Below are 144,179 nucleotides of genomic sequence, written 5' to 3' on the forward strand. Positions count from 1 at the left end.
TCGATCCGTTTTCGTACGTCGGCATAGACTATTTTGGTCCACTGGAAGTGTCTATTGGCCGAAGGAAGGAAAAGCGATGGGTGGCACTTTTCACGTGCCTAACTGTGCGAGCGGTACATTTGGAGGTGGCGTACAACTTGACGGCTGCCCCACACATGGGAGGTGCGTGGGAGAGAATGGTGCGCTCGGTGAAAGAGGCTCTAAAAACGTTCACAGATGGTCGGAAGCTGACGAACGAGATCCTGCAGACGGCACTGATCGAGGCAGATGATCAGCTCTCGTCCACTCACCTCGTGTCCACCAACGTGAAGGAAGACAAGGAAGCGTTGACGCCGAACCACTTTTTGCGTGGTCGTTCATCGGTCGAGTGTCTGCCGTCGAGGAATCCGGTTGACCTGGCCAACACGTTGCGTAGTAGCTACCATCGCGCACAGTTCTTGGCGGATGGATTCTGGGATCGTTGGCAGAGGGAATACCTGCCGATGTTAAACAAGAGGTCTAAGTGGTTCGTGGATCAGCGGCAAGTAGCGGTTGAAGATTTGGTGTTCGTGGCAGATGGAGAGAAGCGAAACGTTTGGGAGCGAGGCATGGTGAAGAAGGTGTTCGTTGGGAGCGTCGGAAGAGTCCGTTCAGACAAGCAGATGCGAGAAGGTCAGACCGGTAGCGAAGCTAGCCGTTCTGGAGGTCACTTCGAAGGAGTAATCCCCGTACTGTTCCTGATGGAACCAGCCACAGGATTTACGGGCGGGGGAATGTTGCCGTTGCAGTTAGGCCTGAAAGGGTTGCGGTAACATAACTACCGTGAACGCACCCCTTTGATGAGCCCGTTTTTGATGTTTCTTGCCGTCGCTGTAGCAGTGAGGCGCATACATGAATGTATACACACAAAGGTGCGATAGGGAGTGGGATACGTTGAACACGGCCATCGCTTGCGCACTACTTTGTTTTGTTTTCCCCAGCAGCTGTCCTGGAAAGAGAAGAATATAGACTCCATCGCGATAGATGTGTTTTTTGTTGTTGCGAATTATGTTTTGTGCCGATTATTGTACCTTGTAAGTTGTGTAATTTGTAGTTTATTAGTTTATTTGTAGCTTTTTAAATATTGTGAAATCGTAGATTGTTCACCACTGTTGTACCGCGGGAAGCAGATATGTTTTCATTTAGTGTAGGGTAAACGCTCCTATAGTTGCGGTACGTTAGAAGCGTTAGGTTCCTATAGTTGTGTATTGCGTCTCCATACACAACTATAGGAACCTAACGCTTCTAACGTACCGCAACTATAGGAGCGTTTCCCCTATTACTGTTCAATTACCGACCTCGCTGAGCCCGCCAAAGGTAGATTGGCATTGAGGAGTTGCAGTAGGCGTTAAAAACTAAATTGTAAGTTTGTTTAATGTGATTTGTTTGTTAATTTTGAATATATTTTAGTTGAGTTTTTCCGTCAAAAGACCTACTTTTGAAAATCGTTTTTCATTCGCACCGGAGGGGTGCGAACAACACAATTATTTAATTTTGGCTAGTAGTTTAATCCCAACAAACTTTTGGTCCGCTACATCACAACTGGCATCACTAGCAACAATCAATACGAAACTAACGATTTTAAATTGGCTCACCACTTTAGTAGCCTATTGGTCCCAAGCAAACGATTAACGTACCCTATTCTAGTTGAAATTCTATTACTACACTATGTTTGTTTTGATTCGCTATGAAAGTTTGACAGATAACATCAGGGGTGTGTGGATTCATGCAGAACATGCAGGGGTGAGTGAAATAGCTTGGGACTGCTTGGGACCGTTGTTCTGGTACTGAGTGAGCCAAAAATAATAATGATTTTCTTCGGAACCCAGTGGTCTTAGAGTTACCTCTATGTCACTAGTGTGCATCTTTCAACATGTAAAGATACAGACTAGCCCTGGGACCTGGTTGCAGTTAAGCAATCCTCGAGGTCAGCGCCAATGGAAACATGTATAAATGGCGCTGACTAGGTAGTCTAGTCGCAAAGGAGTGTTGAGCGAAAACCCAAAACTTGATAACTACAAAAAATATAACTCAAAAACGAAAAAAAAAACACATCGCTGCTTTCGTGATACAATGTGTTAAAAAGCTTAAATTTTCAAGGAAAAATATAAAAACATGTTGCGACCTCTATCTAAACAACCAATACAATCAATTATATATATTATTAATATTATATTATATTTTTTTCTAAATAGTATTTTTAACTACTTTTCATTTGATATTTTGATCTTTAAAATCGGCCGAGTGGCTATAATTTTTCAAGCCATTTTTGAAAAAAAAATTAAAATGATTTTTTGGACCACCCTAACATAACATGAAATGATCACCCTAATGACAAAATAAAAAAAATACAGGTCATAAAAAAAAGAAAACCACTCCTCCGGTAATATCTTCTGCTCCCAAATCTTGGCAATGGATCAATGAAAATGCTGAGGTTTTGACAGAACTATGCTGTGGCTACCACAGTTTTACCTGTGATCGTCGTAAAACAGTAGCGCTAAAAGCATGCTGTGGTGGGTTCAAAACTTGACCATCTAAAATGATCAATTGCTTTGTTGTTTTTCAGCCGACCGATCTCCTCCTCAGCTTCTTGGAGCTCAGGGGCCGGTAGCCGGTCGTCTTCTGCGCGTGCTCCCAGGTATGTTGCCGTGCCACCTTCGTTTTCTGCTGCATCACCGTTGAGGTGCTCGTCATAGTGCTGCTTCCACCTCTCACTCATCTCACACTCGTTCGTGAGAAGGTTACCGTCCAAGTCCTTGCACATTTCGGCAGGCGGCACGTAACCTTTTTTTTCTTAAACTTTATTTTTGAGATTTTTAGCCGTAGGCTAGTTCATCTCGTCTATGAAAGGTGGGGCCTCAGAAGGAGGACCACCAACAGAGTAGTTTTTTACATTGTTTATTTCAAAATTGGTTCCTGGCTCGATCGTACATTTACACAACATTAAAAGCTGAATAAGACATAGCTCCACACCGGGGGAACCGGGAGAGCCCCCACCAGGCAGAGATGTCCCAACAGCCGAAAGGAGTTAAAAAAGACTAAACTTTAAAATACAATGCAGCATTCTTTAAAAAGCGCATTACTGCTGCCAGTGTGGAGGGATCATCACCCAGCATGTCGCGTTTGCTATTTGGAAGCCCGTGGAATTCCCGCAGGTTCTGATACTGAGGGCATACGCATAGAATGTGCTCGATTGAGGCTGGAGTTCTGCAACCGACGCAAGTCCTGTGGAACGGCGTTCCACCGAAATTGTGCGAGATCTTGGTGTGACCGGTCCTCAAACGCGACGCTTTCTTCTGATGCCACTGGTTCAACTGTTCTGTCAATTTCCTCGTCGTCCTTTTGATCCATCTGATGAAGAGGGAGCGGTTTTTGGGTTCACTCTACGTCCCAAGCTTCCCGTACTTTGCACACGATCCAGCGCTAGACATCGTGTAACGGTACTTCGTTGGTATAGCGAGGGGCAGATGCTCCTGCCCCAGCAGTGCCCCGGAACCCAGCAGAATATCGTGTTTGGTGACGCGGACTTCATCGTCGCCTGTACCCAGGGATGAGTCGAGGCCTCGGATGTCAGGGCTTGTATGACGCTGTGCGAATCCGTGAGGACCAGGATCGGTAGGTCGGAGAGCGTTGTAGCAGCGATGAAGATGGCAGCAGCTTCAGCAGAGAAGACAGAACATTGCGGCGATAAGCTGCAGCTGGTTGGTGTGATGTTTTCGGCTAGACCGATACCGCGAGCCCGAGAGCGAGATCCGTCCATGTATCGGTGAGTGTGCGTGGGGTATTTTTCTCTCCTAACATTTCAGCGTGCATTTCAGCTACAGTCCTTTTCATGGCCACGGAATTGTCTCCGGCTTTGAACCTGTCCTTAATCCGGCTTTCGGTTTTTGGTAATGGTGTTTGCCAGCATTTGTCTCCATGCCAGTGGACCCTGGCCACTGGGGGGACATCTTCGTTGGCAGTCGTGCGGAGGAGTCTGTTCCCCTCGTCGAGGAGGAAGATCCATTGATTTCCGGATGTCTTCGAGATGAAAGCAGCGGCTTGGTTGCGATAGCTGCGGTTATACGGAAGCAGAAAGGCAGGATGCATGCAGCGTCAGCGGGCGTGGATGGCAGCAGGCCAGAGACAATCCGGACGTATGTTTTTTAGACTAGTGCTAACGTAGCTAAAAGCGTATCCGTTGCGATGCAGTTCATCTCCAACCCGTATAGAAGGCGACTGTCGATAATTGCACTCGCCTCGTGAAAACGGATGCTGCGGTTGTTCGATCTATTCTGTCGGGAAATGGTCCGGATGAGATTCACTCGGCTGCGGCAATTTTTCTTGACTGCACTGAAATGCTGTTCAAAGTTGGTCGTCAATTTTGATCGGTGGTCCGTTAATTCTGTGTCGAGAAGGGCAGACATGGCACCTGATGCTTTTAGAAGCTGATAATTCAAAGCCTACTGAGTGAACCCACCTGGCGACAGCGGAGACTGCCGCTTGGGCTCTCATCCTTGTACGTACTGGCGTGGGTCCGGTGGTGACGATGAGGATGTCGTCGGCGTAGACGAACACATATATGTTTTTCGGTAGTTGACGGAAGACTCCGTTCATCGCCACGAGGAACAGGGTAACGGTGATAACCGATCCTTGTGGGACACCTGTTTCCTCGGGGAAAAGCCGGTATTTGGTGTTGCCGACTGTGACTCGGAATGAGCGGTTGGACAAGAAGTTCTGGATGAAGTAAACGATGAGTCCGTTAAAACCCCAGTAGATTAGTTGCTTAAGGACGAGGGGCGTCCACGTTCTGTTTAAGGCCTTCGATATGTTGAGCGATAATATCTGGGTGTGCAGACCACTTTCGTAGGCGTTTTTGGGAACTTCCCCTAGGGTTGCGAAATAGGTGGTCGTTCCGAAACCTTGTCAGAGAGCGTGCTGTCGGTGATCAAGGAAATTTCCAGCTTCGAGGTGTTGCTTCAGTCTTCGATTGACCATAAGCTCTAGGACTTTGGCCATACAACATGTTAGCGCTATTGGACGGAACTTGCTGACTTCACGAGTGGCTACCCCGACTTTCGGGATGGGAACTACCAAGCTTTCCTTCCATACTGCCGGGTACCCGTTATATATATATATTTTTTTATTTATTTATTTCGACAACCAACGTAGACTAAGGCTTGTACTCGAAAAAAAAAATGCACCATTTTTATCCGTGTGTAGCTTTTTTATCCGTGGGTAAAAATTGATGAAAATCTGGGTATAACTAGTTTGTAGTGAATTGTTTACATGTGAAAAATTTCATAACAATCGGTTCAGTGGTTATTGAGATGTCATCGAAACAAGAAGAAAATCGCCGGAGAATTTTGCGCGCCGTCATGGAAAATCCGACTGCGATCATGAGATGGATCGGAAGACAACTGGGAATCACCCATACAACTGTGTCTCGGGTGGTAAAATCGTTTAAGGAGTCCCAGACGACCGAGCGGCGGGCTGGAAGTGGAAGAAAATCGAAGACAGCTGACCCTGTGAAGGCCCGGAAGGTGTTGGATTATTTCAAGCGTAATCCGAACCTTTCAATTCGCGACGCGGCTCTGAAGGCAAAGTGTTCCGCCTGGTTCGTTCAGCAAACCATCAAACGAGCTGGGCTTCGTGTATTCAAGGTCCGGAAGGCACCGAACCGGCGTGATCAACAAAACACGGCGGCCAAATACCACGCAAGGAAGCTGTATCGAGAGTGGTTAACGAAACCGATGTGTGTGGTTATGGATGACGAAACCTACATCAAGGCAGACGCAAAGCAGATACCGGGGCTGAATCACGGTTTGATGTTCCGGAAGACATAAGGAAGAAGTGGACAAATTCGCCAAAAATACTTGCTCTGGCAGGCCATATGCCAATGCGGTAAACTAAGTAAACCGTACATCACAATGGGTACCATCAACCGCGAAATTTACCGCACCGAGTGCCTCCAGAAGCGTCTGTTGCCCTTCCTGCGGTCCCACGGAGGCGAGACATTATTTTGGCCGGACCTGGCATCATGCCATTACGCGCGATCGATGTTGGATTGGTACAGAGATAATAACGTTGTTTTTGTACCAAAAACCGCCAACCCCCCAAATTCACCAGAGATTCGTCCGGTGGAAAGATTTTGGGCCATAATGAATGCCAAAGTTCGAAAATCGTCCTAGGTGTTTAAGAACGAGCTGGAGTTGAAGAAAGAATGGATGAAAGTGACCAAAAAGGTCGGCTACACCATTGCACAAAATATAATGAGGGGTCTTAAGGGAAAGGTGCGGGCTTTCAGCGATGGAAAGAAAATTGAATAAAGTAATTATGCCGAAACATAATCCATATGTATTTGGAGTGGCCAGAGCCCGAAAAATGCACGGAAAACCCGGGAAATTACGTTCGGAAAAAAACGAGTGAAAAGACGCGTGTAGATTAGTTCAGCGATACAGTTCAATTAATTTTTATTGATTCAATGCATTTTCATTTTGTGTTGGGGGAAAAGAGATGACATGATTTGCAGCGAAAGGAAAAGATAGTCATCTATCAAAGACTGACAATTAGAGGTATATTGGATGCTGCATGAGAACAACTGTTCACATCTCAGTTGGTAGGGTAACGTCCACAGATGTCGCGCGAACAGTATTAATTCATTCCCTGAAAGTTTCAAGAAAATCCGACTTGAAATAAATTTTTGGCGAACACTTTTGTCTGGTGCATTTTTTCCGAGTACAGGTCTTAGTACATATTCGAATACAGTTTTGTTTTCTTAAATTTATTTATTTATTTATTTCGTCAACTTTGGAAAAATTAAGCAGTGTCAGCTTTCCTATTTTTTTATGAGTTATAACCCAACAAACATTGAATGTTGAATTAGAGCTTATTCAGGCAAACGTAAGCTTCTTCCGCTAAAAAATAGCTTATTCAGCTGTTGATCAACTCAAATTGTTTGTTGGGAATGCCTTATGGAGTAAAAATATTGTTTTAGTTTATGCCGAGACATTGTAAAGTCAATGGTTTCACAGTATTGATTGTAAGAGGCCATCATGCGGTTTAATGGCCCATATTTTGCATAATTTGTGCGATGATGTTTTATGGCAAATAAATTTCGATTTCGGAGTTGCCGAGTAGGTGCACGGAAATTTAATTTTGATAAAAATTCTGTGGAGTCAATGCGCTGCAAAACGATATCGTTAACAAATGAAACCATTGCATATTCACGACGCTCTTTTAATGTTTGTATGTGTATAAGCATGCAGCGTGCTTCATATGATGGAAGAGGAAATGATGTCCAACCTAATTTACGAAGAGCGTATAATAGAAATTGTTTTTGTACGGATTCTAATCTTTCTTCGTTCGTGATTGAAAAAGGAGACCATACAATCATACAATGCTGCAATATTCCAGTATTGACCTCACACAGACAATATATAGTGTTTTAATTGTGTATGGGTCTTGAAAGTTATAGCAAAAGCGCTTGATAAAGCCTAGCATGTTATTTGTTGTAATGGTCTATGAAAGTTAGTTTAGAGTCTAAGATAATTCCTAAATCCCTAACTCTTTTACATTTTTCTACATTTTGATTTCCTAGTGCAATTGAAATATTTGAAGTTGTTCTTTTCCTGCTAAATGATATTGAAATAAAATTAGTTAGCCAGAGCTTGTTGAAGAGGTCTAGCATCCGTAGCTGTCCTGGTACCGGTAGCCTCTTGAGTAGAGGATATCCGATTTCGTCGGGTCCCACCGACTTACCGTTGCTGCAGCGAAGGGCATGCTGCAGTTCCTGCCAAGAGAAAGCTTGGTTTATAGCGGTACTGGCGGTGTCGGGGGTACTATGAAGTCTGGGATGGATGCGATCGATGGCTTGGTTTTCTGCTTTAACTTGTTGTGCTTGCTGCACGTAGCCTTTGCACGAACTATTTAGCTTCTCGTAGAACTTCCGTGTGTCGTTTACGCGGTACAGATTTTCCATCGCCTCGCGATCTTTGTCTACCTGCTGACACTTCTTCCTTCGAAAAACCGAGGTTGGTCTGTTCCGCGCTTGTCTGTATCGCTTCACATTCAATCTCGTGCCGTCGCCCGTGCTGAATTCTTCTCCAATACTAACGGTTTGCATTCGCCGTCAAACCAGTCATTTCTTCAGTCCGGGATCGCTGTACCTAGTGCCTCTGCAGCAGTACTACGGTACTACTTATGGCGGAACGGATGTCCTTCCAGCCATCTTCAAGAGTAGCTGTGTCAAGCTGCTCTTCCATGGGTAGTGCAGCTTCCAGCTACTGCACGTTATCCTACGCAACTCCGGCGTCTCGTAAATGCTCAATATTGGGTCGCAGCAGCATTCGACTTCAACTGGTGAGAATTTTTCAGGTCATGCATACTGCAACTAAGTAGTGGTCTGAATCTATGTTCGCACTGCGGTACGTGCGGACGATGATAATGTCGGAGAAGAATTTCCCGTCGATTAGAACGTGTTCGATTTGGTTTTCTGTGTGTTGGTCAGGTGTTGCGTGGGAAAAAAAGTACTAACACAAATACACCAAATCAGCTTACGTGAATAGACGGTCGATTTCACCAACATTTTTAGTGAACATGACGTGTGATGCAGGTCAAAGTTACTAACGTCACGTAATATTTGAGAATTTCAAAATACCGATCACTTACCAGATATTTCACGTAAATCGGACATGAAGATTTTTTATAGTGAAGGATTTTCGGATACCACTCATTTTTACCACAACCGAGCTAATTTTTATATGAATTTTTATTTAATTTTCATATATATGTAATAATAATTAAATATACATTATTTTTTATTACTTTTTTCAATTTTATATAGTTTATTTTTGTTTCCTCCTTGCCTTCTTCTTCCGTGCTCATTTCATCATTTTTTTTTTTGCGTTTTTCGTTTTTATCTCATAATTTTCATAATTACTCAACGGTTTACTGCTGCTGTTGTTTGCTTCGTATTAAACTTATACTGTCTGCCTGTCTGTCTGTCATCCGGGTTGACGCATTGATTTCCTCTTGTGAGTGGGAGTTTCGTGTGTGTGTGTGAATGTTTCGCTCGCAAGTTTTCTAGGATGCACTAATCCTATGTGTATCGTTTATGTTGTTTTTTGATTCTTAACTATTATCCTCTTGCGCACGCGTTTCGCCGACGACGAGGACCGTTGTTTGTCGGTTTCCGTTTTGCTGTTGCTGCTAATTTTGTTATGCTGTTATGCGGTTGGATTTTCCTATGCGCGCGCGGTTTATGATCTCTGGTTTGCGCTTTCAGTTCGTGTTGTGTGTTATAATTAATTCCAGGGGGATTTCTGTAAGGTAGTCCAACGCGGTATGCTTTTGATACGCTGCGAAGGTGAATTTTCTATCCAAGATTTTTAAGGGGTGTGCTAGGTTGGGATCTATACACTATTTATCGCACTTGATTTGCTTACGTACACATCTCAGCTCAAAGGGTTAGGAATACTATTGGTTGAATTGAATAGTTGTCAGCAGTTTCATGCAGATTGTTGAAGAAGGAAATTTCGCATTCAGACTTATCCAAAATTAGTGTCAAAACAAATGCAGCATAAATCTTGGGAAGACATTCCACAATTTTGGATCTGAATTGTCGTCACAAGAATTTATTTTTATAAATGAGTTCCGTTTATCTATCTCAACCAGTGGGATTATGCTTTCTGAGTCTTTCACAACTAGCAAGAAGCGATGAACTTTTCGCTGCAGTTTTAATATCGAAATGTCATTTAGAAATGCATCCGCTACACACACCATGAGTCAACAAGGGAAAGTCCAACTCAACGTCAAGTAAAACATAAACATTATCTTATCACTTTTATCTTGTCGTTCTTTTTCTGGCTCCAGTGGCTAGAAATCACGGATTTACCAAGCGGTAGATAGATAGAACTCATTTCTGTGTCAGCCAACCGTAACAAATTCAGAAGCTAAAGTACAACCACAGTCGAAAAAAAGCATAAACGAAAAAGGGACGGGTCTTTCCGCTTTTGCTGGCATGTCAATCTGTGTAAATACACTAAAGCTATATTGAGCGCATCAACTCTTCTCCTCTACTAATCTGCAGGGTGGTGAAAACGGGGACTTTTTAACTACTTTGTCTCTGTCGCTAATATAATCTTCAAATGGAGCAAAATGTATCATCCGGGATCGAGTTGCAACTGCCCTACTGATGTGTGTTTGCTTGGGTGCGTAATGATACGCCGGTCTAACATTACCTAGAAAAAGAGCGTTCATTTTTACTTTGTTTATCTATTAGCAGGCCAAACGTCGGTGAATTCGAGTTTTTGATGTATTCTATAATTGATTTTATTTCTGTTATCTGTTCACTATAATTTTTACTTGTTTTGTCCTTACTATCCCTACAGCGCAATGCATTTACAGCGATGATTTCATTGGGAAAACAAAAATGGTCGTTTCTAACGGATCAACTCATAAGTTCGGTAAGGGGAATTCCGTTCGTTTTTCGCGAGCCTGTTCGACTTTTCCTAATATATATCAACACTAAGCAATGGTCAACGTTTCTAGCGGGGAAGTGCTTTAACATCTTACTCACATTTGAGTGGAGATGAAGTTCATCCAGGAACTCATCCTTTAGATCTCTTTTGAAGTTAATTCATGCTGGGTGGAACTAACGCGCATATGAATGAGTGCACACTACTAAAAATAAATCACCATAAGAAAGTGTGACCCATGCCGTGGTCAACAAAGGCTCTAGGACTTCATTCGCATCTCAACTTCCACTCGTCCAAAGGAGAAATAGTTCCTAGCTCTCATTACTGCAATAAACCCGTTCCATGAGTTCTGTTTGGGGTTCAGGATTTTCCTTAATACCCTACGAATAGACGAATGCATAGTAAGAAAACAACGACTCAACGTTTGATAGATGGCGTGAGGAAGCATTTGTCGTAACATGCTTGGTATAAGGGCATAGCCTGGTTTCAAAGTAAACCAAGTTAAACTTGTGAATCTTTTATTCGATATTCTTGTATGACTGAATAATCTTTTTAATCCACTTTATATTCTTCACAGGATTTGAAACATTCTCGAGATTTTTTTGGAGTCATCTAAAATTTCCTCAACGTTAATTTACCCAAGTAACCATAAGCACGCTATTTCGCCTGCTTGGCTATATACAGCAGAACAACGGCTATACTAGTGCTTGTAGGTTCTGATTAGGCCCGTATATAGCCAAGAAGGCGAAATAACGTGCATATGATTACTTGGGTAGACCTACCCTACACAGCAAAAAAATAATTTTGATATCACGTCAAAGTGGATGCACTACAATCATGTCGAAAATATGGTGTAATATTACTTGCTAAAAAGTACAAAATTATCATTAATACAATGCATGAACTGACATTACGCTGCTTTTACTGCATTTGTTTATTTATGTGGTCATAAAAATTACATGAAATTTTCGACATGATTGTAGTGCATCCACTTTGATGTGATATCAAAATTATTTTTTTGCTGTGTAAAACAATCTTCGGACTCTCTCTGATGTTCGTTTAAAGTTTTCTCCATAACATTATAAGAATTATCTTCCAACTCATGGAATTCCATGGAACTTATCCCTATAATTCTTTATAAAATTCATTCGAAAAAAACTTAGACATCCATTAGAATTTGAAATTTCATTGGAATTCATCTCCGAATTGCCCTAATATATCTGCTTAGCATTCCCTTGAAATTCCCCTTCGAATTCTCTTCAGATGGCTCTTGGAACTCACCTCAGAATTACCTCGGAATTCTCCTAGAAATTTCCTGGAAACAGCTTTAAGCATTTCTCCTGGAATTCTCGTCACATCATACAAACGTCTAGATGATATATGCCGCTTCTGCGGCATAGAAAAGGAAAAATCCGAACATTTCTGGATCAACAATAGAAAAGGGCCCGATCAGCATTTGTATACAAACCATTCCAAAGCTCATTCCTCACAAATCGAAGGCCCCCATACAAACCAATGATGGTGTTGGTTTGCGTGTGTGGCCTTCGCTTTGTGAGTAAAGGGCTTTGGAACGGTTTGTTTGTCAAATGCTGATGGGCCCATTTCTATTGTTGATCCAGATTTGCTGTGCTTTTGTACAGCAATTTTCAGCAAAAGGGATATTTGTCTGGACAAGTGGCTGGAAATTGTTCATTCCATGCGAACTGCAGTACCGGGATGGGAAAACGCTTTTAGTCAACCCATGGCGGTCACTTCACTTAATACTGATACGACATGCTGGCAAAGCGATACTTAAACGGAGAATATATCACAACAGATCAAAAAAATGATCGCAGTAATGAATATACCCAATACGAAATGGACACCCATAATCTCGTTTACGTTCGAACCGTATCTTCCATAAAAAAATTGTATTGCTGGGAATACATTATATAAGAAATTTGATCAATTTAACATTTCTTTTAAACTAGAGAGGGTCTAGTATAAGAGAGGAGCGGATTCAAAGCAAACTGCCTTGGCAACCTATGCCAAGGTGTATCCTAGCAACCCTGCCATGTAATCAAGATAAGCGCTTCTCGATGGGCTCTGGATTTTACAGTTCGTTCGGCTCAAAACCAGCCAGTCCGCTCCTCTCTTATACTAAACCCTCTCTATTTTAAACTATCCTTTGAATTCTCCCCAGCATGTTCATGCAATTCTTTTTAGAATTCCCTTGAAATTATTCTCAGAATTCCTTTGAAATTCTCCCCTGAAATTTCTTGCTAAGTATTCTCACCAAACTATCTTAAAAATTCCTTCAAAACTATCCTCATTTCCGCCAAAATCGGTTTCTTTGGAAATCTTCTCAGAAGTCTCTTGACACTTTATGTTGAATTCTCTTAGAATTATCATCATGAATCCTTTGGAAATAGCCTCCTTACCTATAAATTCGCATCAGAGTTCCTGAGTACGGAAGCGCCTTACCGTGCAATTCGTTCCCCTATCCACACCGTCAATGACAAGGCAAAGATCAAGCAAACAAAAACTACAAGGGACAGCTCTATGGGGTTGTACGCAACGGTGACGTAGGACTACGTGGTCTTATATGATAAATCTTATTTGTTAGCTGCAGCAGGAGCTAGTGTTTTGTGTAATAATAGGAATTTGAGCGGGGTTCTCTCTGCGTATACTCTTTAGTATTACGCACTTGGCATTGATGGCCCACAGCGACTCACGAAGAGCTACTGATTCCGATCAATAGCGGTGCGGCTTCTTCCTCCTTCTATGGATGCTCATGTAGGCTGCAGCTCGCTGCTTGCAGGCAGCCTTTCGTTGTGTACTGGAGAACAATCTTCAACGCCACGCGCCGAAAGTACTGCTGCTGATGCCGACGACCACACACTACCACCAACGGTGATTGGAACTGAATCCGATCAGCGGTTGAGGCCAGCCTTGGTAGCTAGCTGCTTGCGGGGAGCTTTTCGGTGTGTACTGGAGAACAGCACCACTCACCACGCGGTGATTAAAAAAACACCGTTTGGTGAGACCGGATAGAATTCAACTTTGAAATCTGTGTTAGGGAAATCGCTTTTCGCAGGTAATCGGTGATAATTTTAATTATCAAAGCAACAGTTGCACATTCTTGCAATTTTCAATAGCGACATTTTGAAAAATGATAAAGTCCTACATTTAACAGATGCGTAGAAATAAATTTGATCGATTGGTGATAAAATTACTGAAATTGACCCAGGAGCAGCTGAGTTATTAGCGTTCAAAATCTTTCATAATTTTGTTACATGTTCCATTTTCGGTTTTCACAAAGTGTACCCCCATATAGAAATCACAGACGTAGTCCTACGTCAAAACATTCGGTCACTACTTCTCGGAGAGGCGCTCGACTTCGTTCACTTTCTCGGTGACCCAACAGAGACACAATGAAAAAGATCACTACGCACCAGAACGAATGAGCTTCGAAGACGGGGATTTCCAATTATCGACTATCAACGGGGTTGGCAATTATCCATGGCCCATACACATTTTAAAAATTGTTTATGGACAATTAAAGAGCCACATGTGAAAAGGGCATACAAGCTTTTTGTAAACAAACCTTTGTAGGCCCTCTTCTCGCCAACCGAGGGTCGCCCACGCAAACTAACAACATCATCGGGAAGGGGAAACCTTCCCCTATCCGGCGATGTTGATGGTTTACGTTGGTGTCATATGGGTGGCGAGAAAAGGGCATAAGAATGTTTGTTTACAAAAAGCTTGTATGACCTTTTCACATGTTGTTCTTGAATTGTCCTAGAAATTCGTATTAGAATTACCTTGAATGCCACTCGATTTTATTTAATATCGCATGAATTCATTATTCTTCGAAAAACTCCTTAGGATTTCTCACTACAATCCATTAAAAAGAACTTTAAATTTTCAGAATCCTAGAAAATGTTCAAAGGCTTAGAATCTCTCAAATCCGAGATCTAGCGAAAGTTTTCAAATCAAACAAAAATTTAAATGCTGAAACTATGTGTAAACTTTTAAGATTTCGGACTCTGAGGTGACTTGCTGTCACCAGTAGCGTTTCCTTAACCTCAATTTACCTGTGCACCAACTCTCAAAACATAAACAATTATCAAAATATTGCTTGCAATGACTTTTGTCACCCCACTAGTGACAGCGAGTCACCTCACCTCACTCGCGGAGCAGAATAAGGTTGTTTATCTTAATTCTGGGACATAGAAAACTGGTTACGATCTTGGAGCTTACAACATTTTCGAAGATCTGCAACCTACGAAATATTTTAAAATTCTAAAAATAGATGTCGCTATTGAATTACGGGGAAAAAAAATGCACCCGAAGAACTATATCTTCCGAAACGAGAACTCATCCTGACTAGGAGGAAATCATAATTAAATAAGTGAACCTGCCCGAATTTCAGTGCTCACATCTTCGGTCAAACCTCACTCGTTCATCATCGATGTTATGGGAAACGTGTATCCGATAAAAACTCTTTCTCTTCTGAAAAGCAAACTTGTTCCCACAAGGTTAAAATTTGTGCTCATGGGTAAAACTGCTCGAATTTAAGAGAATGAACACGGTGAACTTCTGGTAGTACCTGAGGACAAAGGGAGGCGCCTGGTACAGCTATTTCTTAGGAAGTTCATGAGAATGTGAACGGAAATTACTAGGGTAAATTATGGCTTCATCAGTTCATTAACCTTTCATCGACAGGGGACCTCAGATAGCTAGTCAGTTAATGCACGGTATTGCGAAGACTTAGGGTTCGATTCCCGGTTTGGTCTAGAAACTCTTCATAAAAAGTATCATTGTGCTTGCCACCCAATTTACAAACTCATGCAAGACTTAGCAAAGGAAGCTCTGGGAGTGCGCTTCAAAGAACCAAAACGCTGATTTACCTCCATGACGATAATTGGTAAAGGCATTGCTCATTTTAGATGGTCAAGTTTTGAACCCACCACAGCATGTTTTTGGCGCTACTGTCACCCCTATTCTGTATTTCGTTTCGAACGAAATTCTCATACAAAAAAATACGAAATACAGAATAGGGGTGTGTATATTTTTTTTTTTTTCATTTGGTTTGTTTTTTCCGTCGATCTTGTTTTCCGTGCTGAGCACCAATGTACCGATGTGCCAGGAAGGCAGCTCCCACACCTGGACCCTACCTATCGACCCATCAACTCATGAACCGGGGACCAACGGCTTTACTTCCCATCCGAAGGAAGGCGTGATCCGAGATGTTATGCCTCAGAACATCCCGGCGGCGCCGACTGGGATTGAACCCAGGCCTGCTGGGGTGAGAGGTAATCACGCTTACCACTACGCCGTTAGGGGTGTGTATATGGACGATCAAATGTAAAATACTGTGGTAGCCACAGCATAGTTCTGTCAAAACCTTAGCAATTTTATTTATCCATTGACGAAGACGGAGAAAACTTTCCATTACTTTCGATGAACTGCTATTTTTGAACGCTCATGATTTGAACAACACTTCTATGAGTTCAACGAGTGAGAGAAGGATTAGTAATTTCCATTTAATTCCACTACCTTATTTGCTTATCCTTGACAGACACGCGTATTTCGTCTACAATGTGCAGACTTCTTCAATGCCTTGTACTAATACTCGACTGTCTCCAGTGTCTTGTACTAATACTCGAAGAATACAATCGAGTGTTAGTACAAAGCACTGAAGAAGTCTGCACGTTTGAATTGATTATTTTGTCATAACCTGTGCGCGATTCAATCAAATAAAATCCTCTGTTTTGTTTTTTCCGTCGATCTTGTTTTCCGTGCTGAGCACCAATGCTACCGACGTGCCAGAAAGGCAGCTCCCACACCTGGGCCCTACCTATCGACCCATCAACTCATGAACCGGGGACCAACGGCTTTACTTCCCATCCGAAGGAAGCCGTGATAAGAGATGTTATGCCTCAGAACATCCCGGCGGTGCCGACTGGGATTGAACCCAGGCCTGCTGGGGTGAGAGGTAATCACGCTTACCACTACACCACCGGCGCCGTTCAATCAGATAAAATGGAAAATAAACAAATTTCCGGCCAAATCCGAAAACTTATCCTTACAGACCATCGAAAAGGTCTCTCAAAACGAGAAATCACTAGAAAATAGCAGGACGGAAAATAATGAAAGAAGTACGAAGAATTTGGCTGCGTGGTTTTAAAAGTGGTTTGGCCCAACGATGACCATTGATCCGACAAGTGAACTGGTTTGTTTACTTCCTTTTCAATATTCATTTGAGAATGATTATGATTTTTGACGACGGATCAAGCGTCTTAACTAAGCGTCCGGAAATATGTCGGCAAGTCATGGGAGTTTTGGAAGAAGGTTCTCTGGAGCGATAAGAGCAAATTTGAGCTCTTTGGACATAAGCAGGGTGCACTAGTTTGGACAAAACCAGGAGATTAAAACGTACAAAAGACAGTGATGCACGAAGGTGGCAATATTATGGTGTGGGGATACTTTGCGTGGTCTGGTGTGGGAAATTTGGTTAAAATAGATCGAATAATGACGGCAGACTCCTACATAAGCATTTTGAAAAGAACTCTAGAGTTGGCTTAGCTAAAAAGTTTATTTTTCAGCAAGACAACGACCCCCAACATACCGCTCACAAACCTCTGCCTACTTCCGTGCTTCATGTGCCAAACTATTGGAATGGCCGGCCCAAAGGCGTGACTGGAATTTGATTGAAAGCGTATAATCTATTTTGGATCAGAATGTTTACAAAGGAGATGTAACAAACCCGTGAAAAAATGTTTGGATGGAAATTAGCCCTCTACACATCAAAAACCTTGTTGAAAGTATGCCAATACGCTAGCAAGCCGTCATTGAAGCTAAAGGTGATCATACTAAGTATTAATTTTAAGAATAAGCATTGAAAATGCTGAATTTATTGTAATGCGTATTTTATTTTGTCCACTCAGAAATGGACAGTTTCCCAAAAAAAATGTTATCATTTGATAATGAGTTAAACACTCTTATGACCTGGAACAAAGCATATTCCAAAGTAAATCTATAATGCAAAATTCGTTCGAACACTATAAATAAATATTGAGAAAATCAAGGAAACTTTCATTATCAAAGGTACGTATGTCCTTTATTTTGACCAGTACAGAATCGCTCAACGAAAATGAGGTTCTTAATTATGTACTCAACTTTACCTACCTACAGCATATGAAATGCGCTAACTAAAGAGTCAGTGCAATCTTTTAGAGGGAATGATTTGTTCAAATTTTATCAAAAAATTCAATAATTCCTCAAGATTCCTCACAGCATTTCCCTGAAATTGTTTGCTAAAGCTCCACAGTAGTTGCTGTGCTATACGTTTTCGAGAATTTCCACTGTCCTTGGACACCGGCCACAATTGTTGAGGAATTTCCCATAGAATCTTCAGAAATTATGCCTAGAATTTGATTTGCCAATTGGAGTGAAGCCCTCATTGTCAATTTCCTAGAAAAAGAAGAAAATTTGCGATGACTTATCTCAAAATTCCTCTAACTAAGAACATCCGGTTTCGTTAAGAAATCTAGACCAACAATTGAAATAGGCGGAAAAACCAAACAAACAATGGCTTTAATCGCAAATTTCTCGAGAATCAAAACACGCCCACGCAATCTAACACCACCATCTGATAGAGAAAAGTTCCTTTATCGAATGGTATTGTTAGTTTGCGTGGGTGTGTTTTGATTCTCGAGAAATTTGCGATTAAAGCCATTGTTTACGTTTGGTTGTTCCGCCTATTTCAATAGTTTGTCTAGAAATGTATTCATTTGTCGCCCACAAATGGAGTGTTTCGCATCAAGGATTGGTTTCAATAGTTACTTGCTTGAAAAGAAAATCGTATTTCCGGATTGGATCCATATCATTTTTTTTATTACAAACCCTAATGACAACTAGTTGTCAGTAGTAGGGTTTTTAACGATTACAAGAGAAGCATATTTTTCTAGAAATTAACAAGTCATGTAGTTTAGAATTAATCTTTCTTTAACCAAAGCTATAGCAACCAATCGCGAATTTGTGCTCATGGAACTCACAAAAGAGCTCATTATGTTCACCATGAGAACCTACATTTTCGAACAGTTGCGATGGCGCTGCCACCGAATGAACTGTTGGGGGTGTAGATTTGGCAAGCATCGTCATAGTTATCACGCTCAAACAGAGCAGAAAACGCTCTCTTTCTAGTCAGTTCCATACCAATCGTGTGAAGTTTTAATATGAATACCACTATGAAGGTATCAGGATCGGTGCTTGAAATGATCGATTGTTTATTTCCATTTAGATACGCGAACTGTACCATGGAGCTAGTACTATCTCGTGAAACTATCGGAACGATTGAGTGTTGAATATTCCTTCCCAAGAGCGAAGGGCAAACTATTTAGCGAGACAGCAACTCAACGAACAAATGAACCGATTCTGTACTTGGACTGAGTAATGAATAATTAACATAAAATGTTGATTTTTAGCTAACAAGGGCCGCTATCCTGTCAAATTTTCATCAGTGAACTAAAATTCATCGGTGCGCACTCGTCCTTGCTAGAACTTTCATGAGTTCCCATGAGTGGTTACGGCCTAATAAGACCATGCGTTGATGCTCAGAACTTCTGGAAGTTATTGTTGACAAACTCTGCGACGATCCCAATGTAACGTTGACCACCTTAGTGTTAAACAATACGCATATTTCCCCTTATAGTTTTGTTGCGTGTTTCCAATTTCTAGTGTACAAAATGCTACGATTCCTTATTTTTTTGCTTTCGAATATTTTCGCTTGCTTACCTTCATTTCTTGGAAATAATTAGTTAATTTTTTGTTTAATAATTGTTTTTGCCTTTCGTGTTCTAGCTCACTATCATTTTCCTCATTTTTTTTTTTTTTGCTTTTGCACATAACCTCATCATCTAGTTGTAAACATTTCCCTTCTCCGAGGGACAAGCGTTACTAGTAGATTCACCTGCGCGCATCCGCCATGCACGATTCAGCGCGACACAAGTGTTTGCTAGCTTTGTTTGTTTGTGTGTGTATTCCTAATTTTGTTCTTCAACTCCCCCACTCTCCCTCAAAACGTTACACGCTCCTTCGCCCCCCCCCCCTCTCGTCAAAGAAAAAAATAAAGACCTTAATCAACCTACTGCGTTTTCAGTTCCTTACCGATACTATACGACACTATCTTACTCCAGTCGATTTTCGTTCTGGTCACGGGCAGCTGTCTCCGCAGTGCCTTGAACGTCGTGTCGGACATCGTCTGGTAGTTCTCCGATATTGCCGTCTGGTAATCATGTTCGCTCTCCTCAATCAGTCGTATGATCTCCTTGGCGACGGCGGCTTCGTTCGAGATGACCACCGATTCGCGGAACTCCTTCGACGACACCAGCTGCACGTTACCATCTTCGTAGTAGTGCACCTGTAGTTTCAGCATACCCTTCAGCTCGGCCGAGCCGGCACCGCTGACCGGAAACGTGATGCCCCACACCGAGCGCCACCGGCCGTTCCAGAAGTTTTTCGGCTGAAACTGGTGGTCCTCGATGCACACGTTCAGCGTGATCTGTCCGTTGCTGCTGCGGCCAAACACCGAGCAGGATCCGTTCCGGTAGTGGTTCGCACAGTACGTCAGCACTTCGATGTCGAGCATCTCGCGCCACGGTTCCGAAATGTGATCGCCATCGTGGTTCTGCAGATCGATGGCCTCTTTGCGCAGGTGGTCGAACCTAAAGCTCTGTTTCGTCCGGGGGTCAAGGTATCGGCCGCCTCCTAAAATAAAGAAAAAGGATAAACAAATTTGCCATTAGTCACGTATTGTAAAATAAACACCGGTCTCTCTTTCCCGGTAGTCTTCAATTCAGTTTAATCGCTGAAGTTTTATGTGCGGCTTCTCTTGCTGTACGACCGACCGATGAGTCATAAAGCAGGTTCAAATGATAAGGCAAAAGGGCGGTAATTGAGCAATTTCCACATAAAGTGTGAATTCGATGGACTTGATGGTATATGAATCAAGTGGAGTAGGAAGTAGATATGCGAATAATCGTGCCAACTGAATCGATGTCAGGCTTCATTGCTCTACAAAGCAGGAGTGCATATTTATTTAGAAAGGTATGCGGCTTGAATAATCTCAAAGTTAATCATTATAAGATTCTTCAATTCATATTCATCCAGTAACATCCTATAAATAGAACAGTACTTATACTGTCTTCTTCTTATTTGTGCTTTATTACGTCCCGACTGGGTGTTTTTTGAGCACTGCCACAGTTGTTAATTGAGAGCTTTTAGTACGTTCAGACTACAGAGCTATAACATGTTATAGCGCTATCTTGATGGTGGTTTCTGTGTTGCAATTATTTGACTACCGTTATAACATGTTATAAGTCTCCAGTCTGTACAGTGCTTAAGCCATACTGCAAATGTCTACACGGCCAACGAGATCAACTCAAATTTGAGTTCAGTTTACTCATAAATCGCAAAAAGTGCAGCAACTCAGCGATGAGTATATTTCAGGCATAACATTTGATAACGGCACAAAAGCATTTGTAAGCAAACTTTCTAAGGCCCTTTACACGCGAACCAAAGTACGCCCACGCAAGCCAATACCACTTTCGGAAAGGTGATAGTTGCCCCTATCCGATGATGTGGTTGGTTTGTGTGAGCGTACTTTGGTTCGCTTGTAAAGGGCCTAAGAAAGTTTGTTTAAAAATGCTTTTGCGCCGTTATCAAATGTTATGCCTGATTTGCATCATGTTTTATTTCAGAAAAAAATCCCAGATATGAGAAAAGTAGAGATTGGATTCTCTCAGTCTATTGATACTACTCCTAGACTGAGTAAAATTTTCGTCAATTTTTTTCATTTCCCGGCAGATTTTTGAGGTTTTCCACAGAAAAACAAGTTTATAAAACAAAAAAGCAAATTTACTTATCCACTTTTTACGATTATGAGTAAACTGAACGCAAATTTGGGTTAATCTCATTGGCCGTCTAGTATAACAATGTAATTCATTTACCTTTTGTATTTCTTTATTGTAGTGTTCGACCAACCGTGTGAAACCCGTTTTGCTATTGAACGACCAATCTGTTATACGCAGGCTTGAAGTTAGAATAAAGTTCTTGTTCAGTCTCTTTGAATGGTTTGTAGACAGAAAGAGAGACATACTACTAGTGATTCATCCAAAAAGTCTTGATATTAAGAACATTTCAGTGGCGACGAGGATGGGATAACTCTATTCTTAGCTAATTATAGAAATACGTGTTTATTTAACTATAAGCCTAAAATTTTAATGGATCTTATACATCCCAGACGACGTTATAAAGATCATCTTCAAGCTCTTCCTAAGAAGGAAGAGACTTTTATAGATGATAGTACGCCCGCCCAGGATCCGTTCATTAAGCTGGCTTTGGGGGATAAAGTCTTGTATAAGAATAATGATAAACATTCCATTGAAAAGTGGATTGAAGCGCAGTATGTGAAAATGATTTCGTTGAATGTTTTTGAAATATCTCTTGGCAGATACACACTCAAAGCGCATCGGAATCAACTGCGTATTATACCGATTCAGCGAGATAAACGGCCTAGAAGCGCGAGCGACTCTGAGGAAGAGTTTTACGGTTTTCCAGATGTTCCGGCCGTACCAACAGAAGCAGCTGGAGGTGGTCGGCGTTTCAAGTACATACGACGCAGTCCAATTGCAACGAGAAGCCGTACCGACACAGTGATAAATCATCGAAGAACCAAGAGAATTCTGAGCAGCAATGAAGCACATCGCGTGCCATCTTTGGGTCCTAGGATTCAATCGAAAAAAAAAGTGAAATTTTACGATGAAAATTTGAAGCCATAGTGAAAAACTAAATTTCAAGTTAGATTTTAAAGTTAAGTTCAAAAAGTTCTGATTAGATTAAGATATATTTTCATGACATAACATGGATTCGAATAGGTTGAAAATCATATTGACGAGTAGTAAGATGAACTCTAGTAGATTGGATTATATATTTTGCGAAATGAAACTGGATCGTATAGATTGAATTTTTATGTTTCCAAAGTGGTCTGATTAACACTTTGAATTGGCTACATTAAAGTGAAATCTTTAGGGAGAAAAACTGTAGTGTTCGACCAACCTAGTGAAACCTCCGGAGTTGGTTGGAAATGCTAACATGAAGCTTTAGTGTGATGATTTATTAGCTAGAGAATGATCTTTAGAAGAGGGTAGGTGGATAGTTCCGTTAGAGTACGGCAGTATGAAAATTGAATAGAAGTTGAAAATGAGCGAAGGGCCATTAAAGCGACAGTTTTCAAGATGACGCACATTTTTGCCTAGCTCGTACGGGCTAGGCAAAAATGTGCGTCATCTTGAAAACTGTCGCTTTAATGGCCCTTCGCTCATTTTCAACTTCTATTCAATTTTCATACTGCCGTACTCTAACGGAACTATCCACCTACCCTCTTCTAAAGATCATTCTCTAGCTAATAAATCATCACACTAAAGCTTCATGTTAGCATTTCCAACCAACTCTGAAAATCGTTAACTTCGCGTATGAAGTAACATAAAAAAAAACACTTTGAATCTAGTGAAACCTGTTTTGCTATTGAACGACCAATCTGTTATACGTAAGCTTGAAGTTAGAATAAAATTCTTGTTCAGTCTCTTTGTAGACAGAAAGGAAGACAGACGTATTTTTACCTACTAGTGATTCATCCGAAAAGTCTTGATATTAAGAACATTTCATTTATTAGCTTTTGTTTGTTTTGCCCCGCATCTCGATAAGTCTCCTCGTGCCTAATGATTACCACAATCGGTCGAACTCCAAACGAAGTTGAATCTAGAACCGCAATACCATTCATATACTGACGACAACACTCTGATGATACAACGAAACCCCACCCCAAGCTCCTCTCCTCATTCCATCCTTCGACAATGTACTCCTTTAACCTCGGATAAGCCGCGAGTATTCGGCCCACCGACTAAACCGAAAATTAAGTAAAAGTTGTTACGAAACAATTATCGGCTCCGTAAAGCTAACGCGATTGAGCCTTTCAAATAAATAAACTAATTAAAAAAAAACTGTACTATTTTTGCATTAATTGTTGTTGTTGCGCAAGTAAAATCATACTCTATTGCCCAGGGAAGTCGAGACATTTTTCAAACCGAAAAATTCTTAGACCGAACCGGGAATTGAACCCAGTCGCCTCCAGTTGCGCCTTTACTGACTGAGCTAAGGGGGGCCCCACATGTCATGATAGATATTTTACTTTGTAATCGTAAGTGACTTGATATCTCTGTGTCGCTAGATACTTGGAGAAAAGTTGGATCAATTTAACGATTTTCTTCACAATCTGATACTTGTGATCCTGGGCAAATTTAAAGTTTGCTATTCCGGAATAAAACAAGGCAAGTGAATTTCCATTTTAAAATTCAAGTTTTTTCTAGCCAATAATTTAAAAAAAAAATCCTGGTTTTACAAATCATGTATACTTATATTACATGTTAATGTGATTCCTTCTAGCACCCTTTTTCGCATTACACTTTGTAATTCCACAAGCCAGCCAAAATATTAGGGTTTTTGTTAATGCACATAGCTGAAACCACTACTTGTCGTGCGCTGCGGTGAAGCAAATAATGTCTAAAATGCAGGGTTGTTACAAGATTTTCAAAGCTGGATCCGCGAAATCCGCGATTTCTCAAAAGAAATCCACGACTTCAAATACTAATCCGCGAAAACAGTGTTCACTCGGCAGTCGACAGAAGCAGGCCACTCTCGATGTGTGTTACGCGATCGTTTTGTTTACCCGGCAGCAACCATTGTGTGGTTCTCCTCATTGTTCTTCATCAGCAGTTCTTTCGGTCGATGCGTCGTCGACTTTGGAAAGCAACCGTTTACTGATGAGTGTGTGAGTGATGACCACGTTTTGCGTCTATTGCTGCAATGGAAGCGCTCTGCCCCCCGTTGGCGATACTACCATACAATGAAACCACTAGAAGCGGCTCCCGTTCTGATATAGGAGCCTTTTTGGATAGCGGAAGATAAAGTGTTTATTGTGTTGTACCTTTTGACTATAGCTTTAAGATGTTTTGTATAATGAACAAGAATCCTCGGCTCTGTAAAGTTAATTCGGTTGAGCCTTATCAAATAAATTAATGAAAAAAATCCGCGAAAAATAACATAATTTTCTAACTCTTTAAAAAACCATTTGTATTACTACTAAATTGGAGACCCCCATCCCCCTAAACTGTCTACGTAGTTTATGAACAGCCCCTTTTGAATATTCCATATTTGAGTATTCTTCTGAATCCCATATTTGAAAAAATTGATCTAAAAATAAGATCTTGAAGTTTTTATAAATCATAAATCTTAATTCCATCTGGTTCAAGCTTCAGTTGGCAGCGGTGTCTCTTCTTTTTCTTCTATCCCTGAATAGATAGCGCGGTTGGCAATCATCCACGGCCCATACAAATTTTGGTTTTTTTTTGTATGGACAAGGAGACAAGGGGAGGGGGGGGGTGTCAAAAGTCCAAAAAAACTATCTACGTAGTTAATGAACAGTCCCAAAGTTTACAAGATCCCTGATTTGAAAAAAATCGTTATTTTTGGTCCAGCAAAAAATTTAGGGCTTCCAACAATAAAGAAGAAGAACGTTCATGGTTCCAACAATAAAGCTGAGGGGGGGCTGAGTTATTAACGTTCAAAAACTTTCTTAATTTGTTACATGTTCCATTTTCGGTTTTCACAAAGTGTACCCCCATATAGAAATCAAAGACGTAGTCCTACGTCAAAACTAAGTGTGTAGCAATATTATACGATTGTCTGAAAAGGTCAAATGATTCCATAAGCTATATTATGATAATTGGAAGCAGGCTATTTTTGCATGACACATTGATACACAGAAAAAAATTCTGAATTTTAAGTATCGCGTAAAATATTCCCTCGTCTAATTTGGAGCTTTAGTTGGCATAAACGTTTGCAAGCTTGCATACCATATTGTTAATTTATGCGCAATGCTTAAATTTATACGAAATATCGTATAACTATATAAACCAAATTTAAACATAATTCTAGATAGAGCTGAAATTATGGCGTAACAGCTTTTGATTTCTAGAAAGTTAAGGCTCGCCAACACAATTCAACATCACCATCGGATAGGGGAAGACTTCTTCTACCCTACGGTTATGTTGGTTTGCGTGAGCGTGCCTTGAGTTCCTATAAATCCTCGAGCGAAGTAATTGTTTACAAAGGCTGTTAAGCCCTAATTCCAGCTCTATCTAGAATTATGTTTAAATTTGGTTTATATAGCTACTGTGTTACCTGACTTATAACGAATATACGTTGTATACGAGTACCCCGAATACAACGTATAGTTCGTCTAATTTTAAAGGGTGTCCACGATGAAATTGCCACACTATGAAATTGCTCTAACTTTTTAACCGTTGGGTAGAATTTAATGAAAATTTGGGTGGATTTAGTTCATAGTGCATTATTTACATCCTGCAAGTTTTAAAGTCCTGTGATCAAAACTCGCGGAAATGGAGTCGAAAGAACAGCTCGTGCGTGATAAAATCTTGCGCATTCATCACGAGAACAAGGATCTCTCGCATCGTTCCATCGCTAAAACGTTGGGAATCGCGAATTCCACGGTGTCGCGAGTGATTAAGCGGTTCGAGGAACGGTTGACCACCGATCGGAAGCCCAGAAGTGAAGGAAAAAGTATTCCGTACAACACCAAAAATCACAACCGCGTAGTTGGGACCTTCAACCGAAATCCGAACGCCTCCGTTAGGAATGTGGCTAAGAAGCTGCACCTAAGCCGAAGTTTTGTCCAGAAGGCCAAAACTAAGGCTGGGCTTCGAACGTTCAAGGTACAAAAGGCCTCTAATCGCGACGAGAAGCAGAACAAGTCCGCCAAAACCCGTGCCAGGAAGTTGTACCTCAACATGCTGACGAAAGTTGAATGCTGCATCATGGACGACGAAACATATGTGAAGGCCGACTTCAAACAGATCCCCGGCAACCTGTTTTTCACGGCCAAGGATAAGTTCAGCGTTCCGGAGCATGTCCGCACTCAGAAGATGTCCAAATTTGCGAAGAAATTCCTGGTTTGGCAAGCCATCTGCACGTGCGGGAAGCGGAGTGCACCTTTCGTGACCCAGGACACGATGAACGGACAGGTGTACATAAAAGAGTACCTCCAGAAGCGGCTGCTTCCTCTCCTGAAGGCCCACAACGTCCCAACAATCTTCTGGCCGGATTTGGCCTCATGCCACTACTCCAAGGACGTGCTGAAGTGGTATGCGGACAATAAGGTCAATTTCAACACTCCGGAGCTCCGCCCCATCGAGAAGTACTGGGCGATTATGAAGCAGCACCTTCTTAAACGACCTAAGGTAGTGAAGACAGTCGAGGAACTGAAGAAAGTATGCGGGCATTTGCGTATGGACTGTAAATAAAATACCATTTTATAAAATGAAGTTTAATAGTTATTTCTCAATCCCTGAAAATTTGATGGCAATCGGATGAAAACTCGAATTTTGCGAATCAATTTTGTGTGTGGCAATTTCATCGTGGACACCCTTTACATTGCAAATGCTATGCAAAATTAGACGAGTCATACGTTGTATTCGGGGTACTCGTATACAACGTATAAGTCAGGTAACACAGTAGCCGTAAATATACTTGAAAGCAGTGTCTGCTTTTATCATTTACCATCACACGCAAGGAGTAGCGCTTCAACCCAGTGTAGATGAATTGCGTTCGTTTTGACTATCTTCGCTGTGAAGTACGAGCGAAACGAACAAATGAATTCATTATACATCAACGAATACGTGTTTGTTGATATTCACCACTGCTTGATTTTTCAACCCGAAATTGTCAAAATCAGAAGCGATCCTCAAAAGCCAAATAAACAAATTTATTTTGGGCAAATTATTATTTTTATGTCGACTCCAGAATCTAAAACCTCGATATTATCATCAATTCAGCATGAGGCAATACTTTTCCATCAATCTGTGTATAAAAACCAACACAACACGTTCTACAGCGCTGTATTTGTGTAATATGAAAATAATCGTTTTTCATTTGATCCTCAAAATCATGCCCACCAAGATGAAGATGAATATTGATATTGACAACAGCAGAGGCGATAATTAGGTTCTGCAGCGTGACGTCACGTATGAACTCAGTGATAATCGGCTGAACCTTTTTGACAGTTCAGTGGTACTGTTTACAAGCACTTAGTCGTTTTTATCAAAAAAAAAAATATTCTAAAATTTTCGTATTTTAACTTGCAAATTGTCGAGGAACAGCGCGGTGAAAGGATGTTGCTCGTGGACAATGCAGACATGTGGTTTACATCTCACTGCAGTCTAAAAAATTATCGAGAAAATCTACCCAAGAAAAATCAACTAAGTCCACGTAAACAGTAAAGGGTGATACGGTCAAAATTTGGTCAATATCAACTTGACGTATTTCTTTCAATTTTGCATTTAAAAAACCTGAACACCCCTCATTTTGAAGGTGTGTGTGTGTAGAATGTTGCTCCTATTTTGATTTTGGAATTCACTCTTCAGTTGTCAAAATGCCGTCCAAGCAAGAAGAGCAGCGTATCAAAATTTTGCTCGCGCATCGCGAAAATCCGAGCTACTCGCACGCAAAGTTGGCAAAATCGCTAAAAGTTGCCAAATCAACCGTTACAAATGTAATTAAGGGGGTATTCCCGATCTTTTTTTTCAAAAAATCAATTTTTTTTTTTCACGTTTTTTTGTACTTTTGACTATATACTTTCATCCCCCCAAGCCGTTTTCCGATCAGCGAATTCGGTGTCCAGGCATAGCTGACTAATGGTAAGAACCCCCAAATGGTTTTAACTAAAGTCAAAACTTTAAATATACGATAATATAATAATCGACGGCCAAAGCGCGATCCCGGAGGCTGTACACGACGATGCTGACGAAGTTTGACTGCGTGGTAATGGACGACGAAACCTACGTCAAAGCCGACTACAAGCAGCTTCCGGGAAAGGAGTTTTATACGGCAAAAGGAAGGGGAAAGGTAGCAGATGTTTTCAAGCACATGAAACTGTCAAAGTTCGCAAAGAAATATCTGGTTTGGCAAGCCATCTGTACCTGTGGCTTGAAAAGCAGCATTTTCATAGCTTCCGGGACTGTCAACCAAGAAATTTACGTGAAAGAGTGTTTGAATAGACGTCTGCTGCCTTTCCTGAAGAAACACGGTTGTTCCGTACTGTTTTGGCCGGATTTGGCATCTTGCCATTACGGTAAAAAGGCCATGGAGTGGTACACCGCCAACAACGTGCAGGTGGTTCCCAAGGACAAGAACCCTCCCAACACGCCAGAGCTCCGCCCAATTCAGAAATACTGGGCTATTGTCAAGCGGAACCTAAAGAAGACAAAAAAAAACTGCTAAGGGCGAGCAGCAGTTCAAGGCAAACTGGCTTTCTGCGGCGAAGAAGGTGGACAAGGTGGCTGTACAAAATCTGATGGCAGCGGTCAAGCGTAAGGCCGGGCAATTCGGATTTGGAAAAGCGGAAGCCTAACTGAATATTTTTCCTGAATTTTATACTAATTGAACTTGAAAAAGAAATTTAATTTGATTTTTTAAATAAACGATTTCACCGATTTACACGCGTTTTCTCTTGACCAAATTTTGACCGTATCACCCTTTAATCCTCCTTTAAGTATTTAAAAAAAATCCAAGGACTTGTGCTCCGTATTCATTTTTTCCCACCAGCTTTATGAAATTATTCTCAGATATTTATATATTCAGCCTAGGAGTGGAGGTTGAATAATCCAACTTTGCAAAAACATATTCCCTGAGAGTTTTAAAAATATCCGACTTAAAATGAATTTTTGGTGATCATTTTTGTCTGTTACATTTTTTTCGAGAACAGTCTTTAGTTCGATTAAATAATGTACATTCTATCTCTATTCCAAATGCATTAGGGAAAACAAACGAAAAGTGCACTTTTCAATTGCGTGACGTACTTTCATTTTTTTTTCATGAATTAGTTATCATTGAATGATTAACCAAAAATGCCTATATTAGTTGGGTGTTCAAATTTGTAATTTTATAAAATTGATGTTAATTTTATCATTCGCTGCTGTACGCTTCAGTTGGTTTTCGCGTACCAGTTGCAATATAAATAGATATGGAATGTGGTTCACCTTTTCTTGAACTGATAAAATGTGTTCAATATGTGTAACGTGTGTGTGCAGTCCGCTGTGTTATCGTAAGATCAAACGTGTCACTTTATACTGAAACTGTTGTCGGCATTGATGTTCTGGATGATGTGTTCTTCAAAGTACATATTTCCTGATAGACCTTCCGACAAATTGTGACAGTAATGAGACGGACGCTTTAGCATAATTGCCTTCAATAAATCGCCTCTTTGGGGCTACACTGGCCTACACTATCATACACCATCATTGCCATACCGGACAGTGCAATGGCGATAGACATCACCTTCACTTAGATGAGTCACCGTCGTCGCGCATATTGCATCTGATTACTGGAGCTGCTGTTCGCCTGCCTGGAGCCTTGAAGCGAGAGTGAAACCTTGTTGCATACATCAACTGGTTTTGCTTTTGCGATTGATGTGTTACATCCAGTTTCATATTCCGTTTTCGTTGTGTTGTAAAATACATCTTCGATCAAGCGAAAAGTGGAATTACCGATCCCGATGCGAACGTCAACAATAGAGTAACGACCAACAAGAAAGCGGTAGGTGTCGCCGTAATTCCGCTTTGTAGACTTCATTCGGCCGTTTGTTGCGTGGAAAATGTGGAATGTGGAACTACCGGATGAAGCAGATAAATGGGAAATGCCGTAAGCTTCAAGTCGTCGTCGGTGTTGTCAATGACAAATGATCGCATTCTCGTCGTTATTGAATCTATTGAATAGAACATAAAGCAAGCAAAACACGTATCAACAACTAAGGCAGCACTTTGCTAGACGTGTTTTGAGTGTCTTATTCGGCTCCGCGATTCCGCTAGGGCAGTCGCCTTTTGGCTCGGTAGTTATCTCGTAATAGAGCAGCTTATATATATATTGGTCAACTGTTTCTTGATCGGATTCGTTGTTGAATAAATTACCGGCGACCTAGATATGGTTTGTTGTAGTAGAGCGACTGCGTGTTATTCTTTTTCGAAGAAAGTGTTAACAAGATAAAGATGGTGACTTTGCGTATCACGTAAATTTTTCAGTTTTCTCTCTCCATATTTAACGCGTCATTTCGAATTTATTCGTCATTATTCAGTTTTTTTTTAGCAGTTAGGCATTTAAAAAATATGAATAGGTAAACTAGTGGCACGAAGCATATCCTTGGTGTTTGTAGCAGCGTGGAAAGTCAACCAGGAAAACAGAAAAAAAACATAACACGCCTGGAAAATAATCTTGTTCAATGATTTCAACAGTTTCTGAATTTCACATAAATAATATTGGCACATGTTTCAAAACTAAAAAAAAATGTTCAAAATTAACATTTCGTTCATACACAAACTTCTACGCAACAAAAAATGTGCTGCAAGTCGAGCAGAGTTAACCTCAAGTAAGCAATACATAGTAAATGTATTGCGAATTTATCTTTATTTTCAAGATTTTATTTTACGAATCAATTGAATTGTGGATCGCATAATCGAGTGAAAATTGACCAGCGAATAGGGCTTTTGATCTAATTTCCGTCCTACTAAGCAAGACCCGCGTTTTACCTCTCTTTTTTGAACGGGTTTGAACAAAAAATGTAATATTTCTGTCAAAGACGACTTCTAAATTTATCCACCTTTCCATACGTACGGTTGGATTTGATAAAGAGTCACAAATGGTTGAGATATTGTTTAAAATCTAATACTGCTTCTTGATTCTAAATTCGTCCTACGATTTTCAATTCCGTCCAAACGTATTGAAACGCCATTAGATTTTCTTCGTCCTACACAGCAAAAAGTAGTGTAAATTTCCGTTACTATGATGCACATAAATGGAGCGTCATAAATCATACAAATTTACATTATAAATCGTGTAAATTTATGAGACATGTCATGCAATATTCCATATATTCACAGCAAAAAAATAATTTTGATATCACGTCAAAGTGGATGCACTACAATCATGTCGAAAATATGGTGTAATATTACTTGCTAAAAAGGACAAAATTATCATTAATACAATGCATGAACTGACATTACGCTGCTTTTACTGCATTTGTTTATTTATGTGGTCATAAAAATTACATGAAATTTTCGACATGATTGTAGTGCATCCACTTTGATGTGATATCAAAATTATTTTTTTGCTGTGTTGTATGCAACATTCCACCTTTGTTTGCAACATTTCTTGCAAGCTGCTAGTTTACGCGAAAAGGAAGTTTACATGCATGGATGTTTACATCACCAGTAAAATTCAGATTTTTTTAGTGTGTACGGATAAACGTAGAAAAAGGGGATTCGCTAGGAGCGCTTCTTTTGCTTTGAGAACAATGAGCGTAAATATTCATACAATGCACTCTAATAGGATTTATGTTGTAGCTAATGAACTAACGCATCGGAACAAACCTATTATTGATTTGTGTACGGTGTAATCATTGATATTATTGATCTTTTCTGATCGATAGAACGGAAATGGGTGACTACGACGAAGTAGCGCTCTACTCTAGCTGTAGATATTTGCGGAGTCACTTTCAAGCAGTGCTGATAAAAATCATTCCTTCTACACTCAACTTAGCTGAAAATTAATACAACCTTAACAAATAGACCCACTACCTGCATGAATTTGAATCTTGACAAGCAAATCCTCTTGATCAAGGCAACCTCTGAGTATCGAAGTTAACACTTGTTTTTGTTCATTCGTGGCTGGAAGTTTATTAGGTTTTGCACCGTCGGGGTTAACCTCAATCTGATGACAGTTCAGTGGTAAAGGGTGATACGGTCAAAATTTGGTCAAGGGAAAACGCGTGTAAATCGGTGAAATCGTTTATTTAAAAAATCAAATTAAATTTCTTTTTCAAGTTCAATTAGTATAAAATTCAGGAAAAATATTCAGTTAGGCTTCCGCTTTTCCAAATCCGAATTGCCGGGCCTTACGCTTGACCCCTGCCATCAGATTTTGTACAGCCACCTTGTCCACCTTCTTCGCCGCAGAAAGCCAGTTTGCCTTGAACTGCTGCTCGCCCTTAGCAGTCTTTTTGGTCTTCTTTAGGTTCCGCTTGACAATAGCCCAGTATTTCTCAATTGGGCGGAGCTCTGGCGTGTTGGGAGGGTTCTTGTCCTTGGGAACCACCTGCACGTTGTTGGCGGCGTACCACTCCATGGCCTTTTTACCGTAATGGCAAGATGCCAAATCCGGCCAAAACAGTACGGAACAACCGTGTTTCTTCAGGAAAGGCAGCAGACGTCTATTCAAACACTCTTTCACGTAAATTTCTTGGTTGACAGTCCCGGAAGCTATGAAAATGCTGCTTTTCAAGCCACAGGTACAGATGGCTTGCCAAACCAGATATTTCTTTGCGAACTTTGACAGTTTCATGTGCTTGAAAACATCTGCTACCTTTCCCCTTCCTTTTGCCGTATAAAACTCCTGTCCTGGAAGCTGCTTGTAGTCGGCTTTGACGTAGGTTTCGTCGTCCATTACCACGCAGTCAAACTTCGTCAGCATCGTCGTGTACAGCCTCCGGGATCGCGCTTTGGCCGTCGTATTTTGTTTATCATCGCGATTTGGAGTCACTACCTTCTTGTAAGTCGATAGTCCGACTCGTTTTTTGGCTCGATGCACGGTTGTAGACGATACACCCAGCTTATTTGCGGCATCTCGGAGAGAGAGGTTAGGGTTTCGCTTGAAACTACCGGCAACTCTCTTTGTCGTCTCAGCGGCTTCCGGTTTTCGATTTCCCCCCGATCCAGACTTCCTGGCTGTCGACAAACGTTCCCCAAACACTTTAATTACATTTGTAACGGTTGATTTGGCAACTTTTAGCGATTTTGCCAACTTTGCGTGCGAGTAGCTCGGATTTTCGCGATGCGCGAGCAAAATTTTGATACGCTGCTCTTCTTGCTTGGACGGCATTTTGACAACTGAAGAGTGAATTCCAAAATCAAAATAGGAGCAACATTCTACACACACACACCTTCAAAATGAGGGGTGTTCAGGTTTTTTAAATGCAAAATTGAAAGAAATACGTCAAGTTGATATTGACCAAATTTTGACCGTATAACCCTTTACAATTATATCTGAGAATAACTCCAGAACATCTTCAAAGGAATTCAGAACATAAATTCAGGAGAGTTTACCAAACTAACTATGAGAAGAAATCTAAGGAATTTCTGAGGAGAAATGCCAATGATATGTTAGGAGACTTTCAATATGAGTAGAATTCCAAGGGAAGGAGTGAGATTGAAAAGGAAATCTGAAAATGAATTCAATGGCTACTCGGAGAATCTTTCCAACGGATTTCTAATTGTGGATAATTTCAAGGTAATGCCGAGGAAAACTGAAAGAAAATTTAATTCTGAAGATAGCGCTTCATCGAGATTTTGGGGAAATCTCAGTTGAATATGGAATGGACTATTTTGAGAACCACTTGAAAGTTCTCAAATGTTTCCTGAAGTTAATTAAACTGCCTTGAAGTTCTTTTGTAGTTTGATAAACTAGCCTGATGCTCACAATACTTCTCCTCAAATTCTGAACTTTATAGGACTTTCTAAATCTCCTTTATAGGTTTAACAATTCACTGAAGTTCTCTAAACTTCTTTAAAATTTATGTGACTTCTCTAATGTTGACGAAACTGCTCTGAGGTGTTCTCTGTTCTTTTCTGAAATTCTCAACTCTAAAGTTTTTGCAGTTCTCATTAAGCTTGTTGTACTGCGCTGAATTTAATTAAATCGTCCTAAACATGTTTAAGCTTCAGTGAACTTTTGAACTTATGCGAAGAGCTCAAATAAATTTTTAACGTCTCTGAAGTTATCTGAAAATCTGGGAACTGCTTTAAATTGCCCACTAATTTTCTGAAACTAATGGAACTGACCTCCCCCTGAGATTCCTCCAATTTTCGGAGCTTAATAAACTTCTTTCGAATCCTCCCGCATTTTGCTAATGTTCATAAAATTTCCTGAAGTTCGCAGATCTCATCTTAAGCTCCATAGATTTCTATGAAGTAATGTTTCAGAAGACCACTGTCCTTCTGTGAAGTTTCCGAAGTTTTTCTAATTTTTTGGAACTTTTGTGGTCCCGCAATTTTCATGGAATTAGAACGAAATAATTAATATAGTTCTATGATTTTCACTGAGGTTCTCAAGATTTTTCGAAGTTCATAAAACTTCCCTTAAATTATCGACACTTATTTGAAACTTCTTCAATAGTCTAGACATTCCTGCACAGCAAAAAAATGTAATATCGATCAACGTAATTCAAGCTGATGTATGGAATAATGATGTAATAGCAAAAAGCAGATACAATATTACATCAATAGATGTAATTTTGTTCGCAAAATCGATGTACATCGTACAACGTAATATTACACAACCGGCGGAATGACCTCTGTGCAGCTGTTTGGATGTAATATTCAACAACTTTTTTTTTCTGTGTGGTGCCTAAACGATTACTGAATTTCTTTAAAGTTCTCTAGACTGCTCTGAATTTTTCAGTATTTTTTTTAAAACCCGCAACTTAACTGACATTAATTAATTTGCCTTGAAGTTTCGAAAATTTTCGTTAAGTATTATAACCATTATTAACACTCGCTTATTTTCCCTAAACTTATCTATGCTTACCTAAAGTTCTCTAAAATTTGATTGATAATCCAGAAAATTTTCTGATAATATTCATAATTCTCTGGCCCTTCTGACGTTTTCGGATCAATCATAGAATTCTTGGAATACCCTATAATTCCACGGAACTCCTTGTAAGTCGCTGCAAATTTGCTTAAGTAAATGGGATTATTCTGAAGTTATCTGATCGTCTTCGAAGCACTCGGAACTTCGGTGAATATCATTAAACTATCTAAAAATATCTAAATTTAGTTCTCTGGAATGTCTTGAAGATATCGCTGCTTGCTAAAAGTTCTCGCTTTTTTATTAATGGAACTTCGTTGATGTTCTCTAATCAACTTAGTTAAATTTTCGCATTTTTTATGTGCTTGAAATCTCCATGATATAACACCCTTAAAATACCCTCACGTTTTTCGGATGTTCATAAAATTTGTATCACGTTCCAGGAATTCTCTCGGAGCTTTGCTGAAGTTTTCGGAAATACACTGAGTTTCCCGAAACTTCTTTAAGGTTTCTAATATTTCCTTGAAATTATTTGAACTGCCTTTTAATTCTCTGACCTGTCTTGAAGTTCTCGAAGCTTCCATAAAGCTTTTAGTACTATTGACGATTTCGGTGTTGCTCGGAAATAAATAGAATTCCCGTAAACACCTTTAAATTTCCCTGAAATTTTCTGGACTTCTGTGAAGTTTCTGAAATATTTCTGAACTTTTCATAAATTCTCTGAAGGCTTCTGTTCTTCCCTGAAATTCGCGGAACATATTGAGGGTTCTCGATTTGTTTTTCAGCACATCATGGAACTATCTTGAATTTATATAAATTTATGATTATAGATTTTAAACTGCTCTAAAAATCTGGACTAAAGTTACGGGAACTGCTCTTAAGATCTGAAATTCCCCAAAGGTTTGTAGATCTAGCTTTTCTGAGGTGCTTAGAACTTCTTAAAAATTTGCATAACACCCCTCAAGTTTTCTTAAATTTCTCAAGTTCGCTTGACACCTGTGAAGTTCTCTGAAATTCTGGGAACTTCATAAAAGTCCCTGAAAAGTATCGGATGCTTTAAGGTTCTTACAGCTTCCAGTAACTTTCCCATATTTCCAGCATGTTAACTTCCCTTATGTTCCTGCAGTTTGTTCTCAGCATGTTCTTTCATTCCTCAGAAATTCTCCTTGAAATAAATCATTTATTTTTATATTTAATTCTGGCACTTTGAATATTTTCAATATCTTGAACTTGTACATGGAATACGAAACTTCAAGACATTGAATATTTTTAGATCTTGGACCCACTTACTTGGAAAACTCAGGTAATTTTATCCAGAAAAATGAGTAGACATCCTGTACATAGAGAAAGACGATTAAACGTCACAACGCAAAGAATAATCAATCTTGAAATAAATTCACGCTAAAAAAGTTGAAAATAGTGACTTATTACAAGAAAAAGTGACTTTAGTGACTTGGCCTTAAAAAAAGATACTTTTTAGTGACTGATTTGAAAAAAGTGACCAAGTCACTAAAAAGTGACTCACTACCAGCCCTGTAAACAGTAGGAGATGGAGCCTTCTGACTCGGTTCGAACAATCCGTCCTTCTTAGGTCCACCAATTATTACAGAAACAGTTATATTCCTGGGATAAATCGGTGGTATTGATCGATTTTCAGTGATAAATATACTTCTTGTGAGAAATATTCTTCTTGTCAAGCTCTATAACAAATCAAAAGGTCGTCAAATTACGGTAACAAACAAAACAGATATTTATTTTTTCATAAGTATCTCATTTTAGAACAACGATATTGTGTGCTACAACTAGTGAATATAGCAAATAACTTTTTTCAGTCGAAAGGAAGCTGAGAAATGAAAATTAGTCCGCACGCATGTCACATTGTAAGTTCTATCGAGGTTTCAAGAAATTTTACAAATTTAGATCATGGCCTAAGAACCCTCATAAAACCAAATATGTTACTAGGTCTATTTGAACCTAAAGCCTTAGTTTCCGGCTTAAAACTTCGTTTCCATTTTTATCTTATCATGTTTGTATTACTTCATGCGTGAAGTTAACGATTTACATAGTTGGAGATGCTTAACGTTAAATATCAGAAGATATTCGACGGTCATTTTATACGATATATGAGGAGATGAAAATATAGAGTACGGCAGTGTGAAAAATTGTATATAGAGAGTAGAAAGCGAGCAAAGGTCAATTTTGAGGAAAGTACGAATCGGGTTGATTATCTCCTTTATCAAACTCCTCCGTTGGGGAGGAATTCCAAATGAGTAGACACTCTGTAGATAGAGAAAGACGATTAATCGTCAAAAAGTTCTATAGAAATCCAACATTAGAACAAAACTACAAGGGACAGCCCCATGGGGTTGAACACAATGGTGACGTAGGACTACGTGGTCTTATATAATAAATCTTATTTGTTAACTGCAGCAGGAGCTTGTGTTTTGTGTAGGAGTATGAATTTGAGCGGGATTCTCTCTGTTATTACTCTTTAGTATGACGCACTTGACATACATGGCCCACAGCGACTCACGAAGAGCTACTGATTCAAATCAATAGCGGTGCGGCTTCTTCCTCCTTCTGTGGATGCTCATGTGGGCTGCAGCTCCCTGCTTGCAGGCAGCCTTTCGTTGTGTACTGGAGAACACCACCACTCACCACGCGGTGATTGAATAAACACTGTTTGGTGAGACCAGATGGAATTCAACTTTGAAATCTGTTTTAGGGACATCGCTCTTCGCAGGCAATCGGTGATAATTTTAACTATCATAGCAACAGTTGCATATTCGTGCAATTTTAAATAGTGAAATTTTCAAAAATGATAAAGTCTTACATTTTACAGTTGCGTAGAAATATATCTGATCGATTGGTGATAAAATTATTGAAATTGGTCCAGGGGCAGCTGAGTTATTAACGCTTAAAATATTTCATAATTTTGTTACATGTTCCATTTTCGGTTTTCACAAAGTGTACCCCGATATAGAAATCACAGACGTAGTCCTACGTCAAAACGTAGTCATCGATTGGACTATCAGATCCTACACAATGCAAGAAGAATGATCAATCTTAAAATAAATTCACGCTAACGATTACTTAGCCATAAACACGGAGACTTTTTAGTGACTGGCTTGAAAAAAGTGACTCGCTACCAGGCCTGATGTTTCAGTTCTCCTTACAAATTCCCAAAACAGGGCTGGTAGTGGGTATGTGATAGAGTAGTAGTGACTTTAGTGACTAAAATAACGAAAATAGTGACCGAATAGTGTATTTCAATCAATAAAAAAGTGACATTTAATTGAATGGAAAGACCGGGTTCTAATCTTTCGTTGATTGCGACACACTTCGAGAAACCCATCATTAGTATTTCTCATGCTTCTATAAAATAAAAATAAATAGTTTAAGGATCCCATAAAAGTGTTCTCGAAAAATCATGTAAGAGTACGATCCAAATCTAAGCTCCATTTTCTCACTCTGCACTAATTTTTTCTAACTCGATTGTTTTAATGTATTCAACTTAGAAAATTTTTGACAATTTTAATAAATTTTATTCAATTTTAATTCAACCGCCAATTGTAAAGATCTAGAATACAGAAACTTATGTAACACCTTAAACAAAAAAATGTTTTTCATAACTCTGTGACCTAGACAACTTTGCTAGATCGCAGTCTAAGATAAAAGATCATTAATATTCTGCAACGAGAATAATTTTCCAAGATGACATAGAAAATTTTACATGCGTCTAGGACTTAAAATCTTGACCTTTAAAAAAAGTAGGATTTGTTACTTAGAACCTAATGCATTGTTCAAAACCGCCAGTCGGATCGGATCATATCGGGTAAATGCGGATTGAGCTTGATTCAAAAACAGCACATTGAAGAGGTGAGTCCTCTTCCAGCCCACCGCTTGTTGTCAATGGATCCGCTCATCACGCCGTCCGCTGCACAACAACAGCTTCTACTTGCTTGCTGCTAGTACCACTCACCACACCGTCCGAAGCGAAAATGAGCGGAGGCCTGACGACAGCACTCTTTCATATCTTTTCAGGTTCAAACAGAACGATCTGCAACTAAGCGGTATTCGATTATGACGGCTGGGGTTGAGGAAAACGTTTATTTCATACAAACACTGATAAAATTATCACTTTTTATAGGTATATTAAAAAATTTAAAATTGGAAAAGTTTGTACTTTAGCAGATTCGTAAAGTTATTTCCTATCGATTAGTGTATTTGGATTGTAATTTTACCAATAAATGACAAAGTTATAAGCGTTCAAAATCTAACACCTTTTCGTGACGGTCGCAATTTTAGACGTCAAACGTCAAAACATAAGCTCAGAGTATAACAAACATTCAAATCAAGATCGTGGATTAAAAAAAGAAAACCCTGATTTTGAAATAGCCCAGTAGGAAGCTATTTTCCCCTGTCGGGTATTTTCATCACTGAGACCATTTTTTTGATCTATTGTGATATATTCCTCATTTTTTTATTTAGCTATATCACTATTATTAGGAGTTATCGCCATCGTTTGACTAATAGCATTATCCCATCACGGCATTATACTTCGAATAAAGTGCACTGCCGTACTGGGAGTTGTTCTCCAAATGTCAAAGGGTTCTATCAGCCCTTTGTCGAAGAACTTACGCCTTTTATTGAAAATTGCCGGACAGTGGCATAGCAAATGTTCCGAGTCTTCCTTTTCTGTGCCACAGAAGCGACATACATCATCTTGAAGTTTTCCAATCAGCTTCAAGTGATAACGGCTCGGACAATGACCTGTTATAAGACATGCATATATAAAGGGTGATACGGTCAAAATTTGGTCAATATCAACTTGACGTATTTCTTTCAATTTTGCATTTAAAAAACCTGAACACCCCTCATTTTGAGGGTGTGTGTGTGTAGAATGTTGCTCCTATTTTGATTTTGGAATTCACTCTTCAGTTGTCAAAATGCCGTCCAAGCAAGAAGAGCAGCGTATCAAAATTTTGCTCGCGCATCGCGAAAATCCGAGCTACTCGCACGCAAAGTTGGCAAAATCGCTAAAAGTTGCCAAATCAACCGTTACAAATGTAATTAAAGTGTTTGGGGAACGTTTGTCGACAGCCAGGAAGTCTGGATCGGGGGGAAATCGAAAACCGGAAGCCGCTGAGACGACAAAGAGAGTTGCCGGTAGTTTCAAGCGAAACCCTAACCTCTCTCTCCGAGATGCCGCAAATAAGCTGGGTGTATCGTCTACAACCGTGCATCGAGCCAAAAAACGAGCCGGACTATCGACTTACAAGAAGGTAGTGACTCCAAATCGCGATGATAAACAAAATACGACGGCCAAAGCGCGATCCCGGAGGCTGTACACGACGATGGTGACGAAGTTTGACTGCGTGGTAATGGACGACGAAACCTACGTCAAAGCCGACTACAAGCAGCTTCCGGGACAGAGTTTTATACGGCAAAAGGAAGGGGAAAGGTAGCAGATGTTTTCAAGCACATGAAACTGTCAAAGTTCGCAAAGAAATATCTGGTTTGGCAAGCCATCTGTACCTGTGGCTTGAAAAGCAGCATTTTCATAGCTTCCGGGACTGTCAACCAAGAAATTTACGTGAAAGAGTGTTTGAATAAACGTCTGCTGCCTTTCCTGAAGAAACACGGTTGTTCCGTACTGTTTTGGCCGGATTTGGCATCTTGCCATTACGGTAAAAAGGCCATGGAGTGGTACACCGCCAACAACGTGCAGGTGGTTCCCAAGGACAAGAACCCTCCCAACACGCCAGAGCTCCGCCCAATTGAGAAATACTTAGCTATTGTCAAGCGGAACCTAAAGAAGACCAAAAAAACTGCTAAGGGCGAGCAGCAGTTCAAGGCAAACTGGCTTTCTGCGGCGAAGAAGGTGGACAAGGTGGCTGTACAAAATCTGATGGCAGGGGTCAAGCGTAAGGCCCGGCAATTCGGATTTGGAAAAGCGGAAGCCTAACTGAATATTTTTCCCGAATTTTATACTAATTGAACTTGAAAAAGAAATTTAAATTGATTTTTTAAATAAACGATTTCACCGATTTACACGCGTTTTCCCTTGACCAAATTTTGACCGTATCACCCTTTACTAAGATCTTTCTTAGAAAGATCCAGGATTTTGTTTTGTGGGTTACAGAAATGTTTGGATTAATGAATCGCTTCGACTGCCTAGCAATAGATGTGTTCTTCCAGTTTCCCTCCCCTTTTGAAGATTCCCACGCTTTTAGCTCCATTCTAAGAGATGCAACCGATAAGCCACAAAAGGGCTCTGGCCCGATGAACTTATGAGAAGATCCGAGTCTTGCTAGTGCAGCAGTTCTTTCATTTCCCTCAATCCCGCAATGACCAGGAACCCAATATAAGTTGACTTAATTATGACAAGACAATTTTTGAAGTGATTGAACACACTCCCAGACAAGTTTTGATGTACATGTTGCCGACTTTAAAGAATTTAGAGCAGCTTGACTGTCGGACAAGACGCATATATTTGAACTCTTATAGTTTCTACGCAAACATATAATGGAGCACTCTAAAATTGCTTGGATTTCAGCTTGGAACACAGTTGGCCATCTGCCCATAGGAACCGATACTTCTATCCCTGGGCCAGTTACTCCTGCTCCCACTTGATTGTTCAATCTTGAACCATCTGTATGAAAAACAATCGATCCTGGACGAAGAACCGGGCCATGAATTACGCCCAGGGTCAACTACTTGAAAAAGTCGATTGAAATTGTATCTTTTCTCCATCCAGTCTTCGTTGTTGATACTAACAGTTTTTAGAATCCTAAGGTGTCCTCTAAGGTCGCCTTCAAAGAGTTTCACTGACCTTGTAATCCTTAGAGCACACTTTTCGGCTTCTAATTGTACAAATTAATGCAATGGTAGCATATAAAGCAAAGCATCCAATGCCTTCGATGGTGTACTTTTCATTGCTCCTGTTATTGAGAGAGTTGCTAACCTTTGGAGTTTTTCTAACTTTCTCTGAGCAACTCTCTTTTTTTGTCTTTGGCCACCAGACCAATGCACCATAAGTAACCCTGGGCTTTACAATTGCCGAGTAAATCCAATGGATCATTTTCGGTTTCAGTCCCCACTGTTTACCGAATGTTCTTTTGCATATCCATAGAGCATTAGTAGCTTTGTTTATTGTCTGCTCTAGATGCATATTCCAATTGAGTTTACTATCGAGGATTACTCCAAGATATTTGACAGCATTAGAAAGTTCCAAAAGTGTGCCTTTTAATCTTATGTTCAGTAGGAAGCTACCAAGACTTCTCACGAAGATCAACTTATGTTCAATAAGCTGGAGAAATCGCGAAAGCCTGTAGTGGTCGCCATAAACGGTGTCTGCTTGGACAGTGGTCTGGAGTTGGGTATGGCCTGTCACTACCGTATTGCGGTAAAGGACAAGAGGACAAATATGAGATATGCGGAAGTTATGCTTGGGTTTCTACCGGGTGCTGGAGGCAAATTGAGCTCAATCCCCACCGCGTTAGATCTGACTATAAAGCCGATAAGGCCAATTGGGTATTGTAGATTTGCTTGTGAACCCACTGGGTGCAGGATTGAAGCCGGCAGCAGAAAATACGGTTGAGTAGGTATCTGGAAGAGGTTGCCAGTTAAGGACATTGTCACCGATCAACTCAAGGTCAACAAAAAAATGTCTGTTTTTGGTGAATGTGGTTACTGAATATGCCTTCTGGATCGACTGGGTTAAGGATACAGTATTCGTTAAAACTCGTGAGCAGGAACTCTCCCGTAGGCCACTCTTAAGCACCTGGCCGAAGGTGGGAGAGCTTAATCTCATGCTGTAGGCCTGACATCAGGTGTGATACCGGCAGGTTTTCAGCAGTTCAGTCTTCAATTGAACGATATTAAAGATTGTACTCGAAAGAAATGCAACACTTTAGTTTGTGTATAACTTTTCATTGCATGGGTAAAAATGATGAAATTTTGAGTAAACTAGTTTAGAGTGTAATGTTTACATGTGATTCCGGAGAAAGTTGGAGTTTTTTTTTTGGGGAAAGTTGAAAGAAACTTCTAAGAGCAGTTGCATTCCAAGTAACTTCCAATTGAAATCGGTAGACGCTTCCGGGGCAAGCTGTGTGAAAATTTCGGGGGAAGTTGGAAGACTTCCAGGAAAAATCGAATGGAATTTCTGGGAGTCAGAAGACACAAGCAAAGGCAGTCACAGGGACTTCTGGGGAAGTTGGAAGAAGAATTCAGAAGAGTCTTCCGTGTGAAGTTAGAAGGAACTTCCGGATGGCATGGCAAATAATTTCCGTTTCCACAGGAAGTCAGTAGGACTTCTGAGGGTAGTCAGAAAATGCATATGGAACGGAAAGTTTGAAGAAACTTCTGTTGAACGATGGAAGAAGTTTCCGGAGAAAGTTGGAAGAAACTTTCGGAGAAAGATGGAAGATTCTTCCAGGGCCAGCTGAAAAAACTTCCGGAAAATGGATGAAATCGTGCAAATCATGCGGATGAAAACAAAATATCAAAATTTATTGAAATTTATTCAAGTCGACCGGCAGAAGTTTTAATTCTTATAAATAACAATCATTATTATTATTATTTAGCTTTATTAAGGAGGCTTTCAGCCTTGGGCTGGTTCGCCTCCAATAAATAACAATCAAAAATTATACTGGTTGACCATATTTCTTGATTTCCGGGTAGCCAGAAACGGCCAGGAAATTGGAAACACTAGTACAGAGACCTGGAAGGAACTCTTCTCACGAATGAGTTTAAGGAGATCGAGAGGTGGAAGCAGTATGTACTTTGACGAGCACCTTAAAGGCTATACTGCAGGGATCAAAGGTGGAAAAACATATAGTTATAGAAAGCCGATCATCGTAGCATTGCCGATGTGCTGTCAAGCATTGATTGGGAAAACATACTCGATTCTGATAACGTCGAAACCGCTGCTCAAACTTTTTCACATGTCTTGGCTTATGTCATTGACAGACACGTACCTAAGAGCGTTCACTAGATTGCATCGCACCTCCCTTGGCAGACGAACGAATTGAAGAAGCTGAAATCGATCAAGGAGCAGCGCAGAGAGTCCGGTCTACCATCATCCATGATATTGAACGGCGAAGTCGCTTCCACTCCACAGGAAGTGTGCCGCTTGTTCTCCAACAAGTTTGCAAGCGTCTTCTCTGACGAGAGCTTAACCAACGAATACGTGACTCTAGCAGCAAGCAACGTTCCACTTTCCGGTCAAGCTCTGGGTGGAATTGTTGTCAACGCTGAAGTGATAACGACTGCCGCACTAAAACTAAAGCCTTCTATCAACCCTGAACCGGATGGTGTCCCTTCAGTCTTTCTGAAGAAGCATATCGCTAACTTACTGTCACCGCTACAACATCTGTTCCGATTGTCAATATCGTGTGGCATTTTTCCATCGAACTGGAAATTTGCGCATATGTTCCCTGTGTATAAAAAGAGTAGTAAACGGAACGTGGTAATTATCGTGGAATTACATCGTTGTGCGCAATTTCGAAAATAATTCGAGTTAATCATCATAGAGCCTCTGCTCTCCCATTGCAAGCAGTATCTAAGTGAAGATCAACATGGCTTCACCTCTGGTCGATCTACTACCACGAATCTACTGTGTCTGACATCGTACATCACGCAAAGTATGGTTGAAAGGTCACAAACAGACGTCATCTACACTGACTTGTCTGCTGCCTTCGATAAGATAAATCACGCCATCGCGATCGCCAAATTGGATAGACTTGGGATTAGCGGAAATCTCTTGAGATGGTTTTGTTCATATCTCGCCGATCGTCAGTTGGTGGTAGCCCATGGTGACTGCCAGTCCGACATTGTCGCAGCTACGTCAGGAATACCTCAAGGAAGTCATCTGGGACCGTTGATTTTCTTACTCTACTTCAATGACGTGAATTTAGTTATCGAAGGTCCACGACTATCGTATGCAGACGATCTCAAAATCTACTTACGGGTCTGCTCGATCGATGATTGTCAATTCCTCCAACGTCAATTTGAAGCGTTTGCCAGCTGGTGCCATTTGAACCGAATGACAGTAAATCATGTTTAGTCATCACTTTTACCCGAAAGAAAGAACCAGTTATTTTTCACTATGCTCTCCGGGACACCATTATTGAACGTGTGAGCCATGTAAAAGATCTAGGTGTCATCCTGGACTCTCAACTTACATATAAGCAACACATCTCGTACGTCGTCGACAAGTCACTGTATTGTTCCCTGGTACGTTCCATTCTAGAATATTGTTCTGTGGTTTGGAGTCCGAACTACAACAATGGTACTGAGAGAGTCGAGTCCGTTCAACGCCGCTTTCTGCGATACGCGTTGAGAATGTTACCTTGGAGAGACCCGTTTCATTTGCCCAGCTATGAAAGTCGCTGCCAGCTGATCGACTCGGAGCCTCTTCGCACCAGAAGGGATACTTCAAAAGCCCTGCTTGTCGCGGACACGTTACATGGCAGAATTGATTGTATGGCAATCTTGGAGCAAGTAAACATTAACGCCAAACCCCGAACGCTTCGTAACAATGTTATGCTGAGAATGCCACTACGTAGGACAAACTATGCAATCAACGGTGCAATAGGCGGACTGCAGCGAGTATTTAACCGAGTTTCATCAGTATTCGATTTTCACCTGCCACGACTAACACTTCGGAGACGTTTCTCTTCATTCTTCTCCAGAAATGGAAACAGTCAATGATCATGTTTTAATGTTTTGTAGTTTTAACTTATGACTTTAATTTTAATTTTAAGTTAAACCATCATTGGGACCTTATCGAGTCTGTTGATGCTGACAAATAAATAAATAAATAAACACGCGCAGAAAACAACAGAACCTACCGGAAGTCGTGGAAGAGATCGGTCGATTGGAAAACAGCAAAGCCGCAGGTGTTGAAGAACAAGCAAGCGAACTATTTAAATGCAGTGGTGAAGCCCTGGCTAGAGCGTTTTGGAAGGATGACTGATTTTAAATAGACAGTATTGTATGGAGCAAAAACAACTTTTTAAACCACCCTGGCATGTACATTTTTACTTCCACGTAAACAAACATCAACTGTACAGTCAACCGGTGTGCCATGGCCAGAATTTCATACATATCAAATTATCTCTATTTGTTACAGCCCGTTCTTGCTGAGCCAACGAAACACAAAATTGATAAGCACAACCAACCGAATAAAATACAAGATTGCGATAAGAAAAGGCCTCTCCTTCTTCGGCCGCTGTTCCGTTCGGTATCTATCTACCACAACATAGGCAAACCAAACTGATATAGGCTCTGTCGTGAGTGAGCAAAGTAATGGCATTTGGGCGGCCACTGCCAGCAGCTGGTGGTCTCGCACAATGTTATTGCCTTTTATGGTGTTGATTCCAGCGGAGCGCGCGAATCACAACACTACTTTTGGCAGCCAGTCATCACCGGCTGCAGCAGTTGTTTTGCGGCTAGGCTAGCGAGTGATTTGAATAAAAACCACTCATGGATTGATTGTAGTAAGATATGCTACTATTTACGAAATCGAAAGAAATCGGTAGGTATGTGAGCAATGCGTAGCACAGTTTGGCCGCTTGCCCCCCATTCCACACGAGACCCGCTTAGATGTGTGTCTGAGACGAAGACACCGTCGTCGGCGATAACGAAATCGAAGATAGTAACTGAGGAAGCGCAATTCGATGCGGGCTTTCAAAGTTAATCGAGTTTGAAATCGCTGCCAATGTATTTGAATAATGTGCGTACGACTGCTCTCGGTTGGCCGGTCGAATGCCGTCAACTGCCGCGTGTGTGGTTCCTACTGTTACCGTTGGTTGAACCATTTCTCGGAATGATTCAATTCGCGAACCGAAAAGGTGACGTAAGAGCACACATTTGAAAGTGAAAGCTCTCTTCATCTCTCTTTCAGCAACGAGGTGGCTTCGAGCGGTCAATGTACACATTGCTAGGTGAATACCTACAATGGTAAGCAGTAGAGCTTTTTGTTTTCAAAAATCTTCTCCGGGAATAAATCCAGAAGAAGCCAAGTTGCACTTTAATTCATTTATGATGAAGAAATATACTTCGCTCATACACAAGCTTAGCCTGCTCTCAGTGTTCTTTGAAGCACTTCCATAGGTATTAATTGATAACTTTCTATGGCAACCAATGCCTGAATTTGTATGTAGAGTGCCCAGGGATGTCGAGAAAATTTCCAACCTCAACATTTTCTAGGTATGATGGCTCATGATTTGTATGACATTAAATTACAGTGCTTACATTATTTAAGCAAACGTTACACAAAAAGAACGATTTGCAAAATTCAATTAACACACCGTCGTTAATTTCTTTATCCAAATCTCGAAACGATCTTCAACCACACCTTCAGTTGACCGTTCTGTGCTTACGTTCAACAAAACATATAAGTAAATATGAGAAAATAGGCCAATCCCATAAACGAAAAACAAAGCTTCCCTCTGTCCCCGTGCTAGGTTATCCTCATTTGTGCGAGTCCGACAGACAAACTCTAAACCTTCGAGACACGCTCGCAGCGGTCATACACAGTCCCTTTCTCTCTGCCTACATCTAATCTATTCGTGTCTGGTAATCTGATTGGCTGGGTACGTCAAATCCACTCACAAGCCGTCGTCGCCGTCGTCGGTTGTGATAACGCTCTGGTTGTGGATGGCGACAGGCGCGACCCGCTTTAGCAGAAGTTGGTTGGTATTTTCGACAAGTGTCACCATAAAAATAAAATACTCTCACCCATCGCAGAACGGAGCACACCAGGCGCTAATCTTTCCACTGTGATAGAAAAAGGATTCTATAAATAACATCCTGTTCTACTGAATTTATGCTGATACAAACTAACTACCGTGCAGACTTCCTTCGCTTCGGCTCGATACGCTTACTAACTGCTGCGTTTAGATAAAAGGTCGTGAGGACACTAACTTACCCAGATCGTTGAACTCTGTGACTAGCACGGCCAGTTCGGAGCCTTCGAGGATGACCGGCGTTAGTTGGTCCTTGTTGTACTGGGCACAGGCCACACTGGCTCCCTCCTTCAGCAGTCGGTCATCGTTCAGCAGCTCCCGGACGTCATTGAACACCTCGTTGAACTCGCCCGGAGGAGCGTGCAGGATGAAGTCGTTCACAATTCGGATCTTCTCCTGGTCACTTATCACATCATCCACATCTGCCATTTTCTTCGGATGTTGTTGTTTTTGTTGTTGCTATGTATGTTTTGCTTCACTAGGTGCTATTTTCTGTTAACTACTCAACCCAAACTTCTAATGCACCGTACACCACAGGGGGATAAACTTTTCTTTTCTCTGTCAGGCAGAAAACCTTGGACTATCCACTTCACCACAGTACGGATTGGCCCTTTTTCCTGTGATCTTCACGTACCGATTCTTCTGATTTTACACCACACGTTATCGAACAACACACTGCTCTTCTGGTGCAACCAAGACTCTTTTTCTTTCTTTTTGACACTTTGTGCAAGTCCTCTTGGATTGCTTCTGTCACTCGGAACTCTGCGCTACTACTGCAGTTGTCTGGTCACTCACTCCCACTCTCTCCCTCTCCGGCTGTCTACCGATGTGCTGAAGTGTTCACTCAGGTCCGTGCTGCCAGTTTCTGTTGAAAGAAAATGAAAGAACAACGGGTTATAAATATGTTTACCATTTCAGAGGATACAATAATTTATGTATTTAATATCGTAATTCACCAAAGCGAAAATACTTCAGTGCAAAACCACATGCACCGTGATCAACCATGGTCAAGACTCAGCGAGATTAAACTAATACAAAGAATGCATCACACCCCAACAGTCCCTGGGTCAAATCAGGAGATCAGGAACATTAAAAAAGACGTATTCGAAACCTCCCGCTACCTGTTAATACCATAGAGGTAACTCTAAGACTTGAAGGTCCCGAAATAACGTGCTCAACTTTTTGGCTCAGCTCTGGTACTCTCTTCGGTCCCAAGCTAATCGATTCACCCCTCGAAACATAGGATAATCCACTAACCCCTCATTTTATCTGTCAAACTTTTATAGCGATTCAAAACAAACATAGTGTAGTACTGGAATTTATACTATAATGGGGTACGTTAGTCGATTTGCTTGGGACCAATAGGCTAGTCAAGTAGTGAGCCAATTTAAAATCGTTAGTTTCGTATTGATTGTTGTTAATACCATCGACAGAAATTATTGCAGGATTGTAAAACCTTTGTACAACGTTACTACACACATATATGTGATGGTATAACAATGTTTATTTATGTTTAGAGTCGATAAAGAAGACATGTGAATCTGTATCAATGAGATAACGGTCGAGAGAAGTTTTTGGAGATCTCTGATTGACCGATGATATTAGGAATATTATCTGGTTTCATGAGAGAATATCTGAGAGACGCGATTTGAATTATTGGACTGTTTGAGATATTCAGAATGTTACTTGATCAATCTCATTTATTGGAAAAATATCTTCAGGCTTTCATGGAGATCACTGATCACCTGTTGCGTTTTGAATAATGTCTGATCATCCTGGTGTCATGGTTGTATATCTGAATATTTGATTTGTTGGACAGTTGAAGATCTTTTGAATAACACTTACTTGTCCTGAAGAATTGAAAAAAAAAATGTCCGAAGAAGTTTTTGGAGATCTCTGATCACCTGAAGGTCTTAGGAATATTTTCTGAGTCACCTGGTATCATGAGAGAATATCTGGAAGATGTGACTTGAATTGTTGGACAATTTGAGACCGTCAGAATAGTACCTAGTCACCTTGAAGTCTTGAAAATGTATCCAGAGGCTATATTAGAATTCTTAAAACACATGAAGGTCTTTGAAATAATTTCTGATCTGCTGAAAGAATTATGTGATTCGGATAGTTGGATATTTTCAGAATGATACCTGTTCAACCTTGAAAAAGTACCCTAAGATTATCATGGGGATCTCTGACCACCCAATGGACTTCGGAATAATTTCTGAGCAACCTGGTATCTTGAGAGAAATCTAATAAACGTAATTTGAATTGTTGGTTAATTTGGATAGGGATCTTTAGAATAATATCTGATCAACCTGAAGTCATGAAGAATATCAAGAGGACTCCATGGAGATGTTAGAACACCTCAAAATCGTAGGAATAATTTCTCAGCAGCCTGGTATCACATGAAGGAATATCTGTTTGATGTTAAAGACACAAGTGCTTGTATTTAGCGGCGCCGGTGGTGTAGTGGTAAGCGTGATTACCTCTCACCCCAGCAGGCCTGGGTTCAATCCCAGTCGGCGCCGCCAAGATGTTCTGAGGCATAACATCTCTGATCACGCCTTACTTCGGATGAGAAGTAAAGCCGTTGGTTCCCGGTTCATGAGTTCATGGGTCGATATGTAGGGTCAAGGTTTGGGAGCTGCCTCCCTGGCGTCGGTAGCATTGGTGCTCAGCACGGAAAACAAGATCGACGGAAAACAAATCAAGGAAAAAAGTGCTTGTATTTTTAGAATTCTTGTAAAATACATTTGAGATTCTCTCTAGGAATCGCTTGAAAAATTCTTAGAACAGACCAGGCATTCTCTACATAATACTCCGTAAAAATCATGTTATTTGATCCTTCGGTTTTCTTCGAATTTAAACTTTCACTGAAGCTTCCCAAATAACCAACAAGCCCGTTTTAGCTATATTCTTTTTCTTCTTCTTCGCATTTCAAGCTTATTGCATATCGCATATTAGCTTATTGCGTGCTCTCAACTTAGTGTTCTAGATGCACTTCCAGTTATTAATTAGCGCTTTCGATGCCTGTACCATTTTTGCATTGGTATAATTGTGTGGCAAGTCCAATCATACTTCTATGCCCAGGGAAGTCGAGAAATTTTCCAACCCGAAAAATTCCTAGACCGGACCGGGAATTGAACCCAGCCACCTCCAGCATGGTCTTGCTTTGTAGCTGCGCCTTTACCGACTGAGCTAAGGGAGGCTATATAAAGCTGTTATAAAACTTGGAAGCCAAATACTATCCTTATATGATAAAAAGGGCCCTTATCGAACTATTAGTGGACTTCGTTATTACTTGCGTTCATTCCATTATTTAGAATTTCCATACAATTCACCTCAGTATTTTCTAGAAGTTCTCCTCTAAATTCTTCAGAATATTCCCTTAAATTATCCAGAAATTATTTTCCAGGTGAACTTGAAATTATCCTCGCAATGTCCTCAAATGTTTAAATCTTCTTACGTATTTTTAATAACTTTTTGCCAAGGGGTAGGTCACTCCGCACACCAATCTTGGGTCATCTATTTTGTCAGTGTGCCGCAGGTTTGCCGATTGTGTCGCAAGCTACGATTGTTTGTAAAATACCCATCCCGGCAACCCGGTATTTCTGACATCTTGAATGTTTTGGTTTTGGTTTTTGCAAGGATAAATCGGAATGAGGATGACGCGGAAAGTGGTGGGTGTGCGAAATGTTGGTGTTTTATGTTCATAGGATGATAAAAGTCCTGTGTTTTGGGGTTTTATTATGCCCTCAAAGACAGAACAGAAACCTAGCCTTTCATGATGTGAAAAGCAACGGTATATCAGCGGCCGAAAAGAGTTGTAACCGGTGGGGAACATGACTTCTGTAGTTTGTTTTGTGTGAGTTGCAGCATTATTTGAATTAAGGGTACTAATGAAGTCTGGTTCTCTTGAGCCCAGTTTAGAACCTACATTTCGTGTTTAGATCTATAAGTGAACCGCTGATCTGATTTCCTCTGGTACATTCAATTAGAGGATGTTCCTGAATATACAGTCAAACAGCACGTAATTTTTTGAACAACTTCAATGACAGTTGTCCAGCAGTGATCCCATTTTATTAACAACAATCTAATACCTACGAGATTGTGTGGAAGGTGTGCCGATGGATGTGCCCAAGTTAAGCCGAATCTTATTTCACACAATGTGCTGAGTGACTTACCCCTTGCTTTTTGCACAATGAGATTTCCACGTCCGGTTGCATTGGTGCGATATGTAAGATCGTGTTAGTGAAAATCAGAGGAAAATAATAACAAAATTGGAATTGTGAAAATGAGTTTAATGAAGATTTAATCGCTTTTAAACTCATTTTGACAAATCTAATTTCATACTTTTTTTTGTTTAGCCAGAGGAGAATTATAAGCTGTAAACAGCGATGCACCCCCTAGAGGGCGTACGTTAAACACCACTAATCACTATAGAGATTGCTAAAGTATGATTGTGTCAGTGATTTGTTTTCATCGGGAAAATTTCCCGCCATGAAGTTTTTTTCCCGATGAAAACATTTTTCGTATACGTATACGTGACGTAGTCTGCGTACGATAAATGTCAGCAATCTCTATAGTGCAGAAATTTGGGTGAATTCTAAGGTTTTCTTGCACTAAAACTTATAATTTACCCCAAGTTCTGCACTAATACTTGCGCATTTCACAAACGTCAGAGAAGTCTATAGCAAGGTCTGTCAGTAGTGGTGAGACGGAAACTAACAGCTTACATAAATCCATCGGATCGTATAAATCAAAACTTCCGCCAGCACTGCCAATGTTTATTCCCGAGTAACTCACCTTGTAAGTGAACTTGTGTTCACTCTCGCTTTGTCTCTCTCTCTTTGCTAGAGACGACAGTCAATCTAGTACTGTCGTTTTGCTCTTTCAATGTGTGTTTGCTGCTGCAGCTGCGATGAGTAATTTTAGGCTGCTTCTTCTTCCTGCCGTCCCGAGTTACCTCTTCTTCTTGATTCCAACAAGAAAAAAGAAAATTCCTCTTATGGACTGAACTTTTGGGATTCACCTCAGTCAAACCGAAAATCCATATCGCTATCAAGTTAACTTGTTTTCGCTTTTTTAACTAAAACTGTATGCCATCAAACGACTAATAACTTTGCGGACCCGGAAAACGAAACTACTGACGCCTTTCTTGAACGAAACACACCCGAGTGCGATTCCTGTACAACTTGCCCACTTTTTCACACGCACTTATCACATGAAAGTAGCTCTTTTACCTAATGCCTGACCGTTTCAAAAGTACGATTAGCAAATAATGGATCTTCTGGCAAGGATTTCCGAATTTATGTTGATTATCTATTGCTTCCGTGGTTGTCTCACAACGACGACTTCTTTTCAGCTTTTGGACTGGCTGACACACAAAACTACATCACCCAACCACGTCTGCCTTCTTCACTAACTAATCTGGTACGACACGCGCTGCTTTGGCAAGACGAGTGACTGCCTGGGATGCATTTTTTTTCATTTGAAAACTGCGGATGAACTTTTTGCTCACAAATGACGACGAGCCAAGGACACACGCTGATAGGTGTTCGCAGTATTTACCGTAATGAACCAAGTACCGAGCGGTCTGATTATCCAAACATTTTCATTTTATTTTCATTCGTAAATTACTTAACGCAAAAATTAGCAACCGCACCGACCCACATCTTAAATAAAATTCTACCCACAGGTAGAGTTTATGACAAGTTTATGAATATGATGATCGCAAAAAAAAAATAAAATTTCGGGGTGATTCATATTTCCGACAATTTGTAGTAATTGTAATTGTAATTTATTTAGTTTACCCTGTTGGTTGTACCATAGAGGTAACTCTAAGACTAGAAGGTCCCGGAATAACGTGCTCAACTTTTTGGCTCAGCTTTGGTACTATCTTCGGTCCCAAGCTAATCGATTCACCCCTCTAAACATAGGAAAAACCAATAACCCCTCATTTTATCTGTCAAACTTTCATAGCGAATCTAAACAAACATAGCGTAGTACTAGAATTTCGACTAGAATGGGGTACACGAAACGAAAATCAATTATTTAATTCATGTGTTTCACTTATACATTTTTGCCAAAGCATCAGCCTTATACATTCTATAAGACAAACCACATAGGTCCTATTAGAATGCATAAAAGGTATGTGTGACCGCTTATATATTTCATTTGACACATGATCTTTATTAACTTTTTGCAAGGCGTCTGCTTATTAGTTGACTTATACATTTTATGAATAATCAGCAATGGAAATTTGCCAAAAAGTATAAGGAGATTTCTATCCGTGTACGTTAATCGTTTGCTTGGGACCAATAGGCTACTAAAGTGGTGAGCTAATTTAAAATCGTTAGTTTCGTATTGATTGTTGGTAGTACGGTTTAGAACCAACCATTGTTGTTAACTTCCTGACATACTATGAAATGGTATAAATTACCATACTTATTGACGTTATAATAAATACTGTCGTAGCTTATCCGGAATACAGCCATCATGAGTTGTTCTTTAATTTTATTGTGATTTACAAGATTTCTTTTTGTGGATACCTCCCTTGCCCTTGGTAACATGTTTATTGATCTTAATATTAAATGAATAAATAAATGAATTTGCCCTGCAAAACAAACTCCATTCCATTTCTGGAAAATAAAAAGGCCCCGGCAAAACGAACCTGCTTGGATTTCCTTTTTGGATGATGTGAGCCGCCAGCATCGAAATCTCCTTCACATGTAAACGGCTGCTAGCCCTGAATATTTGTGTAGAAATTGCATGCGCTTTTAAGAAATATTTTATACTTTAAGCTAATATTACCGAAGATGATTTACCGAGGGTTTTAAAAATAAAATAACGAACAAAACAACACAATGAACTTACGAGCACAGTTTCAATCAAAACCGTTTTCTTCTGTTTGTACCAATTGTAAAAACATAAAGCAACCATAATCGAAACACGTAAGCGTTGTACAAGTTGTTTACAACTTTTATTCGTAATGTTTTGCAACAGTTCAGTATAGTTGATCAACCGTAGCAAAATTTAACTGGAACATACCAGAAACTGTAACAGTTGAAAGTAGTGTTTCTTTAATGTTTATTACATTCCATAAACCATAGCAAAACTATTTTGTGTAAAGTTAACATAGCTAGTAAGGTGTCAGTGAAGTTTGAACTGTTCTAGAAATGGTATTTTTCTATGCGGGATGCGGTGAGTCTTCGTCACGACCTCGAGACGTGCTTTTAAAGATTCTGCCGAGAATTTTAAAGTTCGCATTCACAAGGCTGATCGGGCGGTATCCTCGAGCGGTATTTGCCGTTCCTCTCTTTCGTACCAACACGATTACTCCGTTGGCGAATTCAGAGGGAAATTCCGTTGTTATAGCCTCGTTTAATACAAGTTACCTCTATGATACAAGGTTCAGCTCTCGGTGGATGACGTCAAATGTACGTTGGTAGAATTCGACGGGTAACCCATCGCTTCCCGCAGCCTTCCTTTTTGATGATGTAAGAATAGATGACAAAATCTCTGATGTTGTTATCTCAGCCATGCAAGAGTCGTTGCTCTCGTCGTTTTCGGGTACCACTCTCTCGCATTGGAAGGAGTGCTGTGCTTCCTCATTTTCCTCTGTCGCAGTGTATAGCTCTCTGAAGTATCGGAGCAGATGGGTTTCGATTGCTTCGGAAGTGTTTAGAACTTCGTTGTTTTCGCCACACAGCTCTGTGATGACGGTTTTTTTTTCCTTAGTCTTTCTCCCAGCTGGAAGGTACTTATGCTTTCACCTGCAATAAACGTGTCGTTGATACGCATAAAGTTCTGCGAGAAAGTGCGCTGGTGAGCAAGCAATTTTGCTTTCACGCGATTGATGGTGACTATCATCTCTTGATTAAGGAAATATCCATCATACGCTTGCTGAAGCTGTACATACAGCCGTTGGTGTTGTGCATGAAACTCACTGTATGCCTCGTGAGATTTCCATCGAAAAAAGTAGAAGGGTCTGTGCCTATGGGCACGAACGGAAGCTTGACGTAGGACCGCTAGTGAACGGAATAAATGTGAAGAGCATTTAGTTCTTTTTATTGATCAATTATCTATTATCTCAACTCTTTCCGTTTTTGAATTGTAGGCGTACCAAATATGTAGTAATTTTTTTTTTCAGAGAGAAAGTTGATTAAGAGAATCAATCAAAATCACTTACACCCCTGCTTCCAAGTTTGGTTACAAGATTACAACTCTGTGGAGAGCATTTTGTGTGGTCGTTGGGGCTCTTGTGGTTCTGAATATGGACAAACAAGCACAGATAAATTATATTCCAACTCTTTACTGATGTAAGCTTGATGGCCCTGAAAAGGGCCGTTTTATTGAAGAGGACATCCATGGCCACTTACGCTTGGCGTGTTTAGTGTAGGTGACAGCATCACGGACCGCATTTTCCAGGAACACCTTCAGCACACCTCGTAGATCAGACCGGAGATGACACCACCACGGCGAGCCAGACGACCGATGGCGGTTATCTCGAAGAACTTTGCGATGACGCTTGGCACCTCCTTTGCCACGACCAGTCAATTGTTGCTTGTTGGGTTATAGAAGAGTGGACTAGCCGAAGCGAAAATGAGCTACCCAACGAACAATTTTAGCTGCAGATTAGCTTATACAGCCAAAAATTGGCTTATACAGCTAATTTTTGCCTGTATAAGCTAATCTGCAGCTAAAATTGTTTGTTGGGTAATGCCATACAGCAGCGCTATTTTATATCTTTTCAGGTTAAAGCAGAATGATGTGCAACCAAGTGGTATAAAAGCTACAAAGACTCCTCCCATTATGAGTAGTTTGCTATCAAGTAGCGACATTGGCTCTTTTCCTTCTTTTGAAAATCAAAATTCGGAAGCATTATTATCGATACGTAGCCATATTTTTGATCGATTGGTGATAAAATTATTGGTATTGGAACAGGGGCAGCTGAGTTAATAACGTTCAAAATCTTTCTTAATTTGTTACATGTTCCATGAATTCCAGTTCGGAAAATTTCGTCTTTGTCGGGTCACATATTGACATCTGATCTAGAATTCGTCAACGTTCTCTGCTGTCAGAAGATGGGGACGTAATGACCAATAACCGCGACCAGGTTCGTGGCCTAGGCTGGGGAGGCATATTCGTGAAGTAAGCGCTTTGTGGTTAGTGTGTGGCTGCATTTCGTAGTTGCGCGCAGAGTCCATGGCTGACGTACATGCGATCGAGTCTGGAGACGGAGTTGTGCGTGATATATGTGGGCGAGGGGGTCGTGGGATACAATTTTACCCAGACGTCGCTGAGTTGCAGTTGTTGTATGGTGGACTGCAGAGCAGGGCTGTTATTGAAACCCGATGCATCACATGGTCGCAGCACACAATTGAAGTCGCCAGCGAGCAGTATATTTTCGGTGTTGTGCCGCAGATAGAAAGCTATCGTATTATTGAAAAAAACGCTCTCGTTTGGCACGCATAGCTGTGCCCGACGGTGCGTATATATTGGCCAATATCGTGTTTTTAACCCGGAGAGCAACAAGTCGTCCGTCCAAGCTCTTCTCTACATGGGAAAAGCGTATATACTCTATATATACTCCTTCAGCGCTTTTGCCGTCCCTCGCCTTTGAAGATCCACATTTGCGACGATATTGTACCAACAATCAATACGAAACTAACGATTTTAAATTGGCTCCCCACTTTAGTAGCCTATTGGTCCCAAGCAAACGATTAACGTACCCTATTCTAGTTGAAATTCTATTACTACACTATGTTTGTTTTGATTCGCTATGAAAGTTTGACAGATAACATCAGGGGTGTGTGGATTCATGCAGAACATGCAGGGGTGAGTGAAATAGCTTGGGACTGCTTGGGACCGTTGTTCTGGTACTGAGTGAGCCAAAAATAATAATGATTTTCTTCGGGACCCAGTGGTCTTAGAGTTACCTCTATGATTGTACCCAGGAATGGAGAGCTGTGCGTTCTCCACTTCTTGCAGAAAAACGATGTCGAGATTGGCTGTGATTTTTATATGGGGGTACACAGCGCAAAAAAAATGTAATATCGATCAATGTAATTCAAGCTGATGTATGAAATAATGATGTAATAGCAAAAAGTAGATACAATTTTACATCAATGGATTCTTCGTACTTCGTACAACGTTATATTACCAGGGGGTGGAAACTAACAATTTTAAATTGATTCACTGCTTGAGTAGCCTATTGGTCCCGAGTACTTCTATGGCGTACCCCATTCTAGTTGAAATTCTATTACTACACTATGCTTGTTTTGATTCGCTATTAAAGTTTGACAGGGGTGTGTGGATTCATGCAGAACATGCAGGGGTGAGTGAAATAGCTTGGGACTGCTTGGGACCGTTCTTCTGGTACTGAGTGAGCCAAAAATAATAAAGATTTTCTTCGGGACCCAGTGGTCTTAGAGTTACCTCTATGATATTACACAACTGATGAATTGACCTGGTTGCAGCAGTTTGGATGTAATATTCAACAACTTTTTTTTCTGTGTACACTTTATGGAAACCAAAAATGAAACAAGTACCAAAATCATAAAAAATTTTGAACGTTAATAACTCAGCTGCCCCTGGACCAATTTCAATAATTTTATCACCAATCGATCAGAAATATTTCTATATAATTTAAGACTTGATCATTTTTCAACATGTTACTATTGAAAATTGAACGAAATTGCAACTGTTCTTATGTTAATTAAAATTATCACCAATTACCTGTGAAAATCGATTTCCCTAAAACAGATTTCAAAGTTGAATTCCATCCGGTCTTACCAAACGGTGTTTATTCAATCACCTCCTGGTAAGTGGGGGTGTTCTCCAGTACACAACGAAAGGCTGCCTGCACATGAGCATCCATAGAAGGAGGAAGATGCCGCACCGTTATTGATCGGAATCAGTAGCTCTTTGTGAGTCGCTGAGAACCCCGCACAAATTCCTATTCCTTCACAAAACACAAGCTTCTGCTGCAATTAACAAATAAGATTTATTATATAAGACCACGTAGTCCTACGTAACCATTGCGTATAACCATAGAGGTAACTCTAAGACTAGAAGGTCCCGAAATAACGTGCTCAACTTTTTGGCTCAGCTCTGGTACTCTCTTCGGTCCCAAGCTAATCGATTCACCCCTCGAAACATAGGAAAAACCAATAACCCCTCATTTTATCTGTCAAACTTTCATAGCGAATCAAAACAAACATTGCGTAGTACTAGAATTTCGACTAGAATAGGGTACGTTAATCGTTTGCTTGGGACCAATAGGCTACTAAAGTGGTGAGTGAATTTAAAATCGTTAGTTTCGTATTGATTGTTGGTATAACGCCATAGGGCTGTCCCTTGTAGTTTTTTCTAAAGAGGAAAAAGAAGGGATGAAATCGACCAAAAAGTTTTTTACCCGTTCCTTAGGTCATTCCTCCAATAAATTTAGTTCAGGCTGTACGCAGTTTGACAATTCCAGGCGTAAACTACCTTACTCAAAACGTGACCATGGGCGCCATTTTGTTTTCTTCGCCTTGTAAAAATTTGATGATAAAGATGAAGTTCTAAGCTTTTTTAATTTCAAAATCGCGTTCTTCTATGTTTTTTCATTGGCCCACAAAAAAAAATGCAAAACTTTGCTCACTTTTTGGCCATTTGAATGAGAACCTCCACTCAAAAATATAACTAATCGGAAATAGAATAAAATTTATGCTTTTGTTTATTAAGCTTCGTTTACCCATCTCTATGATTAAAAAGTAATCAATTTTAGATTTCTATTTATACATGACATCAAATAACTTGTTTTAATGCTACTTATGGCATTGAAAAGGTTTCGGTGATTACATTTTGTGATAAATGTTTTACCTGTGGAAAGAAAACTTTCAGTTAGTTATTATAAAATAGCACTGTTCGATTCAGGAATATTTATTCGTAGCGTTGATGTGCTTTCCCCCCCGTTGAACCGGCCCGGTTCCGTCTGGAAGCATTTCGCAGAGTAGTCCAGTACTTTTTTGGAATACAGTCAACTGCAGAACCAGAACTTAGAATCCGCACTGCAGGAAGAGGAAACCATGGAGGAGCACAAGCTGGACAGTCCTTTGGGGAGCAACCTACATAGAGAGCAAGCAGCCCTACAAATGTTCCTTCAACAGTACCTACTCGTAAGTGTTTCTTAGGTCTTCACTGACTTTCCCCTATATTCTTCGAGCTTCCTAAATGTTAATTCCAAAATATGTTGCTATTATTTGATTTCACATGGTGCCGTCCAATTTCGAAAATCTTTAACTGCTGAAAAGCCCCAACATATGTTTATAAACAGCCGAGTGACCTTCATTCCAGTTTTGTATGCTGCAACAAAATAAATATTGTACATTTATGCAAATCTAAATAAACTCTTAGAATGATTGTCATTTTAATTTTATTCAAACATCTGGAATCCATTTATAAATTAAATCAAAACAAAATCACCTCTCTACCAACACAATGAATTAATCTTCTTTAAACATTGCATGTATAAAGTCCAAAAATACACATTCTCGTGTAAACCATTTTTATACTAAGTGTGCATTCTCTTTCTTTATACAAAGCTATGCGTCGGTCAGGAGAGTTGCGATTTAGCGTAGCTTTTTATCTATTTAGATTTGAATATCTTTTGAGTGTCCCCTTTAAAGTAGGTATTTTTACCCACTAGTTAAGAATCATCGACGTTCCCCTCGCAAATCGTTTTTGATGCGTTAGTCGTAATCGTTTTTGCATGCAATAAATCATAAAAAAATCTTGGATGCAATATTTATTTTACCTGCAACAAGTGAGATTCACTTACACATGCAATGAGATTTTTCCCTTCGCTCGCTGGCTTGTTCAGGTTCTTTGATTGAGTGAGTCAGAAAACCGTTCTCTTTTCGACGTGTTGAACGCTGGGCGGCTGCCAGCTTCGTGTTTCGCGATTTTATCGAGTGAAAAGTACCTCAGAACTTTCGGAAAAGTGTCGCAAAATGTGCCCCGATAGGCAATTTATGCCGATTTGATGTTTTCCGTGGAAAAATTCGTCGAAAATGGTGGTAATTCGGTGAAAACAAGGTACGAACTTTGTTTTCTTCTGCTTGTTGGTGCTCTTCCTGCTGGAGGAGGGAGTTCGTTTTTTTTTGCCCTGTGTGCAACGTAACGAGTGAACGAGAGATAATCTGCTCGTATATTTTGTTTTAGTGGTGAAGAGAGAAGAGTGCCGTGATGAGTTTTTGTGTGTGGGTGCGTGAGCAATTCGAATGGTGAGATTTTTTCTTTCGTGTGGGATGAGACGCGAATAGTGGGAGAGTGAATATTCATCAAGCACATACACAAACAGCACAGTGGAAAAGATTTTTAAAAATCCGCTGGATTACCTCAGGAGCAGTGAGAGAAACGAAGGTGCTTGGAATTTTTACTTTGGAGCGAAGCGGACGCTGTTTTGGTGTGAGTATTTTTATTCTTTTTGTTTTCAAACAGTTTACGCAGTGTTGTCGGAATGATTGGTTTTTGAACGGTTAGAATCAGTACAAAAACAATTCTTAAATCATCGACAGACAAGATTCCAGTGCCGCAATCGACGTACTAGATTAAAGGAGTACAACCATAGAGGTAACTCTAAGATCAGAAGGTCCCGAAGAAACGTGCTCAACTATTTGGCTCAGCTCTGGTACTATCTTCGGTCCCACGCTAATCGATGCACCCCTCGAAACAGGAAAATCCACGAACCCCTCATTGTATCTGTCAAACTTTCATAGCGAATCAAAACAAACATTGTGTAGTACTGGAATTTATACTAGAATGGGGTACGTTAGTAGATTTGCTTGGGACCAATAGGCTAGTCAAGTAGAATACCAATTTAAAATCGTTGGGACCAATAGGCCGTCATTGATGCCCGCCAACACAAACTAAGGGCACTATCGGGAAGGGTTCGGCCGAAAAGCGCCTTCCAAGTTTTGTTTGACAGGCCCTTTAAAAATGTTACGCGAGAAATTATTTTTATGGAGCAACCAGCTCCAGTCAAGGTATGCAAGTTAAAGGAGGACGTGTACGGATTAAAACAATCAACCATAGTTTGGAATATGCAATTGGACGTAGCTATGTTGCAGTTTGAACTTTCACGTTCCAAAGTTGCCCCGTGCCTTTACTTCAATATGGACCAGAGGAGATGATTTTGTGACAATTTATGTTGATGATCTATTAATTATCTCCAACAGTTCCAAGATTGAAGAACAAGCTGAAGGATTCTCTGAGCAACCGGTTTGAAATGAAAGATTTCTGCGAGACGCAGCTGCGGTTTGGGACTAACAATCACTCGTGATATAAAATAAGCCGTACTAAGACTCGATCAGTAACGCTACATTGAAGAAGGGCTGAACATTTCATCTGGGGAAAACTGCAATCCTGTTGCAACACAAGCTGATCCCTGTCGTAAATTGGATACTTCGATGTGTGCAGCTACGGCAGAACAAATTCAAGCAATGCAGAACGTTCCTTATAAAGAGACAGTGGAATGCTTGACTTACGTGGTTTAAGGAACATGATTACAACCAGTACAACGGGGCTACTCAATATGTCTATCAGGAGTATAATCGGGAGTACAATCATAGAGGTAACTCTAGGACTAGAAGGTCCCGAAATAACGTGCTCAACTTTTTGGCTCAGCTCTGGTACTCTCTTCGGTCCCAAGCTAATCGATTCACCCCTCGAAACATAGGAAAACCAATAACCCCTCATTTTATCTGTCAAACTTTCATAGCGAATCAAAACAAACATTGCGTAGTACTAGAATTTTGACTAGAATGGGGTACGTTAATCGTTTGCTTAGGACCAATAGGCTAGTCAAGTAGTGAGCCAATTTAAAATCGTTAGTATCGTATTGATTGTTGGTACAATCCTACATAGAGCTGGAAATAGGGCGTAACAGGGTTTGTAAAAAATTACTACTTCTTTCGATGATTTCTAGAAAGTGAAGGCTCGTCCACGCAAATAAACATCATCGGGTAGGGGAATCCGACCTCAAATGAGGTACTAGAATATAGGATTACAACCAGTACACCGAGACTACTCGATATAATATATTTCATAAGTATATAATAAGGAGTGCAATCAACGGAATGGTGTAGTAACAGACTGATCCATTTTGCAAGCAACTGGCATCACTGACCGACCAATACTTCTCCACGGAACGGAACCGGAGAGTGTTGTTCTCAATCGTCCTCACACAGGTACAGTCCCACTTCAACGATCTGTTGCTTCCACCACAGAGGCAGTTCCAGACAGCTTAGAGGCCTGTGCTGTTGCTACTCTCTCGCTCTGGTCTTCAGTTGAGTAGGTGTTGCGCGAGCGATCAGAGGTGTACGGACGAACGACCCAAACGAAAAAAATCGAACTCCCGGTTCGTTCAACGGGACGGACAGGAAAAAAGCTTACACGCGTAGTAAACGTGTAGTAGAAGAACGGTGCTTACGGTGGTGAGGAGCGCCTAGTAGATTAGTGTGCCTACGGAGGAGACCCACCCCGTCCTGTGTTCAATGAAATAAATTGGTCAATTTTGCTCGCTTTCTTCTCTACACTGTTGTGTCGCTGTCGATAGGTTTATCGAATGGAAACCGTTCAAGAAGCTGCTGCTTCAGAACGACGGCCGGTGGGCAGCGAGTGAGTGAGTGAGTGAGTGAGTGACGACGTGGAAAGCAAGAGCCAACCTAGTAGAAAGAAGTAAAAAGCAGGCCGTGCTGTGGCGAAGGCTTCGGTTCAAGGCATACTCGATGGATGTACACGAGGAATAGTGTTGGTGGAAAAGAGAATGAAGAATGATAATAAAAGTCCATTGTGTCAATACGATTGAGCCAAAGAAAACGAAGACGAAGAAGAACCACCAACAGCTTATTGAGAGGATGAAGGTGGAATAAAGTGAATGCATAAGAATTTCTGGAAAGGAAGTTTTCTTTGTGTGATTTGATCGCGTTGTTCGTTACCCCCGAGGAGAAAGAGAGCCTGTTTTGTGAAGTTGGGTTCTTCTGTTGGAGTTTGAGTGGTTCCTGGAGTCGGTATTGGTGTTGTTGTTGTTGTTGTGATGCTTGAGCTAAAGTGTGTGTAGAGAAGACAGAAGATCAGTCTACGTGGTTCGGTGTTATTTGCGACATTCCGGGTGGCTGGAAACGGTTTACTGTGCTTCAAGGCGATCCGACTCAGGTCTCTATCTGTGTTGCTGTCGGAGTACACAGCGTGGTGGCATTGAGGGGGCTACACCGCGAGGAAGGCTGCAGTCTCAGCGGTTATTCGCGGTGACTCACTATAGGTAAACGCGAGTAAAGCTTTCTGTTTGGGTAGAGCCAGTTATACGTACCACCACACACTAGAGTAGCTTGAGTAAGCACATACGGGTCGAGTGTTGCATTATTACTCGGAATTTGCGGTGAATAATGGATCTTTTTGCTTGTTGTCGCGGTGGTCAGTGAGCATATTTTTAGCTTCCTAGATGGTGGATTGTTTACCCAAATCCAGTGGTTAGCTGTCATGGTTTTGAACTCGAATGTAGTCCAGTAGCACGCGTACTCCCGATGACTCAATCAGCCGCGATTGATGCCTTGATTGCGGGGCCTTGTTGGAAGGAATGAATGCAATTGATTCAATTGCTTGTGTTCAATCGATTCAATTCTAATGAATAATCCAACATTGGAATTATGATATTATGTAACCATTTGGCTTAGGATATTATTGTGGATTTATCGTCATTTCATGTCAGCCATAGTCCAGATGTGGTTGGATAATTGATAGTCAGTACATTAATCTGGATCTAATCTTACATTTGCAATGTATCGCGAAATCAATGTAGTACACAACCGGTCAACAGCATGAGTCACCACAGCTTAGAAAATCATTCATGTGACAGTCGTTTCTCTGCTTTCCATCAAAGACGTATTACGTGGTGTTCAGATCTGTAAAATGTGAGAGTGAATATTTTGTCAGGGTCCTATCATTTAGCTTCATTAATTAACAGCGTAAGGCCCTGGGCGATCCCTGGACATTACATTTGATGCCGTGACCAGAATAGTGTTTTGAGTAGGATCATCGGTATCGCCGTTAGAGATTATGTGCGGAATTCGTCATTGCTTAACCACATGCAAAAGAAATGTCTCTTACATCCAATTTAAGATTGGATTTCTAACATCCTCTGCATATTTTTCAAACAACAAATGTAATGGCAGCTCTTACAATGTACTGCAGCTTACAAGCAAGTTTTTCCAGAATGCATATTTTTGTATAAAATTTCACGAGATGATTTTCTAGACGTAATGCCTTTGTGGAAAGAAGCTAACACAGGTTGGTTATCTTTATTCAGGCGATTTTCAACCAGATGCTGGTTCATCTTCGGTAATTAACACAGGGTGGCAAGTCAACCAGGAGATCCTGGAAATCCGGGATTTCAAATTCACCAGCATAAACCGGGAAAAAGTCTGGAATTTTAATAACTCACCAGGAAGATAATGTTTCAATGATCTTAACAGTTTCTGAATTTCACATAACAACTACATGATTTAGTTCAAACAAAAATTATTACGGAACTAAAAATGTGGTGCAATTTGAACAGAATTAACCTCCAGTATGGGTTTAGTACATAAATGATGCCTATTTGTCGTTCTTTTCAAGATTTTTGTTCAAATCAATTGGATTGACCATACCTACGTGCTCGAGTGAAAATTGACAATGGAATATGCTGTGGCTAATTGCTGAGTTACTTTTAAGTATATTTAAAGGTAGCAGAATGACCAGTGAACCGGAAAATTTGGAAAACCGGGAAATCTAAGACATCGGGAAAAAATCAACAATTTCAAAAGCAAATCGGAAACAAAAATATTTCGAGGTGTATTAAAAAAAAAAACAGATTTTGGGCTTTGAATAATATTCAAGACTCTTGGACTGGACTAGATTTTCAGCATAAAGTCAATTTGAAGAACTATCAAGAGAAATTTTGATTTTTTTTTTCAAAGAGAGCTTGATGAGATTTTGGGGAATACCGCTGGAATGTTAAGAGAATTCCAGGATCCGTGAAAATTCCAAGGGATTTTTGAGGGTATCATTCTAACGGAATTCTTACACCAGTTTTAACTGAATTCCGACGATAAAAAAAATTGTAGAGTATTTTAAGCAAAATTCCAAGCAAATTTTCAGAACAATTTAGAGAAGAACTCTAAGGTAATTCCGAGCAAAATTTTAAGACAATTTTGAGTTCAATTGCATGGGAAATCTAATCCGAATAGGGGAAACGCTCATATAGTTGCGGTACGTTAGAAGTGTTAGGTTCCTATAGTTGTGTACGGAGTCTCCATACACAACTATAGGAACCTAACGCTTCTAAACCAAGGTTGCTAGGGCTCTGGTTGTCCCTAGCATCCTTGTGGAGCAGGGGTGGTGTCTCCCTGCTCAAGATTCTGGAACCTCAGTACAATGAGGCATACAGAATTTGTAGCGGAGCGCTGAGGTCTTCACCAATAGCTTCTCTGTTGGTGGAGAATGGAAAGGTCCCTTTGGTGAATGTTGTCACCGAAGACCTGGCCACCAAGGCGCTAAGGCTCCTAGAAAGGGATCCCATTCTCAATGACAGGCCCACGGTTGCAAGGGCGAGAGAATGGTGGAGCGACTTGACGGGAGTAGATCTTCCCACGTTAGCCCAGTGAGCTAGGCTGTGGCAACGGGCATGGGATGCTACTGCCCCGAAAGTTGATTGGAGGATTAAAGCTATGTGCGGGGCGGGGGCTAGCTCTAGTGTGGCGAAAGCTGCATTTAGGGAGGTCGCTGCCTCATACGAGGGAAGGCTCAAGCTATTTACGGACGGTTCATTAATCGAAGAGGAGGTCGGTTATGGGGTGTCTGGAGAGGACATAAGCCACTGCGGCCGGTTACCCGGTCTCTGTGGTATCTTCTCAGCTGAGGCCTATGCTCTCCTGCAAGCTTGTAGGCTAGCAAATGGATCTCAGGCCGTTGTATTTTCTGACTCTGCGAGTTGTCTCTCTGCCCTTGAGCATGGGCAGGTTGGACACCCGTGGCTGTTAGAGGTGCAACGGTACGCTAACATAACCTTTGTATGGGTACCTGGACATGCAGGTATACCAGGGAATGAGGCTGCTGATAAACTAGCTAACCAGGGTCGTCTTGCTCGACTAGAGGCCTATAGTGACGCTACCCGCTGGGTGATGCAGACCTCGCGATACGCATGGAATGTGTCTTGGCATAATAACCGTGATGCATTCCTGCGTCGTATCAAGAACACTACACAAGAGTGGAAGGATGCACCTAATTCTCGAGATCAGAAAGTTCTAACTCGGCTGAGGATTGGTCATACACGGCTCACTCATGGACCTCGATTTAGCGGCAGTGTAGCCTACTGCCAGGGATGCGGTGCGGTATTAGATGTAAATCATCTATTGGTGGAGTGCCCGGCAAGAGCACAATTAAGGGAAGATATGGGTGTCGTTGGTTCAATCCGTGAGGTATTGTTCAACGACAGGAGTACAGAGCAAACTGTACTCAACTTCCTGAGGGCGTTAGACTCATACGATATGATATAAGCATGAGTAAGTTGAAGTGGCATTAGAAAGAAAATGACTGGTAGTCATGCCACTTCATTCGACAAGAGGCAGTCTTTAAGATCCTAAAGACCAAGGTGTGTGAAGGAAGACGACCGACCTAACGGGGGACATAATGATGAAACAGCTGATGTTTAAAACCCGTCTCGAATGAACTAAATTCTCCTCTTGTAGGGGAACAGTTTAAAGAGACGTTAATAGACGTATCCGTATCCTAACGCTTCTAACGTACCGCAACTATAAAGGCGTTTACCCTATAATACAAAAGAAAAGAAAGTTTCAGTGGATTGGGGGCGTCGGTGAGTCGTTGGCCTCCCGTGAGGTAGATGATTCATCAACAATATCCTTCCTTTCCACAATAACGGAGAAGATGGGCGTAGCCGGCAATGGTAATTGTCATGTTTTTCCTGTTCTTAACTTTGATTAGAGAGCTATACACTCCAAAAAAGTTTTCCTTAAGCAATCCAAATAAAAATGTTAAAGTAGATAAATGACAGTTTCCAGTATGCAATATACGAATTACCCTGTTACAAACGCAACGCAAAGCAAGAAAAGAAAGTTTCAGTGGATTATTAGAACAAAACAATTGAACAGGATGAATTTTATGATATTTTTTAAGTATTCTGTAGAGAATTTATTAAATGTTACATGGTTGACAGACTACACACTTAATCTAGCTCGGTAAAATCTCCAACAGTCGATTACCTCGGCATTTACTTTTGCTGATATATCTGCAAAATATCTGTTTGTTAGCTGATATCTCAGCAAAATGATATTTGTTAGCTGAGTCTCGGCAATTGTTTTACTGAACCTCAGCAAAATAAATTGCAGAAGTACTCGGCTGTTGGAATCTCGGCGAAAAAAATTAAGTGTGTACGTTAGGCTATTTAGTGAACTTCTCGTGCATTTTTATTTTACAGTGGATGCACCCTATTATTTCGGTCATATGAACATATTTTGGATTTCATGCTGTGTAAAACTTGGCCAAATTCAGTATCTCGTAAAAATGCGAACACACCCGCCGTTCGATGAGAGAATGTTCTTCAAATTAGATTCCTTTAAAATTCTTCTCAAACAAATTTTTAAACTCAATTCTCTTTGTAAAAATTAGAAGATACTTTGAAGTAAAGCACAAATGATCTGTATGACACGTGTGTGTGTGAGATTTGAACCCACAAATCCCATCAAATCTCTTCTCATACATCCTTTTGCATTCTGGGATGAATGTGAAAATACAGTCAACTCTCCACATCACGATATTCTATAACTCGTTGAATTCTGCGGTCCCTTCATTTTTTCATGTATCGTACTCTCCATAAGTCGATATTTCTACAAGTCAATGTCTCCTTTGGTCGATGATCTGATCTACATATGTAGTGTTATTTTGATTCTATAACTCGATATTTTCAAAGGTAGAGCTTTTGATTTATGTGATGTTGATGTTAAAATCAAAGGAACTTTAAATACATGATAACTGGTTAGTAGCTCGGACCCACCGACCACATCAGAACATGTTCCTGTTGTTTCGGGGAAATGGTTCGTATCTTAAATTTATACCAGGACCTGTCATGAGATATCAAACAGGTTATATTGAATGCTCAGGGTGGATAAAGGGCGAACACGAAATTATTGCGACACATTCAACAGGGCATAACTTTTTTACCATTGGGTAAAAATCAACCAAATTTTGCACACTTTCTCATTGATGTGTATTGTGTACATGCTGTCAAACTCGAAGTCGTGTTTTTCGATTCAACGAAAATGGAGGTGAACCAACGCGAGTTGAGAGAACAAATTCTTTCCAAACACCTGGAATTTCCTGACCTGTCGCACCGGCAGTTGGGAAAAATGTTGAACATTCACCATTCAACCGTCTCCAGAGTGTTGAAGCGGTTCCAGGAGCGGTTGACGTTGGACCACGGCAAAGGAGTTGGAAGAAAACCGGGACCGGAGAACAAAAAGACGGAGGGAAAGGTGAAGCGGATGATTAAAGCAAATCCCAACGTCTCAAGCCGTGATTTGGTTAAAAAGATCGGCATGTCGCAGAGCTACGTCCAGAATGCTAAGAAGAGAGCTGGACTACATACATACAAGGTACAGAACTTCCCAAACCGCGATGAGCGGCAACAATCGACGGCTAAAACTCGGGCACGGACGCTCTACGAGAAGATGCTGACAAAATATAGCTGCTGTGTGATGGACGACGAAACGTATATAAAAGCCGATTCTAAGCAAATTCCGGGGTTGGAGTTTTTCACCGGCAAGAGCAAGTTCGATGTGGACGACAAATTTAACAAGAAGAAAATGTCGAAGTTCGCCTCCAAATATCTCATTTGGCAGGCCATCTGCTCTTGTGGACTGAGGAGTGAGCCTTTCGTGACAAAGGGCACAGTAAATGGCGAGATCTACAAATCTGAGTGCCTCGAGAAGCGCCTTTTGCCGTTCTTGCAGCAGCACGACGAAGCTCCGCTATTTTGGCCAGATTTGGCATCATGCCACTATTCTAAAAGTGTCCTGGAGTGGTATGAGGCCAATTCTGTCCATTTTGTTCCAAAGGACATGAATCCGCCAAACTGTCCGGAGCTGCGCCCGGTGGAGCAGTACTGGGCAATAATGAAGCGGGAACTTCGGAAGAGCAAGAAGACAGTCAAAGACGAGAAGGACATGTTAAGAAAATGGAAAAAAAACTGAGAAACTGGTACCGGATGATACTGTAAAGACTTTGATGGAGGGCATCAAGCGAAAATGCGTTCAATTTTACACTCAAGTCTCCATCGATTAACTTTTCTTTTGATTTTTGAAGTAAATATATGTATAAAACAACCCTAAAATTTTGGTTTGATTCTAAACATTATAAGAAAATTGGCATGACATTTTCGGTGTCGCGATAATTTCGTGTTCGCCCTTTATTAGGCCAGGTCGATGGTCAGTATGCCGAATGGTCATTTGGTCGAACGGTTGCCAGGCCGAATTCCGGGAAATTATTACTTAACACTTGCGAAGAAAATTTGCTGGTTTTGTAAAAGAGAATAGCCAGCAAATAATAGAAGGCTAAATAAAGCTATTCCATATTGGACTGAAATCGCCAACGGAGGGTGTAAAATTCAAAAAGGCATTCGGAAATGAATTAATTAAAAATTGTGAGAATAATTCCAAAGAATCTCTTACTGAGGAGCATTTCAAGGTAATTCCAAGAAAAATTCCGTGGAAATTAAATTCCGAGGATGATTTCAAAGAAATTTCAAGGAATTCAAAGGAGAGTTCCAAGGGAATTGTGAGGAGCATTTCAAAAAATCTAAATTGATTGATGTGGGTTTTAGTAGAATAATTGTATACCTTTTACGTTGCTTTTCCTTTTTAATTCTACTTCAACCAACTTTCGCTCGTTGGGCTAAACCCATAGCCCGAGACGGCTAATACATAGGTGTAACAGTCGGAAGAAGTGTTAGTTTGTTTACTTAAATGAACCATGCCCATTTTCTTATGGCATGTTTGCTATAAGAAATGCGCCTCGTGTTTATTAGCGAATTTCACATCAAAGATTGATTAATTGAGTAGGAAATCAGTTTGGCACGGCATTTGTGACCAGCATACACCTTCCGGTAGTATGAAACAGGTCAAAAACTGTTCAAATCCGCAGATAAAATTTTTGTTTTGAATTTCTGTATAGTAAAATAGTGAACTTTTCGTGAACATTAACGGCAAAGAACTCACCAACACTGGGAGACTGTGAGTTCCTGCCCACCTGTTCATTTTCCATCGTGCCCATAGCCCACTTGGTGAAAGGCTTTCGTTAGGTGGGCTGAGCTGTCAAAGCTGAAAATTGCTTGCGGATACATCGATTGTCTATTATTATCAAAATCGCTTAGCAACTGTTCAAATTGTTCATCCATGAGCCCCTCGAAAATGAATCTGCAATGTCAAAAATGACGTTTGACTTCGATTCGAACGGGAGCCCAACTAAAACGTAGCTCACATAAAGATAGCCCAACGAGCGAACTTCGACTGTACTATTGTATTACTTTTACTTTCACTAATTCACTTTCACTATTTACTTTCACTAATAGTGGTAAATAGTGAAAGTGAATTAGTGAAAGGGAAAGTGATACAATAGTAGTAGAATTAAAAGGAAAAACAACGTAAAAGGTATATTTCAAAGAATGTATAGGAGTCCTGAGCAAAACTTAAAAGGAATACATAGAAAAGGTCCATAGGAATTTCTGGATAATACAAAGTGAATGCTGATGGGAACTCAAAATGAATTTTCCGGAGAAATCTTCTGGGAATTCCTAGGAAATACTGCATAAATTATTAATAATTTGAAGAGCATCGCAGATTGAATAATTGAATTATTCAAGGAGTGTTCTGCAGATGATTTTCAAGAGTATTATGAAGCAAATTATACAAAAATATCAGAAAGAGGTCTAAGATCACGATGGAAAATGACAGGTGGGCAGGAACTCACAGTCTCCCAGTGTTGGTGAGTTCTTTGCCGTTAATGTTCACGAAAAGTTCACTATTTTGCTATACAGAAATTCAAAACAAAATTTTTATCTGCGGCTTTGAACAGTTTTTGACCTGTTTCATACTACCGGAAGGTGTATGCTGGTCACAAATGCCGTGCCAAACTGATTTCCTACTCAATTAATCGATCTTTGATGTGAAATTCGCTAAAAAACACGAGGCGCATTTCTTATAGCAAACATGCCATAACAAAATGGGCATGGTTCATTTAAGTAAACAAACTAACACTTCTTCCGACTGTTACACCTATGTATTAGCCGTCTCGGTCTAAGATGAACTCTAATGGTATTCTGAGAGCAAGCAAATCCTTCAGAAAATACTGAAGAAATCCAGTAAAGATTTCCGAGGGTATCAGGATGATTCCAACATAGAATTTTTTCTAGATATTAGACAAATAGAAATTAATGATGATCCAGGATTTGGGAAAAAAATAATAAATTCATAAATTATGACATTTAATGTTTAGAAAATTTTATAAGAAAATCTTCAATACTTTGGTAGTTTTTTTTTTAATATTCCGGATATGGACAAATTTTTAAGATTCTGTAACGTCCAAATTGTCAGAACAAATATCGAAGTGTTTAAAATCTTTAAAAACGTAACTATTGTGTAAGGAAGCTCGTTAAAATTTATTCAAGCCTAGGCTAATGAGCATTCGGCCTGATGGCCGGACACCCTCTGGGCGATAGTGCCACATCCAGAAATTAACAGAACCTTTGATATCTTGACAAATTAAAATTCAAGTGCTGACAGCCAGTAAACAATTTAAATTTCAAACTAGCTTGAAATTCAGCAAAGATTATTTATATGCTTTTGGAATTACTATCGTTATTCAATTGGAGCTCTCCTTAGAATTTTCTGATTGATTGAGTGTGTTTGTACAAAACGTGTGCAACTACCCTACCCAAATACTCATATCAACACACAAGTGCCGCTAGCGTAGTGTAATCATGCCCACTGTTCTATTGTAAGATTGTAAATAAATTCAATAGTTCGCATGCCACTGCCATGGCAGGATTACTCGATAAACGACCGTGTTTTATTTTCACCATCTATTAATCACACACCGTAGGAAAGTTCTGCCGGTGCGCGATCAGAGTGATTGAATAACTTTTCAGAGATTTTCTGCCGTATGTGATCAGCAAGCTTTTCAGAGTTCCTTCAAAGTTGCATTAGAATTTCGTTGAATTCTACTCATAATCCCGATAATTTTCTTAATGTTTCTGTTATGGTTGTGTGTCCTGTTGTGTATTCGGTTCTGGTATTTGGGAATACTATTTACCATGACAGAGTGCGTTGGGATGGAGTCAAGTGGCTAAGATGGAAGTATTCACCCTAAACAAAATATACTGTAGATAGGGAACTAATCTCGGAATGCAGCATTTTATCACATAAAAGTGCTACTTCAGACGGATGAAGACAAGATTAATTTTGCAGGACAATGTAGAAAGGAAGGATAATCCGGATATAGAAAAGGATGTGGGGTCGGATGATCTCGTAAGAAGAATACGATGCGGGGGGTCCGCATACTTAGGCAACTGATTTTCTGTAATTTTCGATTTTTGTGGGTGTCTGTATTATTTATTTATATTATAAATACTTTTTTCCCTGTGCTTATGCTTACATAGTTGAATAGGTAAAGCAAATAATCTCTGTCTCTTTATTTTCCAAGTATCGGTATTGTGTAGGAAATCAATTTGGCAAGGTATTTGTAATCAGCAAACACCTTCCGGTCGTATGAAACAGTTCCGAGTCCGCCCGGAATCTTTTTTTTTGGTATTGTTTATGGCAAAATAGTGAACTTTTCATGAGCATTAACTTCAAACAACTCACCAACACTAGCGGACCGTGAGTACTTGACCACTAGAGTGATGCAAAATTTGAAATTTTCGCTCCACAATACTTAAACGATTCCAAATCGGATCCTGACTCACCTCTCAAAATTTGAACCCATTTGGTGAGAAACTGAGATGGCACAAACCATTTTTTAGTTTGTATGGGAATTACTATGGTAAAACCAAAATTTTTGTTCATGTCTATCTAATAATTCACCATATCGGTCTGCTTCAAAAGCAAACAACTGTACTTGTAGGAAATTTTTCCAGCTACAACTTTGCTCAAGATCACTTTTTGATTAAATGCAAGGATCGAAAGTTATCAATGGTTCAATGCGCTGATGTCTTATGATCATGCTCAATCAACTGCTCAGCAGGCAACATTGGTGTTTCTGGGGCGTTGAATAGGACACAAAAATCATGGCTACTATGTCACACTGCAAAATACAGTGTTGCCTACAGAGCAGCTGCTTGATCATGTCATAAGTTTATCAATCTCTTGAATAATTAATAACTTTTTCCTGTCTCGTTTTACATAGAAACGATCTTGGGCAAAGTTGTAGCTGAGAAAATTTTCTATAAGAATGGCTATCGAACTGTTTCGCAGCTCAATATGGAAAAAGACTAGAAGGCAATGAACAAAAAGTTGAGATTTCCCATAGTAATTTACATGTAAACTTCAAATGTCTTGTGCGAAGTCTGTTTCTAACCAAATGAGTTGTAACTTTGAGGGACTAATCAGAACCCGATTTGAAACCATTTACGCACTGTGGAGCGAAAAAGCCAAATTTTGCATCAGTCTATTGACCACCTATACATACTTCCATCTTAGAGCTCTGTGGCCTAGTGATGATCGATTTTGCTTACTGAGCAGAAGACCGTGGGTTCAAACCCAAGCTCCTTCGCGTTAGGACATCAATTCTGCATATCGTTTACCAAAACGAATCCTGCTGCAATCCCAACTCTTTTATCCAACATCCCAGTGATTTCTCGTTGAAGTGCAGTGGTGTTCTCGGCTTTCATTAAAGCGAGTATTACGTAAACATATTCCTACCTATTCCTTTGTTGACCAGAATTCGGACGTGGCCGGCGCTGGTATTGCCTAGTTTTACATCACCAAAATTTACACATTCTCAACAAGCTTCAAAATATGCGTCTTCACCTTGAGTCCTTTGAAAATAGTTCTCAAAATAAAATCAAAATTAAAACTTTAGAGCAAAAAAACTGTTTCTTTCAGAACCGCCGCAACTAAGTTTCGAAAAATGTTCATATTTTGTTCAGCACTTTCCTATTTTTTGATCTTGAAATGGGCACCCCTGTATTACTTTACATCAATTTGAAGCAATAACTCCATCATTACTGCACGTACCTTACATTTTCCAGAGATCTCAATCGCCCGCAATCTATTTAATTGCCCAAACCCATAATGGTGTCACATAATTTTCACTTCATAACGGTGTTAAAACAAGTGCTGATGAGTGTTTTATTTGCTTAATTTCAGGTCTATGAGCGACAAGGCAGCAACGTCATCGTTTTAATCCACCGGGTGTGCCTTTCATCTTGGTATATATCAACAAACCACACCAGCGTCGTCATCATCAACATCATCTTTGCTTTTATGACAGCAGCAAAAAAAAAAAAAGACGACACGAGGTGTGAAACGTTAAACGTAAGCAAGAGAGTGCTACTCGTGTTGGTGTTGTTGAAAGTTGTTGTTCTGCTCCGACTATTATAAAGTGCTTTCGACAAATTGGAGCTGCTGGAGATTTGTGCCACTAATTCAGTGCCTTTCTGTGAAAACAGTGTTCAGTGCGAAGAAAGCAAACGAATTAAGTCATTTTCTAGTGCGTGCGACGACAAGGTTTTCTTTTTTTGTGCCCAGCAGCTGAAGCCCAGTGGTGGATGGTGGCAACTACTAGTCGAGTCAGTTGAATCCAAGTACGGCAAATTAGAAGAGAGCAAAAGGTGCAGCAATTGAGGAAGTGGCAATCATAAAACAAGTTGTGTCCCCCGTGCAAAAGTGCAGGCAGCAATCAAATATAATGCAATTAATGTGATAACTACCCGAAAAAAAGCAGCAGAAAATAAAGTGATTAAACAAAAGTGCCTTATTCTCCCTTTAAAAGCAACGTGTGACAAACGGAAGAGAAACGGAAAAGTAGTTCCTGAAGTTAAACCGCCTCGGAAGTGAATTAACAAGCAGCACAGCGTAAAACCGTTTTCCGGTCAACGACGTCTCCCAGTTACAGTCGTCGTAAAGTTGACCTCATCGTCATCATTTTGGCGTTGTCGGACGCTAGAAGTGGCAATAAGCGGAGACGACTGCTAAACTATTTACTGTTCCACCTCGACAGATACACCCGCGGAGGTATCCGCTTTGTGAGTATTTGCCCATCGGATACCACCGAGCCGTGAGCAGTCTGCGAAAACTATACATGAAGGTGAGTAACAAGAGCCATCCTGGGTGCTATCGATTATGCTATGTCAATTTTTTTGCCAATTCGTAGACTACGTTAGATTGTCTTGTACTTCCGTGACTGACGATAGATTAATGCCGAAATCATGATTGGAAAGCGATGAATTCTATTGATAGCGTATACCAACATAATTTTGAAACTTGAATATTTCAAATTAGCATAGCAGTGGTGTAAATGACTACTATATTTTGGGTCATGCTCATTTAAAAAATTGGCTGCATATCAAGTCTACTGATAATGTTTTGCGCTGCTGTTTAAGGAAAATAGAGAAAAGTGTACGATTGGTACAACGTTGCTGAAGTAGTTTGGTCAGAAACTCACGAAAGTTCTTAAAAATTGAAAAGTTCAAGCTGAAGTTCAGTAGATATTATGCAAATCCATTGAATAGATGTGTAGGTCTTCTTATTATTCTTCTTCTTCTTCGCATTTCAAGCTTGTTGCTTATCGCATATTAGCTTATTGCGTGCTCTCAACTTAGTGTTCTACACTTAAAAAAATCCACACGTTACCTTTATGTGTTCCACACTTCAATTTGCGCAAATTGTGAAAAACATGCATTTCATGTGTGAATCATATAATAGATATTATTCTCGAACACTATAAGTTCAATTGTGATACACTTGGATTTCATGTGTCTTACATTTTGTCATCGAAAGTTTGACACTTAATCATCAAGTTTCCTTCATTCACAAGTATATTATCGAACATATCTGGTTCGTGTATCTTACATTTGATAATGAATCAAAACTCATCCCAGCAATATTTCATTTTATTTAATGACAATAGTTTTCAATATTAATTCACAATAGATAAAAAAAACACTGCAGCTGTCGAGGGGGACGACACATCTAAACCTCAATTCTAGGTGCTCAAAAAATCTCACACTAGCGAATAAAACTTCAAAAAATCATCTTTCATTTATCGCATCTAGGGTAAATGTTGGCTTTGGCACCCATTGACTGTTTTCGGCAACCAAAATTTAAACGTTAATTTCACTATGTTTTCCCATCAACGCACTTCCCTGAATGTGTCCAAACGATTGTTTAGCCTTTCAGCTTCAATCTGATTATATTTGAACGATCGAGCAATCCAGTAATGCTACATTTTTCTTCAAATAAAGCATACGCACTACAAAATGGGGTTGATTTCGAGTTGCCGATAATAGAACAGCTGGTTAACACGCAGTTCTAATGGGAAGGTTGCCGAAGAAAAAGAGGCTGCCGACAATAGTCACACTCACCTGAGAAGTTTGGAGCGTTGTAAAACGCTTTCAAAACGTTTTGAAAAATTCTGTCGATTGGAATGGATAGAAAAGCAAGCAGCAGATGAATGTTAACAAACAGACAGATCATATATGTGCGTGACGCTGAGAAAATGCTAGTAGAAGTGCAGACGCTGCTTAGATTGACGAGAATACGTAAATTCCCCTACTTGCATTGCGCATCATCTTTTTGCAGGAAATCTTCAAAATCGTGATAAATCTTCTTTCTATCTACTCAGCGTACGCGCAGCTAGCCACAGCAAAACACAATATTTCCTGCATCGTAGATAGAGTCGTCCCTCTCGGCAGCTGTCTCCAATTGCGTCACTACACCAGGATCCAGGAACCCAAGAATACTGTAAAAGTCAGTTATGGAGATGTACAGTTTCTCAGCTTTTGATGTTATTTTCAGTCATTATGATTTACTTACCATTTCTAATCAGTTTTCTGTTTTAAAGATGATGTCTAATGAAATCTTAAATATTTTTTTCTGTCAGATAGAACTGACCAACTACTACTGTCTCATTGCTGGGAAAAGTAATTATTGTCGAGATTATTGTCCGTAAATTAAAGCGTAAATTAATATTGTGGGGTACCTGGAATCTCTCGTAAGTGTACTGTAGCAGCAACATACATTGGCATTGATTGTTACTCTGTTTAATATTTCTTTTGACACTCGTCCTGCTACTGATGAGATCCATGTGCCATACACGTTAATTTGATAGTAGAAAACATTAGCATATACGGAGGTCCCATACATTTCAATAAGTAAACACATGAAATTATGGTGTAGTTTGTTTTGATTTCACCGACAGCTAGGACTTGTGATTTTTGGACATTGGTGCCATGAAATGCGAATGTAATTCACATGATATCATGGTGACTGGCAAATGGCAAAATTCATATTTGAAAACACATGAATGGAACGTGTGGATTTTTTTGAGTGTAGATGCAGTTTCACAGTTCCGGAGAACTTTGAGATTTGGACGTAATTGCTTTTGTAAACAAACACGTCTATCGCCGATTAATCTTAACAGAGGCGTCGCGTACCTCATTTGTTTACCTGTGCACCAAGCTTTGTTCGTTATAGTTTACCACCACATGTTAGTTTTTGTTTTATTTTTCAATGCTCCATTAATTCAAGGGACATATTCTCCATCACTATATGAATCACTACCTAACGTAACATTTGAAGAACCTATCATCTTGTATAAACAAAACTTGTATGGCCCTTTTCTTTCGTTAACCGAAGTACGATGAATTGCAAAACTTAACTAATTCCACCTGAACATTGCATTAGGTTCTAAGTAATATTGATCGATTCTCTTCGTCGACTTTCTATTTTGTTAATAACTTGAGCACATAACCATTTCTTGTTGTGTTTGTCGTTTTAGATGGCCGTGGAGATACAAAGAGAAAGTCGACGGAGAGAATCTGTCAATGTTACTTAGGACCTAATGCAATGTTCAGCTTGAATTCTCGTTTTTATCAAAAGGCTAACTCTTTCGACTGAAGTGTAATAAAGAATATCCGTCAAACACTTCCGAAAACATTTTTTTGATGCAAAACAATGCCAAAATCTAGAGAAAATTCATAGTCCCCTGGGTAGCAAACTTGAATTAATCAACTCTTTACTCATCAGAACAACACTATCAAAATGAACCAGGGGAAGCTCACAGGCGCACCGGCGCAACTATCGGTAATTGAGAGATTCACAACTGACAAGAGAGTGAGAGCGGGCTTTTGCGCTCTCTTCCTCCATTACTCTCTTTGTCTGTAATCAGATATCCAAGTGCACAGCGAGAAATTCACACTTTGGGCACCCATACATCACAAATCAAGACCAACAATTGAAATGGCCTTAACTCCATTTTGTAAACAAACCGAGTTCGCGAGAAAATGGCCTTACAAGGTTTGTTTACAGAATGGAGTTAAGGCCATTTCAATTGTTGGTCTTGAAATGTTCTTCTAATTTAAACTCACACATTCAAACCGGTCTGCAAGTATGATAACGTCCAAAGCGTACCAGGCTGCTGTTTCCGTGTTGCTTCCGTTTGACGCGTGACTGCTGAAAGCTTTAATTACAACCAGTGGTGCAAACTGCCGTGTATCAGACATTTGGCCATTCACAAACTTGCCACCCGCCACCCAAAAGAGCTCGCTTTTAGGTGCACTATTTAACGAGTTTTGTCATGGTAGTGATATCGACATGCTTAGAAATCAATGTATTAGGGATTAGGCAGACCATCCCAACTGAATTTAACCCTTTTTGAAGCAAACCAAGGTCGAAGATTTAATTGAACCACACTATAAAATAGTGTATTCATGGTCACTTGTGGTCTGGAGTAAAGAAGTACAGCTATAATGTGACCATAAAATATATAAAAATCTTAACGCATTTTTTCAATTGTTTATACCTGTGTCGTGCACAGGTTGCACATGTGGACGCGACGCCACTGAATCGTAAATTGAAACTTATTATCGCGAACAAACCATACTAAATGATAAAGGAATCATTTCTCTACCTGTTTGTGCCGTTAATTTTTTAGATTGAGCTTTAATTGGCGAGAAATTGGCGATTGACGTGTTTGTTTACAAAAGCAATTACGCCCTAATCTCAAAGTTCTCCGGAGTTATTATTGCGCATTTCACACCAAACTGGACTAATAAGCGCGTTTTCACTTATTAAAAAGTGTGATTAAAGTGCGAGCTTCCGTCTAATCGTCTTGGTGTCTTCGGTACACTTATTATAATGATGCAAGCAATAAGTGCTCCGAAGACACCACAACAATTTGACGCAAAGGTGCACTTTTATTGCACTTTTTGCATTTTTGGGACAGTCCAGTTTCAGATGCAATCAGCAATAATTGAGATCTTTCGATGTCTGTACCCTTTTTTGCATTAGTATAATTGTGTGGCAAGTACAATCATCTTCAATGCCCAGGGAAGTCGTGAAATTTTCCAATCCGAAAAATTCCTAGACCGGACCGGGAATTGAACCAGCATTGGTCTTGCTTTGTAGCTGCGCCTTTGCCGATTGAGCTAAGGGAGGCCCTATGTAGGTACTAAAAGCATTAATAAATTGGTATTAAGGTGTGCTTAATTAAAAAAAAAATAAAGTAAGAGGTTGTATCCAAGGCACGACCGTAGATTTGATGTAGGATTACGTGCTCGGTATCAATTTTCGGCGACTGTGTTACGGAAACCACTTTTTCCCATCACGGAAACGCCTCGTTTTCTGATGACAAAATTACGCATTTTCGTGCACAAAACGCACGGACTTTTTGGTTTATTCAATAGATAATGGGTCCATTATCAAAGAGCTTTGGGGGTGATGTGGCTGGTAGCACGGAGAGCGAACGTTCAAAGAAAATTAACTCTTAAACAACAATAATTTATGGTGGTTCTGAAAAGAACCCTCTTGTCGTGATGGTTGAGTAATGCTGAGCTATTAGGGTGTTCAACACGGATGAGGCTGGCGGGTTGTTTGTTGTTTGAAACGAGGGTGACGCGCTTGGCATAGATGGCTCACTGCGACTCACGACGAGCAACTGAATCCGATCAGCGGTTGAGGGCAGCGTTGATAGCTAGCTGCTTGCGGGGAGCCTTTCGTTATGTACTGGAGAACACCGTGGTACACCGTTCGGTGAGACCAGATGGAATTCAATTTTGAAATCTGTGTTAGAGAAAGCGCTTTTCGCAGATTTAAACATATGGGAACTGACATCCGATTGCTGGCCTTGACAAATGTCCAAAAAATACTCTTTATTAAATTTATAGTGGTGATGATTGAGCTATTGCTGAGCTATTAGCTGATTAGTAGCGGTGAGGCTTCTTCCTCCTTCTTCGGTAAATGGACACTAATGTGGGCTGCAGCTCGCTGCTTGCGGGCAGTCTTTCGTTGTGTACAATGTTCAACGCCACGTGCCGAAAGCACTGCTCCTGCTGACGACCGATCGGACACCACCATGCACGGTGATTGAATATTCACCGTTCGGTGAGACCAGATGGAATTCGATTTTGAAATCTGTGTTAGTGAAAGTGCTTTTTGCAGGCAATCGGTGATAATTTTGATCCCTATTACAACAGTTGGACATTTGTGACATATTTAAAATTAATAAAGTGTTCAACTAAGCTGATTCGTGGCAAAATTTCTAATCGACAAAACAAGCCAATTGAAATTAAAATCCATCCGCTATTGACATATGTGGTCAAAACCTGACCACTTTTCGTAATGCGGCCAATTTTTTTTTTTTTTAATTTACACCCCCGATATGTTGCCGAAACATGTAAGCCTACGTCAAAATATATTCCCAATCTTAAAGGTTATATTCACATTTGATTCATAACTCCAAAATATGAAAGTTGCAAACAGTGATGACATTTTAGATGTCACGCAAATGGTTTGCAGTTTGTATAGATATTATGCAGGGCTGGTAGCAGTTCACTTTTTTAGTGGCTTGATCACTATTTTTCAGTCAGTCACTTAAGTCACTTTTTTACGACTAATATTAAGAGTAAAGGCCCGAACGCAATGGTAGGGAAAGCAGAACGGCAGTGGCAGCGGAAAAGCCCGATCTGAGTAAATCTACTTGTCGAGTAGAAAATTGACTCTGGTTAGACATCTGGCTTCATTTATGACAATTAATTTTCAAAAATTCAATAGCAATTTTCTCGTTCAAAACGAAGATTTTGTTCATATATAAAAAAAATATCTTCTACTTGCCTACCACAGTGGACATATTCTCATTGACAGGATCTCGGTTTTAAACTGATTTTGAATTTCTAAAAAATAATTACCATTTCCCCTTAAATAAAATCTCATCAAAACACTTGTTTTCGTAACAAATTTGTTTTGCTTCGGGCTGAAAGTATCCTAAATAAAGACATCCAACCAGCCAACAAATTCGTGTTAGAAAGATTAATTAAAAACCAGCGTGTATAGTAAGACAAGAAGCGTTGCAAACAGACGAGAACGTTAACTGTCCAATTGGTGTTCAATGAATCATTAATATTTTGATTGTTTCAACTTTCATTCATTTCATTTTTTTCATCTAGGGTAAATGTGCTAGTTTTTAAGCCCTGTCCTAAATTTTAATTTTATTAGTTTTTTCCCAAATTTATGTCTATGCAATATAAAAACATACGGCAAATATAGCGGCGCCGGTAGTGGTAAACGTGATTACCTCTGATGTTCTGAGGCATAACATCTCTGATCACGTTTCCTTCAGAAGGGAAGTAAAGCAAATAAAATCATCAAAATTAAAAAAAAAAACTGGAGCACTAATGCCATAACTGGCTCACATACCCTACATATTTTTTCATGTCCGTTATCTTCAACATTTATCCAAGGGCCTAGGAAAATTTCCAAGCCCTAGACAGTTTTGCAAGGACCAGAAATTTGTAAAATTTTTGGTGGTGGGTTTACTATTTATCTAAACATCGAGTTCATTTCTATGTAAATTAAATTGAATTTTTTACAAGTTTAGAATCGACAAATTTTCAAGTCAAATATAGATCAGGCCTGCTCAACCTTTCTAAACTTGATTTTTTAAATGGCTGTATCGGTCGATTAAAATGTTTCAATACGCATTTTGTTTATTTCTCATTCATTCTGGGCTAAAATTCATAATGATGCATAAAATTATGCTAGAATGATATCCTTGCTGTATTAGAGACCACGTCCGGCCCGCGGGCCGCATGTTGGAAAGCGCTGATCTAGATCATGAAATGTTTTCTATCTTTCAGAAGCATTTACATTTTTCTAGGACTGTGAACTTACATTCAGTATGTTCAAAATATCGAAACTTTTTCCAGGCCGCACAATTTCGTTAATTTGTTTGTCTTAGAGATTTTTTTAGTCCTATCATTCAATAAAGAATGGTCCACAATCTCTAGAATACATCCCAGGTTCTTACATTTTTTTCAAGATCGAGATTTTAAGGCGTAGATGCATGCAAAATTAACTATGTCCTTGATTTTACCATCTCGAAAAATATTCCTCATTTCAGAATAATGAGATTTTTTTCTTATATTGCTATCTAGAAAACTTGCCTACCCGAGCAAAGCTGGAGATCAAATTGAAATCAAAATTTGCTGTTATGATGTAACTTATTTGGAATACTCCAGTTGATCTCATTTTGGTTGACTTAAAAAGGTTAACACAGCAAAAATGAAATCAACATTTTACACTGTTGAATCAAACGGAAAACTAATCCTGCTATGAAATCAGTTTGATTACTGATTTTGCATTCATAATATTTAACTGAATGCGAGCCTGGCGTAAATGATTAGCATTCATGCTTCTCTGTAACGGCGCCGGTAGTGTAGTGGTAAGCGTGATTACCTCTCACCCCAGCAGGCCTGGGTTCAATCCCAGTCGGCGCCGCCGGGATGTTCTGAGGCATAACATCTCTGATCACGCCTTCCTTCGGATGGGAAGTAAAGCCGTTGGTCCCCGGTTCATGAGTTGATGGGTCAATAGGTAGGGTCCAGGCGTGGGAGGTGCCTTCCTGGCACGTCGGTAGCATTGGTGCTCAGCACGGAAAACAAGATCGACGGAAAAAACAAACCAAAGGAAAAAAAAAAATCCATGCTTCTCAGGTTGAAAAACTTGAGTTCAAATCTCACCCCGTTCAAGTTCAACAAATCAATTAGACAATAATCGTTAGTTTAATTTTCAACAAGGCGTTAATAGTAGAACTTGAAGTTAAGTTGCTGAATCCTGAATGAAACTCAAAGCACAATATGTAATCAGACTTATTTCGCGACAATTAAAATCAAAATGTGTTTTCATTATGATAAGAACAGCAAACTTTAATATCGATTTGTTTTCATTTTTTTAACCGATTTTGCTCGGGTAGGTCCCATAGTTATGAAAATTAATTAATGTTTGAGGTTTTACAGAAGTATCTGCATCCGAAATCTTTAAAATTTTCTGTCCTTAAACTATCAAAACTTGTTTAAATCCGAGACTTTAAAATTTCGTTTCACCAATTCACGATCTGAATCGAATGGAGGTTAAAATTGGATTATGCTCTTGCTTAATGGATAGCAAATTAATGGAATCCTTAAACCATGTACATTATTTTAATGAAGTATGATAAATACTCATGGGTTGTGAGTAGTGATGCACGGAATAGTGTTATTCCCGCAGGTAATTGGCATTTATACCAAAATGCCAACTGATATTTAGCCATGTTTCTCCGAACAAGTGGACGGCAAAATTTTTCTTACTGTAAAGCTTGATATTTGGCCTAAGTATTCGGCCGAATAGTCGCTGCATCACTAGTTGTGAGTTTATAAAATTTCTCGAAGTGGGCCGATTAATAAATGTCACTTGGTATTTTTTATTGTTTTGAAGTCATTATTTTTGTTGTTTTAGTCACTTAAGTCACTACAACCAGCCCTGTTCTTGCCATTGAGTCAAGAATGTTAAATGGAATTTGGCCTGAATGATGAATCATTGTCATCATCCGTGAGCATATTAAATTGATTGCTCAAATACATTTCATCAGAAGGGGAATTAAGAGATTGCCCTTTTCTTTTGCGTTTAGGTGCCATGGCGACAGAAGCAAGTCTCTCCAATTCGACTTCCAAGCTGATTACTATAAGAATCCGAAGCATAGAAGAGACATTTTCCAAATCGATATCCAAGCAGGTTTTCCTCGGGTAGGGTCCAAACAAGGATTGAAGAGGAATCGAACAAAGAAACAAACGCTGTTTAAATTCGTTGTAGGTTTGGGTAGCAGTAACACTTACTTCAGCAAAAAAGCAATTAGATTCGCACGGCAAGAGAGCGGACTGACATAGTTAAGATAATAATCTGTACCGACTGTGCAAGCATAAAATCAGATAAAACCTTGTAAAATACATGTAAACCAAGAACTGTCATAAGTGAGCAATTTCAATGGTTATGGTCTCGAAAAGTTATCAAACTGACATGCACTAGCAGCCAGCTTCCAATTCACATAGAATGTATGGAATCGCTTCTCTCTTGATGCTCTCGCTCCCGTTTTGGACGCTCGTCGAACCAGCAACAGTGTATGCTAGTTTTCTTGCGTGGTTTACTTTGCTGCCCATAGGTTCCCCGTAAGGGAGTATCCATAAATGACGTAGCATATTTTTGATCAACTTTAGACCCCTCCTCCCCCCCTCGTAGCGTATTTGGCTATATCCAATACATGGCCGGTCACAAATTCTGAAACCCCCAGCTCCCCCCTCAAATGCTACGCCATTTATGCATGTTCCCTAAGTTGTTGAACGTAGTTAAGGAAGCGATCTCTCTCTCTCTCTCTCTTCTTTATTTTGGCCACAGAATAGTTCGGTCAAGAATGAGTATACAATTAAGGTATCGTCCATTAATTATGTCACATTTTTTAGGAGAGGGGGGGTTTTGGAAACTGTGACGACATACAAAAAATAAATCTATACCAAAAATGTGACAAAGAGAAGAGGGGGAAGGGGGTGGATGAAAATGGGCCAAATTTGCGTGACAGCTAGTTAGTTATATTTATTAAGGAGACTTTCAGTCGAACGCTGGTTCGTCTCCGGAAATGACATAATTAATGGACCTTCCCAGAAAATTGTTATACACTTTAGTCTTTGTTAACACGTTTTTTTAACGCGGTTTTTTTTACACGGTTGGTGCCGTCGAGTCGCCGAGTTACACTGTACGTTTGTAACAACCTATGGACTGGCATCTTTTGAACTCAATTTTTGTTGTGAATACAGGTTTTTTTAAATATGTTAGTATGTGAAAAAATCAAAATCTTGGTAGGCTTTTTTTACACGGTACATATCCCCGTGTAAAAAAGACCTGAGTGTATCAGAAATCTAAGAGTTTCTTATTATTGGATCATACCTATGACTACCTTTAGGTAATTATTCGCCATCGGACATTTAAACAACCACAACTAAGCGTTTCGCCTTGTTAGTTCATTCGCGAAGGTGAACACGCTCTGGCTGTTTCTTGAAGATAATGTTTTCTTATCTTTCACAAAATGTAACAATCCAAAATGTACATGCATACAATTAAAATTGATAACCTGTTCCAAGAACAGGTTGGGCATACGGACGAGATTAGATATTGTAAAAAATCGAGGAGTAATCCCAAAAAAATGTTGATTAATTTTTTTTGTTACTGAAGCTTTCCATTTTGTGAGAATGGTTAGGAAATATTGATGTTGATGTTTTGTATGGTGTTCTGAAGACTATATCAAGAGAATTCTAAGGAACATTGCAAAAGAAAATATGAAGATAAGTTCAGATTCTTGCGTGAATTATCAGCTGTTTGGAGAGAATTGTAGATTGATCCAAAATATCCTGGGGTGGTTTGGATATAATTTGCCGAGAATACTACAAGGACACTCACATTATTCTAAGGGACTTCTGAAAAGATCTCTGAGAAAATTCTCAGGGTGACCACTCAACTGGGAAATAACCAGGAATTTTATTGCAATCCTTAAATATGTTTTATTGACTTTGTTCAAACTATGTAAGCAAACTGATTTGTGTTTTTCAGAGGTGAAATACTTAACCATCTAATTTTCCTTACTCCGGAATTGAAAATCATTAAAAAATCCTACTGACTTCGGGCCTCAAACAGTCCTGTGGTGGTTTAACTGATCAGACTTATAATGGCTAACTTTGCTAAACGTAAGGGGGATGCTCCGGATATATTCAAATTTGTCTTTGCAGATAAATTCGCTCGCAAGCAAGGTTGCAAATACTCATTTCAGCTAAAACAATGTTTTTTTTTAAATTATGAAATAATTAGATGCTATGATCATATTTTGAATTGGTAAGATACAAGAAGAGGTTGCAAAGAATGTGTTTGGCATATTAAACCTGTTTATTTAACTTCATGAGAGTCACAATCAGCGATTTTTCACACACTCATTCTTCGCTGATTGTGACTCATAGAAAGCAAAATTTACAGGTTTTATGTTTCAAACGCATGCTTTGTAATCTCTTCTTGTAAGTTACTAGTAAAACAAGTCATCATACCATCTTTTGGTTTTATTATTCAGAAAAACATTATTTTAGCTGAAATGAGTATTTGCAACCTTGCTCGCAAGTTGATGATTTGGTAAGGCATCTGCAGTTGCGGAAAGAAAACAAAGGTCTTCATCACTGGAGCGACTATGAATGGACAACTTTGATGTATTTTTCCCTTAAAACTAAATAGAAATCCTACAAAATGATACCTTTAGTGTTTTGTACTGTATTTCCCCTTGGAGAAATGACCTATTTTGTGTGGCCAAATTCTAAATGGAACAGACTTTAGGAAAAATTAAAATTTACTTTAAAAAAGTTTGATTACTAAAATACAAGTATCTCCGGTTGTAATGAAAATTGTGTGGAAACAATCGGAAGAAAATTTTATCACCTTTAATTTGGCGTTAAAATAATTAATATAACTTCATTACAATCGGAAATATGTGTATTTTAATAAACACATCAGCTATATCTCGAAAACTATCCTAACGAGTTTTTGTTTTGGACTACATTTATGAATTCAGCGCATGATTTTACATGGGAAATGACCATCAACGTCAAATATGCTGTAAACCTGTAAGTATTCCTAGTAATTCTCGTGAGAAATCGCTTAAATGTTTCTCAATGTTTGCCGGAAATATTCCAAATAATTTGCTTGGGGTTTATCTTGAAAATTTACACAAAATTATTATGACATTTTCAAACTGATTTTTTTTCTGGAAATTTCTTTGAAATTCAGCTTAGCATTCTCGAAGCATCCTCCCAAAATTTATTTTAAATTCTCCTCAGAATTCATTTAAATTTCTCCTAAAAATTTCCTTGAGATTTTTCTCAAAATTAGACAAACATCTAAGATTTTTAGCATGGAATGTATGCGGCTCGGTGGCCTAATGGCGACCATTTTTGCTTACTCAGCAGCCGATTCCAGTCCCATTCACATTGCTAAGCTGATAGGGTTATATTATTTGCTTATCAGGCTTTAAAAGATCACATCACTTTACAGAGTGAATCCAGTTCTATAAGTTACTTATTCCTCTTCCTCTTACAAAAACGTCCTTCCCGTGTTAGCCGTGGTGATGCAGAGGTATACTGTTTATAATCCTATATCAGTTGTATATGGAAAAAGTAGGCATTGAGAAAATAGCAGTTGAACTTACGAAGTGCAATTCCCATGTAAATATTTGAAAAATCATAGGAAATGAATTGATATTTTTTACAAGTTGAAATCAGTTACAATGAAGCTTGCATGTTTTCTTATGTGAGCGAAAAATATGGCGATCCAAAATGCAGAACTGTGCTTGACCTCTGCACACTTAATCTAGCTCGGTAAAATCTCCAACAGCCGATTACCTCGGTATTTACTTTTGCTGATATATCTGCAAAATAGGGGAATTTACGTATTCTCGGCAACCTAAGCAGCGACCATCATTCTATAGCCTTTTTCTCTAAGGAACGCACACATATGCAGTATTGGTTTGTTTACAATCGTTTGCTGCCAGCTACTCTAACAATTTCAGTCGAAAGAATTGTCAAAAACTGTTTTGAAACGCTTTGACAAAGCTCAAAACTTCTCTAGTGAGAGCGACTATTGTGAGCAACATCTTTTTATTCGGCAACCTTTCTATTTGAGCTGCATGTTAAACAGCTGTGCTTTCATCGGCAACTTGAAATCAGTAACATTTTGTAATGCGTGTGTTTCATTTCAAGAAAACCTTGCTAGATTGCTTTTCTCAGTGGTAAAAATATAATCAAATTGAAGCCTAAATAATCATTTGAATGCATTCAGGGAAGTGTTTTCGTAAGAAAATCCAGTGGAATTAGCGTTTCAATTTGGGCTGCCGAAAATAGTATGTCATGCCGAAGCCGTCATTTCCCCTATCTGTTTGTTAGCTGATATCTCAGCAAAATGATATTTGTTAGCTGAGTCTCGGCAATTGTTTTACTGAATCTCAGTAAAATAAATTGCAGTACTACTTGGCTGTTGGAATCTCGGCAAAAAAAAATAAGTGTGTGGACGCTTGAATTTCAGGATGGGACTGATATGCGATTACTTTGCTTAGTGAGACAAACTAACTTAATGTTGTTTTCACATTTTTCATGATCAAAATCCGTAGTTTTATCACGTAATATGAAAGTAGATGTCAATTGATAGTGGATAACGTTGTTATCTTAAATTTGAAAAACATCCATATGGGACTGATATGCAATTATAGGCAGTATACTCGGTCTCTATAAACTACGGTTGCCGAGCTAACAATCCCTACCCCGATGACCGTAAGAACCGTCATTGAACTTTAAAGTAGTGATTCATCGGAGTACACTGAGAACGGATTGTTAATATCAAGCCATGGGGCTTTTATCCCTCTGTTTGGGACATAAATCCACTGCGACCAGTACTTTGATCTATTGTAGTATATCCCGTGTCGTTAGTTTTGTGCATGTCGTATCATCACTATTGAAAACTAGTAAGTATTTCTAACTAAAGTATTCGGTTTTGAAACAATTGTTATTCTTACCTTCATCGCAAGGAATTAATTCTAATTGAAAGGTCCCGTTATTTATTCCCTTCGAAGAGTGAGAGCACTCCATTGTCAGTCAAAATGGGATTCCTTAGCAACAAAATGAAGGAATGACACCGATAATGACCATGCATCAGAACCCTAGTCTTAACCACTTCAAACTAGGGAACAACGAATAGAAGATTATCAATCACATAGATGAAGACTAACTAACACATTTTTTCCTTGTTTCAAGATCATCCTCGGTTCAGGCATCCCGAGGACTTATCACTATTAACAAGGCATAACAGATAACAAGGACTAAGATGTGTTCCTTTGATTATTGAAAAATAGTGTTCGCCCAGGTTTGAGGAATCAGGACTAGGAATCGGCGGTAGATCTTACATCCATAACATCCGTAACATACCATGAAAAGGCGATCTACCCACGTTACGGGGCAGCCATGGGGCTTGGGTTGGGTTGGTTCTTTGTGCAAATTTTGCTGGATCTGGTCAATCGCGGAGTAGCAATTACGAATTGTTTGGTCACCAATGCTCATGCTCATGATTGGTGGAAATCGTTGGTACTAGTTCTAAGAGTTATGGCATAATAATCGGTTGAAAGAGACGAGAAAATCAATGCACTTTTTGCAAAGTTGCTCATGTTTCTGGTTTGAAACACTTAATTATACATGAGATGTTTGTTTACGTTTCATGAATTACGTTAAAAGTGTAGATATTCAACTGACTTGTGATGTCGTTCTAGTGAAATTCATATAGTTTTATTGTGCGAATCAAGAATTTTTGAGAATGTTAATCTTAAATTAATGTTGCTGTAAGATTTTAGAGAAATCCTAATCGATCGAGAACAGTTGGTTGTAGTTTCTGGAAATATTAGGTAATGTGGGGCAAGATGCGTCAGCTAGTACATTCGTCAATTTATTCGATTTTTAAAATCATCAGATTCAATGCAACCCCAAAGCAATGGGTCTGGGTTCAATCCCAGCCGAGGTCGGTGGGATTTTTCTGAGGCATAAAAATCTCTGGTCACGTCTTCCTTCGGAAGGGAAGTGAAGCCGTTGGTCCCAATCCATGTGTGTTGTTGTGAATGGGTGCGATATCCTACGCAGGTGTGGAAGCTGCCTTCCTGCACATTCGGTTGCCGTCAATGGATGGCAATCGATGTCCGTCGGTGATTGGCACTAGGTTGCGGAACAGAGATCGACGTTTAATAAAGGAATGAATGAATGCAACCCCAATGATGGGTAGCTTTTTCAAACCAGCATTGGGGCTACATTAAAGGGTGATACGGTCAAAATTTGGTCAAGGGAAAACGCGTGTAAATCGGTGAAATCGTTTATTTAAAAAATCAAATTAAATTTCTTTTTCAAGTTCAATTAGTATAAAATTCAGCAAAAATATTCAGTTAGGCTTCCGCTTTTCCAAATCCGAATTGCCGGGCCTTACGCTTGACCCCTGCCATCAGATTTTGTACAGCCACCTTGTCCACCTTCTTCGCCGCAGAAAGCCAGTTTGCCTTGAACTGCAGCTCGCCCTTAGCAGTTTTTTTGGTCTTCTTTAGGTTCCGCTTGACAATAGCCCAGTATTTCTCAATTGGGCGGAGCTCTGGCGTGTTGGGAGGGTTCTTGTCCTTGGGAACCACCTGCACGTTGTTGGCGGCGTACCACTCCATGGCCTTTTTACCGTAATGGCAAGATGCCAAATCCGGCCAAAACAGTACGGAACAACCGTGTTTCTTCAGGAAAGGCAGCAGACGTTTATTCAAACACTCTTTCACGTAAATTTCTTGGTTGACAGTCCCGGAAGCTATGAACATGCTGCTTTTCAAGCCACAGGTACAGATGGCTTGCCAAACCAGATATTTCTTTGCGAACTTTGACAGTTTCATGTGCTTGAAAACATCTGCTACCTTTCCCCTTCCTTTTGCCGTATAAAACTCCTGTCCCGGAAGCTGCTTGTAGTCGGCTTTGACGTAGGTTTCGTCGTCCATTACCACGCAGTCAAACTTCGTCAGCATCGTCGTGTACAGCCTCCGGGATCGCGCTTTGGCTGTCGTATTTTGTTTATCATCGCGATTTGGAGTCACTAACTTCTTGTAAGTCGATAGTCCGGCTCGTTTTTTGGCTCGATGCACGGTTGTAGACGATACACCCAGCTTATTTGCGGCATCTCGGAGAGAGAGGTTAGGGTTTCGCTTGAAACTACCGGCAACTCTCTTTGTCGTCTCAGCGGCTTCCGGTTTTCGATTTCCCCCCGATCCATACTTCCTGGCTGTCGACAAACGTTCCCCAAACACTTTAATTACATTTGTAACGGTTGATTTGGCAACTTTTAGCGATTTTGCCAACTTTGCGTGCGAGTAGCTCGGATTTTCGCGATGCGCGAGCAAAATTTTAATACGCTGCTCTTCTTGCTTGGACGGCATTTTGGCAACTGAAGAGTGAATTCCAAAATCAAAATAGGAGCAACATTCTACACACACACACCTTCAAAATGAGGGGTGTTCAGGTTTTTTAAATGCAAAATTGAAAGAAATACGTCAAGTTGATATTGACCAAATTTTGACCGTATCACCCTTTAAGCCTATCAATGTTTAAATCAATCAGTGGCGTCCCGTAACTTCACTCTTTACCTGTGCACCAACTTTCAAACCCAGATTTAATGCCATAATCTAATCTACACTCAGCTGCCAGCACATTATCTGTTATGTTTGTTACTATGTCACGAAAATAGCACGAAATGTGTTTGCATGGTCGTGGTAATAGAAAGTCGATGAAGAAAATCGATCAATGTCGATAGGACCTTTCGAAAAGTGACGCGGAAACCATGCAAAGTTCTTAGAAGGTCTGATGATTCAAAATTGATATAAATGTTCTGCTAATGAAACACTTGACAAGTACTGATTCGATGTCGTAACTCATCCATTTACCTCCAGCTATCAAAAGAAATGAATTGCTTCACCACGCCCTAGACTAGAATGTGATTAAGTTTTGTTTGCAGTACTTCACTATCACTGCTATCGTACATGATTGATAATATTTACAATACTTCTCTAATTTTTCAGATATCGATTCATTGAGGTGATTCAATTGCATCGACAATCGAAACCGTCCGTACACAAACGTATTATCATCGACAGAACCTCGTAAGGCAGCCACAGCCCAGATAACGCAACGACTTCCAACGAAGCGAAGGTAAGCACACACACTCAATTTATCGCCTTCTTCAAATGCAAACAATGGTTTTTTATACCAGAACGAGTATGCGCTATACTGTACAGTACGATAAGGTTGATGCAACAATCCTATTTTTTCTGTTCTTCTCTTCCCTGTTTGTCGTTGGCCCCATAGGTCGACTAGGAACCTTTGGTAGTGTGAAATTGTGCCTTATCAATACGGGGTGGTGCGTACACATCCTACACTTTTACCATGATAGATGTCGGTAGCTATCGCCCTTCTAAGACAGTAGCAGCTATTACTATCACTTCGATTGACCTCAGGACGAGTGCAGCAAGCGAAACAAGATCAGCGACCGAGTAATCTCGGTTATAGGGATCTTGCTAAGTATCAGAAACAGTTTTATTTTCACTTGGAAAGATTTATATTTAAGTAACTATACGTAAGAGTTAAGGTTTAGTACGTAAAGCAAACGAGCAACATGAATAGGTTAGTGATAGTGATCTTAGTATATCTAGCGGGGTCGGTGTGTACGACCCACTCAGATGATAATTTCTACAGAAGAGGCGACGATCGAAGTAGTAGCCGAATCGATTACCGAGAGGTATTTAGTTTGAACCGGTTAGATGCGAGACATCGACGAAGCTTATACGACGAATCGTTCGTTATTGACAACAGACTGAGCAATTTAGCATCGGTAGCGAACAGTCCCCGATCGTTGCGAGCGGTCGACAATCGGAAGCCGGTATTTGTTAACTGTGAAGGGTATGCTCCTTCGGTTCAGGAAGAACGAGATCCAGGAACGTACGTGATCCAGGTCAACGCTACGGATCCTGATGATCATCAGACAATAGCGTACAGTTTTGTGACAGCTCCGGGTGAGCGACCCAAGTTCCGGATCGATAAGAATACGGGACTGATCACAACCATCCATCGGTTTGATCGCGACGAACCAATTCGTGAAAAGGAGGTATACATCACGGTACGCGCTACGGACGACGGACTGCCGAACTTGGACGACGTTTGTACGTTCAAGGTGACAATCGAAGACATCAACGATAATCCACCGGTATTTGACAAGACTCGATACGACGAACCCATTACCAAGGACGCCAAGGTAGGATCCAGAGTAGCTTCAATCTCCGCTACCGATCTGGATGATGGGGAAAACAGTGTCATCAAGTACGAAATACTGAAGAAGCACAACGATTACAGCAACTTCCGGATCAACGAGAACAACGGCATCGTTACGTTGGCCAAGTCGATCGACAAAAGTCCTGGTCAATACTTCCTGATATTTGTGAGGGCATACAACAATGTTCCGGATATGCCACAGGACGCTGAGGTTGAGGTCAAAATTCCTGTAATCGAATCCAACAAACTGCCTCCATACTTTACGGAGACCCAGCAGCAACCGCTTTCGTTGGACGAAAACTTCAGCAACTACAGCGCAGCTCTTGCGACACTGCGAGCGAATTCCCACGTAGAGGGAAAACCGGAACTGATTTTCGAACTGGTCACCGGTCGTACCGAGCAAACCAATAGCCGAAACACTTTCCTGCTGGAACAGAAAGGTGACACTGCCGTGATCCTGCTCGGAAAGGCACTGGACTACGAAACGATCACCGAGTACACTCTGACCGTAAGTGTGAAGAACACGCACGATCTCATTGCTCAGAGCATCGTCAAAATCAAGGTTCTGGACGTAAACGATAACATTCCGTACTTTACGGAGGTGACATCCGGCTGGATTCCGGAAAATGAACCCGCTGGTACTCCGGTTATGCAGGTGCGTGCCTTCGATATGGATGGAACTTCGGCCAACAACATCGTATCGTTCCGATTGGCAGACAACGAAGAATACTTTGCCATCGATCACAATACCGGTAACATTACTGCGCTGATGATGTTCGATCGAGAAGCTATCGACACGTACCACTTGAAGATCATCGCGGAAGATAACTCCCCTTCGGCGCTGTACAACAACGGCAAACCAAACTCCATTTCACAGACATTCATCATCAAGATTTCGGATAAGAACGATCATCCGCCCAAGTTCACTAAAGACTACTACATTGCGGAGAAGATCCCAGAGGATGCCAATACGAATACGGTGGTTATCCAGGTACTGGCAAAGGATGTAGATACGGCTTCGCAGATTACGTATTCGATCGTGTCCGGAAATATCGGCAATGCGTTCAAGATTGACGAAACGACGGGTGCCATTTCGGTGAACAACGAACTGGATTACGAGAACATCACCGAGTACACGTTGCAGGTGCGGGCGTTCGATGGAACGTACGACGACAACGCGACGGTTTCGATCAAGGTCGAAAACGTGAACGATAATCTGCCCAAGTTTGCCAAGAGTGAGTACACTTTGGAGATCAATGAGGAGGAGATAATGAACGGGTGTATCGAGATGATCGAAGCGTGGGATCCGGATATCCGGGATCGATCGGATCCGCAGCACATCAAATTTGCGATCGTTAAGATCGAGCAGCGTCCGCTTTTGGAGATCGACGATGAGGGCTGCCTACGGCAGAAGGCTCCGCTGGATCGAGATCCTCCGAATGGGCACAAGTCTTGGCAGGTGATTATTTCGGCGACGGATGAAGATGGAAGCGGTCGACAGTCGACGACGACGGTTAACATCATACTGCACGATACGAACGACAATCCGCCGTTCCTGACGAACAAGATGCCGGTTGTTTGGTACGAAAATCAAGATCCAGGTAAAATTGTAACGCTGACGGCGGACGATTATGATGAATCGCAAAATGGACCGCCGTTCCTGTACGAGATTTCGGCCAATGCCAGTGAGGATATCAAGCAAAAGTTTAGCATCGATAATGATGTGCTGAATGCGCAGGTAAGGTTCGATCGGGAGCAGCAGAAGGAGTACTTTATTCCGGTTAGGATCACGGACAATGGACAGCCCGAGCCGTTGAGTAAGGTGAGCATTTTGCACCTGGTGATCGGAGATGTGAACGACAACGAGATGCAGGACGGTGAGAGTAAGATCTTTGTGTACAATTACAAGGGGGAATCACCGAATGCGGATATTGGTCGGGTCTACGTGGACGATCTGGATGATTGGGATCTTCCAGATAAGACATTCAATTGGCGCGATGGGTACAGTCCGGAGCATTTCATGCTGAATACGGATACGGGTATGATCACGATGCTACAGGGAACGAGGGGTGGGGATTACGAACTGCACTTCACGGTTACTGAGCAGTCAAGTTTCTTCGCGAGGCATTCGGTTACCGCGAAGGTGCTGGTAACGGTGAAGGAGATTCCCGAGGAGGCGGTGGATAAGAGCGGGTCGATTCGGTTCTACGGGATTACGGCGGAGGAGTTCGTTTCACGGACACCGTCGCTGTCGTTGACGCCGAAGGATCGGTTGCAGAACGGTATTGCAGAGATGTTCAACATCAGTCGGGACAATGTGGATGTGTTTACGGTGCTACAGCGTGATAACAATGCTACGTTGTTGGATGTGAGGTTCTCGGCGCACGGAAGTCCGTATTATGAACCAGAGCGACTGAACGGTATGATCGGTTACCATCAGCGAATGCTGGAGGAGGAGCTTGGATTGAAGATGATGATGGTCAGTATAGATGAGTGTATGGAGGAGAAGGTCCGATGCGAGCTGTCCTGCAAGAACGTGCTGCACAAGTCGAACGTTCCGATTGCGGTATATACGAACACGAGTTCGTTCGTAGGGGTGAATGCTTTCGTCCAGGCGGAATGCGTTTGTGATGCCCAACTGGCGGTAACGGAGTGCTTGAATGGAGGGACTCCGTTCAACGACAAGTGCGAGTGTCATGAAGGATACGAAGGTCCGCACTGTGAGGAGATTGCCATTGGGTTCTACGGTCATGGGTATGCGATGTACCCTCCGGTGAGTCCATGTAACATGACCAGGATCAGTATGGAGTTGTCGCCGCAGCGGGAAGATGGGTTGGTGATGTACATTGGACCATTGAGTTACAATCCGCTGCTTCCGGTGCAGGACTTTTTGGCGCTGGAATTGGTCAAGGGATTGCCGGTATTGCTATTGGACTACGGAACGGGAACGATTCGAATCGAGCATAAGCATCGGTATCCGCAAGGTCGTTCGTTTACGGTGGAAATTGTGCTGCAACCGCAGACCGTGGAAATGATTGTCGACAATTGTAAGCTGTCTACTTGTATGAGCTTGGATGCTCCGAAGGGGCCAAATGAATCGTTGAACGTGAATGCTCCGCTGCAGTTGGGAGGTTCTGCTGTTAATCTGGAATCGCTAGGATCGATGTTCAACTGGACTTACGTACCACAGGGTAAGGGTTTCTCTGGTTGTCTTCGGAATCTAACTATTAACGATCGAACCTACAATCTGGGTGCTCCGAGTCTGGCGAAGAACCATGATCCAGGCTGTCACCGATCGATAGCAGTTGCGGTATCGTTCGGAATCGATTCAAACTTCCTGATAGCGATTATCGTATGTATAGCAGTGCTGTTGATCCTGTTGCTGGCGGTGGTGGTGCACAAGAAACATCAAGACGGATGGCACGAGAAGGACATGGATGATATTCGGGAGACGATCATCAACTACGAAGAGGAAGGTGGCGGCGAACGGGATGCGGAGTACGACTTGACCGTACTTCGGGCACCACCGATTTACATGGACAAGCCGTACGGAAACGATCTGCGGCAGAAGGAGGCGAACGAAGTGCCAGATATAGGTGCCTTCCTGACGGACAAGAAGGATGCCTGCGATAGGGACGCCGATGCATATCCGATCGATGACGTACGGCATTATGCGTACGAAGGAGATGGCAACAGTTCGGGGTCGTTGTCCAGCTTGGCGTCCTGTACGGACGAAGGTGATCTCAAGTTTAACTATCTGTCCAACTTTGGACCGAGGTTTAGGAAGCTGGCCGATATGTACGGTGAAGAGCCATCGGATACGGATTCGAACGTGGACGACGATGAGGGATGGAGGATATGAAGGGGATAGAGGGGAAGAATTTTGGTTTCGAAAGGAAGAGATTGTTTCATCTGAAGGCGTGCCGAAGGTATTACCTAGCTGTTACGGAAGCCAAAGACTAGTTTTGGGCCGATTTGGAAGAACAACATTTACTTTGTATAATTTAGTATTCACTTTTGGTGGCAAAGCAGAGGAAAAGTTTGAATAAATGTGTGAAATTTTTGAATCCAATCGGCCGAACCGCACAGCGTCATAATGCTAGAGCATGTTTTTCGGATGACTCATGACTGGTAGACAAAAAAAAAAATATAATCGAGGGGTGGGGAACGAAGCTCGAAGCTCAAATACACGTGACCAATCGGTGAGATATTGGTGCGTGTGTTGTTGTAGGGAGAACCGTTGTTCGTTTGGAAAGCATTTTGGGCTGGTATCCCCGAAAATATAGAAAGAGAGACATTCCTTTGTGTTTTAGGTTTTTTATATGCATTTCGTGATGAGTCATTTTCATTTTAGAAACATGACTCGTCGATTTATTTGTAAGCGGTGTAGGGTTAGTAGCTCGAATTCCGCTTTGGTCGTTCTGGGAGGGGGTTCGGAATCGTCGTTCGAATGGTAAGTTTGTTCGAAAACAGCAAAGTCTTCCATCTGCATGTGCCTTTCGTGTAAACTTATCCATTCGACCTTCGATTCCAGCACCGTTCCTGTTTCCACAGACGTAATTATGTATAGTAAAATTTATCGAAAAAAGATTCGACCAAAGCGCTTTTCGACCAAAAAAATTAGGAATCGTCAACTAAAATGTACATACTACCGCGAGAAAGCACTGCCTTTGGTTCTCCGCTCCGCCCGAAGCGGGATAGACCAGAACTACGTACATACATACCACAAAGTATTTTGATATGCATTTTCGAACACGACTGTCTAGACTGACGATAATGGGATCGAAGAAGAGTGGCAGCACGGAATCACGAAACACAATCTGAAGGAGAAATACCGGTCGCACCAATATCTCACGGTCATCGTATAGTGGAGTAGTCATCGGCTTTTCGTTGTTATGGGTCATTCTCCTTTGCTTCTTCTTCGTATACATATGTTTACTGAAATACCACCAATCAAAAATAAAATAAAAAATGATTCAATTGCCCCCTTGCGAATATACAGTGGAAGGTGGATAATTAGCACAAATGCGTGTTTCTCATAAAAAGATGTCAACTGATGAAAAGTCGGGAAAAACCTAGATCCAAATTTGGTTTTCAATTTGTGATCACCCTATCAGGCGCAATCAGTATGCAATGAATAGTACACATTTGTGTGAATTATCCACCCGATTAAGGAATTTAGAAAAATCAAACGTATGAATGAAATGTAGTTCAAAATAAAATTTCTACTAAAACGGACCGTAAGACTTACTAAGCTTAGGTAGACAACACCCGCGATCGTAGCGTGAATGAAACCGAGATGCCTTATTCCAAGAAGAAGGATTACACAATATGAAAACGATTTAGTCTTTTTTTTTTATACTATAACACATCATTATTTTAAACGGAGCACTGTGTAAGTAAGGAAACGGAAATCAAATAAATATTTTTAATGCGATAGTTTTACTCATAAACACATTATAGAGTAGAACTTCCTTTAGGAGCAAGAATGCAAATGCAAATATTTATAGTCGAAGATTTTAAAGGAAAAAAACAAGAAATATCCCTTTTCTGCAATGAAGTCTAATTATATAAGAAAATGACCAGACTAATCATCCTCTCCTCTCGGTTTGTTAGAGAGAGACTGCAAGTGATGGATATTGCGTGCGAGTGAGATGATTTTTTAAAACAAGAAAGGCAAACTATTAGGTATGATTTTTTGTTCGAATTGTTATACATTTTTACCATAAACACATACATTGAAACAAACACAAACACAGCAAATAAGTGAAAGTAGTAGGTTGTAGCCGCTAGGGAGTATGCATCGTATAAAACTGCAACAACAACAAAAATAATCAATATATAGTAAAGAGGGAAGAGAGAAGTCGAGAGTAGGGAAAAAAGTGATCCGTAATTTTTAGGCAAGCAAATTGATTAGACTTAATTTTAATTTATTTAATTCGCGCTCGCTTGCGTGCGCATACACTGTGACGGCGCGGGTGGGCGAAGGAATGAAGAAGCGCCGATGAAGACGAAAATGTTGCAGCTATACGTACAGACAGACACAAACACACACACACATACACATACATACATACATATAAACTTCGCCGGAAAGATGGGCGTGAAGAAGCAATGCTCGTCGGTGTTTCGGGCGGGGCGGTTTGCGAGAGATTGGGCTGAAACGGGATGGGATTTCGGTGCACTTTTGCAAGACATATCCGTTTCACCCCGAGTTCCCCTGCAGCCGCCCGCGCACCTGCCCCCTCTCTATCTCAAGTGTAATTCCATTTTAAATAAGACTTTTAAAACGAGATGAAAATAAATGCTAAGCGATTAATAAAAAGAGGTTTCCGTTTTCGTTTGTTTCGTTGCTTGCAATGCAATTGAGTATGACTGCCTTTCAATTATGCGTTTAAAGGGGTTTCTGCTTTCGGTCGGGTGGAAGACTTTGGTTTCGGTCTGATGTCTCTTTAAGGATACTTTAGCAAAGGTAAGTAACATAAGGTAAGCATTCAGGCGACGGTAAGTAGGTTCCAAGCAGCTAAGTCTAATGGGAGATACCGACAGGGTGACCAGTGACCCATGAAATCGGGAAAAGCGAAAATAGCCGGGAAGTCTAAGTCACCAGGAAAAAACCGGGAAAAATAAATTAACCATGCCATAGGAACAAATTTTTACACCAGGATTTCAGAATAAACCATTAAAATCGAGTGATTATTTACCATTCTCTCCATTGTCTTACTCTATTTGCTGCATAATTTCTTCAGTTTCCCTATTTTTTTTTCTTTGATTTGTTTTCCGTCGATCTTGTTTTCCGTGCTGAGAACCAATGCTACCGACGCCAGGGAGGCAGCTCCCACACCTGAACCTTACCTATCGACCCATCAACTCATGAACCGGAGACCAACGACTTTACTTCCCTTCCGAAGGAAGGCGTGATCAGAGATGTTATGCATCAGAACATACCGGTGGGGCCGACTGGGATTGAACCCAAGCCTGCTAGGGTAAGAGAGAGGTAATCACGCTTACCACTACACACCGACGCCGCTGTATTTCCCGTCTTATTGTTTTTAGAATTTAATCACTCAGCAATATTTCAAATTGATTTTTGTCGTTTCAACTTCAGGTGTAAAGTGTGTATGGGCATTAAAAGAAAATATTGAAGATGCTGGACTTTCGAAACAAATATTTGTAAAAACCGAAACTGATCCATTCCTTTCCGGGGTTTTAATTTTTCGGTATTCACAATGCTCATGATATGAATTCCAGAATGAATTAACTTGAAATTCTGCTCTGAATTATCATGGAATTCTTCTGAAATTAACCAGAAAACACTCCACGTAATAATTACCGTTGAATTCTTTTTGGAATTTCCTTGAAAGTTACTTGAGTTTTCTAAGTAAGTAAGTCCAAGATCTAAAAATATTCAATGTCTTGAAGTTTCGTATTCCATGTGCAAGTTCAAGGTATTGAAAATTTTCAAAGTGCCAGAATTAAGTTAAAAATAAATGATTTATTTCAAGTTCGTAATTAACTTCATGAAATATTAGAGATCTTCGATGCAGTTCCATTAACTTTTTTTTTTCTTTCTTTTTCTTAGAGTGATTTTCAGCCACTGGCTGGTTCGTCGTTCCATTAACTTTACAAAAAATGTAGGAACTTTGGAGGAACTGATGAATGAAAAGAAATGCTGAGGATTTCAGTGAAGCTCTATAGACAAACCGCAGGAAGATAAGGGAAGTTAACAAGTCAATGAAATATTAAAAACCTTAATGAAGTTTCGAGAATCTCAGTGAATTTCCGAAAACTTCAGCAAAGCTAAAAAATGCGAAAATTTAGCTACGTTGATTAGAGAACATCAACGAAGTTCCATAAATAAAAAAAAAGGTGAGAACTTTTAGCAAGCAGCGATATCTTCAAGAAGTTCCAGAGAACTAAATTTAGATATTTTTAGATAGTTTAATGATACTCAGCGAACTTCCGAGTACTTCGAGGACGATCAGATAGATTCAGAATAATCCCATTAACTTAAGCAAATTTGCAGCGACTTACAAGGAGTTCCGTGGAATTATAGGGTATTCCAAGAATTCTATGATTTATCCTAAAACGTTAGAAGCAGCAGGGAATTATGAATACATATCAGAAAATTTGCTGGATTATTAAACAAATTCAGTTACGCATTGATAAGTTTAGGGAAAAGCGAGTGTTAATAATGGTTATAATAGTTAAGGAACATTTTCGAAACTTCAAGGCAAATTAATTAATTTCAGTAAAGTTGCGGGTTCTTGAAAAATACTGATAAATTCAGGGCAGTCTAGAGACCTTTAAAGAAATTCAATAATTAGGCACCAGGAAAGCCTAGACTGTTGATGAAGTTTTAAATTAGTGTCGATAATTTAATGGAAGTTTTATTAAATCTTGAGAACTTCAGTGAAAATCCTTGAACTATATTAATTATTTCCTTCTAATTCCATGAAAATTGCGGAAGCACAAAAGTTCCATAAATTTAGAAAAACTTCGGAAACTTCACAGAAGAACAGTGGTCTTCAGAAACCAAAAAAAAAATATTTTTTTAACTAATTTCTTACTGAAGATTAATCCACTGTGAATCTTTTAAGTTCAAAGTGTGAATGAAGAATGAAAACAACGAGAAAAATTAAAGAGTTGTACTTTAAAATTCATTATTTTCTTTAAAACATGCTTAATAAGATTTTTTTTAATTCTTTGAAACTTCCAGGTATTTTAATTAAAAACAAAAAAATTCCTGAGGATTCCCGGTTTTCCAGATGTTTGAAATTAGCACCTTGACTTATACCATGGGGGTTTGGTTATAAACTTTCTATTGAATCTTTAGCTTTTAAAGGTTCATATCGTACATAAGTGTTTATTTGATAATAATAGAATAAGTCTAAGACATCAAACAGTTATTCGATGCGCCTTCTCTTAGGTCACTTTTTAGTCACTATTTGTTCACTTATTTATTCAACATGGTCACTAAAATCACTATTTCTGACAGCAGTGATCACTACCAGCCCTGGAGTTTGATTGGAATCCTTTTTTTAGAATTGTCTTAAACCTATACGGAGACTTTGATTCCTTTGAAATTCCGTTCAAAATTTTCTATTCAAAGCAGCAGAAATCTGTTGAGTTTTATTTAGAAAACACTTGGAGTATTTATTTTAAAGAATTTCTTTCTAATTATCAGCAATTTTTGTTGCAATCAATTCTGTTGGTGCTCTTTGATGAATTTTTTGCACTAGGGTTGAAATTTTCCCCGGAACACTCTTAGAACTCTGTTTCTTGTTGCATTCTCATCATAATTCTCTTGGAATTCTTCTTAAAATTCATCTGTTATTTTCCTCACGATCCCCAATCAAATCTCCTCAGATTTACGTAGGAATTTCACTTAAAGTTTTTTTTTAACTCCTTTTGAAATTTTCTAAAATAACATAAGAATTTGATTTAGAACTTGCTGAAATTCTGCTCAGAACTTCTCACTTCAAAAACTGTGTGGGAATCCTCCTCAATATTTGTTTGAAATCAACAATTTGAATACTTTTAATTTTTACTAAAAATTCCAGGGTTTGTCCGCAAGATTCTATAGATTGTTCTGTAACTTGTAATAACCCTTAAAATGCTTTCAAGTCTCAGAAGCTGGACAATTATAACTCCACGACCCATAAGTATGATTTTTTTCATTGTTGTCTTGATTTTTTTTTTCAAAATCTCACATTTGAATTATTTTTTCCCCAAATCTTGCATCACGAAAATTGTTATTTTTCCCACATATAACCTCCGAAAATTTAATTGAGTAATGAAATTGGGTTGTTAGCAGAATGCTTAAATAAAACAGCAAAAAAGGTTATCTTCCATTTAATTCCACCTAATTAATTTTGGTATCTATGACAGATACGTATTTCGACTACCATGTGCAGTCTTGATCAGTGTCATTCCCACTAAAGAACTTATCAAAATGCACCCCCTTAAGACTGCACATTGTAGTCGAAATACGTGAATACCAACATTAATTAAGTGGAATTAAATGGAAGATTATATTTTTTGTTGTTCTATCCGAAAATGTACAGTTGGCCGCGTTTTAAAAAATGCGTACTATTTCTATTTTGTTGAATATTAATAACCGGGAAATTTTGAAGATTTGAACCGGGAAATAAACCGGGAATTTCAAAATGAAAATTCACTGGCCACCCTGATACATTTAAAATTAATTTGGAACGCAATAATAGATATTCCCATTTAAAGCAACCCTATTGATGTTTGTTAATGCTATTGCTAGAAAAGGAATACGAATGAGAATATCAGGGCTGGTAGCAGGTAACTTTTTAGTGGCTTAAAGCCACTATTTCTTAAAATTTTGTCTCTAAAGCCACTTATTTACGACCAATTATGTCGAGATTAAAGAATTTGCCAAGGGGCAATCAACTCTGCACACTGTGCCGAAACACAGCATGACACACTGTTCGGCACATTAAGGCACACTTTGACAAGTTGGACGCAAACAATATAATATAAAACGGCAGCACTGTTGAGTGTTGACGTTTTGCCAATCGTTGCTAAGGTTTACTACTCGGTTCAATACATTGTTTACTCACAAATTAAGCTAGTGAGAAAGTGTTATACATAAAACTGGTGATACAAGGATTCAATCAAGGATTTAAAAATAACAAACGTATATCCACCGGTGTTGAGGATCTTTCGAAAAATTCTTTAAGTATTGTCTGAATCGTGAATCTCTTCGAACATAGCCAAAAATAAGTTCGTCTCTTCCGAATTACAGCAAAAATCTCAGCGGATGGTGTTTTTATATAGAACAGCTTGTTTTAGGACCTCACTTCAGTCGAGTTCATCATCATACGCTATGGTGTTATTCGTACGAAAAGAAGAGTACCATGCATCCTGCGAAGATTTTAATTAATTTTGGAACTATGAGCATCGAGCTTGATGAATCCTCACATTCAGTATTGGAAAATAAACTTCATTTTTCCAACGCTGCTCACATTCTCGACCACATGCTTTACCCAAAGGTCACCCACTGCAGACTTTATTTCAGAGTACAGTTCTTATTTTTGAACCTAGCATTGTGGTGGGTTTCCAATCTCAAAGCGTACAACGAAGGATCAGAGCAGGATTTTCTGCGAGAGTTGAGGTACATTAACAATTTTGTTATGCAGAATGGGCAATAAAGGAGAAAACAAGCTTATCATAAGGGCGGCCATTTTCACATTTTTTCCTTAGTTTTTCCTCGGATATTCTTGTCAATCATTAGTCTCAATTGGTATGGACTTCGACGGCATAACTACAGAACTGTATATGGATGTCTATAGAATATGTATCTGTACTACTATAAGCTCTTGAATCACGAATCGCCCACGTCTGTCATCTGTGTGGAGCTGAGTGGATTGGACGGAAACTTCTCGAGTTCTTGCAGGCGCCAGATAAAGCACTTCCGCCAGAGTCTGCGATGGCCGAGAATCCCATTTTCGAAGCATGACAGATCTTCAGGGGAGATGTTTGATTGTTTTCATCGGTGGTACATTGCGGAAGGTAACACAACTGCATCAGATCGTAGCTTGGTAGGCTTGGTGGTGTGTAATTAGGAGGCGGTAGAAAGCATCATGATCAGCAATACGATAGGCTTGGGCTATATATTTGAGGACACGCACTTCTGAGTCGATCAAATGATTTAAATCTGGTTCGGCTAGTATGGGTTCGAACTATCGCCCGTTCGAGTTCTGGGTGTACTTTAGTCGGAGAGGATTTAATAGACAGAAATTTCATTCATCGTCGATCGGGTTTCTCCTTCGGTTCTGTACACCTGCAAGGAATCAACAATTCAAAAAGACATCGAGCCAGAATCTTATGGACGGGTTGAATTTGCTTGAACTCCATATTGGTTTGATGGTTTCCAGTTCCTCTGCCTCCTCTTGAACCACTAACGCTCTAATAAGAATGAAGGTGAATGCTTGCCATCCATCAGAGAAATTGAGAATGTAAACACAATCAAAAAAGTTGTAACTTTCAGGGTTGCCAAACTTATGGAATATTGACACCTTGATAGGCATACTTTGATCAACCTTGACAGGCACGTTCGACACACCGCTTGGCACAGCTTTCGGCACAACTCAATCCCTCGACACGAATTAAGGGGTGAAGAGTTGAATACCCCTAGGAATTTAAATACGCTAGACGTTTTGGGGCCTCCCTTAGCTCATTCGGCAAAGGCGCAACTACAAAGCTAGACCATGCTGGATGAATTTCTCGACTTCCCTGGGCATATAATATGACTGTACTTGCCACATAATTATACTAATGCAAAATAGTACAGGCATCGAATGCTCTCAATTAATATCTGTGGAAGTGTATCTTTGAACACTAAGTTGAGAGCACAAAATAAGCTTATATGCGATAGGCAATAAGCTTGAAATGCGATGAAGAAGAAGAAGAAGGAATTTTTTCAAAGGCTAGAATTTTGAAAAATCTTTGAAGCTCGGTAGCTTCAGTATTCCTCCAAACATTTCCAAGACCAGATTTTAGAAAGAAAAAAACTATGTCCATGTTCATTAAATGTTATTTACGTTTCAGAAGTATTTAAATTTGTCTAGGACTGTAAACTTACATTCTATATATTCAAAATACGAAAATTATTCCAGGCCGCTCAATTTTCGCAAATTGCTTGTCTTAGAGATCTCGATTTTTTCAGTCCTAGTCCTCCATAATTTATCCTGGAATATTACTTTTTTTCGAGATCAAAATTTTAACTGTGCATACAAAATTCTCTACACGGCAAATAAATCTGACTCGTATGTAAGTAATTCGCATTTGAGAATTTTTTTACTAAAATATTAGTAAATGTCACTAATGTTTGAGTGACATTTACTCATATATGAGTGACATTAACGCATATTTGAGAAAACATATACTCATTCCTACGTTTTTGCGAATTTAAGTGAACGTGACTAAAATATGAGTCAGATTCAATTGCCGTGTATGTCCACGATCTTTCCATCTTGGGAAATTTTCTTCGTTCCAGAATAAAGAGATTTTTTCTTGAACTGCTATCTAGAAAATTTGTGTAGGTCCCAGAGTTATAAAAATTTGACGAGTTTCTAAAAACTATCATTTGCCTAAATCCAATAATTCGAACATTTGTCTCTGTGCCTCAATTTTTCGTTCTAATCACTAATTTGTGTTCTGAACCTAAAATCATCTTAGTAAATTGTTTGTTGTCATAAATCAAGTCAGAAAAATGGGTACAGAGTGAGGAAATGGGCAATGCACTTCCTTATTGAATTAATAAAATTATTGTTTGATTACCAAATAAGGCTGAAACAAATAATATTTTCATTTCATGGCCGACATCACTCAAATAGGTCAAATAGGAGGGGCAAATATTAAATAACAAGGGACGAATACAACAATTTACGTATAAACAACTTATTTAATTTTTTTGTAGTTTTAGGATAAAGCGTAGACCGAAAGACGATTTTCTAAAGGGCTAAATTTTGTAATTTTTGGGTGAAATAAATCAAAAATAAAATTTGCATCAGTCATAATCATGGTGACCAGCAAATCCCAATATTCCGGGTTTTCCCGGAATTTTGGTGACGGTTGTTTTGAGCCAAGAAATGTTTGCCTTCTCAATTATAACCCATTTAAACGAGTGATCTCTTCGGCTCAATCGCATCCGGTTATATGCTTAATTTAAATGTATAACTCTCCCATAAAGAAGTTATAAATTTTTTTTCGCTGTTTTAACAATCTTGAAAAAGTTCGCTCAAAACTTTACAGGATTTTTATGAAATATTCTCAATTTTAGTTTAGAATCATTTCCCATCACAGAGTTATTTTCCGAGTTTCTCTAAAATTAATTTGATATTCTCTCCGAGAGACCCTTGCAAATTTCTATACAACATTTCAGAATAACGTTCCTTATATAATTCTATTTTAAATTAGCCTGAATTCTTCTTATAATTTCGATCTTCAGAATTGTCATACAATTATGCTCATAATTATCTTGGATCTTGGATCTAAATTCTTTTGATAATTCGCCTGAAATTCTTCTCGAGATGCTCTTGGAATTATTCTTGTAACTCTCTTAAGAATTCACTTGAAATAATCATTAAATTATCGAAGAAGTTCCTTCGAATTGCCATCACAACACTTTTAAATTCTTCTAAAAACTTATTTTGAATATTAATTAGTTTTTAATAATACTTGGTTTCAAGTTTGATAGAAATAACGTCTTTATACTTAGAGGTTTGGATTGGGAATGAAAGTGGTGTCTTGAGCAGGGGTTGAAACGGTTGACGTTTTTTCTACACTCGCTTCGTTGTCGTGTGAGACAGTCTGCTTGTATTCGCACTCTCATGCTCTACCGTCGTCTCTCTTACACAACACAAACGGTAGAACAACATTCGAGTAAAATGAAAATTATCAAATAACTATCATATGACATGTGTGATTTCATTCTAATTCCTCAATTTGGTGTAAATTAAAAAAAAATGATCAGAAAGGCTATTGTTAGAACATCGTTGCTTGCTATTTTCAGAATTCGCACGGGCACAACATCAGCAGCTCTTATTATGAGAAAAAAACAAAAATACATACATTCGTGGCGGTCTTCGGCGATAGTGTCGTATGACAAATCCTGTCATATGACATTTTTGTTTGGTACTGTAATTTGATAGCTTGTTTTGCAAGTGTCGGAAGCAAATGCGTCGACTACGGTGACCACTTACAAGACTGGTCTCGTGTGAAAAAATAGTACCGTACAAACTAGACTGCTTAGATTGAATAATGGTTGTGTCAGGTTGCTCCGTCTTCACCCTTTCTCAATCGTTGGAAACGGGATTTATCTAACGCCTTCCTGAGCAGGAAAAAATAACTTATAAATACCAAATTCAGGTATGAAAATAGCATAACTGGCAACCTAAATATGGTATTAGTGAGGCTGACATAAGAGGTAAAATACCAAAAATAATACATCAAAAATGTTCTACGAATAACTAATAAATAATTTAGTTATTACAATAACAAACGAATAACAGACGCTTTTTTAGATGCCAGAATACCATATTTTGTTATTTTGAAGGTCTTCTAATACCAATTCAATAACTCTTTTAGGTGTTATTGTCTGAAAACTTAATGATCACATTTTATAATACCAAAATATATTCATTTGATATTTTACAAAATATTTCGATAACTGAATAATATCAAAACAAGGTTTTATACCACAAGCATACCGAAATCTGGTATCATACCACATTAAGGTATTCATTTGTTATCGATTAGCTGTCGGTTCCTGCTCGGGTTGGTGTACAGATCCCCAAGTTGGTCCTGGGTACTCACCGGTTCTATTTGCAATCATCCTGCTTCCATATGATCACGGATAAAACGATGTTTTATATCGATATGCTTGCTGCGCTTCGTTTCGCGGTTCCTGGCCATACCGATGCAGCCACAGTTGTTCTCGTAGATAATGACGGGATTCACGGTTATCTTGAGGTCTACGAGGATGCCAGTCAACCAAATCGCCTATGATGCTGCTGCGCTTAGGGCAACGTATTCGGCCTGGCTAGAAGATGTTCCCACCGTCGTTTGCTTCTTGCTCAACCATGACACGGTTGCTCCGAAGACCTTGAACAAGAAGCTGTTAACGGATTTTGGTCCTCGGTATCCGCTGATCAGTCTGCGTCTGCAAAGGCCACAAGCGGTTCTGCAGCTTCGTCGCGACTCTACTGCAATCGGAAAATTGTCCGGGCAAATTGCAAATGTCCGGGCGCACACACACAACATGGTGTACATAATGCTTCCCAACAGCTTTCTATACGATTCCTTCGTCGCTAGTCCGTCACGCTTCTTGTGGAGTCCTTTTTTCCATCGGAGTTCTGCACGGGTTGCAGTTGACCATTCCGAATCGCTGCAGGATCTTCATTACTTGGGTTTCTTGCGAAAGATGAAGCGTTCCTTCCTCTCGGTTGTACATAAGCTTCATGCCCAGGAAGTAGTTCACCTCGCCGCAGTCGGTTATCTTGAACACGGCAGAGAGTTCCTTCTTGAGCCGCAAAATCGAAATCAGTTTCCTTCTAGCGATCAATAGGTCGTCGACGTAAATGATGATGAGCAGCTCGTCCCCTGGTGTGTATCTCGTATACAAGCAGTAGTCGTGGCATGACCGGGTGAATCCCATCTTGAGCAACTGTTCATTCAGCCACTCATTCCAGCAGCGAGGAGATTGATTTAATCCGTACAGGGACTTCTGTAGCTTGCACACCATGCATTGATCAGCTTCTACGCCGTCCGATACCACCCACCATATAGATGTCTTCCTTCAAGTCACTATGAAGGAACGCCGTCTTGACGTTCATCTGGTGAAATCGATGGTGCACGCCGGCAGCTAAAACAGTATGGATGGTGGTCAACTTAGCGACGGGAGCGTAGGTTTCTTCATAATCGATGCACTGGTACTGCAGGTACCTTTTCACCACCAAACGAGCCTTGTAGCGCCCTCCTCGCCGTTGCCGTCCTGCTTCACACGAAACACCCATTTCGACTGGAGCGGCTCCTCTCGAAAGGCCTTCAGTCAATGGGTACGGTCGTCTCGGCCCTCGATATCGTTGTAGCAGTTGGGGACATCAGTAATGCATGGACCAGCAGAAACAGCTCCGTAACCAGTAAAAAAATTGAGAAACTTACCGGAGAGCTTGCGCTCCCGTTCGCTGCGCCTCAGCAACGGTTGACCCTCATGCTTGGATTCGAGCAGTTCTGGTTGCGAAGGTTTTGGTGGTGTCTACAGTCTCGTTAGTTGCGTCGTGATCTTGATGAGCATCCGGTTCGATTTCCTCGGAACGGTTGGGTGTGCAATCCTCAGCGTCGTGATCACCTTCCCCCTCTTGCCCGGTAGGGAAATACACGATCAGTGGGGAATCTTTCTTCTCGGGACACTTCTGGTACGGAAAGCAGGATTCGTCGCACTTCACGTTACGAGCAATGATAATGTTCCTGGGAGAACGGTCCCATTTGGAGAATATTTAATTATCACAGTCTCCCGGCTCCTCGCGTCAAGCTTCTTACGATGCTGATCGGGTATCCAAGCGTAGACTTTACACCTGAACACACGGAGCTCACGGAGCCTCAGCAGGGGTTACCGTCTTGGGCAGGGCTGCCGTTGGGCTTCGATTGATAAGCTAGGCGGCGGCAAGGGACAGCTTCGGGCCACATTACCGTGGGGACGCTTTACTCGATCAGCATAGTGTGGACCTTTTTGACCACAGTTCGGTTGAACCTTTTCGCAACGCCATTCTGCTGTGACGTGTATGCTACCGTCGGTTCGATTTGGATGCCCTTTTTGGGATAGAAATCTTTTTGCGCATTTGAGGAGTACGTCCGTGGTCCACTGTCAATCTTGAATTCTTCAACCCGAACTTTGCCGTTTCCATGGCCTCATATTCCTGGAACATGCTGAAGACCTCGGACTTGCTCCGCATCATGTGCAGCACCGAAAAGTGGGTATAGCCAGCGGTGAAGCTCACAAAGTATCGGGATCCGTCCTAAGCAGGGGGTCGATAGGACCACACACGTCCTAGTGGATCCTTTCCAAAGGCCTGGCCACTCGATCACGAGTTGCGGCATCGCTTCCCATGCACACAAGCGTTGCAGAAGCTCAGCTTGCCCCCACGAATTTCAGCATCAGTCACCAGGTTGCTCGATGCCACCGCCTTCAATCTCCAGTTCGTAGGGGCCACCTCTTAGCTGTGCGGTGGCAATAATTTATCCGTCTTTCTTCAACATTGTGATCTTGCCGACGAAGTTAGTCTGCACGCCGGCCGTGACGAGTTTCTTCAAGGACATTAAATTGTCGGGCAACTCCGGAATGTCTTGGATTTAACCGACCGTCCTCGCAAGAACGAATTGACCTTCCTTTGTGACGTTGATCACGATTGGCTGTTTCAGTTTTTGGACCACCAAAAACGCTCCGCTATCGTTGATGAGGTGCTCACGGGATTCCGAGTCAAGCTTGAATATGAGCTTGTCACTCTTATTCTTGATGTTTCCCCGGCTTGCCACAAAATTTACCGCTTTCCGCTGATTGGCCGCCGAGTTAGCTCCACCACCGACCTTCTGTCGACAGTCCTTCTTGAGGTGACCACGCTTGCCACACTTATGGCACTTTGTTTGTCACCGGAAAAAGATGCCCCTTGGGCCTCGCCAGCTTCTCCATTTCGCTCTTGACGCTTCATGCCTTCAGCTAACAATCGCTGTTTAACGATTTCGATTTTCATATCTTGCTCCGGAACGTTTTCCAGAGCGGTTATCAGAGGGTCGTAGGAATCTGACACAGCAGCACCAGCACCACCAGGTCAGTTTCGTCTACATTCGCGCCGCCTGTTTTCATCTGTCGGACCAAATCGTCAAACGCCAGTAAATGTGGTCTCATCGGATCACTTGCCTTCAGTTTCAGGCGGTTAAGCAGCTTCCGGATCAGGTGCTGCTATCCAATAGACTTGGTTGCGAATGTCGCTTCGAGGGCTGCCCACATTTTCTTAACCGTCGACTTCTCCCGGATGACCTTCGTTGGTCAGGAAACTTACAATCAACGCCTTCGCCTTGCGATCCGTCACTTCTGGTGTGTTTTCCGTCAGGTTATTCAAGACGTCGACCGAATTCAAGTGCATCTTGACCCTGAAGCTCCAGTGTTGGAAATCCGGTCCGCCTTTGAAGTGCGGAATTCCGCCAGCAGTATTCGCCGTGGTGCCCATAACCTTTTATAATACTTCACAGCAAAAAATAATGAATATTACATGACGTGTAAACCAAAACCATTTTAAAATCACATCGCTTTAAACTATGTTTTAGTTTAATTTTACATTAAAAATCATGCACATAATAAAAACATGATGAAACTCATAAAATTATACGTTTATTCGATTAATTTTCTCTTGCAGTGTAATATCACCACGTGATGTAAAAACTTATCGAAGATCATCGGATTTTCAACGATTAAACCTATAAATTTACATGCTCGTGTAAATTTAAATCAACAAACATTGAGAAATCTAATATGGCGGACGGACCGATTACTCCATCAGTTTTTTCTCCGCTCGGTTTGTTTTGTTTTGTGCGCTCAGTTTTGTTTATGTGGAACGATTTATCGTGCATACGCGCGTCCACAAATAGAAAATGGATGACAGACAACATAGTGATTACAGCGGTTTTATACAGAGAGCCCTCTTAGTTCGTGCAGAAAATCAAACATTTGGATATGAAAAAATAGAATAAAAATTCTAAAATGCGCTCGTGGTTCCTTTTTACTCCTGTTTGATCGTTTTGATGCAGCGGTGGAAGTGTAGGGTATGTACTGTGCCGTAAAGGCGAGTTATTCCACGTGGGTGATAATTCCGCGTACTTGACAATCAGTTCGATTTTATGCAAATTCGTTCAAAATTCCAAATGCGTGTAATTCTAAATGTCCTATAGAATTACAAAGTGAGCGCATCTAAAGCCATCAATGTAAAATTCGAAGGACGTGCAATTTTACGTGCACGTAAATTTCAAGTCGTGTAAATTATTAAACCAATTTAATTTTACATGAATATTCATGCTCGTTTTATGTGCATGGAAATTCGTGTAAAATTACAAAATAATTTTAACTGTGTTGGTTTTTAGTTTAAGAGAAATAACTTCTTTATTCTTCGAGGTTTGGATTGGGAATGACAGTGGTGTCTCGAATGAAAAAAACAATAGTACCTTACAAACTTACTACAGTGTGAAACCGAATTTATTGTCAGTGCGAACCTCAACCTGAACTAGGTTTCAAAAACAAACGAGCAAACTGGCGTTTGTCAGAAAACAAGCAGACCCAATCTTGATACCCGATCTAGGTTCGAACTGAATGATAAACGAATTCGCTATTAGATTGAATAACGGTTATGCCGGGTCATCTTCAATTCGAAATGGACCTGGAATCCGCTTCGCAATCTTCATGAATTTTCCAAAGAACTATCGAAACATTCTACTCTGAACATCTGAAGTCCCACAAATGACAAATGAAGTTACTTAAAGTTCTTCAAAAAAAAAATTGTTGTTTTTTTCTCTGAAGAACATTGTTGTTATATCCAGAATTCATTCTAAAATCTCTTCAAAATTCTCATAATATTTAGTTCATCAAATTGACTGTATCCTGAAAACCTTGTCCAGTCCGGTTTTCCTGATTTCCCAGTTCACTGGTCACCCTGCATAATTAAACAAATAATAATTTTTCGAGATCAAATTTATGGGATTGTTAAACCATTGTATTTGTTTTATTTAAAGGAGCACGAAAAATGCTCCTGATCGGATGTGATTGTGAGTAAATAAAATTTCTTGAAGTGGGTCGCAGTCAACGAAATATTGGAACCATTTTTTTTTTCGATCAATAAATGTCACTGTTAATCACTGTTTTATTGCTTAAAAGTCACTACCTTAGGCAATATTTCGCAATTAACAATTCAATCATACAAATCATTTGCATTCATTTCATACATTCATCTACATTCATTTGCCTCTAACTTTTTTAATCAACAGCATTCCGCAAAATGATGCATAGAGCTTGAAGAAAAAAGTTAGAGGCAAATGAATGCACGAAATGAATGCAAATGATTTTCCATGCCTGCATACAAATCAACATTACCTGATCTGTCCGATGTTGTTATACTTTGCTTGATTGAATGATCGTTTGCGAGAAATCGGCGATGAAAATAATAAATGACAGTTACGTTATATCGAGGTATACCTGTATTTCGTTACTATTTTCGTTATTTTAGTCACCAAAGTCACTACTATTATATTACATACCCACTACGAGCCTTGATACCAACCAACAGGTTTGAAAACGATTGACTCATCTAGGATTTTCCGATTGAGGAACGTGCATCTTGGTATTGATGAATAAAATTTCTTTTCATTCACACAAAATTCGATTTTTATGAGTATCATATCCGCAACTTCTTCCAGCATAAAACTGAGTCGCCATAACGGGTATGACTCGTGGCCGATAAACAAGTCGTTGTTTGTGAGATGATGTGGGGTACATTACGTACCTACAACCACAGCAGCCTCGGCTCGGCTCAGCCATGTTACCCACCGTGTGTAACGCGAAACCGCTTTTTCCAGTTCCAGAGGCAATTCACCTCCGTCCTCCGTCAACCAACACCTCCAGCGCGTACGATATACCACTGTGACTGCCGTTGCTGGACACTTCCAGTCTCACGCAACCGGCCCAAGTCCTGTTTCAGCCATTCCCGCCTTCCTGAAGCTCTATCTAAGCGCGACACCAACGGTCGCGCTGGAGTAAAAATAAACGCTGCTGGCATCCCGAGCAAGAACCGATAACTGATCGATAACATATGAATATCTTAATGCGGTATGGTATCTTGTTTTGAAATGCGTGTGGTATAAAACCTCGATTTGATATTATTGAGCTATCGAAATATTTTGTAAAATATCAAATAAATAATAAAATTAGTAAACGTGATCTTTCAGTTTTAGACAGTAACATCTAAAAGATATTGGATCGGTATAAGAGGACCTTTTAAATAACAAATTATGATATTCTGGCATTAAAAAATGCGTAGGGTATCCGTCAGTTATTATAATAACATAATAATTTATTAGTTCGTTATTCGTAGAACATTTATGATGTATTATTTTTGGTATTTTAGGTTGCCAGTTATGCTGAACATGGTATTCATAAGTTATTTTCTCCTGCTCGGGATATGCACATTTATTTTGTCGCTTTAATTTTTGCAACAAGAAACCGGCAGACTCAATGTGCCTACAGGATTGTGTGTATGCTCAGTGCAAACTGGTGGTTGTTTATTGTAAATATTGGAAACAGTAATATGCCATTTTTTCTCCCCCGTCTGCATTACCCGTACTTACATACACTGTTTGTGGTTCGGTATCTGGTTCGTAGCGAGTGTTTCACAGTCGGCGAGGGTGTTAGTAAGGTAAGATTATTTCAAATCGAGCTCCTCCACGTGCACATTGGATGGTGCTCTACGTGAAATTGAGTGTGATTTTTTCTCCTATTTGTTTGCTCTATTGAAGCATTACCAACGGTGGTGGTTTTCCAGTTTCCACAGACAACCACATTCCGCAATTTTGCTCAGTTCGACTCAACTAGCTTTGAACTAACCTCGCCGGAATTAGTCCAGCAACTGTTCTGTGCGGGTGGCTTTCCGTTTGTAATTCTGAAAAAATTCTTGCTAAATGCTATCTCGCCGGTCAACCGTCACAAGCAGCATAGCTCGTCATAATGCCACACATTGCATAGTGGGCCAGAAATTCAATTTAGAGGACAAACCCAATAGCTCTTAAACGAAACATTTCAGATTGTACTTTGGATTTGGTCGGCACATACGTCAACGTCATTAAACGCATTAGCGACGGCACGCATACGCTTCATTCAACCCGTATTGCCGATTACGAGAAGAGCTGCCGAAGTAATTCGGGGGATTCAATCTCGTTGGTAATGATCTTAGCAGCAAACACAGCTTGCGCGTTCTGGCTCCTTCGTTCCAAGGTGTCAATTCCAAGCAGACGACAGCGATCCACGTAAGACGGCAAGTTAGCCGTGTCACGCCAGGGCAGATGACGAAGCGCGTAGCGAACAAACTTTCTCTGTACACTCTCAAATCTGGCTATCCTGCACCAGACGACAGCACTATACGCTAAGATTGAATGTACTGACGAAAAATACAGCGCCCGCAGGCATAGCGGATCGCGATAGCTTCAGATATTTTGAACATACCCAAGTAGCAATTTTGGTTTTATGAGGGTTCTGTAGACCATGATTTGTAGACTGCTTTGAAACCTCGATCAAACTTGCAATGTTACTTGGGTAAAGCCAAGCTGCCTGATAGCTTTAGTCAGGATGTCATTGTAGTGCACTTTGAAGGTCAATTCACAGTCGAGTGTTACTCTCAAATCTTTGTTCTGACTAATCCTCTCTAACGTTTACCCAGAAATGGAATAATCAAATATGATCGGGTTTTGTTTGCGGTGAAATTGTATCACATTGCGCTTGTTCATGCTGAGCGTCAAGAAGTTACGGGAGCACCAACTCTGCATACAATCCACAATTAGCGGCAACTCCTCACAATCAGCGATGCAATTGATGACCATATACATTTTGACATCGGCAGCGTAGAATAGCCGGCATCCAGGTGGCAGTAGACACGAAAGCTCGTTGACGAAAAGCGAAAACCGAAGGGGTCTCAGATTACTTCCTTGGGGAACGCCGGCAACGTTCGTGAACACTTCAGAACGAGAAGCTCCAATCTTAACGCAAAGCGAACACGGTTCGTAAGGTAAGATTTGAACCACGAGGATCCAGACACTATGAGTTTCTCAAGCTTGCTCAAAAGAATGTTGAGGTATACTCGGTCAAATGCAACCTTGAGATCAGTGTAAACAGCGTCGATTTGTCCGCCAGAGTCCATGGTCCGAACGCAGAGCGACACGATTTCGGTCAAATTAGTTGTAACTGACCGTTTTGGGTAGAATCCATGCTGAGCCGTGGAGATGTAGTTTTTCAAGAGCTGAAGACCGCTTCATTGCTGATGATCTCGAATGCTTTGGAGCAGCAACATAGTGATGTGATGCCTCTGTAATTCTGGACATTCCTTTTATCGCCTTTCTTGAAGACGGGAACATATACGAAAATTTCCTCGCCTCAGGAAATTTACTCTCCTGTTGACAGATTAAATAGCTTCACGAAGTGATTCAGACTCAGCAAACGAGAGTTTAAACCCTTTGAAGAACTAAATTGACGGTATGTTCACTGATGTGAAACGTAAGGTGCTCAAATGCATCTTTTGGAGAATCACTTTAAGCAAAGATTTGGTGAGGCCGAAGATTCATTGAACGTACTCATGAAATGTTAAGCGAAAAGGTGGCATGTCTCCGGTTCAGAGCTAGCGGTTTGCTCACCGAGATGAACTGACAATGGCAAATCGACTTCGTTCTTTTTTGAGTTTAAAAACGACCAGAAACGCTTTGGATTTCTGCGAAGAGATGATTGCGTACGGAAGACATATTGTCAATACAGGAATCTGTTGTATTTCCTATAGTCGTTGCTTGTGCGGTTGAACTCCTGCTTCGTAATGTATGCACGATGTTGCCCTATACCGTTTCAGTCGACGCCGGTAGTGACCGTTAGACAACGGGGGCTTTGGTGCGAGGCGGGTAATAGGTACAAATTCAGCCATGATGTTCCAAATCATTTGATTGAAATATTCGACGGCATCGTCAACACATTCATCCAGAGTTGCAACCTTGCAGCTTCGTTAGACAGAACTAGGTCTAGAAAGCGAGCGTTCTTATTCGATGCACCATTGATCTGCGTGAGGCAGTCGAGTTTCCTTAACCTCAATCTACCTATGCACCAACTGTCATAACATAAACAATTATCAAAATATTGCTTGTAATGGAAACATTTCGAGTCAACCAGAAGATTAAGTGTATTTTTCAACCGATTCGTGTATGAATATGGCACTAAATCTGGTGTTGAAAGTCGGTGCACAGGTAAAAAGTGAGGTTACGGGACGCCACTGGCGTGAGGCCATGTAAAGCGAAACCTTCAATAAGCGTTGAATTAGCAGCCGATAGAACCGATAGAGGCTCACCCATCGTCCGAATTACTTACTCCACCGAAGCAAAGGCTGGTTATAATCTCCGAGCTGCAGAGCATAGTCATTGAATTCCAAATAGGAAACAATAGCATCGAAGCAAGGTCCTGATTACTAATGAGATCGTTGCCGCGGTCAGGAGGTAAATAGATCACGCCTACACTAATAACTCGACTTGTCGTAGTGATTCTAATCCATAGCTGCTCTACAGCATCGGAAACAGGAGTCGGATCGATATAACTGTTCCAACGAGATGAAACAGCGATTAGGACACCTCCACCACGGGTTTTTGCACTGTTGAAGGCATTACGGTCTGTACGATAAACCGAAAAGTTATTCCCGAACAGCTGAGCACTGTATAAACAGTAACCGAGCCATGTCTTTGTCAGTACAATGACGTCATAACCGCACTCGGACAAAAAGAACGAATCTACCTTGATCCGTAGTCCTCAAACATTCTGGAGTAGTACCTTTACAGCACTAACTGCAACAGGTACTCTATTTTGTAATCTGTGAAAGGGAAATCAAAAATCGAGTGTCATCAAAATACATGGCATGTTGAGAGATTGAGCTCGTGAGAAAGAATTTCTCTCTCAAATTTGAATTTTCTGTCTCTCTGGGGACTGGTAGTAAAACAGGTAAAACTGTATGAGGAAAAAACATTTTTAATTAATTGTAGCTTATTTAGCATTAATTTCCGGGAAAAAACTGAACAACAAAGTCCCTGACTAATTTCTTCGCTTTCGTTCACTTTTTTTGACCTGAATATGCACCGAAAGCGAATTATTCCCACTTCTCTCAAATTCTATATGGGGATTTTTATCACTTCCTACCAACGGAACAGCGCCATCTCTATGAAAAATAGCTGGACGATATGATTAATTTAGAAAAAAAAAAAAAAAAATCGCGGATTCCTAGGTATAATTTTAGGAATTGACCATTTTGTTGGTGATTCTGGATATCTTGAAGATAACTTCCTGACCACATGGTAGTAGAATCGATATGGTGATTGCATATTTCCTCTATGCCCATGATTGCGTGCAATTTAGAAAAAAAAATCGCGGATCTCTAGGTCTACTTTCAGGAATTAACCATTTTCCCGGTGAATCCGAATTTCCGCAGAGCCACCTCTCACGGATTTTCCCGATCCGACTGGTCAATCACAAGTCCAATCGGTTCCCTGTTTGAAAATTTGGAAATTAAATTGCCGAGAAGCAGTCGACATGAATCGACACGCATTTTGCTGGAGACTTTTCCGAGTTTTTCCGTTCTGGGCGTTCCGGCTAGCCAACCACAGGTCTAATCGGGTTTCTATCTTATAAATATGAAAGTAGATAGCCATACCTTTCGAATAGTGGCTGAATCATAATGATTGATTATCGCATTGCCGAGAACCAGCCATGTCAACATGCATTGACACGCATTTTGCAGCCTTATGTCAGTTAATTGAGTGCTTTCGATGAATGTACCATTTTTACATTAGTTAGTATAATTCTTGGAAGGCGAATTATTGTGCCATTGAATCAAAACAAAACAGGCGTAGCAAAATAGCGTGTTTTGCTTTGAGCGTGTAGTGATTGTTTGAGATTGTTCAATGTGCAGTGAGAAACTGTACTTTTCTGTTTGGTATTTTATTATGCCACTAGATGTTTTGGCAAAACCTTGGTTAATGGTATCTTTCAATATTAATTCGTGTGTATTTTGAATGAATTAAAAAGAAGCGGTGTCCCATTGAATAAAATAGCTGGAAATGACAGTTTATCATAAATTATTTTTCGCAACATTTCAATACCGCTTTGTGTATTCTTGTTCAACTGTAAGAAAAACATCATAAAACTGCTTGGCTCCCAATGACAGTTCGTGACAGCAGCTGAATTTGGCGTTCTATTTTTCTCCCTTCGCGACACTCCTCAGGTATAATTGTGTGGCAAGTACAACCATACTATATATTTCCAATCAGAAAAATTACTAGACCGGACCGGGAATCGAACCCAGCCACCTCCAGCATGGTCTAGCTTTGTAGCTGCGCCTTTACCGACTGAGCTAAGGGGAAGGCCCCTAGAATCTGATTCCAATAATTATAACTTTTTAAAACATACATATGTTAAAACAACAAATATTTAATCTTTGCAAAACTGATTAACAAAACATTTTGATTGGAAAACTATTGGATCAGTATACCTTCAAAAATAGTAGAAATTGCATTTTCCAAGCATCGTATCACCATGTTTAAGCAAAGAGAAGCACAGTTAAATTTAAAATGACCCCAGAATTTATTTCGTTGACCTATCAATATTGATTGAATAAATAGTAGAAAAATGCCCATTGGTAAGAAAACACTTTTGTGATCTTGTCGCGAAATTTTAATTTCTGGCCCATAGTGCAGTGGGGTCGCATTTCGAAACTTTGCCAATTCAGTCTTTTGTTTGCATTGTTACGCGAGCTATGGACTCTGTGGCTGGCATAAACCGTTCGTTCGTTCGTTCTTTCGGTTGATGGAGTTGTTGTTGTTTCGGTAGGGTGTTCTATTCTTGAAATTCAATGCTGAGCGGGATTCATGTTACCAACGAACCAGCAGCATATCTCCAAACGTAAACAGAATGTCGTGTGGAATGGTTGAGGAGCGAAAAAAGTGGTTCAAAATGAGAGCACGATTGGCGTAACATAAGCTCGGTTGGTTGACTGGTATGGAACGTGCAGAAAAGCTTAAACAGACTCTGAACAATGTTGATATCAGTTTCTCACGATTTTCGCTGTTTTTTTTTTAACTGAGCACTCATTGCGATCGTGTTTCAAATTTATTGACAATCGACGTGATAAAGTAACGGTTGACAGTTAACATTCTATACTTTCCTTTCTATATACGTGAACGGAATGAATTCATGTGAAAAATATTTGCTTACTCACTGTGTCGTGGTTTTTAAACCTCTGAATAAGTATGATTATAATCAATTTACGTATTCTTTTTCTTGGCTTATGTGGAACTTCATAGACACTGGACAAATGTCAAGAAAATTGAAATATCACGTCCAGAGTTTACGTCCACTACAACATTCCTCGCGATCCGTTGACCACGACAGGAACATCGGAATGCGTCATTTCAGGGTGGCCCAAAATAACATTTTATCTGGAAACCTAGGGGCTCACCCTCCAAATGATAGCTATGTATTAGACCTGTTCATTTTAACAGAAATGTTCGGGATGCACCGGGTCATGTTAATTTGAACTTCTGTGCAAATTTTCTGCAAAATCGGTGATGATTATAGGTGCTTCAAGTTAATTTTATGTTTTTACGGTAATTTACGGTTTATAATATTTGTATCTCGAGACTTAAACAACGAAAACTGCTGTCACAACTTTCATAGCAAAGCTTAATGTGTTATCTATCAACTTTGTGACCAAAGGTTGACTATTCAAAATGATTTTATTGAAGTTTGACTTTTTCATGCTCGAAGATATCTTAAAAAGTGAAGAATTTTAAAATATTTGTTCTACGAACTTTCCACCCATATGATATAAAAATGTGTAGTCTACGGCATAATGTTCCTTATACTGTTCTAGAAATTTCGTTCAAACATAGTTTTCGTGTAGATTCCATAGATCAGAAAAGAGGCCGTTATAGCTAAAGCTCACAGGACAACAGAGCCAATACAAGTTTCAATTAGATTGACATAGTTGTATTGCTTTTCAATGACGATCTATGACTGTTTCATTGATAGACAATATTTTTAGAAATATGAATCCTCAGTAGACGTGTTTTTTTATCAAAGCAACAGAAATCTTTCGATATGTTACTTGGAAACCCTTAGGAGTATTTAAAAAAAATATTTCTAATCATCAGCAAATTTTTTTGGCTATCAATTTTGTTCGAGTTCTGTGATGAATCTTTCGCACTAGGGTTGAAATTATCTCCAGAACACTCTTAGAACTCTGTCTCTTGTTGAATTCTCATCATAATTCTCTTGAAACACTTCTTAAAATTCATCTGTCATTTTCCTCACGATCCCTATACAAATCTAGACCAACAATTCAAATAGGCGAAACAACCAAACGTAAACAATTGCTTTAAACGCAAATTTCTCCTGAATCAAAGCACACCCAAGCAATCTAATACCATAGAGCAAACTTCCTTTATCGAAATGAATGTTTTGATTCTTGAGAAATTTGCGTTTAAAGTCATTGTTTATGTTTGGTTGTTCCGGCTATTTGAATTGTTGGTCTAGAAATCTCCTCAGAATCACAATAGACTATTTTTTAAATCTGTGATCTTGAAAAAAAAAATTCGAAATCTCACGTTTGAATTATGTTTTCTCCAAATCTTTCATCACTAACATTGTTATTAAGTACTTAAGTACTAACATTGTTATTAAGTACTACGTATCTGTCATGGATACCAAAATTAATTAAGTGGAATTAAATGGAAGATAACCTTTTTTGCTGTTTTACATAGTTTAAATTCTAAAAAAAAAAACTTAAAAAAATTGCTCTAGACCCCGACTGATTATTTTATTCGGGAACGCAGGGCTGGTAGCGAGTCACTTTTTTCAAGCAAGTCACTAAAAAGTCTCTTTTTTTAAGGCCAAGTCACTAAAGTCACTTTTTCTTGTAATAAGTCACTATTTTAAACTTTTTTAAACGTGAATTTATTTCAAGATTGATCATTATTCAGAATACATTTTGTTCTATTTTTTGAACAATACCTTGTATAGAGTTTTTTTTACGTTTAATCGTTCTTCTCTATCTACTGAGTGTCCACTCATTTAGCCAAATAAAGTTCCCTGAGTTTTCCAGGTTTTTCCATAACTTTGGCGGATAATTTCCAGGTTTATAATAAGAATGCTATTTATGAAATGTGTAAAATATGTTTTTAACGCAAACGTTCTTAATACATGACAATCAGTTTTAAAGAAACAGCTTTACTATCAAATCCATTAAATGTTGAAGTTGAACACTTACTTCATTTCAGTAAGTCTAAGATCACAACATTTTTAATGTCTTGGCGCTTCGTACTAACAACAATGTGGAAACTTTAATGAAGTTCTATTGATCTCCGAAAAGCTAGAGGTCTGTGGGGAATTCCAGAGATTTTAAGGGGAAGTCCCCGAAACTTGAGCCCAGGCTATTGAATAGGTTTAAAAATCGTTAAGCGTGAGTTTAAACGAATTCAGGATAGTTCCATGATGTGCTGCAATAAAATCGAAGACCCTTAAGATCTTCCGAAAGATTCAGTACAGAGACCTCTCAGAAAATTTATGAAAACTTCATAAATTAATATTTCAGGAACTTCACAGAAATCCAGAGATTTCCAGGGATGTTTAACGGTGTTTATGAGAATTCCATTTATTTTAAAGCAGAACCGCGATCTTCATTAGAGTTGAGAGTTATAGGGAGAGAATTAAAGGACAGTTTCAAAAATTTCAAGGAAATTTCAGAATCCGGAATTTCCGGAACTTTGGATTGCTCAGAGAAAACTTCTCGAACGCAATAAAAATTATAGGAACATCCGGAAAATGTGAGAGTATTTCAAGGGTCCCAAGTAACATTGCAAGTTTTATCGAGGTTTTAAAACATGCTACAAGTCTAAATCATGGTCTCCAGAACCCTCATAAAACCAAAATTGTTACTTGGGGTGTTATATCATGGAAATTTCAAGATATTTAGCTAAGTTGATTAGATAACATCAACGAGGTTCAAAAAGGCGAGAATGTTTAGCAAGCACCGATATTTTCAAGAAATTCCAGAGAACTTTTAAGAAATTTAGATATTTTTAGATTGTTTCATTATATTCAGTGAAGTTCCGAGTGCTTCGAGGACGATCAGATAACGTCAGATAAATCACAGTACTTAAGGAAATTTGCAGTGACTTACAAGGAGTTCCTTAAAACTATGGGATTTTCCGAGAATTCTATGATTGATCCGAAAACTTTTGAAGCTTCAGAGAAATATAAATATATAACAGAAAATTTACCGGCACATTTGATCAATTTAAAGAAATTAAGGTAAGCATAAAAAACTTCTGGGATGTCCAGGCTTTCCAGGAAAAATTAGTGATTTAAGGCAAAGTTCCGTGAGCGTTTATAAACTATATAAAACTTAAGGAAAATTGTAGAAGAATTAAATCAATTCCAGTAATATGGTGGGTTCTTCTAAAAAAATACTAAGATATTCAGGGCAGTCTACAGAATTTTAAGGACATTGAGAAATATTTTGGGTAATTTTAAAAACACCAGGAAACTCTAGAACTTTCACGTAGTTCTGAAGACCTCAGAATAGTCCATTCCATATTCAACGGAGATTTCTCGTGAACATTTGCTTGGAGTTTACTATCTTAGGCTTAGGCTTCACATGAAGTCTAAAATTCCTCAGAACTACCTTGAAAGTAGATTTTAGTTGATTTTTTTCTCATCGATTTTTTCCCCAGAACTCCCGTAGAATGAGGTCCTTAGGAATTATAATAAAATTCCATGAGCCTTAAAACCGTGCTAGGAATTTGACTCCAGATTCCTGAAAATTTCTTGAAGTATTATAACAGAATTTATAAAATTTGTGGGAAATATGCATATCCTAGCACAAAAAAAATCATTTGAAGCCTCTGAATTTTAAAAATGTATTTGTTACTGAAGATTAATCAATTCTGGATCTATAAAGTTGAATGTGTGAATGAAAATAACTAAGAATATTAAATGTTTTTATTTTTAAATGCATTATTATTATTTAACTTTATTAGTGAGGCTTTCAGCCTTGGGCTGGTTCGCCTCCAATTTTTAAATGCATTCTTAGTAAGAAAATTATTAAAATTCCTGAATAATGATAAGACACCCTGAGACTTCCAGGTATTTTCAGGAAAATAAAATTCCCTGAGAATTTCCGGATTTTCGACAATATTTCTACCCTAAGGTCACTTTTTAGTCACTTTTTTACAACTATAAGTCACTATTTGGTCACTTATTTCTTCAACATGGTCACTAAAATCACTATTTTGACAGCATTGATCGCTACCAGCCCTGGGAACGCAAATGATAGGTAAAAACCTATTCTTACATGTGTGCAAATATCAGACTTGCCGATTTTTTTTTTTTATGTTGAAGCTGTTCTACAAAACACACCGTGAGCTCTCTATTTACACTTCACCGATGGCAGTCACGAAGCTACTGCTGCCAGCAGTAACGGTAGTTTCGGGTCACGTTCGGATGTAAAGCAAAAATCAACTCAAACTCACTACAGTTTGGTTAGAATTGTAGCTGCTGAGTTTTGTTAGATTTTTACTTTTTACTTAAGTGTCCTGTGCACCACCAGCGGTGCAAAGAGCCAACGTGAAAGACTTCCATCCTGGGCGGCTGCTCGCTTTTGCCTTGACCTTATTGAGGCTCCGCCGCCATGAGCACCTGGGTCTGCCTCTGCTGCGATGTCCTGCCGGATTCCAATCCAGCGCTTGCTTGCAACTTTCGTTTCCGCCCCGTCGAAGTGTGTGGCCGACGCACCTCCACTTTCGCTCTCGAATTTCTGTTGCTTTCGGCTTCTGATGACATCGACGATGGAGCTCGGCATTCGAGATCCAGTTGTGAGGCCACCAGGCACGAATTATATACCGCAGGCATCGGTTGATGAAGACCTGCAGCTTTTGAGTGTTCTCCGCTGATACACACCACGTCTCGCTGGCGTATAACAACACAGATTTCACGTTCGAGTTGAAAATTCGGATTTTGGTGCGTTGACTTATCTGGTTGGATCTCCATACGTTTCGTAAACTCGCAAAGGCAGCCCTAGCCTTCTTGATTCGTGCACCTATGTCGCTCTTGGTCCCGCCGTCCGACGCTATTTGGCTGCCAAGATATTGGAAACTTTCGACCTTCTCCACTGCTTGCCCCGCTACCGTAAAGTTGGAAGGGTTGCCCGTGTTGATATCCAACGATTTGGTCTTGTTGACGTTGGTGAGACCCGCCGCAGAGGAGCGTTCGGCTAGGTCATTGAGCTTACTCTGCATATCAGAGCGCCGTTGTGCTAGTAGAGAAACATCATCAGCCAAATCGAAGTCGTTGAGATGCTCCATGGTGATAGGCTGCCAAAGCAGCCCACGGTTCGGTACACGGTCAATTGCACCTACCATGATCTCGTCGATTACGATGAGAAACAGTAGCGGTGATAGTATACATCCTTGTCTCACACCAGCGACTACCCGGATAGGGTCGGACAAGGCTCCGTTATGCAGAACTCTGCACGTGAAAGCCTCATACTGCGCTTCGATGAGGTTGACGATTTTATCCGGGACTCCCTTGCGTCTCAGGGCGCCCCACAGATTCTCGTGATTGAGACGGTCGGAAGCATTTTCGTAGTCAATGAATACCAAATAAAGGGATTCTTGGAATTCATTTACCTGCTCCAGGATGATCCGGAGCGTGCCAATATGGTTCACACAAGATCTTCCGGCACGGAATCCTGCCTGCTGCCGTCGGAGAGTCGCGTCGATCTTCTCCTGTATCCGATTCAGGATAACTTTGCACAGAACTTTGAGAACAATACACAGTAACATGAGGCCTTGCCAATTGTCGCACACAGTCAGATCCCCCTCTTTGGGACCTTCACTAAGATGCCCTGCATCCAGTCGGTCGGAAAAGTCGCGGTGTCCCAGATATTACAGAATAGTCGATGCAACATTTGTGCGGATAGCATGGGGTCAGCTTTGAGCATCTCTGCTGATAAGCGATCGACCCCTGGAGCCTTGTTGGATTTCATGCTTCGGATAGCTGCTTCAATCTCCTGCAGTGATGGGGCCTCGGAATTGACGCGAGTGATGCGCCGCACCCTAGGTGGATCATGCCGAGATGTTGATGGCTGGTTGGCCGTCGAAACTTGAAGAAGTTGTTCGAAGTGCTCAAGCCAGTGTTTCAGCTGGTAAGTGGGGTCGGTAAGCAATTGTCCAGTCGTGTCCTTCACTGGCATCCTCGGGTTCATCCTTGCTCCACTCAGGCGTCGTGAGATATCGTAGAGGAGGCGTATATCGCCAGTGTTTGTGGCTTTCTCCCCTTCGTCGGCCAGGGAGTTCACCCACGCTCGCTTGTCCCGTCTGCAAGAGCGCTTGACTTCCTTCTCTAGAGCCGAGTACCGTTAACGGGCTTCGTTCTTGGCTCCTCTGGTTCTCGCCCGCTCTATCGCGGCTTTTGCTTCTCTACGCTCCTCAATCTTCCGCCAGGTTTCATCTGTGATCCACTCTTTCCTCTGGGTGCGCAGCTCACCCAAGTTGTTCTCGCTTGTTTCTATAAAGGCATTCTTGATGGCCGTCCATTGTTCTTCTACGCTGCCACCTTCTGGAACGTCCGCAGCTCGAGTCTCAAGGTCTTCAACAAAAGACCTTTTTACCGCTGGATCTTCAAGTCGGCGTGTGTTGAACCGCCGCCCGAGTCTCTCCTCCCGTCGCTGGATCCGCGCCATGCGTAGGCGGATTTCGCCGATTAGAAGGTGATGGTCAGACGCGATGTCGGCGCTGCTTTTATTCCGGACATCAAGAAGGCTTCGTCTCCATTTTCTGCTGATGCAGATGTGGTCGATCTGATTTTCGGTATGTCCATTACGGGAAACCCACGTGACTTTGTGCACTGGCCGATGGGGGAAGAGCGAGCCCCCGATCACCATGTCGTTATTGCCACAAAATTCTGCAAACAGCTCACCGTTCTCGCTCATTTCGCCGAGACCATGGCGTCCCATGACACGCTCATAGTCCGTGTTGTCGGAGCCGATCTTCGCATTGAAGTCGCCAGTGTAGATCTTTATGTCACCCTTTGGAACCTTATCCACGACGGCATTCAGTTGACTGTAAAAATTCTCCTTGTCCTGTAGCTCGGCAGCATCGGTTGGCGCATAACATTGGATTATGGTAAGGTTACGAACCCGTGTTCTAAATCTGGCAACGATTATCCTCTCATTAACAGACTCCCACTTGATGAGCGCAGCACTTGCCTGGACGCTAAGTAGGAGACCAACTCCACGATGGCGGGGAGCGTTTTCACCTCGAATACCAGAGTATAGTAGTACCTGTCCCGACGGCAGTTTGTGTTCTCCAAAGTTTGGCCAACGAACTTCACTCAGTCCCAGGATTTCTAGCTTCATGCGTCGCGCCTCGTTGGCGAGTTGTGCCAGTTTACCCTGCTGGGCTAACGTCAATACATTCTATGCTCCAATTTGTGTCCGTTGTTTTGCGCTAAAAGTCGTTGCCGTTATATCAGTTCGATGTCTTTCTCTGTTGGTTTCTGTAACAATTGTAAAGGTTTCAGAGACAGTAGGTGGTTGGCCTAAGGTCTCCTATCCGCCGTGATGGGGCTGCCATCTGAGGTGTAGCTTCCGGGGAAGAGCATTTCTTATTCAGCCGCTGGATGCCAGTCAGACGCTGTTTGAGCCGCACCTCCATGGTGAACAGACGCTCGGGTTGGCGAAGCATTTCCTCTATCACCGTGCTATGGTTACCGCGCCGGTGTTCGCGTCGCACCTCCTCACTCTGCTATTGTCGGATTGACAACATTGCCCAGGCTACGCCAACCAGCTGTGTCCATGTTTCAGCTGGCAGTCTTTTGTGATCATATGACTCGTGGAGGCATGAGGTAGGAACTTGTGAGGACCGGAGCTAGGTATATCGCTCCTTCCAGATTGTCACTCACCATTTTGTAGCCCATTTTGTTAGATTGATATAGGGGAAATGGATGTAATGTCGGCCTAAATGCTCCTAATTTGGGCCCATACAAAAATTCAGCAATCGACTAAATTTTCAATAGCGACCAAAAATATCCATTAGTACCGTCCCAATGACGCGTTCATCTAGATAAAATTGATAAATAGCAGATTTTTAGCGATGGGCCCAATCTTAGATCCATAGGCCAACATTAGAGCCATTTCCCCTACGTAGCTACGATATCACAGCTTGTAATATCATACTATTGCTATTTTCCCAGCACCGGTCTTCTTTACAAAAATCAACGTTTATTTGGGGAAAAAAAAAAACAAAACCACAAGCACACGTTCATATTTTGTCAGCCTCTCCTGAGTGATTTGGAGTTGATATTTGCAGATTTTTCGTTATTTATTACATCAACGAAAGTGTAATAGAAAAAAAATCAATATCGCTTTCAACCGGCACGAACGGCGTTGCGCGTGATTCGATTTGATTCCGATTAAAGCGTGATGCTCTTTTCTACTGTACTGTGGTGGTGAATCATCATCATACAGCTGAAGCAAGAAGCCGCTTGTGACGTTGTGTAGGTAGGTAGCGTGGGGTCATGGGAAAATTGTTTCACTTTTCATTACCCACGAGTGCATGGGTATGAGAGCTACTATTCAGCCATCCATCAGTTCGGACGTAAACTAACCGAACGGATTTCGTAGCAAATAGGCAGTAATTGAGGTGGCTTGAAACCAAAGAAGGCTGAGGTTTGGGAGAAAGGTGACTTCGAGTCGAACACGGTAGAGATCTTGGCTGCGGTTTTTGGTGAAATGAAGTAGGCAGATGTAAATCATCGTAAAAGCGTTGAATTTCTTTCTTTGAAAACCGAATTAAGCGATCAAATTTAGAAAACCTATTTGGTAAGGTGAGATACAAAATGCTTTAAAAAAATCATTTCGGTTCGAAGAAATATGAGAAGCTTGACGTGCAGCAGTAGAATGGATGATCACTACCGTAACGCTTATCATCAAGTTCAAACACAGCCTGTTGCTTCCTATGTATAAACACAATCCCATTCACTCCGCGCCACGCTGCAATCGAACCGCATCTAATACGTTCCTTCGCCTCAAACACGCCTTATGGGGCTGCTGATCCTAAGGTTAGCACTTCCCAAGACCTCGTTGAACTTTGCTCGCCTCTACAACATGTTGTAGAGTCCAATATTGCTCGGTTCCGAGCTCCAAGGTGAGCGCATCCCGACCAGGTGAAAATAACTAATGAATACCTAATTCTGGCCTGATACCAAAATTTGGTGTTGATCAGCATGACATAAGAGGTACGAAAAAACTACATGCAAAATACTTTGTAAATAACAAAAAAAATGCCTGTGTGGTATTGTTTTGGTATTGCATTTGCAAAATTTGGTATTGGAATGGTATTGTTAGAACATTTTTTTTTGTATTTTACCTCATATGTCAGACTCATCCATACCAATTTAAGGTATCGAGATATTCGTTCCTGCTCGGGATATGTTTACCATCTACCCAACGTATTTCTCCGGAACGGTTTGTTTAGTTAAAGCCTCCGATAACGTGCTTCATCCATATGCTGAAATCTGAAAGAAATGCTTTGTTTAGGGTGTCGCTTTCACGGTCTGCTGGGAACGTGTCTGTTGGATCCGTCCGAAGAAGGATTGACAAAACCCAAACCAAATGCATCCTCACCACCGATAGGAGACGACGACGATGGAGCAATAAAAACTGGTAGACCGGATCTGGAGAATGTGCATGGGACCGAGTTTGTCTACGTCACTCCACAAGTGTTTGAGAGTGATTGTTTTTTCGTACACATACACATTGGACCACTGACTAGGAGTGTGTCTAACGTTTCACTCCCTGGCGCGGAATGAAATTTGAACCACGCACTGCTGGAAACTCTGAAAGAAACCATTCATTCGCCGCGGTTTGGAGGCACTGCTGTGGATAATTAAGTTTTGATTTATTTTATGGCGGGTCTCTGCCACAGTGAGCACAAACTTATGTGTACGAAAGAGGCATATACTATAAATCGTTTACGAATTATTACTGTGATCATTGTTTACCCTATTGACAGGGGAATTAAGAAGGATAAATGTTTGGATTAGTCCGTTTGTCAACTCCAAATTATGATTAATGACGAGGGCGGACATTTTACAGCCCGCACTATTAAGCTAAGGTTGAGGTTTGGTTTATTTTTTTTTACTTTTCAGCTTGTTGAGCAATAAACAGAAACGATAGCAATGTAAACACAAAAATAATTGAGTATTACTTTTCACAATCAAATCGGATGGATATCGCCTCGCCCAGTGGTAGATAAACCAGCATTGTGGTAATTAAATTTCAATTTTAAAATTCCCGCATTTTCGCCGACACGCCTACTCAGCTGATCTTGCAAAGTTATAATCATTATTGTTGTCAATAGATATGAAAATTGCATTACAGTCCGATAAACTTTATTGAAATTGAAATTAAAGCAATTGTTATTGTCAGTGTTTTTGCCTTACTGGGTATTTCTTGTGAAGAATCATTTACCGAAATGTGTATGATTTTCGTTGAACGTGTAATCGATCGGCATTTGACAGATGCAGTTTGTTTGTTTTGACTACGCTATAATCATGGACGCTAAACGAGAACTGGTTATAAATTTGCATTTGAAAAAGTTGAGGGTTGTGTCCAAAGCACGACCGCATTGTTGACGTAGAACTACGTGATTATTTTGCAGTTCTATTCAATAATATATAAACCACAAAAAAATGGTTTAGAAGTTTAATTGAAAATTCAATAATATTTTTCACGGATGTCCCTTGGAACTTTCATTGGAATTCACTTGAAATTATCTTTCTAATTCCCTCAGAATTCAATACTCTCGGAATTTCTTTGAAGTTCTCATAAGAAATCTCTTTACATTCTTCTCGGAATTTATTTAGAATATTCATTAGAAATTAACCTGTAATCCTCTTTACAATCGTCATGTAATTTCACACAGAACCACCTAATAGTTCTACTTTGAACTCAAACAATTGACTTGCCGTTGTAGTTAAAACTTTATAAAAAAAAGTAGAAGTGTCTGTGCCTAGGGGCACGAACGGAAGTTTGACGTTGGACCGCTAGTGGACGGAACAAATGTGAACATTTAGTTCTTTTAATTGTTCAATCATCAATTATCCTAACTCTTTCCGTTTTTTATTTGTAAGCGTATCAAATTTGTAGTATTTATTTCAAAGAGAAAGTTGATGAAGAGAATCCAAGGGACTGTCAACTTGAGTATTTTCAATTCATCTACCCGACTTTAAAAGGTGTATTTTAAATTTTTTTGTCATTTATGAATTTTTAAGTTTTGTGCATTTTGGTATTAAAGTGTATTCAATTCCCCCCTCACAGGATTTCCTTCCGACTTAAATGAATGGGGCGGGGCGGAAAGTATCGTTTGAGCAGAATATGTAAAAAAGGAGGGTCTTCGAGAGATTGAACTCGTGAGAGCTAATTTTCTTACAAATTTGTTTTTATTGGCTTTCTGGGGACTGAATATACACCCACAGCGAATTATTCCCACTTCTCTAAAATTCTATATGGATTTTTAATACTTCCTACCAGCGTGTTCTGGAAAATGGTCGGACGATGATTAATCTCACCAATACATTCAGGCCTACAATTCCACACCTTATATAGAGACCAGGTTGAGCCTTGATAGCTAGTTGCTTGCGGGAACTGATGACCTTGACAAATGTCCAAATAATACTCTTAACAAATTTATGGTGGTGAAAAGGACCATTTTGTAGTGATGGTTGAGTAATTCTGAGCTGGGTGTTCAACACGGATGAGGCTGTCGAGCTGTATGTCGTTTGGAATAAGGGTGACACGCTTGGCATAGATGACCGACCCGCAGCGACTCACGAAGAGCTACTGATTCCGATCCATAGCATAGCGGTGCAGCTTCTTCCTCCTTTGATGGTTGCTTATGTGGGCTCTGCAGCTCGCTGCTTGCAGGCAGCCTTTCGTTGTTACTGGAGAACAATTTTCAACGCCACACGCCGAAAGCACTGCTACTGCTGCTACTAATTTCGACGACCGTGTGGTCGTTGGGAGCGTGTGGTTCTGAGTATGGCGATGAGTGTGCAAAATATTACGCAATTTCATCCTCCCTATTCGCACGCGCCCGAGGATCGAAGGCGAATGCCACTTCGACTTGTTTCGTCTACTTACTACTCTCTGACGACTGTGCTGGGGAAGCAGCATATGCATGTAGGTAATTGGTGGATTTGTTAGTTAATTCGACGCTTTTGGACAATGCTGGACATTTACCAGTTTTTCAATAGTTTCTTGTTGAAAATCAACATTGAAGCATTGATATCGATGCGTAGCCATGTTTCTGATCGATTGGTGATAAAATTATTGAAATTGGACCAGGGGCAGCTGAGTTATTAACGTTCAAAATCTTTCTTAATTTGTTACATGTTCCATTTTCGGTTTTCACAAAGTGTACCCCCATATAGAAATCAAAGACGTAGTCCTACGTCAATACTTCCAAAAACTCCATTGGTACTTGTATCTTACATACCTTATTATTATCTCTAGAATACATTCTAAAATTTCCTCTAAATTCCTTTGGAATTTTCATCAAAATTATTGAATATCTTCTTCAAAGTGATTGTAGCCGGAAAATCTAGTAGTTGAGAAGATTATTATTTTCCAAAGAGAGGACGAAGTATATATTTTTCCCGGTACATCATTGAAATTATACGGACTTCTTCCGGTGATTTAGAATTCCCGGCTTTTTCCCGATTTCCCGGTTCACCCTGTGTCCAGTATACAATAGGTCTTATCCATCGGAATAACATTACTAGAGATAGAAATTTCCTATCTAGTCGAAATACAGACAACGAAACTAACTCGGAGAGTGAGTAACTTTTGCTCATTCGTAAGGATACATTTCTAAAAGTGTTGGTCACTCAGCGCATGAGTAACCTACGTAAAAGTGACTTACTCTCTATGAATAAGATTCGTTTTCAGTTAATGTAGACTGCTTTCAGAACGTGCTGTCAAGTTAAAACATGGAATTTGATGCTAATTGCACACTGAGCTTGACTATCCAATGTCAAATTTCTAGCCGAGATGGCAATCTAAATACATTGAAAATAAATATAACTCAGAGAATGAGTCTCTTTTACTGATTTGTATTGAGATTTTTTTTAAATCGTAGGCTACTACACTTTAAAAAAAAATTGCATACGAATGAGTAATAGTGACTCACAACTGACTAAAAGTTATTCACTCTCTGAGTTAGTTTCGTTTTCAGTGTGCAACGTAACGAACACCCCTGTTTATCACTCGGCAGTCAAACGATGACTGCAGTCAAACTTTCTACGTTTCCCTTACTTAAGCATGTGTATTATCATTCTATGCCCCTCCTTTTTCTGTATTTAGCTGATGTAGGTGAATGAATAGAAAAAATGCTACGATGCCCACTCTGCAGTGAACAAGTTCGAGGTCGACCCGTCCAACTTGCAACGCTAACCATTTCTAGAACTGTTTAAACTTCACTGACACCTTACTAGCTATGTTAACTTTATACAAAATAGTCTTGCTATGGTTTATGGAATGTAATAAACATAAAAGAAACACTACTTTCTACTGTTGCAGTTTCTGGTATGTTCCAGCTACATTTTGTTACGGTAAATCAACTATTCGAGACTATATTAAACTATTACAAAACATTACGAATTAAAGTTGTAAACAACTTGTACAACGCTTACGTGTTTCGCTTATGGTTGCTTTATGTTTTTACATTTGGCACAAATAGAAGAAAACGCTTTTGTTCAAACGGCGGTCGTGAATACATTTTGTTGATTTTTCTGAGTTATTGTATTTTTAAACTCTTATTTCAAATGGGAGCCTGAAAATAATAATAACGTAGGTAATATCAGCTTACAGTATAAAGTATTCCTTAAAAGCGCATGTATTTTTCACAAAAATATTTAGGGTCTTTCACAATCTAAGCCATGATGAACAGCGGTCTACATGCGAAGGAGATTTTGAAAAAAGGAAATGGAAACAGGCTAATTTAACCGGTGCATATTCATCAACTAGAAATGGAATTGAGGTTCGTTTTGCAGAGTGTATACATTTGTTTATTACATTTATCTTAAAATAAATAAAAATTTTACCAAGAGCATGGCAGGTATCCACAAAATGAAGTCTTGTAAATCACATTAAAATTAAAGAGCAACCCATATCTGCTGTATTCTGCATAAGCTACGACAGTACCGTTCCGATTCAAATTTCGGACACTTTCATTTTTAATTAAATATTACATCCAGTTAGAAACAAAGTAATAATGTTAGATGATCGTGGAGGGCACTAGTCAAAAAAAATTAAAATTTACAAGACATGTGGATCATATTCGACCGAGATAATCAACTTTTAAAAGTGTCCGAAATTCGAGTTTAAGTGTCCGAAATTTTAATCGGCACGGTATTATACCGGCAATAAGTATGGTAATTTCTTTTCGTGCATAGTATATCTTGAAGTCAACAACAATGGTTGGTTCTAAACCGTACTACCTTATTCGAACGATAATGGAAATAGGTTTCACCAATCCAGCTAGAACCTTTTCTGATGTGGTTAGGGTATAGTTCCTTTGCAAAAAAATGTATGGGAAAAAGTTACATTTCGTATGATGAACGTTCTTAACCACCCATTGTTCATATGGTTGGGTCTGCGAAAACCTTAATCAATATGGTCAAAACTTTATCTAGGTATGGTTCAATTAAAGTTGACTGAACCATTTTCATTACGGTTTTCACATGAAGATAAACCATTCTCAATGTGGTAATCGGTTGTGATTTATGCGGGTATGTGGCTTCGGCTTGTGTTGTTAGGGACCAACTTTCTAATGGCTGTGTTAGGAGTGAGCACCTTGCGGTCGAAGTTTCCATATTTATTAATTTCTGGCTATTTAAATACCTAACATTTATAATGTGTGACATACCACACAAATCTTATAAAACTGCCTAATAGATCGACAAACAAATCATCAAAATTCATTAATTATTGGCCAAGTTATTAGCATTTGAAGTCTGACCAATTTTCGTCGCATTACTCTAGATTGGCACCCTTCCCATCCTACGTCAAAAAATCAGACCATGTGAGATCTTGAGACGACTCAAACGCATCGGCGTAAACGAGATGTTTATCTTCCGCAGTATAACGAAACAGGATAATACAAAATCAGCCAAAGACATTATTAAACGCGTAGGGGAGTGAATTCGCCGGAATCCCAGACAATCGGTGCGAACGATGACCAAGACTTTGAATATTTCAAAATCATCGATGCAGAATATTGTTAAACATGATTTGAAACTCAAAACAGCGAGTTCACGGATTAAGGGAGAAACAGAATAAAGCTAGAGTGAATCGAAGTAAGGAGTTATTGCAACGGCACGCTTGCAGAATGACCGAATGCCCGAATGCAGCGAAGCTTGCTGATATTTCCAAAGATCAGTTAGCTGTCCTACGATTCCAAAATGTGTCGAGAGTGATGGTTTGGGGTGGAATTTCACGAAATATCAAGCTTCCACTGCTTTTCATCGATTCGAGAATAAAAATCAACACCAATTCTCGATTACTTTCTCAAAGGGACGTATCAATGTAAACAATGCATTTAATCGTCGATTTGGCGTAACTGGTAGCTCGCCCACACATGCTAACACTACCATAATTTTACCCTACCTGCTAGTGGTGTTAGTAAGCGTGTGCGAGCTACCAGTAACACCCAATCGACGATCAAATGCATGGTTTACAAATGCTGATACGTCCCTTTGAAAAAGTAATCGAGAATTACTACATAGAACTTGTCTTGAAGAATCATTTGTTGCTCCATGCTTCGAAATTAATCCCACATGGAAACTACTGCTTTCAGCAGGATTTTGCCCTAATTTCAGTAATCGAAAGCAACACAGGAGTGGTTTCTATTGAATTTACCCCATTTCAAGAGCAAATTTTCATTACGTCGAATGTAACAAAGGTAAACAAAGTCGAGCTATCAGTGTCAATCGATTCTCCTGCTATAACACTATATACTGTCCGAATATAGGATCAAATCCCGTTTTTAAATTTATTTACCAGTCAAATTGCTTTTTGACGTAATCACCTTCCGATCAAAATAGTTTTCGATGTTACTTAAGTCACCCAATTTCTATGGAGATGCCGTTTGACTTAAGTAACAGCGCTGAGAAACCCGTGAAAAGTGTACGTTCGTCGTTTCGCTTTCTTATTATTAAAGTGAATAAATCGATCTGTTTGTTGCTAAGATGATTTCGGTGGTCCTAAAATGATGAATGGGCTGCACGTAAGGAGACGTAATTGATAATTCTCCCGAATATCCTGGTAAATACACTTTGACTTAAGTAACAATAGGGGCCACCAAACGACGTATAATAACTTTTGACTCAAAAACCAGTATTTTTTAGCATGAAAGCTAGCGATTTGCATTTGTATGATTAAAACCCTGCTAAATATGTTGAACATTGCTATCACTATGAGATTATATGTGTTTACATGAAAATAGGAATAACTTTTCGGTCATCAAAACAAAACTTTATTTTTCTCGGATTGGTGCGGATGTTACTTACGACATAATGAAAATTTGCTCTTGATTTCATATCATCGCCAGAATGACCTGCCTCATCACCGGATCGCAATCCCTTGAATTTCTATGCATGGAAATACATGCTTAGTAAAATCGAATGCACAAAAGGTCACACTCTGGAATCATTCTAGAAACTGTTGATCGATATTTGCAAACTGCGCCTGCCAAACGTCTACGGATGGTTTTTAAATAACTCAATGTTATGCTTCTTGGAATAATCCGGAAGATTAATGTCTTGGGAAGAACTTGATATGATTGAAACTGACGATGGTATTTCCTCGAAATCGATGCGCAATGTAGAAGGCACTTGATTTCTGGCTGCTCAACACTTTCCACTGGATGATGACGGTACGAATATAAACGACACGAATCACAAATTCTCAACGACATATGCAAATGAACAGTACACTGCATTGAAATAAGTTTTTCGATAATCTTATCCGTTAAGTTTCTAACCTTATGTGAACACTTTTTCCCGTTGGTTTGAAAATATTTACAACAATGATATTTTGTTTCAAACTCAATTTAAAAAAACTTGACTCTTCGATTGCTTAGAAAGATACTTCTACACTGATGTTATTATGTTGAATTATAAACCTATTTAACTGAATAGGTATGTATGCAATATATTTGCTACCAACACCAAAGTCCACCGTTGAACAGGTACGCATTGAAATAAAATTTGCTTTCTACCTGTTTGAGTAAACTAACCTTATGGAATATTTTCTGTTTCTACCTAAACAATATATGACACACAGGCATCAAACAAAAAACAAATGCTTTATAATATGATGTAGTTTGACATGGGCCTATGGAAGTCGTAAGAAAACAAAGATTAAAGTAATTGTTTACATTTCTACAGCGAATCCAAACACATAAAGCAACTAACTATACAGACAAAACGGTTGCTACGACTACCATGACAAACTCGCTCTGTAACACAGCTCGATCGGAGTGGTAGAAGCAAGGGGTAATCAACACTGCACACTGTGCCGAAACACATCACGGTACATTGCAAATTGCTTGGCACGCTAGGGCACACATTGACAGAATATATTATAAAACGGCATTACTGTTTTTTGCTGACGATTTTCCAATAGTTGCTAAGGTTTCGCACTTTGTTGACAGTCGCTGATCCTCGCTTTTGGATGAATTTAATAAATCCATCGGACTAGACGATCGTACTCCGGATTAGATGTCAAACCTATAGGACTTTGCTCGGAACTCTCCTGCAGCCAGTACTTCGTCTAATTCCCTGCAAGAGTTATTAAAGTGTGGTTAAATAGCAGCGCCGAGATCATTTCCAGCAATAGCAATAACTAGATCACCCTCAGGGTTATCCACTTTTGCAACAGACGTGATTTCAACAATTGCTTGTCGTTTCCTGTAGCGACAATATCGGTAATCACGGTTTACATGGGTCAATTTCACAGGCAAGGTGGCCAAATACATAGCGTCATACAAATCATCCTCCTCGGATGAGCGATCTTCATAGCTCACCTGTTTAAATAATCAGGATTCGTTCAACAAATATTATGATACCCTATTGTGCAGTCTTCGGCATATTTGATAGGCTTTCTTTAAACATTGTTTTATGTTTTATTCATCTAACAATACAATCTCAATATAAAGTAAATTTTACTTTTAACTTCCATCGTCGATATTTCACAAATAACAATTCAATTGTTCAAATTGGCATTAACAAACGATGGAGGACTGTCTCATATCTTCGATGGTGTTATTACATTGCTTGATTTAATGATCGTTAACTATAAATCAGCGATGTAAGTCAAAAGTGACAGTTACGTTACATGAAGGTATACTATTTCAACAACCTAAACCCGACCCTTAACCCCTCCGAACCTTCCCCTTGGCATATAACAGAATCACATTGGACACTTCGAAGATGTTCACCTCGAGGAAATCGATGATTTTTTTTCAAAATTCCCGCTAATTTTCATGTAGGCGTCCTCCGCTTGCCGCCGATTGAACAGTTCCATCTCCACCTCGCAGTTTTTATCGTTGTTGTATTGCCAATTCAGAGAAAAATTAGCATTTGGCGTAAGATTAACAGCTTTAATAGCATGCTGTGGCTGTCAGATGCGTCGAATTATTTTCACTGAAACGGTAATATTGTTCCATAGTCAAAACCACGGATGAAGAACCACATCCAGCTTTCCGGAATCCATCCGACGGAGTATAGCTAAGAAACCGTCATGCATCAGTCTTTTTGGAACAGATATGGTTTGGTTAGCTTATTCTGGTGAAATTTCCGTGCTGCAGCAGTGATTTTAGGCTGCATACATAAATTTATTTTTATCACGCTTAAAACGAAGCGTAATGCACAATCAATCACAAATAAACAATCACAAAAGTCATTAAATCTTCAGGGTTGCCAAACTCATGGGATACTTGATTGAAACGCTTCGGCACAGAGTTTCGCATAGCTTTCGGCACAGCGAAAACTATCGACACAGATTAAGGTGTGCAGAGTTGATTCTTCCTTGGGTAGAAGAATAATTTGCTTGCCTGCTTTGTTGCAATATACACGGATGAGGACATAGATTGACATCTTCGGCTTTACTTCGTGAAGCAGCTTGCCAACAATTTGCTCGTTTCCTTCTACCGCCCCGAGTGAGCTGTGTCGCACGGGTTGCTTGTCATGAAAAAAAGGAAGAAGATTATATCATTATGTCTTTCCACTTCTGACAAAGCGCTATCATTCGGTTCGTTGATCGTTTGTCATTTTGCCATTTGATGATATTTTTGATTCCTTGCATTTCTAATCAGGCTCATATGCGATGTGTGTAAGTTATAGCACCAAATTTTACAATATGTTTATAGACATGGGCTGGATGCTGAAAGTAGAAACGGACAATCATATTGTGTTTCCACATTGAATATAGGGGAAATGGCTCTAATGTTGGTCTATGGATCTAAGATTGGGCCCATCGCTAAAAACCTGCTATTTATGAATTTTATCTAGATGAACGCGTCATTGGGACGGATGTACATTTTTAGTCACTATTGAAAATTTAGTCGATTGCTGAATTTATGTAACGGCCCAAATTAGGGGCATTTAGGCCGACATTACATCCATTTCCCCTACTATTATTCTTTTACTCATCCTTTGCATAAAAAAAAAACAGTTCGTCCAATCTTCTTGGTTTCAAAGGGTTACCTGTAGGGAATTTCATGCACATCTTCGACATTGTAGGATAATCACGAGAACTTATGAAAAGGGCTTATTTTCGAGAAAATACAAATTTTCTTAACTTTATTTTTACTATATCTAACAAACGCCTAGGTTTAGCATGTTGATCACCATGATCATTTTGGTTTTTTATGACTTAAATAATCATATTCATTTATTGTAATATTCTTATTCATTCTGATTCATCAAATTTGAAAAATTCTGGAAAAGTTTTTCTTCCAGGTCCTTTTTTAGCTGAAATTGCTCCATCTTAAAATAAACCTGGATAAGTAAAGGGATTCTGCAATGAAACACCTACCCCCGAAATACCTTAAAAGCAACAAAATGGCGGCACATATGCAGTTTATCTAATTGAAATGCATTATCCACAGTACGGTGTAGTTTCAAAATCAAAACGGCAAAATTTCCAACCTTTAATGAGCGAAAAGAAAGTGCGTTTAAGTTGCAAAAGACCATAATTAATAAGCGAAACCGATGCAAACAAAACAAGCTGCACTAATGCCCGGTGCTGTGATGAGTTGTGTGAAACAGAAATTCAAGTCGCAAGAGCAGAGGCGGCAGCTCAGCACGTAAAATCCGAAAGAATCACGCAGGAAATGGCAATAAGTGCAAGTTTGTAAAACAGCGTCTCATTCAGTCTCAGATCTAGCGAAGGCACGTTGAGAGAAACAAGCAAAACGCGATGGTTCGCTGAAGTGGTATAACTTGCAATCCGTGGCAAAATAGTCCACTGAACTTTACGCCGGTTTTGCTTTGCTGGAAGAATCGTTGCATTTTCGATTTCACTATCCTATAATATCTAGTTCTATTTGTAAATCTATGATTTGTTTCTAGGCCATGCGTCTATCAAACCAGAATTTAGTTTACCGGAAGACAGTCTGATGTCAATCAGTGCCCGTCATCAAGATATGATCTGACCCGCACGACGAATTACTGGTTGGCTCGATAAATCCCTTTCAAGTACGGTCTGCCTTGACGAATCGATTGGCATTGATCGTACCATGTTGGCATCAATCTTCATTCCATTCAGTCAGTACAGCTCCGGCAGTCGCAGTATGTACCTACAGGAATGACGTCATGCCTTGACCAATCAACAAAGAGCAGTTACTGGCGGCTCCCTTGCGTTTTATAGGTACTGATCTTGCAGTGGGAAGAAGGAGAATAGGAAATCGAATAATCCCGGCTTTCGGTACATACACTGTTCTTGCCTTCTTTTTTTAAAGGCCACGTCTTTGCCTCTTGCTTAAGGTACGTACACATGAACACCGAAAGCCCATGTACTCCATTTTTTTGGGTGCGTTGCAGTTTCCGAACTGAAGGCAACGAGAAACCAGTTTTCTTACGCCCTTGAATAGGCAGCTCCGAGAGCCGGGCTCCGATGAAACGCGAGCCTCCACAATACATTATTATTCCATCCTCGTGGTATGTTTTGCTTTGCTGTGTTGTGTGTGCAATTAGACTACTGCTGCATACTTGAGTCAGCGGAGATGAGATCAGATCTGTTGACTGACCCAACCAAATGATGATAGATCCATGATTGCGCTTGTTTTCTTGCATCCATCTCGTCAGTCGTCTAACACGACAACAAGGTGTTATATGATTGAAAATACATACACCGAGCGTTCAGCGCTTGAATCTTCGTAGAGAATGCATTTGTCCCTACGGCAGCTGGCAATTGAATATCGCGGTCGATGGAGGCTAACAAGTACAAACTTCTCCATAGGCAGATGACTCGCTCGAAGCGATCTGACGAGAGGTATGGTAATTTACAACCATAGCGAACTACCCCTACGCGTGAGTGCAAATTCGCTGAAGTGCTCGAATCCAATTTCTGTAACAACAGGAAAGGCAAAATTCATTAGTCACCATCGCGAGACAGTCATAGGTATAGGTCAAGTCGTTTTCTAGAGAAATAACAATATATAGTCGTAGGGGAACCTAAGGCAGTGGCGTTCAATCTTTTTCGTTCCATGCATCCCTTTTCAAAAACTGGTCACTATTGAACCATTCAAGATTAAAGTTAAATAGTTAGCGCCTTAAAATTTGGTGCTGTATAAAGTCTAGTATTTATGTAGGTAGGTGGAAATAGTGTAAAAAGCGCCGGCTGGGTAATACACCCTACTTTGTTATTTCCCATAACATGATCTTTTGATCAAATTTTTACTGTTATCAACAGGTAGTATTTATGGTTTTTATGCGTTTCTAAGTAGAAAATTTACCAGTTTTGCTCTAAAAAAAAGTAAGAGGTTGAATCCAAGACACGACCGTAGATTTGATGTAGGATTACGAAAGGTAGTTTTGATGTCACAGCAAAGAATAGTAAATATTAAGTTGATTTCTTAACTTGTTATCAGTGAAAAACTTGACTGCATCAATATTTCGGGCTAATTTTTCTATATAGTCTATTAAAATAAACTATTATCAAGCGTATTAGACGATAACAACACCTGAACATGTTTTTG

The 144,179-nt window shown here is 40.1% G+C and overlaps 3 protein-coding genes across 5 annotated transcripts in view; 2 read left to right on the plus strand and 1 right to left on the minus strand.

Annotated features, from left to right (window-relative positions):
• LOC135709840 (uncharacterized) overlaps positions 1-791 on the plus strand; it is an 882-nt gene extending 91 nt beyond the window's left edge. The window contains exon 1 of the mRNA XM_065232253.1: positions 1-791. This exon is cut by the window's left edge and continues 91 nt beyond it. Coding sequence (XP_065088325.1) covers positions 1-791 — 791 coding nt within the window.
• An 18,757-nt stretch (positions 792-19,548) lies between these two features.
• Positions 19,549-53,388, minus strand: cpa (F-actin-capping protein subunit alpha). The gene is made up of 3 exons (XM_065232226.1): positions 52,784-53,388; positions 48,163-48,845; positions 19,549-20,228 (listed from the first exon to the last, which is right to left on the minus strand). The coding sequence occupies exons 2-3, from the start codon at positions 48,407-48,409 to the stop codon at positions 19,606-19,608; spliced, it is 870 nt and encodes a 289-aa protein (XP_065088298.1). The 5' UTR covers positions 48,410-48,845; positions 52,784-53,388; the 3' UTR covers positions 19,549-19,605.
• A 7,484-nt stretch (positions 53,389-60,872) lies between these two features.
• On the plus strand, positions 60,873-100,838 carry shg (shotgun). 3 transcript variants are annotated; one of them, XM_065232196.1, is made up of 4 exons: positions 60,873-61,432; positions 75,436-76,375; positions 93,254-93,383; positions 93,540-100,838. In XM_065232196.1, the coding sequence occupies exon 4, from the start codon at positions 93,847-93,849 to the stop codon at positions 98,359-98,361; it is 4,515 nt and encodes a 1,504-aa protein (XP_065088268.1). In that variant the 5' UTR covers positions 60,873-61,432; positions 75,436-76,375; positions 93,254-93,383; positions 93,540-93,846; the 3' UTR covers positions 98,362-100,838. The 3 variants fall into 3 exon arrangements, with proteins under 3 accessions (XP_065088268.1, XP_065088270.1, XP_065088269.1); XM_065232198.1 differs by having other exon boundaries at positions 60,873-61,060; XM_065232197.1 differs by lacking the exon at positions 60,873-61,432 and adding an exon at positions 63,210-64,286.
• Positions 100,839-144,179: the final 43,341 nt, after the last annotated feature.

This window comes from Ochlerotatus camptorhynchus, unplaced genomic scaffold (genome assembly GCF_037179485.1).
Source record: "Ochlerotatus camptorhynchus isolate MF236.1 unplaced genomic scaffold, CSIRO-AGI_Acam_v1.1 ptg000365l, whole genome shotgun sequence".
Lineage (NCBI taxonomy): Eukaryota > Metazoa > Arthropoda > Insecta > Diptera > Culicidae > Ochlerotatus > Ochlerotatus camptorhynchus.

What these genes read in the sequence shown, in the direction of transcription:
- cpa (XM_065232226.1), bottom strand. Translation starts at nt 48,409, where the DNA reads ATGGCAGATGTGGATGATGTGATAAGTGACCAGGAGAAGATCCGAATT. An exon ending in CACAGAGTTCAACGATCTGG is followed by an intron (nt 20,229 to 48,162) that starts GTAAGTTAGTGT and finishes TCTTTATTTTAG; the next exon opens with GAGGCGGCCGATACCTTGAC.
- shg (XM_065232196.1), top strand. Translation starts at nt 93,847, where the DNA reads ATGAATAGGTTAGTGATAGTGATCTTAGTATATCTAGCGGGGTCGGTG.